The sequence below is a fragment of the Harpia harpyja genome, chromosome 2 (assembly GCF_026419915.1).
Source record: "Harpia harpyja isolate bHarHar1 chromosome 2, bHarHar1 primary haplotype, whole genome shotgun sequence".
Classification (NCBI taxonomy): Eukaryota; Metazoa; Chordata; class Aves; order Accipitriformes; family Accipitridae; genus Harpia; species Harpia harpyja.
The window spans coordinates 65,064,657-65,208,835 of record NC_068941.1 but is presented as its reverse complement, the minus strand read 5'-3'; the positions used below and the strand labels follow the sequence as shown (position 1 = coordinate 65,208,835).

General features: G+C 39.0%; 1 protein-coding gene and 1 long non-coding RNA gene across 3 annotated transcripts; one reads left to right on the top strand and one right to left on the bottom strand.

The window, feature by feature from the left end:
* Positions 1-69,147: 69,147 nt before the first annotated feature.
* Positions 69,148-81,585, bottom strand: LOC128138790 (uncharacterized). Its single transcript, XR_008234151.1, has 2 exons — positions 72,641-81,585; positions 69,148-70,768 (listed from the first exon to the last, which is right to left on the bottom strand). It is a non-coding gene; the product is annotated as an uncharacterized LOC128138790 (long non-coding RNA).
* A 985-nt stretch (positions 81,586-82,570) lies between these two features.
* Positions 82,571-140,854, top strand: NWD2 (NACHT and WD repeat domain containing 2). 2 transcript variants are annotated; one of them, XM_052780281.1, is made up of 7 exons: positions 82,571-82,800; positions 105,236-105,324; positions 110,205-110,321; positions 130,557-130,760; positions 132,546-132,690; positions 132,995-133,584; positions 135,193-140,854. In XM_052780281.1, the coding sequence occupies exons 1-7, from the start codon at positions 82,650-82,652 to the stop codon at positions 139,126-139,128; spliced, it is 5,232 nt and encodes a 1,743-aa protein (XP_052636241.1). In that variant the 5' UTR covers positions 82,571-82,649; the 3' UTR covers positions 139,129-140,854. The 2 variants fall into 2 exon arrangements, with proteins under 2 accessions (XP_052636241.1, XP_052636242.1); XM_052780282.1 differs by lacking the exon at positions 82,571-82,800 and having other exon boundaries at positions 105,153-105,324; positions 110,205-110,307.
* Positions 140,855-144,179: the final 3,325 nt, after the last annotated feature.

Sequence of the window (144,179 nt, the reverse complement as noted above, 5' to 3'; positions counted from 1 at the left end):
ATATTACAGAGCAACTAAAAGTGAGTTCTTCCAGCGGCTGTCAGATCTCTTCAGGAAGATGTTACTGAGTATTATAGTATGGATGATTTGCCTGAACATGTTGATGAAAGACACTTCTGTATTCCTAAAACAGAACCTGAGCAGTCTTAGTTGCAACTCTAAGATGGAAATTAAGTTTCATTACAACTGCTTCCTGTTAATTTGTTAAATAATGCCAAATGCCAAGGAAGACTATGTGTGTGGGACTAGTTTGCACTTGGGCTTCGTAGATACATGCATTGTCTGTTCTGGAGTAAAATACAAACACAACCTGTTCATACTGAAACTATTCATGAAACAGCAAACAAACAGCCTAATTTTACCGACTTTTAGGCAGGCATGTTGATGTGTTGTGTTATACCTACCCGACTCAAGAGTGCACAGTTTGGGAGGGGCTGTTTTGGGGTTGTTGGGGTTTTTTTTCCTCTCCTCTCCTATAGACTATAATAAAACATTCATCATGGAGCCCAAGACTGTTTATGTCCCTACAACTGGCAGCACAACAAAAGGCAAACTCAGATGTCTGCAGTCTCTAATTAAAAGAAGGAAAATGGTATTTGAAAGGAGGAAAACAGTATTTAACTAAAACTGGTTTTAAACATAATTCTGTTTTCCAGTTGAATGAAAACAAATGTTAGTGTGAAGCAAGTGCACCTCCACAGATGCACCAGGATGAAGCTTTAAGAAACAAGGATAGTCTCATTTATCTAGTTTAAATCTCTTATTGTACCTATTACAGAGACCCTGATCTATGGAAAAAGAAGATTTTTGGAAAGTAGAGTCCGTCTTCCACAAAAATATTTTTTTAATAAGCACCGTGCTACATATAAAGAGCTAAGACCTGAAAACAATGAAAGCACCATAATTAAAAGCACACAAGACCATTAAGAAGCAGCTCAAAACAAACAAACCTTGTACCATCATGACAAAATTCTAGTTGACAGACAAGAGGCGCACTCGGAAGAAAACATAACCTCTTTCTCACTGTGAGGGGAGAAGTAATATGAGAGTTTTCCCTTCCCTTCTCTCATTCAAAGAAGAATGAGCTGAGTCTTCCTTTTCCTTTTTTCTTTTGTTTCCAGACAGAGCAAGGGGAAAAGAGTGAAACAGATCCTTGATACCTTTACAATTAGGGAAACACAAATATTAGCAAGCTACAAAAAGAATCCCTCCCCCTGTATTTCACTTTGTTCATGAAGCAGAAGAGAAAAGAGGGTGGTGGCAGGAGATCACCTTCTTTCATCATTGCTCACACAGCTGTATACACACACCAAAACAGGCACTACCTAGATATCCTGGAGCAAAACTCTAGGTCATTCGCCTCTGCTGTTTCCAGAAGTATGTGCCAACTCAGGTGTAACGGCAATGGGAAACAAATAGTCTCACAAATGTTGTATAAATATTGTGGATAAAAGAATACACCATACTGGATCAAATACAACTTATCTTGTTCAATTTAGGAGGACAGTCTTTCTGTCTTATTCTATACATAGAAAGATTCCCTGGAAATCCTGGGGGGTGGGGGGGGGGGGATGACAAAAAAAAAACAAACTTAGAACAGAATACAGTTTAAAAAATCCTAGCTGGCTAATCACTTCTGAGGCAGCAAGCAGGAAACTTACCCTGACACAACCTTGAATCAATAACAGGACTTGCAATATTTCTGGGTTTCTACCTATTTCCCACCCCCAACTGATATTGACAGTTCAGTAATAGAAAATGTATAACCCAAGGCTGCTGTAAGTTAGAGACAAGGAAAGATTATTGTCTACAACAGTGAGCAAGTAAGGTACCATTTTCAACACCTGTGAGGTATAGCCCTGCAAATGCAGGGGGGGACCACCAAATTCTCACTACTTCAGTAATTTTGCAAGCATGCTCTGTTACTATAGACAGCTATATGATTACAGGTGATATATTAATATAATAGAGCACAAGGGAAAAGCACATCACTTCTTCGGCATCGCCTTTTCCCATAACACATACAAGGCAACTTCAGGCGACAGCTTCTTACTTAAGCAGGATCTGAAATACAGTATAAAATAGATTCTGACATGGAAATGCATTAAGTGGAGAAAATGCATGCTCTGCAAGTTATGGATGGATGCACAGACATACAGATGGGAAACTAATGAGTGGCTTTATTGGCCCCCTATCATTTGTTAACCAGTAACTGATAAAATCAATATCAGAAAGGTTACAAATTATTATGTTCCTTGGTGCTGTAAAGGTCTTCAAGGGCTTCTGAAGAAAAATCTTTGTTCCTTATCTGGTGTGTTTCTTTTCTGGCAATTTTCACTTAAGAGCTGTCCAAAAAGTTTATCATCTTCTTCATTTATTAACCTGAGAAAATAGCCTTGTACTTAGAAGTAGAAATTCCCTTGGAAACCTGAAGGAAGTGATTCAATATGCAAACAGCACAAGCACAGACCTGAGAAGACACACATTTTGCTTTATGTAAACTTCAGAAAAGTCATCTGTATCATGTGACCCCATTCCCCAAATGCAAAACTCATTCCTGCCAACGTCCTAAATATGCTGCTGCATAGATACATATATCACTGAGAAAGATGCTGCACAAAAAGCTGCCTTCATGACCAAAAGGGCCTCCTACAGGTATCTTCAGACTAAAGAAATGGTACATATCCAGTGAAAAGCAAAGCTTTCAAAGTACAATATATACCTAAGAAACAAACCTGAGAAAAGTCAGAAAAAAGCTAGAGGATTTATCTATTCATACTTCCTCTGTTTCTTTCTACTCACTTGATAAAATATTCCAGATTGTGAAAAATCCTTATGATGACCACTCTGAAAATAAGCATGAGTACTATTACAGGATCGCTAGAGCAGAAAGCAGCAATTCTTGAGATGGGTAAACTTAATTTGATTTGATACTAATTTTGTCTGGGCTGCTGCCAATATTGATAGCCCTGTCATTAGCTCAGCTCTTGTGGCACTAGCAATGACATTTGTAGAGCATGGCCAGTCTGTTACAATGCCCTGCCAGCTATTTGTGCCTATTGCAGCTACCTAAGGCACATCTAGTAGTCACCCTCTCCTATTCTTTCATTGGGCATCATGTACAGAAGTGAGAAGAGAGGTTTATACCCTCCATCATCATTAACATATAATTTATTTGCTTTTTACTTCAGAGTAAATCTGTCTGAGGGACATTCCTCAGTGATTTACCACAAGATTTCCCTCTTTCAACAGTCTTTCTTACAGAAAATTATCAGAAAAGATATGTAGTTGACAACATTAGAGATGCTTATTCAGACACCAGAAGAAGCCTCTCTAACCTCACAGACTCCTTCAGGTTCAGCTTTTGCTACTGTTAATTTAAAAGCTGAGAAGGAGTAGATGTTTTTAAACAGTGAAGAAGCCAGGTGCATCAAAACCCTCCTCTGCCTGCAGAGAATATTTTGGCTGCTACTCAGAAGCTGCTATCATAATTTAATTCTTTTAGCTCCAGCTAGGCTTCAGCATTTTTAAAGAAAGGCCGGCACAGTGGGGAGAAACATGAAGTGCTAGAATCCCAAAACTCAGATCCAGATTACAGAAGGAGAATATGTCTCCAATAAAATAAAAAGGAGTTTCACAGCTAATTTCAATAAAGCAAGGTTTTTACAGCTCTAAAACTCTCGCCCTACTTGAAAATTTTTCCAACACCTAAGCCATCAGGATCCAATAGATCACAGAACAGAATTAACTTGTGGATATACACTCCTTGAGGTTCTGAATTATAATTTCCCTTTCTTATTCTGAATTTTTTTCTGGATCACATTTCTTATGATTTACACAAAAATAAATCACAACATGATGTTTGTGAATTACACACAAATGCTGTATCAAGCCTCTCTATCTACAAAATAAAATACAAGCCCTCACTGTCCTATTTTGAAGCACACAATTGTGAGTACCTAGAAAAAAAATGGAAGGGGATATTAAACATTGGAGAGAGAGTATTTGTATTTTTGTTTAAAAAAATACTAATAGAATTAGACACTAATTTTATTTTTTCTTTCTTTCCTATTTCTCAGGTACTATTTTTATTCTCTTAAACTCAGAAACAGAAACTAAGGATCTCAGGGGCTTTTTGTCTTAGGAAGTCTGTGAGAAGTGGTTGTTTGTTGATGGGGTCAGAAGTTTTATCTCGTGAGCTACTTCGTATAACAGCAGTTAATGGGAGCTCTGATTTGCAAAGCAAAGCTTGATAGGGAAATGCATAGGCAGAAGAAATAAAGAAAAAGTCTTTTCCTTTTAATGCCTTCCTCTTCCTCTAATAAACAACTAGATTCAGCTATTGTTTACAGGATAAAGGTTTTTTGGTCAATCTTTTTTAATGGCATGTAAGGACTTATGCAATACTCTTCTATACTTTTTTCTTGTCATTTCCTCTGAAGTGCCTCATTAAGGCTGAGGCAAAACTTGGCCAGCTGGACTAGCAGAGCCTTTAATTTTTCCCTAAAAAGAATTCTGTGTATCCAATTTGGTTTTCACCACACAGTACTGCTCAGTTTTGCTGTCCTGTCTTTCTAGTGGCATCACATCTCTTGAGATCCTCCCTGTGAGTGGGTCACTTCAGTTTCTGCTTACCTTCCAAGAAGTTTCAAGTCAAAATATTTTGAGTTTTTCTACTCAAACTGCCAGAATTTCTACTCTGTAAAAATCCAAAAGTTTCAGACTCTTGGTGTGGGTTGGTATGAAAACCAAACAGTGGAAGATCAGAATTTCCCACAAGTTTGACATTACAGATTTCATTCATCTGTCCTATATGGGATATATACTGCTGGCCATATACTAGTGGATTATTGCCTGCTTGGGGAAGACCTTTCCTCATGCTGCTAATATATCTGTAAAAAGGTCAGATGTTCTAGACAGGTAGACTCAAACCCATCTCTCTACCACAACATACTTGGCCATTTGCATCTGTCAATACAAACACAGGGAACCAAGGCCAATGAGATTTTTTAATAGGAAGGAAGGACTGAAAACAAGTGGCCAGGCCATTATTTCCAGCTAATCTCATTCTGAAATTGGTAGAAATAATAATTTTTTAAAACCAAAAAACAACACTACAGTATTTGTTAGAGCTAATAAAAAAAAAAAAGTCATAAATTTGTTCCAATTCTAATGTATACAGTGATTTTTTTTTTTTTTAATTTAATTCACGTCCCTGTGGAAATGTCAGAAAACTCTCTCCAGTCTAAAGTGAAGTTTAAGAGAAGGAAAGACACCACAGACTAGCCATATAGACTCAGGAGATATTAAACTTGCCTCCAGACAACTCCTAATTCTTAACCCATTAGCTATACTAGATTGTGTTTTTCCATGGAAAAGAAAAATGCATGTTTTAATCATAATGAAAAAATACCAAACACCAGTATCTTCATGATACAGAATTTTATCCCTCTCACTAATTAAAGTATTTGCAACCTTTTCCTTATACTTTTCTGTTGAGCACTATGGTCATACGCACACACAAAAAATGTACGCAACTTTCTTAAACTATACGCACTTTACACTAAAGTGTATTTCAAAGCCATTTTCAAGCATTTTATTTACTGTCTTGTCTACCCTTGGGGTTCTAAATGAAAGATGACTCAGCCTAGAAAAATAATAAGCAACAAGGGAAAAAGCAGAAGCCAATGTATGGTTTATATATATGTATACAGACACACAAGATGGCCCTCCGCTTTCATGTGTTTAACATCTGCAGTCAATATCAGATATTTGCTACATACTTAAAGCATCTATGTTCCTTGGAACAGCTGGTCCCACTGTCAAACTGAGATTTGGGGCTGTGGGTGGCAGTAGGAGGTTAGCATTGGGTCTTCTCACCTGCACAGAGGTGTCTGTGTACATAAACAAGTCACTGACATTACCCCCTGATCCCTTTCATTCTGAAGACTTTTTTTTTTTTTTTTTTTAAAAAGTCAAGTTCATGCAAAGAATTTGCAGGGTCCAGGTCACGCTACATATACAACTGGAATAGTCCGGTGATCTTTCTGCACCATCTGAAGCAACTTGATTCAAGATCCTAAAATAGTGTTCTTTTGCCATTATTTTTAATGCCTATTTTAGTGCAATTCAATTTGTTTGAAAGAAAAAAGTATTTTAAAATAGCTTCAAAAATGCAAGCATATCCAGTTGGATAGATATAAGCAAAGGTGAATAAGTCATTACAAGCCTTCATTTTCACTCCTGCTGATGGCAAAATGTCGGCCAAAGGTTCCCAGCAACACTTCTGAAAATGAGTGTTATTCATGGGACTAATTCTTGAATGTGAGAGTGGAAAATTTGTAATCTCATCCAGCCTAAGCAGAAGAAAATCACTGCCCTTTCTACATCTATATGGAAAATACCAAGCTTTCTTGCTATGCTTAAAACACTGAAAGGTGCTGGCATCACACACACACATCTTTAAGGATTGAAATGTCATGTTCACTCTGGGAGAGAAAAGGATCCTCAGGTGCTCATTACTACTAAAAAGTGTTCCCACAGAAACCAAACCCCAGGCTTTCTCTACATGATCAGCTTTTAAAGGTTAATTAACAATAGTGAGTGATAAAAATTTATAACCTACTGCTTATAATTTTTTAATGGTGTGATTTCCAATCTTTTATCATTGGGCTTATGCTTGAAATCAAAGTCCCATCTGCTCGCATCTCAGAAAACCCTGGGGAAAAAAATATATTTAATATTCTAAACCTTTTGCCCCACACTGGAGATACAGAACTCATTCATTTTCCATTCCCATGCCCCCAACACACAGATTCTAAGCAATTTTGAAATAAACATCTTCAAAAGCATTCCGTCATGAGTGTGCTACAACACTTTAGCAAAAAAAATCTGCAAATAGTAATTCAAAGAACATCTATTACTAGCTTGTTTTTGTAACTCAAGGTAGATTTTCTGTAGAATTTTTGTTCTAAGACCCTTCTAACTCACCTTTCTGCCATAAAGTGAAGATAAACTAAAGCATTACTTTTTTTTTTTTTTTTTTAGTAGGTGAGAACTCAGAACTTGGAGGCTTGCATTTGTGTTATTTTAAGGCAAGTATATTTTCTCAGTAGTTCTTCAGCTGAAAATTCTTAGTGAAATGTTCTAGCATCTTACAAACTCCACAGTGTTGTTATCCTTTTATCTTGTATTCTTAAATGTGTGTATATATTTTCTCACGATGGACATTCTGTGGTAGCTAGGCAAACTTCAGAAAAGGTTTCCAATTAGCCAAGCTTAAGGAAGATGTGCAACCTTGATGGAAAATAATTGTATGTCTGGATCTCTGCAACATCCCTACTACTCAGTTCTGCTGAAGAGAAATTTGCTAAGGAAAGGAAGAAAACCATGAGAAGATAAAGAGCAACAATGAATACAGGAAAATCCACAGCATTCCTCAGTCTTCCCTATTATGTCTGTACTATGACTTGGATGAGGTTGTGATGATATAAGACTGTCTGCGAAACATGGGGTAGGATAATTGAGTGTGAATGTTTTCCAGTTTTCAGAGCTGAAAACCACTTGCAGATAAACATGATTGTGAAGGCAGTGTTTATCAGTAGCTGATCACTCGTGGCTTTAAAAAAAAGTCAAATTTAGTTTCCTTGTGCAATTTTGAAGAATTAAATGAATAATAGTTTTTAATGCAGTTGTAAGAAGCTGAATTAGAAGATGCTAAAAATGAAATAGAAATGTAAGGTTAAAACTCTATTTAGAAGATTAGTGCTGGAGCTTAAAGACAAAATACATCGCTGATACAGAGAAATTCAAGACTATCTGGGATTTTAAGAATTCAGACTGTTTATTCAACCCAGGACAATGTCAAGTTCCCAAATGTTCCAGCATCTACTTTCTGCAGATTGACTGTCAGCTTACCATACCCACATTGGTCTTACAGAACCCTGGGCATTTACTTTCCACTTTTCATAATATTACCAACAAAAAAGACAAATGCTGAGCTGCCCATCAAGCAATTATATACTGTACTGGACTTGCTTGTAGCTGAATTAGACAGTAAGAGTCATACTATTCAGTAGAAATTACTAATATGCTGAAGAGATTGACACAAACAAATCATTTGGCCTAGTGATCCACTAAAACAAGATACAATACTACAATGTACAAGCAATTATTACGTTAAATTCTTACTCTCGCATTTCAAAAGTCTTACCACTTGTTATTGTATCTGCATATCTCACTGTCACTACTTCCAAAACAATTTCAAGCAGTGGTTTGGGGGCACACAAGTTCACACATACACAGTAAGACAGTTGACCATTAACTTGAAGCAGTACAACTAGAACTGTAAGCAAGGGTCTGCCTTCTTGGTCTCAAGACCAATATCACAATGCTTTAATAAAAAATATTTGGACTTTTTTGGTACATATATTTAAAAAGTATGTTTAAAGACTAAAAAATTATCCACCTGTTCACTCTGTTCAATTCTAACTAGCGGCCAGTTGATTCCTCAATGCCAAGTCAGGTAATATGGTAATATCATTATTTTGATAGTAATATAGATGACAATAGTAACATGATCATTATCTTGTGGCTTAGTATGGGTTTTTTCCTTTAGCTCTCATTCACATTTGTTGAATTTGAAGTCCTTTGAACATGACAAAACAGATTACAATCCTTAATATGAACATATGTTTATGTTGGGAGAAAGAGGTGGAGGAAATGACAGTATGAGAGACATTATGAAAGAAGAAACCATTGTATCATAAATCACATGCAGAACAATAGATTTACTATACCAACATGAAAAGCTGCATTAAGCTAGCGGGCTCAGCACTTGTTCCTCTAACTTTCAAAACCAAACCTCCGAAATAAGCTAATTAAGGTTTCCAAGACACCATACAATAGACGCATAACTTTGTCATACGAATAGACTATTACATAAATGATCCCACATCATGAATTTTAACCTTAACAGTCTGAACTGCACTTTGATTCTTTGGGGAAACCTACTTTGAATCAATCTGGAAATAAAATCTGGTTTTAGAATATATATACAAGTATTGCACAAATCTGCACATACAGGTAAAGACATTGCAAGTGTACACAACAGAAAAGCATCCAGAATTCTTTAGCCCTGAGAGAATAGGTCTATTCTTCTAGTTCATTGTATCTACTCATGGCTTGAAAATGTTCATCAGCATTATAACATCTGACTTGCATAATGACCCAACAAGCATCATTTGCAAGCTAATTCTCAACCTGAAAAAAAGGGGTTATGGCCACAACGCAGTTATAATGTACTGGTAGTGTTTGAACATTCACCACAGGAGGGCAATCCTGATACGACAACAGGAAGGTGTGTACCTGTGTGGGCTCTCATGTCCATGCTCGCCCCACTTTCAACTGACTGGATACACTTTGCATATTAGAGCTGTATCCGTATTATCAAGGTGCTGATCATGAAAAAGAGTGCTTTTTATCCGAGGATCACTGTTACAGCAGACTTCCCTTTGGCTTCCAGACTTGTTTCTAGACAGTTCAGGGCATGGACAGAATAAGCATTTCTGGAAGTGTTAGTGCTGGTTCAGCAAGTATCAGTTTAAACTGTGCACATCATTACCCAAAGATGTTGAAAACCATCCATGTGGCCAAGTTAAAGTAGACATTTTCAAATATTCAGCGGCAGAACATTCTCAATATCAATCCAAAGAGTAATTAGGATATTGCCATAGGGTTAACAATCAGAAAAAAAGGAATGCAGAACTCTGTATTCTTTTTCTAATTCTACTAAAATTGTGAGTACTCAACTATTTTTTTTATTCACGTGTTTCCAAAACACATACAAAAACACCTATATGAAAGACTGCATACTTCTTATACATTAAGAGTACTTCTTAAAGTACTTTGGGTTATAAGTACCTCTCAGCCATTGCCCCATTTTTAGTCTAGATGTTTTCATAATCATTAGTGACTTACTCCAAGAGTAGTGCCAGTAATTTCGTCAGCTCACAGTTAGTTTGCTTGATATCATCAGCAGCGATTTTTGAAAGGTCTCAACTCATGGAGAAAATATCTCTCTTCATAAACGAAAGTGGAGGAATTTATTCCTTCACTGTATTCTGATGGGTTCATGGCCCTAATAGAATAAAAAGCACCCCATTTACTTAAGCTGGTTCAACCAAATAAACCTTGCATTTATCTTGTCTCTAAAAGACTTTAGAGTGAAATGGTTGATACATTTTTTCAAGGACACTAGCATACCATTTTGAACTCACAGATATCTATTAGATTTCTGCTATGCAGAACAGTTAAATACTTCAGCTGAGACTTTCCTAGTCTCAAAATAACAAGACTCCATACTGCCAGCAATGATCTTCACTGAAGAGAGTTTGGAACTTACATTTAAATGAAATATGACCAAACATGAATATCCAATAAGCAAAAGATAGAACATTACAGACTGTAGACCAAATCAGTTTAAGAGCTCTGACCCGAGCACCCCACCTTCTTGTGAAGATGCGTCAAAATGCAAGCAGGACATATCACCTTATTCTACCATGAAAGCACTTAGTCATGTCATAGAAATATTACAACAGTAAGAGAAAATATTTAAGAAAGTTCATATTTCTATTGGTTTTATATCATATTGGAAACAGAAATCCCACTTGTGATTAATAGCAGTATCCTGGTGCCTGCTGATCTCACACCCACTATAATCTGACATTGCCTGCCTTAAGCAGAGCTGCTATTGTTTTAATTTGACTACAGACAGTCCTGCTATTTAAGAATTAGAAGCTTACCGCTTTTACATTACTCTAATACTGCTACTCAGCAGAATATTTTTTCATGTCTCATATCTACATTATTTTCCTTAAATGCTTGGAATTTAGATAAACATGTTTTGAAATGCTTGCTTTTGTGAGTACGTATACACACACGTATATACCCATTAAGGCACATCATGCTTGCACAGAAGCAGAGCAAGCATATGTAACAAAAATTTTGCTTTCAGGCACTTTTCTGGTGCACAAACACCAAGCTCAATGCAAGTTGTCAGAAAACTGCAGTGAAAAGGATCCTGTTCATGGGTGCTGCACAGAAGTTCAATGGCCCCTGAATGACACTTGGACTCTAGGACTGTCTACAGGGTAGAGGCATTTCACAGAGTGTTTCAAACTCCCCAGGTAAAGTAGGATACATTTTAGTGCACTGTGACCCCCTCACATGTATCTGCTTCCTTCCTGTAGAAACCAGGTCATAAAGCAGTGGTGAGGGGTGCAGAGCAAGGAGTAGTGTGTATTTATGTTAGATATGCATCCAGGTTCTTAATATAGGCATTGCATCCTCAGCATGCTCCTATGTTAGGCTGACTGCAAACATCATAATAGATTCCTGGTACTCAAAGAAACTTTCATGGGGTTTTTTGGTTTGATCCTGAAAAAATATTCAGTTTTGCTTTCCACACAGACTAAGCGTTCTGATCTAGGTGGGTACTATTTCTAGGATTAAAATAACAAGAATGAGTTAAAACACAAAGACACCCCAACATTATTATTGCAGTAACTGAAATCTTTGTTACACAATGATGGGGGGGACAGTGTTGAATCTCAGGGAATCCTTATTAGTTATTTTCAAATCAGGAGTACTAGTTGTATTACTGATTTTCAAAGTATTAGTAACTTTAAACCCAGCAGCTGTGCAGCAATGTGTGTCCTGCCTGGGTCTATTCAAATTCTGATTATGCTTCCAAGCATCATAAACTAAAAATATTTTTCTTGAGTTACTGTAAAATAAAATCTAATATGACAGGAATTACTATTCATTTTGCAGATTCTATTTTTTTGGTATATACATCTCCCTTGATTATCTGTATACATATATACAAAGCTTAAGGTGTTCAGATATAAAAATCTAGCTCAAACAACAAATACCACCAAAAACTCTTTATCTGGACATGCAAGATGGCTGTACACAGTTAAAAAGTCCATCAAATTCAAATTTACCATTGCAAGGAATTTCCATTCATAGCAGAACATACTCTCCTCATGCTTTTTTCAGATGAAAAATAACCCTTCCACCAGAAAGAAAGTCTAATGTTTCACCATAAGAAGTCAGTTGTTTTTATTTACTTAAAATATATAATTTATTGATCTGCTGATACAAACAGCTTAGTATCTGAAAAAGGACAGTAAAGTGGTTTAACTCTGGAAAACATAAGGAGTTACATACAGAGTAGCGTGGCCTGACATTCGCTCTACCATTTCTGAATTTGTATCTACCTTTATTGTATGTTTTCTGTGGTTCTTACTACTATAGGTGTAGTCACACTAACAGTGCTGATAACCAGGTGTGTTCTGGTTTTACTTTCATTAGGAAGAAGACCACTTTTCCTTATAGACTCAAAGATCAGCTTCTAGGATTTATGATGGTTATTGCCTAAGGTTTTTCCACACCTTTTTTTCCACTCTTCTCCCTCTTCAGAATGGCACTAAATCACCCAGAATGATTCTTCTCTATATTACAAAGTTCATGATGCAGCAAGCATCTGCTGGAGTGAATGGTTCAATTCCATATATAGAAACATATGTATACATGATACTGAGAAAATTTCCACTGTATTCAGTTTGTGCACATGCTCAATTTTAGCATTTTGATACCTCTTGGATTTAACCTTTTTGTAATTCATACCTGTCTTTTCAAGTTTACATGTCAGAGCTCTAAATGAACACAAGCCCATTTTACACATTGTCATGGGTATGGATCCATCACTGAGCATAAACTGATTAATCCTAGCACCTCAGCTAATGTAAAAATTCTGAGGAATACAATTTTACACAGAGACAACATTGACATTACAGGTTGTGCAAGCAATTCTTCAATACAGAAGAAAAGTACATTTCTTGTACAAAGCCCCATTAAAGAAATGGAAATAGGAAAGTTCCAAATATCTGAGTAGTTTGTAGAAGTGTGGGTGGGAAATTTCATCACAATTAAATGTTTCATTTAATTATAGAATTATATATTAAGTCTCTTGAATCTTATGTTGTGTTTTTTTCTAGAATACCATTGTTTTCTGTACATTCTTTCTTTTGCAGATGGGATAAAAGTCAAGAGTCACTAAACATCCAAATACCATGTTCTGAACTTCATCTCGATAGCCAACACAATTCAATACCAAAAGGAAAATCTGCAACAGGTGTCGTATGTAGCAAAGAGAGGAGGTAGTTTTCTTCCCTCTTTATCACTCTCAGCATCTAATCAGCAACCTCCCAAAAGTTTAATCTCAAGAGGCAGAAGTGGTACATTCATTTTAGGGACAATGATTTCTCAAACATAACGTTATACTTTTCTGTCTGACAAGTAGACTGGGAGACATTGTAAATGGTGTTTTAGAGCAAACCCATTGGGTTTTGCTTCTCTTGCATGTGCATTAAAAGATCATCAGTTTTGTCTGAAGTTACGTTCAGCTACAACTTTTTTTTCCCATATCCTTTCTTGATTCACTGGGAGAAGTAGGTGGATAAGTCTTATGACCTTCTAACTGAAGATATCTTCATATGTTTTTCCTGGAGAGGAAAATGTGCAAGAACACACATATGCTTCCTATGTGGAAGAACAGATTTTTCAGAGTGTGAATATAATGAACACTAAAACAGACTTTCATTATCACGGACGGCAGTTCCTACTATCGACTGCTGCTGATAAATACATCTCCTTTTTCAGGGAACAACAGTATATGCTTTAAAATCACTGAAGAGTACATTTATTTCCAAATTTGGGGAATCAGATTGAGAACAGTAACAGAAATGGCCGTCAGCCACAACTTCTTATTTGGTGACTTACATTATTTAATGCTCCTGACTAGCAAATCATTATGATTTTTTTCAGCTTCATAAATGACATCTCTACAGGTTTTCATCTTTTTTGGTTTTGTTTTTTCTGCCCTCTTTGAAGACAGACATCCTCTTAATAGCATATAGAATTTATAAATGCATTATGTTAAATCAATATCTGTCAAAGGGGTTCATTTGACTAAAAGCTCTTCATAATACATTTTTTCTTCATAATCACAGCTCTCATGTCTACAGGGAGCAATAAAGCAAGTGTTAGCTTTAATAGTGGTAGAAGGAAGTAATATACATGTTTTATTAGAGATGTTTTCTTACAAGCGATATAAGCAAGACAGGTTCCTCATTTAAGAGGGTCACAAGTTCATACTCTGAATGAAATGAAAGCCGCCCAAGGGATGTCAGAGGCAACAAGAAGGGCTTCTTTAAGTGTATAAGTACACCAGGGGCCCTGGTGACACAGGACATGGGGAAGGCTGCGGTACTGAATGCCACCTTCTCCTCGGTCTCAGAAGGCATGACTGGCTTTCAGAAATCCCAGGCCCTAGATACCACAGGCAGAGTCTGGAGCAAGGAACATTTACCCCTGATGGAAGAGGATCAGATTAGAGAATGCTTATGCAAATTGGACATTCATAAGTCCAATGAATGACCCTGATGGGACGCACCCATGAGTGCTGAGGGAGCTAGCTGATGTCATTGACAGACCACTCTCAATAATCCTTGAATGATCACAGCAATTGGGAGAGGTGTCTCAGGACTGGAGGAAAGCAAACGTCACTCCTATCTTCAAGAAGGAAGACCTAAAGAACTTCAGGACAGTCACCCTTGCCTCAAAACCTGGGAAGGTGATGGAGCAACTAATCCCAGGAACAATCTCCAGGCACATGAAGGGCAAGAAGGTGATTAGAACTAGTCAACATGGATTCACAAAGGGGAAGTCATGCTTGACCAACTTGATAACCTTTTATGATTAAATGACTGGCTTGGTAGATGAGGCTCCTCTCCCCTATCCACTACCAAAGAGCACTGAACATTGTCTACCTTGACTTCACTAAGGCTTTTGACACTGTCTGCCATAAGGTCCTCATAGAGAAACTGATGAAGTATGGGCTGGATGAGCAGACAGTGGACTGGAAAATGGCTGAACAGCTGGTCCCAGAGGATGGTGATCAACTGCATGAAGTCTAGTGGGACGCCAGTAACTTGCAATGTACCTCGGGGGTCAATACTGGGTCCAGTCCTGTTCAACATCTTCATTAACAATCTGGATGATGGGGTAGAGTTACCCACAGAAAGTTTACTGATGGCACAAAACAGGGGGGAGTTGATAGTATACCAGAGGGTTGTGCTGCCATTCAGAGACTTCAACAGGCTGGAAAAATGGGGTGGCAGGAACCTCATGAAGTTGAAAAAATGGAAGTGCCAAGTCCTACAGCTAGGGAGGAATAACTCCAGCCCCCCAATACTCACTGAGGACTGACCAGCTGGAAAGCAGCTCAGCAGAAAAGGAGCTAGGGGTCCTGGTGAACAGAGTTGAACATGAGCCAACAATGTACCCTTGCTGCAAAGAAGGCTAACAGTACCATGGGCCGTGTTAGGAGGAGTGTTGCCACTACTTGTAAGCCCAAACCTGGAGTGCTGGGTCCAGTTCTGGGTTCCCCAGTGCAAGAGACACATGGACATACTGGAAGGATTCTTGCAAAGAGCCATAAAAATGATGAAGAAACTGGAGCATGAGGAAAGTCTGAGAGGTGCGCTGTATAGCCTAGAGAAGAGAAGGCTCAGGGGTCATCTTGTTTATATATAAACATAATATAGATATACCTGGAGAGAGGGTGCAAAGAGAACAGAGCCAGGCTTTTTTCAGGGGTGGTCAGTAACAGAACAAGAGGCAATGGACACCAGCTGAAACACAGAAGGCTCCAGATGAACATCAGGAAACACTTTTTCACTGTCAGGGTGACTGAGCACTGGCACAGGTTGCCCAGGGAGGCTGTGGAGTCTCCCTCCCTGGAGATACTCAAAAGCCATCTGGACATCGCCCTGGACAACTGGATCTATGTAGCCCTGCTTGTGCAGGGGATTGGATCAGATGACCTCCAGAGGTCCCTTCCAACCTCAACCCTTCTGTGATTAGAAATAGAATCAAGATGCAGTACCAAAAAAAGTTGTAGTTAGATACGATTCAGTTTCTTATCTTTGAGTTAAGTCATACAGCAATAATTTTGAAAATGCAGCAGTATTGTTTTCTGTCATCTTGATAGGAAGAGCACATTTATATTAACTAATTTTTTTTTTAGACTTCATACTTATGCTTACTAGGAAATTTAGACATTGGCAAATATCTGTCCAAGCACCTGCACGTAGCTGGAAAGCTTAATTAAATGTAAATTAGAACCACTCTTCAAAATTCAAAAGCGTGGAATCCTCAGTCCTTCCCATTCAGCTCTTTCCCTAAGGACACAGATGAGTAGATTAATAATGTGATCAGTCATCTGAAAATCCAGACAGTGAACTGAATGAATTCTAACATCTTAAGCACAGTGTAGTGAAAGTGAAAGGAATGAGCAAAATCTCTAAGATATAAACATAGCACTGGCTGTTTTTACTGTCCATTGTGATGAGAGATCCCAGATGTTTCCATTTATGGCTAGCCAGGTATTTTGCCAACAGCTGCACCATTTCTTTTGTCTGGCATGTTTCATTCATTCTCCCTGAGTTAGATACAGAAGTAAAATTTAGACTATGAATCTATAACTGTTTAAGAACTTCTTTACACTAGAGCAATTAAACTTACAGCAATTTTGAAGCAGACACGCAAGAGTTCGCATTTGGCATCCAGTAAAGATACAGTGGATGAGGTAGGTAGAAGGCCCACTCGTATGAGGTACCTCTACTACACAAATATTTTCTCTGAGCTGGAAAACAAGGATGAATTACCCTGAAGGGAGAGGAAAAATTGCAGATTTTAAAAATATTGATTTTCAATATTTCTGCAAACCTCCTCAGGGGATGTTTGTAAAATTGCAGACTTCATGCAGTTCGTCTACCTACAGTTAGCGTTAATGACAATGAATAACCTCTCCTCCTAATAATGACATCCTGGAAATAGCCATGGGCTCTTTAACAGTTCTCCTTGCAGAATAATAAATACAGATTTGAACAGTATTTTTTCCAGTAGTCTGAGTTGATTCATACAATTATACACCAACCAAGAAAAGGAACCAGAAGGATCTGAATCTTCCCTTAGGTTTCATTTTCTCAACTGGCAAAACATAGATGAGGCAAAAGAGAACAATGACATACAAACAGCTTTGCTTATATCATATGTCCAATAGCAATAGCTGTCAGGTCAGATGTGATATCCTCCAGCCTGAATCTCTAGAGGGGGGGAAAAAAAAAAAATAAAATTTTATAGAAGCCACAACAGTAAAGCCAAATAAAAATACTGATTTGCCTTACACAAGTCTTATTCACAAGGAACTATTCTTCCTGGGCTGAACCAAAGAAATAGGTTAGTCCTCTCAAGCCTAGGAGAACTGGATTAAGAGGGATTTTGCACCTCAGCTGATAGCCTCCTGAAGGTAAACAAGGACACAGCTGTCCAAGACCTGCCAGTGAGAACTGCCATGCCAGCAAGGCTGAAATAACTGCTGCCAATAGCCTACTTTCCAAACCAAAAGACAGAGAAAGCAGAGCGACACAAAACACAGCATGCATGTAAAGGAAGACTAACTAGGTTGAAAATGAGCCAGCAATGTGCCCTTGTGGCAGGGAAGGCTAACAGTATCCTGGGCTGCATTAGGAGGAGTGTTGCCAGCAGGTCGAGGAGGTGATCCTTCCTCTCTACTCAGCACTGGTGAGGCCACACCTGCAGTGCTGTGTCCAGTTCTGGGCTCTCCAGTACAAAAGAGACATGGACATGCTGGAGAGAATCCAGCAAAGGGCCACTAAGATGATGAATGGCCTGGAGCATCTCTCATGGGAGGAAAGGCTGAGAGAGCTGGGACTGTTTAGCCTAGAGAAGGCCTGGGGGGAGTCTCATCAATATGTACAAATATCTGAAGGGAGGGTGTAAAGAGGACAGAGTCAGGCTCTTTTCAGGGATGCCCAGTGACAGGACCAGAGGCAACGGGCACAAACTGAAACACAGGAGGTTCCCTCTGAACAGCAGGAAATGCTTTTCCGCTGTGAGGGTGACTGAGCACTGACAGAGGTTGCCCAGGAAGGTTGTGGAGTCTCCCTCCTTGGAGGTATTTAAAAGCTGTCTGGACACCATCCTGGGCAACTGGCTTTAGATGGCTCTGCTTGAGCAGGGGCTTTGGACAAGATGACCTCCAGAGGTCCTTCCAACCTCAACCATTCCATGACTGTGATTCTGTAACACTCTCACAGTGTAAGTGTAAGAAAGACTAACACGTTTTGCTTCAAAACCACTGATTTTGGTCAGATTCACAGCAGGAAACAGTGGAAGGCCCAACCAGCCAACAGACTTATCAGAGCTGGGAAAGGGAGGACTGCCACACATCTCCAGCCACAAGGTGTTACACCAGGCAGTACCATCCAAATTGAAATGAAGACTGTACGGCCTATTCCCAAAGAAGTCCACTCAAAAAGGACAAAAGTAATCCAATGTACAGTTTACACACTAAGACCCAGAGGGACTAATGACCCAGTACATTAAGATTGGAAGGTTAAATTCAATACTCACTTCTCATTCAGATACCTGAAGTAGGCAGCCAGATACTGGCATTAGAAAGAATGAAGCACACCGAATAGCTGCAATTTTAACTGCTGTATGTTCTAGGAAATAACAGTCTTATTTTTAGGAGAAAAACATCCAAAATTATTTGGTTTAAATCTTGCCTTCAGAGTATATACAGTACATTTTGTCTTTGGGGCTTGGGTTTTGTTGTGGGTTGGGGGTTTTCTTGGGGGTGGGAGGGCATTGTTAAAGTATGTAGATCACATCCTTGAAAAATAACTACAGAACTGACTAGAATGTCCAAAATAACTATTGTCATTTACACAAATAGTATTTTTCCTCAAGCATTTAAAAAAAAAAAATCTCCCTAATTATATATGTACCTAAGAAGCTAGTCCATCTTCAAGAAGCACTTTGAATTTCTTGGCTCGATCACAAAGTTTTCCTTCTCTTTCTAATTGTCTAATTACTCAAGTGGTCACAATTGCAATTGAAAGCCTTACGTAGAGATTTAGGTTATTTTTAAAATGAAACAGAAAAATACAAAAATCCATTATTGAAATAGACTTTGACAACTGTAATGGAATTGAAATGGAAATTATTGCAGTAATGTGGAATTTTTAAACTTCTCTAATACAGTCTACTGATACCTTCTACCAATTTAGCATCCTAATTTTACCTCCTGAGATTGTGAGGTCCTTAGAAACTCCCATTGCTCTCTTCCACCTGCACCCAGAGTACTAATGATAATTTCACAGCATTTATTAATGCCCCATTTCCTAAAGACCTGGAGGCAGAAATAACTTCTGAAGGATGTAGGACCTTTCACATTTAGATCCTTTCTTAACTGATTTTAATTAAAATCATCATCTTCTAACAGTCTGATGGACCAAGTGCATTTCTTTAGGTGCTCATCACCAAACCTACCCTCACATTAACTGATTCTAATTGGAGACCTCTGCAAGGAGATCATGGAAATTTGATCATCGTCTTCCCAAATCGATTCACATTGGAAAATCAATACAGTTACATAGGCTGTGCCTGCTCAGGATGCAAGTCCAAGTCCTTTAGGACTGTCAGTCCGAATGCATAGCAGGACAGCAGGAAGCTCTGTGCTTTCTGTACAAGTGATCAACATTTCAAATCATACTCGATTCACTTGCAAAGGAAAGGAGCATTTATTTCCTTAACACTTTTCATGGGCACTGAATGAATTGCACATGCTATGAAAGCATACTTCTGAAACCATAAGCACAATAGTTTCCAGGAAGACACTATGCCTGGAGAATGTGGCACTCTGGGCTCTGCACACAATACCCAGAAAGAGAAATTAAACAAGCAAGGAAATGCTAGCAATTTTACGTGCTCCTAGAATCGCATCTGATACCACCCTGGGAGACAGAGCTTTTGTTTGATATCCACCTGTTTGACCCATCAGAATAAAAACACAGCAGTTGTAGCGGATATGAGTCAAAGAGAAAATATCACTGACAGTGACATCTTTGTCAGGAAGGACAACCTTCCCGCTGAGAGAGTTATGCTAATTACCTGGAAATTCAGAGCTGTTGAATATCAAACTCAAGCTGTTTAAAAGTAAAACCTGATACTTTAAGAAAAAAAATTTAAGGTACTTTCTACCAGTAAATCTGGCTTCAAAGCAAAAATGTCACTGGCTCTGCTTGAACTCACTTTAACTCCAGCCAGACTTTTACATTCACCTGCAGTACAGCTGATGCTTCACAAGAACAAACATTCTGCTAAAAATTAACAAGCTCACCTGACTTGCAATTTATTGTATATTTAAAAATATCTTTTTACCTTCAAAGAGATGCAAAAATAGCTTAATCTAGAAAACAGCTTTGTGCACTTGAGAAACCAGAGTAAACTTAATACTGTTAAAACCAGCACTAAACCAAAGTCCTATACCTAAAGTTTAGAAAGAGAATTAGAATGTGAATGACTAATGATCTGTCACAAGTCTTGTTCCCTTGACTAAAAAGCAGTGGATATTTGCATACTTAAAATAAGGGAATTGTATACTGTCTTTATTTCAGCTGCAGTACTGGACCTTCAGCCCTGGTCTCAAGTCAAAACCAAGCAGGTAGTTTTGAACTCGCGCTCCATCACAACACTCAGTTTTCTCCAGGGAAGAACTCTAGCTGCCTGTCATAGGCAACACGTAGCTTAAACTGTGAATGCAAATACAGGGGCAGATAATTGGGGGAGGGCGTAAGGTGGGAGTGGACATCCAAAACACAACTTGTAAACTCTCAAGCGGAAGTTTATTTGCAACCAGTATGGGCTGATTGCATATTTTTGTAACATCTAAACAAAAGCAGCACATCCCAAATTCTCCAATTCATAAAAAGGAGATGAGAATAACCACAGATTAGAAAGCTGATCATGCATTGTGCTTCTGCATATAGACTGTTTAGATAGGGAAAACCAGGGACCTGAGGTTCTGTAAAGAAAAGCTGGTGCAAAATGGAAGGGTTCCCAAAGAAAGTCTGTCTAGAAAACAAGAGGAGAGCTAGGAGAGACAAAGAAAATGACCCATGCTGGGGAAAAACTTGGATATGAAGGATACATGGAGACAAATGCCAGGGGTGCCCAGGGACGTTGGTCAGTAATGCCAGAGACTGTAACTACATAACTGTGAGTAGCCACGCAGCAGGAACCACAACAACTTTCCACCCAACCTCCCTGGACCAGCAGCAATCTCTTTGCCAGGAAGGGAAGGCGAGACCTAGGGAACGTAGTACTGCATGCGTGCAAGCAAGTGAGCTTATGTGAGAGCTAGTCAAGAAGGGTAAAAGCTCTCATTTCGTCTGCTCTTAGATAAACCCCAGTATCTAGATCCACTGTAAGTTTACTCTGCCTAACCCATGATAAGCCATTTTCCAGCCCAGCTCCAAATCTTACTTTTTTTCCCCCTCTCAACCCCAACCCTTGACTGAGCAATAATCCCAGGTCCCCACTACTCACACCCAAAGGAAAATTCCAGCACCAGCCCTCAGTTAACTTAGGAAACTGCTTTCCAGCTCCTCTACAACTGCTGCTTCAGGTTTTTGTTTCTCACAGTTAGTCTGAAGAAGGAAACCCAACTCTGCCCAACCCAGGCAGTTCCTCAGGGATGGATTCTTTGTGCAGCCATCAGCTTGCTTCAGCAGTCCCTTTCCAATCTCAGCTGCATTCATTGCTGCAATCTCAACTGGGCTTACTCTCTCAACCTTAACCAGAGGCTTAGGCATGGAAAAGCCACTCCACAGTATCCAAGAACTGGGTCAGTAGCAGCTCTGACTTTTTAAGCTGGTGGTGTTTTCAGCACAAAATTTTGCATGCACATACAAGAAATTTAAGCAAACGTTACTATACAAAAAAAGAACAATATAGATTATTTGTTATTAAGATAATACTAACAGGACAAGACTATTTAGTTGTTATACGTTGAAAAACAGAAAATTGTCCAATACATTGCAAAGAGCTCTGTAATTTTCTTCCATGCACTTCTTTTCAAGTTCAAACCAAGCTGTTGTATACCTGTCTCTGTGAGCTTGGAGGTAGCCAGCAAAATCCTCACTACTGTAATGGCATATCGGCTCATGAGAACTCTAACACAATTAATAGTAACTACATTCATATACATGCACATGTACGTACATGTATGGAGCTTTGTTTCAGGTTTTACCAAGTTTTTACATGTTATCACTTATTAAGTATAGCCTTTATTACATCACTTCTTGTTACAAGTTATTTCCACAGCATCATGTCAATATTAAGACAGAAAAAAGAGCTTTAATGACGTTTCAAAAGCTTTGTTGGTGGTGGATTGGCTCCCTCACCAAAATAAGAGCCACCCCAGTGATTTGTTTTCAGACTCATACAAAAGGTGTTGTATGCATCTGGTTTTTTACATGTATATATACACGTATATAAAAGTAAGCCTTACGTTATACTGGAAAGGAACTGAGTACTTTTAAGAACAGTACATTTTTATAGATGAGGAATTAGCATGGCTATGAGACTAAAAATTCTCAAGATGATTGCAGCTGGTAATAAGAGTGGAAGAAACTACTGAGATCTAATCCCTATTGATTTAATTTGCTGTTTCTTCTTTTCATTTCCTATCATTCCTTTGTCCGAGACCCAATTTTCTTTCCTGCCTAATGTAAAAGCAAAATGCTCTGGTGACCTCATAAGCCTCACAGCTTTCCTCATAAATTAATCTTCCTGGGGAAAAAAAAAAAAAAAAAAAAGAAATCTTACCATTAGTTTTGATACGTTTTTTGTAAACTGTTCTAAGATATTTTTTCTTCTTCACACCTGTTTTAAAACATTGTACAGATACTTCCATTTGCAGTTGTTTCTGCAGTGATGTAGGGTTATATGTAGGTAACATCTTTTCTAATTCCACTCCCAGTAAATTGCAGGTGTTCTGCAATAAAAGGGTAAAGAAATGTTTGCAGAAGTCAAAATTCAGGTGTCAGTAGTACTGTTCTTTTCATGTTGCCACAAAAGAAGATACTCCTCTAGTAGGGACCAAATTCCTGATGTGACGTCCTCAGATTGATTAAGTTTTGTAACTTGATTGGTTTTGTAAAAATAAGCTACAAGAGTTTCTGTGGCCACAAGTCTGAAATGCAATTTGCAGCAACACAGGAGATAAGAATCAATATGTGCTAAACAAGAAATGAATATGTTTTTATTTTAATACTTTTTTGCATCCAAAAATTTAAGTAATAAGAAAGATTTAAACTGTAAATATTAATAAGCTTAAACTTTTGTTACTGAAACGCACACTGTCAGGATATCTGGTACTTTTCCACATAGAATATTTCCTCCTTTATAACATCGTTTTTATGCAGCTCAAATGTATGTAATGAATGATTAATATACCTGCATTGCTAAAATTAAGACATCTACACATGATAAAATGATCCAGGCATTTGTTTGCTTTTTAGAATACACTCTCCCATTTTTGTATGGCCTCTTTTTTCATCAGCTATCTTTTCCCCTTTTAGGAGACCCTCTCCAGCAGAGATCAGGATTTAGATCATGTATCACAGAATAATTAATATGTATTCAGAATAATGAGTATACATTTGCCACCTAAGGTTATTTTCCATTTTATTTTCCAGTAATTCCTCATTCCAGCTGTAGACAAAGCAAACTTCATAGAGGAGTTAGGAAGAAATATAACTATACTTTAAGAGCATCCATTAGTGCATTTAAACACAATGCTTTTCTAAAACAGAGTTCAAAGACAAGGAATAGGCTATCATTTCAGCAAGAAATAACTAATATTTTTAGAGAAAAAGGTTTATATTATGAAAACCTTCTCTCTTTCAATAATCCAAATGAAAATGCATGACAAGATGAGAGCTTGGAAAATATTAAGTCTTAAAGATATAATCCCAGGCAGACTTGGCTATAATTTCAAGTCACTTTTACCAGTTTGCACAACCAGTCTTTCCTATCTATTTCAAAAAGCATTTTAGCAATAAAATGCAATGAATTAGAAATTTTCCATCAAGTACTATATTTGTTTTTATTACTTGCTAAAACTTAAAACAAGTTGCAGTACAAAGAGCAACATACTCAAGAAATCATTCCTCACCACCACTGAAAACTGATTTAATCTGCTGCCAAAACACTGCATGTTTCACTTATTTCATTCAACAGTGAAAAACAATTTTCAGTACTTTGCAGTGCTTTCTGTGTCTCCATAGATGAGCTATTTCATGGAAAAAGGACTAGGAAAAATAACTAAGTATAAATAAAGCACTATTATTCCATTCATTCTCTTGGTTATAGCCTGTAACTGTAAGTAAAGGCCTTTGTCGCAAAAGCACAATGAAGCAGATGTGCTAAAGATTATTGCAGACTAAAGGCTAAAAATTTTTACTGTTTTAAATGAACATCACTTCACTGAAGGCAGAGCCATGCCAGTTTCCAGCACTTGAAAATACAATCAATATTTGGGATTTGAAATTACTCTGTTAAGTTCTGTGCTTATAAAATAGGGAATCTGCAAGGCAAACAGCTTTTGCTAGTTCCCGAATAACAAAGAGCAGCCACCGTAAAACTTTGTAGAGCATAATTCTTAGTTAAAATATCAATTTACAAACTTCCTTCTCATAGCATTATTTATATCAAAGATTGCCTGCTAAAACTTAGATTGACTTTTGGGTTTACTCATACTATATTAATGCCTACGGTCCTGGCTACTACATCAGGTTATTATTTCCAGCTAATGAGTTGCTGGTTAGTAACAAAGAACTTCACTCCAGCTACTGGAGTGACTGCATTGGTGGAAAAGGGAAGAGCAACTGATATCATATGTCCTCTACCTTGACTTCTTTAAAGCCTTTGACACTGTCCCACACAACATCCTTATCTCTAAATTGGAGATATATGGGTTTGATGGATGGACTATTTGATGGATAAGGAATTGGCTGGACAGTCACATCCAAAGAGTTGCAGTCATCAGCTCAACATCCAAATGGAGATGAGTAACAAGCAGTGTCCCTCAGGGGTCTGTAATAGGACCAATACTACTTACTATCTTCATCAGTGACATTGTGTGATTGAATGCATTCTCAGCAAGTTTGTGGATGACACCAAGCTGAGTGATGCAGTTAATAGGCTTGAGGGAAGGGATGCCATCCAGAGGGACCTTGACAGTCTTGAGAAGTGGGCCAATGTGAACCTCATGAAGTTCAACAAGACCAAGTGCAAGGTCCTGCACCTAGGTTAGGGCAATCACCAGTATCAGTACAGACTGGGTGATGAATGGATTGAGAGCAGCCCTGTAGAGAAGAGCTTGGGGATACTGGTGGATGAAAAGTTGGACATGAGCCACTCAGAGCCCAGAAAGCAAATCGTATCTAGGACTGCATCAAAAGAAGTGTGACCAGCAGGTCAAGGGAGGTGATTCTGCCCCTCTACTCTCATGAGACCCCACCTAAAGTACTATATTCAGCTCTGAGATCCCCAGTACAAGAAAGACATGGACCTGTTGGAGTGAGTCCAGAGAGCCACAAAAATGGTCAGAGGGCTGGAACACCTCTCCTATGAAGAATGGCTGAGAGCTGAAGTTGTTCAGCCTGGAGACAAAAAGGCTCTGATGAGACCTTCTTTCAGCCCTTCAGTAATTAAAGGGGGCTTATAAGAAAGGTGGAGCAAGACTTTTTACCAGGGCCTGTGGGGATAGGACAAGGGGTAATCGTTTTAAACTAAAAGAGGGTAGTTTTAGGTTAAATATAAGGAAGACATTTTTTACAATAGGGTGGTGAGACACTGGAACAGGTTGCCCAGAGAAGTTGTAGATTCCCCATCCCTGGAAGATACTTGAGATCCGGTTGGATGGGGCTTTGAGCAACCTGATCTAGTGAAAGGTGTCCCTGTCCGTGGCAGGGCAGTTGGACTAGATGATCTTTGAATGTCCCTTCCAGTCAAACCATCCTATGATTCTGTGACTTCTTCCTTTAACTGAATAATCTAAACACTCTATACTACTTAATTATGCCTTCTCTTCAGTAACATAATCATCAAGGCCTTTGTACAATCCTTACTGCTTCTTCATACAACTTTTCACATTCCCTTCTGCATTAAATATGCCTCTCCATGTACACATATATTTTTTTAATATATATAAAAATGTATATATATGAACATTCCCATGCGGTCTGCAAACAAACTTTAATTCTATTCATCAGTATTGACATTTATGTTTATTTTTATTCACAACATTTCCCTTCTTATAGGTCACTGCATGGCACCACAGCCCACTTAGCACCTCCAGCAGTGTCTCACAACAGCTGTTCTGCTATGCCTGGGAGAGCTAGTGCTCCAGACAGGAAAAACTTCTGCCTTTCCGAGTTTTTCCTTCATTCCAGGATATCATTTTTAAGAAATGTAGATAAATTAAGAATCTATCACTGCCAGGTGCTTGATTTTCTGCCCGGTCATTCATGATACAACATTTCAGAAGAAATATGTAGGTCTAAGGAAATTTAAGTACTATTTGGAACTATTTTCTGGCCAAGGAAAAAGTTGGGACCCCTTACTCTAAAAGTACAGGTCCCACTTTGAACTTTCAGGGGTGCCAAATAGAACCTTTATTCTACAGAATAAAATAATAAATATTCAGTTGAATAAGAGTTGTATGCAAAATACTGGGAGAAAAGTTAAAACTAGGGCCACTTACATAGGTGTCAGCCTGCAAATGGCATTCAGTCTTTATTCCACGATTATAACATTTGGACTGTGGCTAAAGAAGGGACAAAACATATGTATGTATACACAGTGTTTTGGCATGAATCAGTAACTATCTAACAGTGTTAAGTAGAACTGATTTACAGCTTCTGGCTTTGAACCACATTTTTTAGTACCAGGGCTATATAGGATCAAGTCTCAAAGAGAAGAAAGTAGAGTACGCAGGATCTGTAACAAAAAGTCATGGCTCCTGTTCCTAGCTGTCCTACAGCATCCAGTTGTTGTCTCCCACAATTGGCTTAATATTCTTCTCAGATTTCTCATTGCCTTTTCATAACACAATGACAGTGGATTATTAAAAGAGTAAGAAACATGTACCTAACTTCCCAAACCTTTGCTTTTCACACAAGCACTTAAACACAAATGAAAAACACTAGCCCTCTATAATCCACAGTGGTGATTATATAAATAATCTAGTGATTATGGTAAGCAGCAATCAAGCAAAAACCAAATTCAAATCAGGCGTAAGAGGAAGGACTTCCATCAAGCAGATAGAAGGAGGATAGTTTCCCTCCTGCCTGATGCTAGATATTTACAATAGGTACTTCAAATCTCCATGAAGATTTATCTGTTTCTATTGTTTGCAGAAAAAAAAACCTCTTTTAACTGTCTTCTAAGTGGTGCACCAAAACCATGGGAACAAGCACAAAAACAAAGTACCAAAAAAATTAAGATGCGCAAGAAATATTGCAACTAATTAGTTTATTCTGATCACAGCCCAGACAAACTTCAGGAGTTGTTTTGTGTGTTGGTCACCTCAGAGCTAATACAAGTTCTGCCCAGAAACACAAACTGTGCTATTATGAAATATTAATTCAGACTGGATAACTGACAAAAGTGGGGGTTTTTAGCATTCTGGTCAGTGATTTAAAGCCATCCCACCTTGTTAGGGGACAGAAGTTGTTTTGATTTACCATCTGTTGAGTGGCTCTTCTGAAGCACGCCAGTGATCTCTGTTGAATTCAAAGCTGATATGTCTGTACCACAGCACTCTCTCAGATGCCATTTGACAAAGTATCTTGTTGCCAGACTCTGGCAGAACAGATACGTCAGATTTCTCTTTTCCGTCAGTAACTTACAAATAAGGTAGGGTATATATGAGTGAAGTATGTGTACAAAGCTGTTACTGAGGATGTCTAATTTTCATTGGTTTCAGAGGAATATAAAGCACAAGGCACAGATTAATTACTGTTAACCATGCAGTGTCCAAGAATTCAACAGCCATGGGGGTTTGTTATGGCCATCATTCATACATTCATGCAGTAGCAGGCCTTTCCTGGCCCCCATCTGATTTCAAGTGTCCCTGTGGTACAGGATTATCAGCGTAGCACCAAATCTTTGCACTGCCTTTCAAACTTTTTGTCAATCTCTAAGTTCACTTAAAAAAACCCATATATACAAAAGTCCAAATGAAACTGTCTAATAAGAATTAATGGTTTCCTAACATATTTAAAAATGTTTCTTTAATAGAATATTACAGTACATAATCTTATAACAGGCACCTCTTAAGGGTTGCTGAAAGCCTTGTTGTTTTCCCAGAAAGTGGAGATAGATATGTTTTCCAAGTTTATTTGCCTGCCTTCAGTCCCTTTCCATTTAAACCACATTTAAAATTGCATCAGCTTTGTGTCAAGAGACAGAATGAGATAAACATACAGGGTTTTGTATTCAAATTAAATGGCAGAAATGCCTGACTCAAGAAAACAGTTAGAAAGGTAGGCTGTTCTTAACTTTGAAGATCTTTAAAAGCAAAAAGGAAAAGAGTATGTAAGACCTGAACTGTGAAACGCAGATAATTAGGTATAACAAAAAGGAAACAATAACAGTTATCTGAATTAAGAATTGCCCCAGTTGCAGTGTGTTCAGGTTCTTCTATCTTCACCTATGATTTTTTTTTCCAGGAAACCTTCCATTTTTATTGATATTGAAGCTAGATCTTCTGGGCAAGTCAGAGCCAGATTTGCTTTAAGCAAGTACTGTGTAACCACTGATATCATACAGGGCTGTGCTAAATAGCACTTTTATATCATCCTCTGTTCAGGGCTTTAGATGTGCTTCTGAGCTGCTTGAAAGTCTGAGACTGAGGCAAATCACTTGGCTGATATTTCTGATACAAAGCCCTCTCCTGATAGATAGCATCCTTCAAGTGCAGAAAGGGAAGGTCCGGGTTTCAATAGTACTCATTTTCTTGCCACTAGCTTAAGCTGATCCCCTTAGAAAGAAGAATCCACAGTTAAATACCAGCAAGTCTGAAGCAGGGCCACTGACAGCCTGTACATATCCCCATGTGCCTCGTCACAAGCACCACAAGAAGCCAAGAGAGCGCAGTTCTGGTGCAGATGCCATAGGAAGAACTAGACCTCTAAAGAGGACCTCTGTGCAACTCCAATGGATCAAAGCTGTCTATATACCTCTCCATGGAAAGAAAGGACTAACCTTGCAAAAAATAAGTTGAGGGAGAATTTTCCATTACCATAGAAAAATATAAGCATATGAGGTCCGAAGTTACCTACAGATTTTATAATACACCAAAGTACATTTTTCAGGTCTTCAGTGTTTCAACAGCTACAGGAGTTTAGCTTTGAATTATTGTAATTAAACTGCATTTAAAGGACAGCATCTATCTTAATACAACACAAGATAAATTCAATCTTTCCTGTATGTGGGAATGAGGGATTCACAATACCACATATAACGTAAGGCAGTGAAAGAACAGCCTGAACTGAGATATTAAAAGACGTAGGTGACAATGGCTGCTGGGCAGCAAAACATTTGAGATTCAGTTTTTGCTATATCTCTGTTCTAAGGACTTGCAAGTCTGCTGCTTCTTACCTATTGTGTTCTCATTTGACACTCTCCCATCTGCTTGACTCCTCAGATTTTTGATGCTGTCACACTATTAGTTCATCTGCTCTCTCCTTTGTCAGCTAGCACATATCTTGAATAAGTGACAGTGAGCTAAAGCTTAACATGGACAAAATAGACCTCTTGTTCCTCTCACATCAGCCCATTCTGCATTTTTTCATTCCTTTTGGCAAACCCTCTATTTTCCCCGTTATTTACTCTTGCGGCACCACAAAGCCTTGCGCTTTCGCTCATCTCTCATTCACTAAACTTTCAGCAGCATAATGGATATCTATAACACTTTTCTTTGTCCAATGGCTTTTAGCACTCATCCATACATTAAACATTACAACTTCATCTCAGTACTCCCAACGTTGCTTTCTGGTAACTCTAATAAACACCTGTTCAATCGCTCTCTTTGTTTAAATCACATTCTTCCTTCAAACCTCTACAGTACTTTCCTCCACATTATGGTATTGAATCAGGTCTGGTCTTAAAGGCTTACTATCCTAAATCCTTGCATCCTGTCACAACAACTTAGTCAGAAATGCCTATTTGTCTCCTTCTCCTGCTACTTTTTCACACTTCCTCCGTGCTGCCCACTCTGCAAAGAAAAAGCCTTCTCACTCTAATATGCCATCCCCCTCCCACACACACGCATTCTCATTCAAATTCCTCCCAAGACCTATTTTTGGTGAATCTTAAATAAAAGTCACATTTCTTCAATCCCAATATTTAGCTGAGAGGGTGCTGAAGATCTAAAGGGAAAATTTAGCTACAAATATGCTCCTATTTCCACTCTGCTAGAGTTTCTCCTTGTAGTCAGCTTCTCATAAAATCATTGCTCCATCCTCATGTCCTCTGTGAATGATGCAGTTCTCACCTCTTCTGTGCAGTCACTGCTTTGCCAATCTATAAATCTCTCTAGAAGACATACTGCTTCTGTCATGCTGCTTATTCTGTCTCAAAACTGTTAAATTGTTACAGAGCTCATTGCCACGACGGGTACTGAAAGTTCTCAAAACCAGAAACAATTCCCCATTTCTGTTGGGATCAAGGAGATACAATGTGCATTTCAAGTCAATCATGTCTACATTTTTCCCTCCATTTTTGCACTGTATAATTATTAAACTTTTTTTTAAGAACCAAACATCTATTACATAATCAATAAGAAATAATATAAAAGACAAATCAAATTAGATTCCCAGCTACAGAGGTAGATGCTTTTTAAAAATCAGACCCACGAACATTCCAGAAAGATTAAGAGAAACAAGCAAATGTTCTTTCAATAAAAGTAGACAGTGGGTTTAGATTAAGTAACTATATGTTTAATTTTATATAGAAATAAAATACAGGAATAAAATACTTTAGTAAACAATGAGCTGATCAATAAGAATATACACCACTGGACTACAATGTACAGACTATTCTGTTTTTTCAGTCTTCCAATGTGAAAGCTGCTTACATCTACTAAGAGCAAAGTGAAAGAAGTCCTTTCACATTTGCATTGTAAATGCACACAGCCTGCTCCCACAACCAACACCAAGAGAAAACCTGATATAGCAATTCAGAACAGATTTCCCTGCTGCAGCAAATTCAGCGCCTGCTGTCACTACAGTGCTTCAGAGAAGCAAGTCTGAAGTGTTACTCAAGTGACAACTTTGAACCAATTTTAAAATAGGAAGTCTTATTGTGTATTACAACTAAAATCCAGTAAATTCCACTGTTTCTGGAAGATGTCTTTATGACTTCTCTATGAATTTCTTAATTAAAACTAATTAGAAACTACTTTCCTGTTTAACTTCAGCAAGAACAATTAGTGTGAATTACCTCAGTCCCACAAGCTCTCTAGAGAGGTACAGAAGGGGCTGCTCCATGAGCACACACTACTCCTCCTTCCAGGATTGACAGCCCACTGGAATTTAACACAGACCAAAGAAATACAGGCCAAAGAAAGGATTTCACAAACTTTTTAATCACATGCTGACTTCAGAAAAGTTATTTTGTCTATATTTCTCTAAAAATAAATGCTGTTAGTTCAGTACTCCTAGCTTTTAGCTCAGAAGAGCTGCTGAGACCTTAAAGGAATTGTTCTCATGTATCACAAAAATTTTGCAATGAAAACAAGTGTAACAGGACTGAAAATCAACAGCATTGCACATCACTTTTTCTTACAAAAATAGCTTCTGAATGTTTTCCTTCACTTTTAAAACTCTCATTTGAACAGGGTCTCACAACGCACCTAAAAAACGTGTTTATGCTCAGAAGTCATAGGTATCCCATGGCAGCTATTAAGTTGATACTACCTGTGAGCAGAATCAATACAAAGGAAAGCATTTCAGTTTTCTGCAGCCATTGGACCACTTTTAAGAGGTCTTCCTGAAGAACACATGGCTTCAATACACACATCTAACTGCATTTTCACAGGAAAACTCAGAAGTAACTGAGCTATTCTAAATCAAAACTGATACAAAATGGGATTTGCTTCATTTCATAACTACGCAGTCCATTTAGGTACATCCAAGCATTTGAGCAAGACTTACCATTTCTCATGGAGATATGCAAAGCACATTTTCCAGGTTGGTCTTTTATCATCAGAATGAAAGTGTCTGCCACATGTAAGCTGCCCACCTCATAACCCCCTCAAGTAGTGTGGTGAAGCTACAAGATGTTTGCAAAAAAGAAATGCCAGGAAAAGTGTCAGAATGATTCATTTACCTATTGATCCTCTTCCTGACCAGGTCTGAGACACCTCTGAAAATCATGGGAAACGGCCATAATCCTAATGAGATTTTCTAGTAGAATAAATTATCTGCAGAGGGAAACAGTACAGCTCCATGACTAGGATCACCCTACTTGTATAAATAAGAGAGCAGGAACCTCAACAACTCATTAAAAAAATTGCACATTCCTGCTCACATCAATTTACAGTGAACAAGCATTTATTATGCTTTTTTTAATTAAACAAGTGCAAGCAGCTGGTTGCTATTTATTTGAAAGACTTAGCATGGAGTTTTCCACGAGGTGACTGGCTCTTAACAGGACCTGAAAGCAGCAGGCAGTGGAGTCAAAATGACCTGATCATCTTCCTCCTCCCAGCATGCAGTGAAGTTAAATGAAAAAACATCGTAATTTAGAACCTACAACACTAGAACAAAAAATCTGTTACTGTATCAAAGCCAAACAACGTAAACCCAAAGCAGAGAGACTCTACAGCTCCTCAGGTACTTTGACTTCAGCGCTGTTGGGAAAGAGACCAAGGAAGGTAGAGCTACAGCCCCTTTTCCACCATTGTTCCTTGGAGCTTATGGTTATACGCAGGGTGGCAGGTTTGGACAGAGAAAGCAGCATTAACCAAGTAGAACGCTGATTATCAGTGTCTTTGGAGGGGGCTAGGATTTGTGACCTTTTACCACAGGCTAAGAAATTACTGTATGCTGCCTGAGCCATGTGAGATGATTTGATTGCCCTTGGCTCTGGTGTGGGGAGCTAAGAGCACACCCATGAACTGTTAGTGGACACCTCTCTAGCCAAGGTAATTTGATCTTGAGGTGAGTTCATTAATAAAGATGGACCAGGCTTCCACAGGAGCTGACACTTGAAATATTCAAATTTATTAATAAAGTTAATCATATTTTGTTTATTCTTCTCTACGATGCTTTAGGCCATTAGCTGTGCACACAGTGGAGGACAGCACTCAGCAACAGTGACATGCCATGGTAACATTGCTGATGTTACAGATTGCACATTCGTACAAAGGCATTGTGTAACATTGCTCTTGGCAACAGAGACAGCAAAATCTGCATCGCATGCCTACAGTCACATCCTGTAACTGTTGGAATATGAGAAAAAGCAAAAAACAAGAAGTTGTCAGACAACTACTGCCACAGCTCACATCACACAAACAAATGCTGCCTGATGTCACAGCACATCTCTTGTATCAGAAGATTATCCCTACAGTGTAAACTCAAATGGCTTTGATCTGTTAGGGCAATGTATTGGGCTCAAATTCAAAAGGAAGAAGTGTCTTCGCTTCAGCTTCATTATGTGTAAATGAGTTATAACCAGGACTTCATAAACCTTTTTATTGGCCTTTTACCATTGCAGCAAGAGCACCTGGCATCAACATTACCAATACAGCTTCTCTATTACCTCGTACATCACTTTGAAAAGGTTTGCAGAGTACTAATGATACAGTTTTTCCTACTGGGGAACTTCTGTTCTCAGCTCCAATTTCACAGCTATCCCCATGCTAGCAATTCACTTTATGTTGCATGAGTTTCATAGTGTATGCAAGACCTGCTCCCTAGCTTATGTAAACCTTTATATCCTACGCAGGATAGAAATTATGAGCTGCAGAAGCGTACACATGGCAGAATGTACACTGACTTCATCGGGAACAGTAAACGTCTCTAGCCTGCTAGCATGTTTTCGTAGCTAGATTGCACTGATCTCCTGAACTAACATATTTCTATACATGTCTTTATGAAGTTTGCAACCTCAAGGAGCGCATCTGTCTTTCTCCCTGTCTCCCCCCATGTTCTGTATTCAGTACTTGGTCTCTTACTCTTTTCCACAGTATTTTTCACTTTCAACAATATCAGCATATTCCAATGAAATTTAAAAAGTCCTTATTTTCACAATCCTGTCATCTCACTACAGAAATTGGAAAAAGCAATACAATTACCAATATACTGATTATAGTATATGTCAGCCTGACCTTTATGTCAGATGCTTCACCGTATCCTTATTAATTGCCATTTATTCATGGTCAGAGCTATGAATGTTCCAAGAATTAAATTTTTATATTTTACTGTTCCACTCCCGAGCTACTTTTCCTTTTTGCTTTTCAATTGGTGCTAGCTCCATTTGAAAATTTGGGGTTCAGAAGAAACTATTTTTCTTTCTTCCATTTGCAGTACTTCCCCTCCCATTCCTCACCTTATTCTTGTGCTCTGCCTACAAGGTATATATTTAGTGGGTTTTCAGACACAAAAGGCTTTTGTTTTCAGAATGCAAAACAGCCTTTATAGAATCCTCACATTATGTCTCAGCTCATGTTTCATACCAAGGTCAGCAGGAATTCTCAAGTACACGCCGACAAGGGTTGGAAGAACCCAGTCACATGCTGACACACAGTAAGGTCCAAGTGCTCCTAGCCCAAGAGGTTCATAGTTTAGCATTGCAAGTTCCAGTGCTGATGCTAACAGCAGACTTGTTCAAAAAGTTTTACCTAGAATAGGTTCATGTATTTTGGATGCTTATTTACTCATATTTTAAATATGACACTGTTCAAAGAGGCAGTCTCTCATAGCAAAAACTTTTTATGTCACTGTCCAAAACCAGAGAAACGCATGCAAGGCAAAACTGGTGATCCAGATAACTCCTAAGGATGTCTCAGCTCTCAGCAACATTTTTGTTTGCAGTTTACAGAGTAATTGTGAAAAAAGTCTCAACTCAGCAGCCAGAGGAATCTGTCAGAAAAGTCAATGTAAAATGTTTTATACAACAGAACAAACCATGGCGTTCTTTATATAAAATAATGAATACTTTTTAATACACGAGACTAAACCCAAGAAATATGAAAGAAAAAGCATCTACTTGTAAACACAATAAATCTCAAAGTGAGTTTGTACATTACTGAACATAACCTGATCAAACTATTCAACCTGTAATAAATACAGGAGTGATCGTAACATGAATCAAGAATTCAAGTAAAGAAAAAAGAACAGAAAGATTACAGGAGCTGAAGTCACAGAAGTCCTGAGGGCTCTAAGTTATGATAAAATCTGGCTTGACATACAGTATCTGTTCTGTGAGATGAGGTTTTTCAAAGTGCAAACTGGAAGATTATTAGAATAGAGTTCACAGTATTGAAATACATTACACATTCGTTACACTTATGGCTTCATAATAGTTCAGATATCCTATACTTCCTCCTTCATATCTCTTACAGAGTCTGAGAAGCAACAGAACCCTGTATTTACAAAGAAAGCTAAAAGCCTATGTTTTCCCATTTTGAACATTACAGTCAATTTTCCAAGTGTTTAGAGCTGATAATAGGCAAAATCCCTACTTTGAGCTCCACACCACTGCAACACCACAGTCCTACAGCATACAGCAGATGAACCACACTGCTGGTGAAAAATGGTTAAGTACATTCTAAAATTAAGTTTGCTGGGGCCCTTACCAGACATTAAGAAATACTTGTACATTCTTCCATACATAAGACTTAGAGACTGTTCTATCTTCTGTAAACATAAATGTTTATTTAGTTGTGCCCAGGTGAAGTCAGTGGATACCAGGCATTTTAATTTATTCCCCCACCCCCACAGATAAACATAGCAGTAGAACCAACACATACCTTTAGTTGCAAAATCAGTTTGGTCATGCTCAAGTATGGCTATTCCAAAAAGTAAGATGCTGCTGTTTGCCTTAGCTCTACCTTGTGTTAAGTGTGCATGTTCTGCTTTGTATGGCTTTTTTCCTCTTCTGCCGCTTTATAGAAGTTGATTATTTATTAATCAAAATATTAGATTACTATTACCTAATTACTATTAGTTAGATTACTATTACCTAATGGGTAGGTATACAGAAGATGGATCCAGACTCTTCTGCAAAGTGCACAGCATCAGGCAAGTTACAACAAGGGAAATTCTGTTTAGGTGTAGAAATTTCACCATGGCAGTGGTCAAGTATTGGGACAGGTTGCCAAGAGATGCTCTGGAAACTCTATTCTTGGAAATACTCAGAATTCTGCTGAACAAACCTCATATTGTCCAGGTGAGTTTTGAGCATCTCCAGCCTCCTGTTTGAATGAGGTTCAAAGCAACCTCCACAGGTCCTTTCCAAGCTAAATTATTCTATGATTCTGTAACTGACAGGTGAATCAAAGGACCTTTTGGGCCCATAAAGAAATCAAATGACTGCAATGTAAGTAAAGAACAGGCTACAGCTTGTCAAATTCTTCTTTTTAAGTTGGACACTCCTGAAAATGTATAGCACCTTTTTCATAATCCTTCAAAGAACAGCACATGTGAAACGTTATCACACTCTGAAATCAGACTATAGGGCTTGCTTTCTTTACAAGTTAGCTTTCATTTAATCTTTCATTATATTCTTATTGATGTTCATATATTTAAGTACTCTACAGCTTTCAAATAACAGAAGTTAAAGGTGCCTTGCAGGTGGCATTGGTTATTTTAACTCATGTTTGCTCTCCACAAGATAGATGCTGGTAATTCCTCAGCAGTTTGCAATGATGGTCCCCTTTAAAGATACAAGATCCTAAGTACATAACACCTACATATTCATTTCATGACACCAAATGGTGAGGTTGTTTATATAATAAAGCATTTTGGCAACCAGAAAAAAAAAAAAAAATCAGTTATGCTAGAATTTTCTCTGTAGTTGAGCAAAGCTGCATAAGTATGATCCCCAGAAGAGGTGGGATTGGAAACAGGTCCTTGAGCACACAACTGGGAGCAGTGGGTGAGCACCTGCACTCCAGAAATCCAACAGCTGGTACTCTATGCACCCCAACCTGCAGCCGCACATCAGACAACAGTTGAGGGAAATGCAGATGCTGAAAATACCATCTCATTGGCTCAGTCTCAGACTTCTTACAGCACTTTTCCTGCAATCTTACAATAGCTTGGTTCACTCAAGTTGAACAAAGAACAAAAACTGCCCAGCCCAAAACTTTCTGCAGTATAACAAAGATTGAGTCACAATTGGCAAGACAGAACTTGTCAAGGCATTGCCAGTAGATTCCAGGTTATCTAATGATTTTAATGAGATGTTGCTGTTGTAGTTTAAAATACTAATCACTTCTCACACTGAAGAGAATAGCCCACATATGCCCAGAAAAGCAGCATAAGCCAATCATAACAAAAAGAAATAGCAAACTTAAATTTGGAATTTCAGGGTGATTCATTGACCTGCCTTTTTCAAAGGAGCCTTTGAGCAGCTGCCATAATTAAATCGTGTTAAAACAAGCAAATATTTTAAGGATGCTCACTTTGCTCCCTTATACAATGAATCAAGCCATCTGTGCTATACTGGTCCTTAACAGATATTCTATTCACATAGAAGGTACGAAAAATCTCGCCAGTTTACTCCTCTGAGCAGGTGCCTCCCTAAGGTACACATCTAAGATGTTCTCCAGAGAAAGACAGAGGAAAGTGGAAAAACAAGCAACCATGTTTAGGATAACTAGGATTTCTGCTTCTGGTTTTGTTTTCCCTTTTCTCTTCTAGGATAATACAAAAGTTAAAGGAGAAGAATTACGTGGATGTTTGGAACCACAATGTTCTCCAAAGCCTGGGAAGATCCTCCTGACAGTAAGTTGAGAACTGCATCCTCAAAGAACCCTGAATTCTTAAGAATTTGTTCTTTCAGAGCACACATTTCATTCCTCTCTTCTAGATACATAGATTTGATGACTTGATTACAATGCACAAAAATTGCCTCTATTTAGTGGCAGTGATGGAAAAGCACAATCTTATCTTTAGCTGTTTCCAGATCAGCATGAGTGTCTTAATTAGCATTGGAGCATTCAAACTCGGCACCCTGTGGCTTTTCTGTGCCTTTCTCAGCAACATATTTATTGCTTTTTCCTCAGGCCTGTGATTGTATATTTTACTAGAACAGGAACATGATTATAATGCCATGAGGGGTTCCAAAGCATGAAGAGATTTAATCCACATTTTCTAATCTCTGAAAGCAAAAAAAGAGGAAGAACATTTTATCATTACCTTCTGGCTCATACTGAGAATGAAAATTCAATTGGCAGAGCACAACACAAAAGTATGATTGCTGTTTAGCAACAGGTAAGTCCAAGAAGTTACCTGGGTTTGTTTCAGTTAATCTAAAACTCAGGAATAACAGGTTTGTTGGGTTTGGATTTTTTTTCTTTTAAACAAAAAGTTTCACCACTTTCCAATATTGGATGATAAATCCCTTAAAAATTAACACATTACAAAAAGGTTAAAGAAACATTTTCTCAGAGTTCTGTGATGAATTATTTTGGAACTTGAATGAACTTAAGAGACTAGGGGAAAAAAAAAAAAAACCAAACCACTGTTACTGAATTACTCCACACACACATTTTTACTTCCAAGTCCCTTCTAGACTTTTTGCCTGAACTCCAACAATACCTGCGCATAGCCAATTTTGAGCGAGTTTCTTTCATATTGCCATAGGAATGGAGCTTGAGAGCACATGAGTCCCCCCCACTTGCTTTTGCTGCACAATATTGCTAAGGCAAGCCAGTTGGCTCTAAGTTAAAGCCAGACCAAAAGGTCAATGTGCAGACAATACAAGCTTGATGTAACAGGTTAACAGTGAACTCAAGCTGAGAGTACAAGGCAAGTGCCACATTCGAATCTGTTCACCTCACATCGCAGTCTTCAGCTTCTTTTTCTGGGCATGATGGTCCTGCTTTCCTGCACAGCTGGCTGAGCAGAGCCACAGCCCAGCAACAGACCACACTTCTCTTCCAGATTTGCATCTCTTCTGTCCCCTCTGGGAAGGCTGACAACTGCATCCAGTCACTAAAACTTCCTAAAGGAAAGTGACACCCAGTATCTAAACAAACTTCCTAAAGCAGTGTTTCTTAGAACAAAAAAAGAAAAAAAAAAGAAAAAAAAAATCACTACAGAGATGGTGGATTACAATTTTTTAAGGCAAAGAACAGTTACATACACAGCTACTTCTCCTCAAATCTAATGCTCAAATAGCAACTTCTTTAGACTCACTTCAGATCTTCTTTTCAGTCTTTCTTCCTGGACCACTATAGGTTCCTTTTTCTTCTAAGGAGTGTTTTTCTTTTTATCCTAAGGAGGTTTGGGGGTTTGGTTTGGTTTTGGGGTGGGGTTTTTTGGGAACAGTTTCACAGTCTGTCAGAAAGACATGGAGCATACCACTTGAAGAGTAAGTGGGAGAATGGAAATGTGACAGCTGTTGCCTCCTGTCATCCCCAGTAAGCTTCAGAAAGTAGCATAAGGCAGAAGACCTCCCTGTCCTCCTGCTGCATCCTGGTTGCCACTTGCTCATAGCCCTTCCACAGAGCTGTCTGCACTGAGTTTTGTCATTTTTGCTTTGTAGGTCCAAGCACACAATATTTTGACAATATTCATCCACTGTTAAGGCCACCAGAAGGCAAGAGGTCCTTTGGAAAACGCTCTTTATTCCATGCAACTGAAGTCTTGTGATTCCAATACACGGAAGCAGATAGTATTCATAGGTGACCAAAATCATTACAGTAATGGTGGTAATCAGCAACAATTACACATACATTTCTTCCCTTTCTTTTTAATATCACTAATTGCAAATCTGCACAAAGCTAAAAAAAAAATTTTACTAACTTCTGGAATGTTAACAGAAAACATTTAGATGGATTAAATGTTCAAACATAAAATGATTTTACTCTAAGTGATTCAGGCATGCACTTCAGGAAGCTTTGGTAATACATTAACTCATTTCTTTTTGAAGTGAATGTTTTTTGCTTATGAAATAATAATTATGTAAGTATAAATCTTGATGATACAGAACCTAATTTTAGGGGGGGTATTTTGAGCATATCCAAGTTTGAGTACATTCAAATCTTTAGACCATAAAAAGGAACCACTAATTTCAGTCTATATTCAGGCTCGAATTTTGAAACTGTTCCCTCACTTTCTACTAATTCCACATGATAAAGTTCTAAGGCAACCTGCATCTAACGACAGTCTGTCTGGTATCAGCAATTTATTTTTTTAAATCATCAAATCAACTAAGCAAGCAAGCCTAAAAACATATCCTAAGGGGAAAAAAGTATGTCTTTTTACAGAGGAAAGTGTTACAAATAAACATGAATCTGTTTTTCACAGATATTTAAGTTAAAGACATGGGCAAGAATCAAATGCTCTAAATCAATGTAGCAACTTCGTTAGGTCATGATTTTCTATCAAGTAAGCACATGAAGCAATGAATTCATGCTACCCAGTGCTACTCCCTTTGCTATTATGCTAAAGATTGCACTTCAATACATACCTAACAAATAAAACAGACTTGAGCCTTTGACTCAAAACCCATACAAAATTATTTGGATGCAGCTATCTGTGTATGGCTTTTCAGTGAAGTTTTCAGGGTAGAGTGGTCTTACACTAAACACATTGTTGTTTACCCACCCAAAATATTTGCTTGCATTTTGAGAAGCAGTAGTCTGCTGACTAACAAATATTAAGCTTTCAAGACACGTAGATTTGGATTGTAAAGTCAAAAGAAATCTGTACAGCCACCCACAGTATATTACACCTCTCCAGCTTTGTGTTGGACAAAGCCTGTCCCAGTAGTCTCGGACTCACATGAGTTCAATCACAACTGCCAGACTCCAGACAGGAACATTCAGGATGTTAAAAGTGTGTCAAAGAGTTCTGTGAGTCTTGGACTTTGATAAAGACAATCCTTCAATGAACACACCCAAGAGGTTTTGCTACTAAAACAGAGCTTAACTAACTTTGCTCTTTGGTTACCCATAAAACCGGATAAATCAAAATATCCATGCTCACATGATGCATGAAAGACTTTAGAGAGTCTATTTCATTACTAAGAACAACAAAAATTGTTTTTAGAGTTGCCATTTTCCTACACAAGACTCAAGTTGAAGGCTTTTCCTTGAAAAGGTAAATATTCATGTTGTGACTTCTCTTAAACTTGAAGTCAAATCAAGTTTGAAGAGTAATATTGAATTGTTTATAATTGTAAAAGCACGTTGTTTGTGAATTTCTAAAGCTATGAAGAAGCATACTGTGAAGAGTAGATGTGCATTTCACCTTAACACTATATTATCCAAAGTTCATTTTCAGTCTTAACACTGCATTAAGGAGTTTTGCATGAATATAGAACATCTATGTTAATATAATCTAGCTCAAGTAAAGCCAGCAAAGCTTTAGTTATAGGAATCCATTTACATGTTAAATCTTATTACAAGAATTTATTTGCAGCCATCAGAAATGCCTATTTTTTTTATTCTCATATTGCTCCCAAGACCATTTCCAGAACGCTACTAACAATAACATAATATCTTGAAGGTAATAAGTTTATTTTTAACAAAACAAATCCTAGTGAAATTGTAAAAAAGTATTTTAAATGCATATACATCTGGGGATGGCAGAGAGAAGTGACCTTTGTAAGCCCCATTTGCACATAAAACTGATCCATTTACTGTATTTAGTGCAAGTACAAGCAAAGGTTTACTAATTTACTATTACATCTCATAATATCAAATAATTTCTCACTTGCACAAAATAAAGCCAAGTGAGGATTTGCTCATCAATAGAAAGAACCTCCCTGGCCCATACACTCACATCACCTTTCTCAAAAAGAACAGAACAGCACTCTGAAAAAGCACAAGAGGGCCTTTATTCACAGTAGGAAAAATTATACACATTTGCCATGTTTTCTCTTATTTAAAGAGGTGACACCAAAGCTGCTCTTAAAGTTGGTGATCTCCTGGGTGTGCTGGTTTGGGCTGAGATAGTTTTCTCCATAGTAGCTAGTATGGGGCTATGTTTTGGATTTGTGCTGAAAACAGTGTTGGTAACACAGGGATGTTTTCGTTACTGCTGAGCAGCGCTTACACGGAGTCAAGGCCTTTTCTGCTCCTCACACCACCCCACCAGTGAGTAGGCTGAGGGTGCACAAAAAGTTGGGAGGGGACACCCCAACTGACCAAAGAGATATTCCATACCAAATGACATCACGCTCAGCATATAAACCTGGTGTGGTGGTATGCTCCCTCCACCCCAACCGGACCTGTATTTCCCATCATCCTGATCAAGCAATAACCATTAGTGGTGATCATAATGGCTGCGTCTGGTCATGATGGCTGCATCCGGCTCAAAGTGGATTCAGGGGAGACAGACAACAATACAATAGCCAAGGGCTAATTTGAACGATGCACCCACCTAATCACAGTGCTGGTCAATGTCTAACTCAAGCCAAATTTGGAAGAAGCTAACACCTGCAGTTGGTATGTAAATATAAGTCAATGATCTTACTCTGTAAATAGTGGACAGCCCAGGGCCCGTTGAGCTCTCCTGCGCGGCTTCGGGCTGCGCACCAGGATCTCCCCTTGAGTAGGGACACCTCTCAAGGTTACTCCTTGGGGTCAAGAGAATCCTTATTGCATCAGATACTCAGCAAGTGAATTGGGAATAAGTGCACTGAAACTTGAAGTCTTAGCTAAGCGATATCAAGGTTTGACTGTGCACAAATAATCCTTTAGACATAAACCATTGACCAAGTCTGAGATTAAGTCTGGATCCAGCCACTCCTAAACTCCTCCCTGGGAAGGAGTTTAGAACACAAGGGGGTCCTTTCTGAACCTCATGGCTCAACAGGAGGGTCTCCCTGACAGTTTCATCTGACCCTGTCCTCTATGCAGTAAATATCAAGCAAACCTTGCCATTGAATCTTGTTAAACCACTGTCACATTTACTATCAAATTTTGTTAAATTGCTTTTATATCAATAAACATATTGCTACTTCTCTCTTACGAGCGAAGTGCATCACTCCATCCACGACAGCTGGGGGAAGAAAGAAGGAAGGGGGGACATTCGGAGTTCCGGCATTTTGTCTTCCCAAGTAACCACTAGGCATGATGGAGCCCTGCTTTCCTGGAGATGGCTGAAAACCTGCCTGCCGACAGGAAGTAGTGAATGAATTCCTTATTTTGCTTTTCTTGCATGCATGGCTTTTGCTTTACCTATTAAACTGTCTTTATCTCAACCCACAAGTTTTCTCACTTTTACTCTTCTGATTATCTCCCCCATCCCACCAAGGGGGGAGTAAGTGAGGAGCTGCAGGCTGCGTGGTGCTTAGTTGCCAGCTGGGGTTAAAACATGACAGTCCTTTTTGGCACCCAGCAACACTGGGCTAAGCTGGACTCATACTTAAGCACTCTTTTGTTGGATCAGATTTTCATTGAAAGGTCCAGCAAAATTGCTAGAAAAACATGTAGCTTTATGGTTGACAAGGAAAAGAAATATATTTTAAATATTATTCAGAAGAAAGAAGAGTTTAGGGCTTATCTGCAGAACAAGAAACCAAAATTAGCACAGCACTCCTCTGAATAATATCTTCTGCTTCTCAACAGGGCTATTTATCCCAAATATTATGCTTCTGTAACTCTTTGATAATCTAAGCACCGTTATTCAAAGCTCTACAGGGGCAGTGCATCATGTTATGTAGACGTAGCCTAATTGTTAGCATCTGGAAAAAAGATAACACATCACAGGTATTTGTAAAAGGACAGAACAGCAGCTTCATCCACTGCATTTCTCCTGTTAAGCCAACACAAGTGAACCTGCTTCTTTTTAAGAAAGTTGCACAGACTAAGCATGGCTATAGTGTCTGTTCTTAGCAATAGCCACAGCAATTAGCAGGTTTTATTATTATGCATAACATAGCAAATATGAAGTTGTAGGATAACAATTAATGATTTTTTCCTAGCCATAAAATAGTAGAAACACTGTAAGGCCCTCAGAGAGGAGCCATTCCAAAGGCAAACAGTGGCCAAATTCCACGAGCTTTAAGTTACCATATAGAACATTCCATAAGTAGCAAGAGAACAAGGAGTGCATTAAAATACAATATTTGGTGTTCTAAAAGTAGAATCAAATCTACAATGTTTATGATACTGTCAACAAACATTGTATTTAAGATGCCATTGTGACGACTGACAGTCATGCTACATTACATTTCCTTACAGGCTCCTTTGGCCAAGCTTGTGTGACAACTCAACTAACATCTCTGTCACCTTCTGTAAGTTAGCTCAAAAGCACTAAACTGAGATTGATAATACAGGATCCAAAAATTAAGAAATTTAGCAATGTTTACATGGTATGAGTCTCCTGTGACAGGGAAAAGCTCACTTCATCTTTTATTACTGTAACTTCAAAGAATAGCAAATTTAACACATACCTTCCGAAACCATAATATTTGCTAAATAGAAAACATATTTTCTATCTGGGGCAAGAGGCTGTTCCATAACTGTATATTCACACTTGGTGTGAGTATCTGAAACAAGCAGTTGGAAGCATCCTTCAGTTCTAGTGTACATCTTTACAAGCCTGGCTAAGAAAACTAAACCAAACAACATATTTTGTGAGCAAACAGTTCACTGGATGCAACCCCCATAAATCACTTGGATCAGCTGCCACCTTCTGAAGGTTCAGTCCGGACATTAGACACAGCTTCTTGATTAACATTACTGCAGCACTGGAACAGGTTACCCAGGAATGTTATGGTATTTCCAGTGCTGAAGACTCTCAAGATCTGGCTAGACAAAACCACAACTGAGCCAACCTAAGATTCACAACAGTCCTGCACTGAGCACAAGCTTGGACTAGATGACCTACCCAGGTCCCTTCTAACAAATCTTCCATGATTCCACACACTCACAAGAAACAAGTATTTGATGCAGAAACCTTATGATTAATATACATGAAACGTTCCAACAAGATATACTCTAGCTTTTAATTTCTGGCTTGGTAAAAATCATAAGTACAAGATTCCTCTCCTTCCCCCTTAGCTTCTAAGAGCACACAAACCGTTAAGATTATCTTTGACTATTGCAACCAACTGTTTTCTCCTAGCAGTAATCATCAAGCTCCAAGACGTTGTTCACTACATTATTTATGGTGTGAGTCTCAGTAGTTTCAAGTGCATGGAACATAATAGACATCTCTTAGGGGAAAATTAGTCAAGTGCGTGCTATTTTGCCTGGAAGAAGCCTGTCTAGCACTTTTGTATGGGCAGCTAACTGTCAAATGCCACTTTGAGTGGCAAAGAGCTCAAAAGTAGCTTTCCAACAAACCATCTTCAAAAACTCTTTAGCCTCTTTGGAACAGAGGTCATGAATCCCTTTCAAACCTCATCTTTGATCGCTCTAACCTCCACAATTAGTGCAGTATGCTGTAGAAAACATTTTAAACCCAGAAACAAATTCTGAAATATACATGCACTCAGTTCCTGAATGTGAAGAAATCCTGAGTCTTAATGACTGCAGTGAAGTACCAGCACATCTCAAATCGTTCAATGTTTTTGAATCTCTAAATTAAGCTTTACTTGGCCTACATTTAAGACTTGATTCTACTGAAAACAGGATTCATTCAATCCAGAAATCTTTGGATCGATGCCATCATTCATGAAGGGAGTCATAAATGAAACAGAAGTCAACAATTCTGGGTTAATTACCTAGAAGAAATCCACTCACCCCTTTCTTTCTCAAGTCAGCTTCTACTTCTCCTCCAACACAGGGAGCGCCTTACGTGCCAATGTGCACATCCAGAACATCAGAGCTCTAGAAGAAATAAGTGGGGAAACAATGCAATTTAACTGCCAGAAACTTGGAAGCCTCTCTCCACAAGCATTCTTAAGTCTAGATTACTCTTGCTGCCAGTGGCAAAGTTAAAATTTTCAGGAATTCAAACCTTACTAATAGTATGAAGAAGAGTGACAAAGGTAAAAGACTTGGGGAATGAGAATGATAGTACAATATCACTTGTGGACCTATTTCCTCTTATAAGAAAGCCTGCTGATGTGAAGTCAAAAGTATGTAAGTCTGCAACATGCTCAGAGGCCAGAGTGACATTTTTAGCTTAACTGTTTCCTTTAGGTCTTCTAGTTTCCATCAGTTTAGGTATCGTAGTCCAGCATTCAAGGTTAGTTACACAAATACCTCAAGTATTACCCTGTCTCTCTTTGACCAAGGGTCTCTTTCTTTGTTAAGAATTGCAAGACTATCAGAGAAGCAAGTCCTGGAGCATTTAGAAATGTACAGATTCAACACAAACAACCTCACCCCCCAAAAAATCAGCTAACATAGTGAAAGGGAATGACTACAGACTAGGTCTCCAGGAAATAACAGCTACTTACTTGGCAAGCATAGATAAGTTCTTGCCATCACTGCAGACTGAAAGAAATTTAAAGTTTAGCCTATCAACCCAGATACTCTCACATAAGACCTAATAAGGTCTCTCATGAGACCTACATATGCTTATGTTTGAACTGGACTTGCATTGCTTTTTTGATTAACTTGAAGGATTTCCCTCAACTTCAGGTGATTTGTTGTTCAGCAATCTACTATTCCAGCACCATCTATTATTCTAGCACCATTATTCACTGCCTGATTTTAAATTATTGAGACAGGCAGGAAAGCAGCAAATGTCATCAGGAACCCCAGAGTGCATTCATGCAACAGAATGTCACCTTTTCCCTTGCAGTAAACACTGTCTCTTTCCTTCATTAACAGAGCATCTACTTTGCTGAGATGTCTCCTTGTTTTGCAATGCAACCACTACTAGCATCTTGTTCTGTATTTGCTTTCAAAAAAATTACTTTGAGTAAACCTACTCTGTGCGGGCAGTGGCAAATTAAGGAAGGTAATTAACAAAAAAAAAGATTACACATCCAACCTATACATGTTATGGGTTTTGTGTTTTGTTGGGGTTTTTCTCCCCCCAGCTGACTGTAAGGATAAAATTCTGCAGAGAGCAGGAAATGTAAATCAAACAGGCTGTTGGTTTAAGTGAACTTGAAATTGTGGATTAAGTTGCTTCTCAGTTAAATCTCTGTTATTTAATACAAATTGCTCACCATATTTCTTCTGAGACAATTTTCTAATTCAATATTAATAAGAAACTGAGCACCCATAAAAGTGTTTCAGGACTACATAGTAACTCTTGAGGGGAAAATACTAAACTTCATCCCACAGCCATAAAGCAGCTTCTCCGATAAAACTTTGTGACCTATTTTACAGCTACTTCCCTGGCTGGAAAAGGATTTGTGAAAGGACATACATGTCACTTTCTCAATATCAAGACAGCAATAAACTGTCAGTTACATTTCTAAATTGACAGATTTTATTAAGTTTGCATATTTGCATTAACCCCTTTGAAAAAATTACCAGTGCAGAAAAATGTAGTTCTCAGAGCCTGATTCTAACTTCCTTGAAAAACAGTATTAAGAATGAATACTATCTTTAAAGGCAATAATTACACTATTAGAAAAAGGCCCAAGGAAAGGTCAGAAATAAGCACAAAATAAAGAGAATTCAGGTTGTAAAAATGCTACTAGATATACACATATAGATACCTGCATATACATGAAATTGAACAGATAGAAAATCTGTGATAAGAAAATGCCAGATGTGTCAATAAGTAGTACATTACAGTTACAATACATTGTGTCAAAAATGTGATCTTGTGTGATACATACCCAGACAAAACCAACTGAAAGAGCAACAAGATTTTTTGTTGTTGTTGTTGTTTATAACCTAAGCTTATCAGCTTTTGAGAGTCAGCATGCAGTCCAGAGTTGTAATCCAGTCACACTTTAAAGGCTCAGATACCAATTAGATTCTCAGATACAGCTGCCACTCATTAGTCAAAACTGATCTTCCATCTGTGCCTCATGATGAGTCTGCAATATTTGTTTTGATATCAACTTCTCTACAATTATCTGTGTCTGTCACCTCACAGCAAGTCTATTGCACCGCAGTCAATGACAGGTTGACAATGACAATTCAAATATTTTAAAAGGCTCCATTGATGCCGCCTTTGATATATTCAGTAGTACTACAGAATTACAGTTCTTCCTTTCTTTTGTAGGGATAAATCTTCAGCCAGTTCTCTTCACATTTCAGTTTTGAAGATGCTCACATCAGCAGACAACATGATTTGTTAAAAATGGCTTCTTAAGTTAAAGTTGTCAACAAATCCTATAAGAAAATAAGTAATTCCTTGATCCAGTTTAAGAGATGAAATGAGAATAAATATATATAGTGTGAATATAGTTCTTCACAGGTTTATGAGAAAGAGGATTTATTTTACAGAAAAACAGGGAGAACAATCCCAACACTCTTTAAATGCCTTTCCTGGGGACTGATTCAGTAGACACTGAAGTTAGTCCAGAAATGGCTTCATTCCCTAGAATAAGGGCATCACTGTTTTATATTGTTAACTCCCATATCCTTTCAACAACTGCAGAAAATATCAGGAAGAGTTTAAGTCACTTAGAAGCCATTTTAAACACAGAACTCAAGTGCTGCCTCATACAACCTAAAGATTACACATGCATGTTATTCAAATGCTACTATAATAAAAAAAAGTACCAGTAGAAAAAATACTGCATTTTTCCACAACTCGTTTAATGTCTACAAGGATATTTTTTATTGCAAGATGAAAGACTGATGTGGAAGTTTTACTGTAACTTTAGTTGCACGTTGACAGGGACAAGAGGCTAGCCTGCCAAATGATTCTTCATCTGCTTATAAGCATATTGCAAATTTAGTTGTGATACTAATTAGCTCTCAGATGATTTTTTTTATTATCATTTGCTCTTAAACTACATCTTCTTTTCACCCAATGTATTGGGTTTTACTGCTATTTTAAAAAAAAAATAACATTCTGACTATGCTGGACTATAGTGATACAGCAACAGCCAGTTGGTCAAATACAAGTCAAAAATATGCATTTTACCGTAAATAAGAGTATAAGTACTTCTCAGCAGTTTAATTATAATATACTGGAAGCAATAAGTGATTGCTTTTCATGAAGAGGAACTGAAATGTTAATTAGCACTTGTTAAAAAAGTGTTTCAGTTTATACAAGTGTTTACTGCCAACAGAAAAGGATTAATATAGCTCTCCTTTTGTGCAGTTGCATTTAAATTTGCCGCTATATTGTCTTTAGACAGAGCTTGTTTCTTCTTGGAAAGCCAGTGTGGTGGTGGTGTATGCATCAATAATTATTCTAGCTTCTTAACTCTTGAACAAAAATAAGTCAGTGAAATGATGACTCATGCAATGAGCTTAAGTACTTTTATTTGTACTGGTCTCCAGGGTTAAGATTTCAAGTTTGATATGATTTCTTGTCCAATTTATTGTTTTTCATATCATCAATTAAATAAGCACATGACCTTTTTGATATCAAGAACATTCATTTTCACAGAATCTGCATTTATTTCCACAGCTATGAAGTTCTTTGTATGGCTACATCCATAGCTTGCTTTCTTATCTCTCATTCATGGACAGTCTTACTCACAAACAATTCCATATGAATGACCTCTTGATTGATATCCTGTTTAAAATAGCATATCCCTGGCCAAAAATGCTCCTTCCCAAAGTATGTAAAGCACCAGTTTTTCACATCTATTTATTTCCTTCCCCCTCCTCAGCTCTGTAGGTCACAGTACAATAACCTTGCATTTGATATGCCCATGAGCCATGTGCAAGACACACATCACACTTCAGATAGATGCAGACAAAACAACACCCTGTATTAATAATCTGTAATCAATATGGTAGATAGCTTTGAACTAGCTACTTGCAACACAGAGCTCAGCATGGCTTCCAAAGCCTGCTTGGGTAGTACAAGTTAGCTTACCAAAGTTGTGTTGCAACAGACCTGGGCTGTTATTTGTGCCCTGTTCCTTCCCCCCCCAACTCCAATGTGCCGAACGATGCATCCCCATTGTGGTTCCAGCCAGCCAGGACCGTCAGTCCAGGTACTTACAAACTAATCCATTCAAGGTCAAAGAGGACTACTACTTCCGCTCTGGTTTAGATTAACAAAAATTTAGAAGGCTCTAAGACCTCTCAAATCCTACCTACAGAGATCTCCCTTGATTTATTTGGAGGCCCTGGTAGGATTGTGCATACGAGACCCATTCTGTCAAGTCTGCTCTTGTTTCCAATTCATTTCTCACATAGAGGTGTCAGTTCACAACTGACAAACCATACATGCTTGGGTACTCGCCTGTCTTCAGTCTTAATGCTCAAAGTGAATCAAATACAGTAACCCTTCAGCTCAAAAGCTGTCTCATTTAAGCTCATAGGTTTCCCTACAGACAGGAGTATCCTCTATTAATCTTCTACTGGCTTCAGGACATTAGAGAAAATAACCTGCCTGCATACCTGTCAGACAGCAGTGTCAGCTGCTGAGCTTCTGACTCCCTGGCACGGATACAAGCAGCTTTAGGTGCATGGCTTTAAGACTTGGGATCCACTCCGCCTATAGTTAGTGGACTATCACGTATAGCATGAAACTGGTTATTTCATTCATAATACATCCTTAACTAAAACCAGCATATCTCCCAAGAGGAAGAAAAACTAAACCAGCCTGCTTAAAATCTTACTCTCAACATCTGTTGCAAGTGCTTAGGAAGATAGAAAAGGTAAGCTTTAGAGTCCCAACCAATTTCAATTTGACAAAGGAGATCTCTCTGAGAAAACTTAAGTCCCTTCAGGTTTCAGGAAAGTCAGCAGAAAGATAAAAGTCTAATTCTCTGCTCACCCTTCTACCCCAGACATCAGGTTGGCAGACAACTTCAGGCTTAGGGCTTTGGTAGTTCCACTTCTCAGGATTTCCATAGACTACCTCTTTACAAGAGCATAGAAAGAATGTTTAATATGTCAGAAGGCAATTGAGCTAGAACCATCAGGAAAGAGCACACCCCAATAAACCCGTCTAAAGAATTCACAATTCTATTTTCCCCTTGCCAATGAGAGAATACACATCTCTTGTAACACAAACTCTGGATTTGCAGCAAAGGACACAGCACACTAAGTCACAGCAAGGGCAAAAGTGTTTATGTTTGAATGCATTAGCAAAATCTCAAGAAATAGAGCACAGAATTTGCATAGAAGCACAAAAGAACACATAATGGTGAGGACCACCTGAAATGCACGTTACCTTCTTGCAAACTTCTTTCAACTGTTTACCATAAAAATCTAAGTAGAAATTGAATATAAACTACAGATTATTGTTATTTGAGTCCACTGTCTGTAACATGTTAATTTCACTCTTAATTGAGATCTCAGAGTGCTCACGTTTGCAAAAAATTTCCATTTATCCACCCAGAAGTGCTGTCTTACCAGCTAAAATTCTAAGAACATATGCAAAACTACTCAAAATCAGTAATTCTCCACCACTGAACTTGGTACAACACCAGGTACACAAAGTCAAGATTTTAATTATTAAAAGTGCAAGCACACCTGCTTTACTCTAGCTAGCACAAAATCATCTTTTTGAAGACAAGGAGTAGCTTCACCCTTAGCTAATTCATTGTTTAGGAAACAAGGTAGTATATTGGAGCCAGCACAGTTATACCCGTCAGCACTATGGTTACTCCAGATTTATTTGCACATTTATATCAAGACTAATACAGCCCTTAAATTTTCATGACTAGATGCTTGTGATGAGGGCCTATTTTCTCCCTAGCTACACCACATTTCATAGGCTACCATCTGGCCCTGTAAAAGCAGCCTTACAGAGACAGAAATAAAGCAAACTTTCATAGCTTAGGCCCATAGCAAGAATAAAAGTTAAAACTGCTTATTCTACTCCTGAAGCTATTTTTAAAACTACTTATCACAACATGCACATTCCTTATCACTTATATGATACCCAACAGGCGTTATGCTAAAATGAGATTTTACTCTGTATTAGGTGATTGCATCTTGTGCAAAATGCTTGCTAGCTACCAAAAAGTGTTTGCTATTCTGTTCTAAACACCTGACCCAGTAACTGACATTGGGAGCATTTGTTTGACATGAATATGTAGATATGTGAAAATCTGTGCTCTAAACAAGACAGATTATGATGAAAGGTCAAGTTTGACAGGCTGGAAAAAAGCCTTAAGGCTCCTCTTCAAATCAAGTTTCAGTTTTCTTCAAAGGTAAATGTCACTGTGACCTATTTCAATTTTCTTCATTAGTAGACCTCAGGAATGCTTTGAAATATTATTGTTCTAAGCATTTGGGGAAAACCTTAAAACTGATATAAATTTATCACTGCATGACCAGCACAATGCAGCCTTCATAGCATGTCAGTTCCTGTGATTAGAGGCTTCTGTATATCATACATCTTTGCATCAAAATTTAGAAACAGTTTCAGTCTAAGTGTTCCAAAAAACAGTCTTTCAATATGCTCACAGTCTAATGAATATTCCTCCAAATATAACATAAATCTTTTTCACACAGCATTCCAAGTAACCTGATTATTTGGGGGGGGGATAAGCCAATGATTTTTGTACTCCTAGTGCATACCAGTCAATGGTCATTAGAGCATTCACATGACAGAAATCAAGTTGATACTTATTTGCTTTTTCCCCAGGCTTTCTCAAGCATCCTGCAAAGATTACATATCCTGTCTTTTCAAGTCTAATATGACTACTGCATCGACTGGCATCACAGATAAGATCCATAATTATCAACTAAAGGTACTAAATAAGGCATTTCCTAAGAATAATGAGATATGTAGGTATGGAAGATGGTTTTTAGTTTTACTCAAATTTGTTTGTGTAGTTCTTCTTAAACTGACACAATCATACAAGTAAGATTTTATTGAAAAAATCTGCAGGGGGGAAGACATCATGGCATACTACTAACTTTTTTTATTAATTACCTTTCAAAAGCATACAGTTTCCCTGAAAATTCACAAAGTTCTTCACCATTAGTATCAATACACATCACAATTAGATACCTTAACATAAGAAACTAAAGGTCACAATCACCATATTCCCTGATGTACTGAGTATGGTTCACCCCTTATTTTACAAAGGGTGTTCATACTATTTATACCATAAGAAGCTTTCATAAGTGGTTGTATTGGGTTTATGTGATGGAGTTTTTGTAGTGGGGGAGGGGGCTGCACGAGTGGCTCCTGTGAGAAGCTGCCAGAAGCTTCCCTGGCTCCAAGTCGGACCCACCTCTGGCCAAGGCCGAGCCCGTCAGTGATGGTCGTAGCGCCTCTGGGAGAACAGATTTAAGAGGGGGAACCTGCAGCAGGTGGGGAAAGTGGAATGTGAGAGGAACCCCTCTGCAGATACCGAGGTCAGTGAGGAAGGCGGGGGAGGAGGTGCGCCGGAGGAGGGGATGCCCCTGCAGCCCCTGGTGAGACGGCAGGCTGTCCCCCCCCAGCCCGTGGAGGGGAGCGGGGGAGCAGAGGCCCACCTGCAGCCCGGGGAGGAGCCCATGCCAGAGCAGTCAGATGCCCCCCAGGATGGCCATGACTCCATGGGAAAGCCTGCGCTGGAGCAGGCTGTGACTGAAGGACTGCAGCCCATGGAAGGACTCACATTTGAGAAGTTTGTGGAGGACTGCAGCCCATAGGAGGGACCTCACGCTGAGCAGGGGACAAGTGAGGAATCCTCCCCCTGAGGAGGAAGGAGCAGCAGAGAAAACGCATGAGGAACTGACCACAACCCCCATTCTCCATACCCCCAGGGGGAGGAGGTGGAGAAAACCGGGAGTGGAGTTGAGCCCAAGGAAGAAGGGAGGAATGAGCGAGTGGCCACATGATGCTTTGCTGCCGCCTGGGCTTAAACCACAACGGTGGCATTTGAGTGCTTTGCAACGTCAGGGCAAGAGGTGCAAAGGTTGAGATAAATATTTGTTTTATTGGTAATTTAGAAAAATGCAATTTAATGCAAGGCAGCTTTAGCATAATCTAACCCTTACAGACAGGGTGACATCTAAACAATGACATCTCTTCCCCTCTCACTGGGAAATTGTTTGTTCCATCTTCCACTCAAGTACATCCAGAGCATTTGGGGACAGCACCTCTTTGCATCAGCACCTGGCTAATTTCAATACACTTCATAACTTTAAACATCCTGTTACAGCAAGAGCATATGCCAGACACCTGAAAGCCATTACAGCAAGAAAGCCAAGTACTCCAACACCTGTAGGCCACACAAAGCTATTTTGCGGGTACAGAAGAGGCATGTGAAAGGGATGGGCATTCATAGACAACATAAGCAACTAAGGGTTGGTTTGCTGGAGCTGAAAGTTCTGCTTGCAAGACCTAAAACTTATAATTGCTACCACGCATACCAGTGCTTCTGTTATACTTGCACTGACAACTTTCAGGTTTTGCTAAGCCCCCAATCCTCCTTCCACCAAGAAGCAGGTTAAAGAGATTTCTCTGCACAGATTTTGAGCAACTGTTTCATCCAAGCTTACAGTTACCTCAGAGAAGCATCTTCTACAAAAACAGAGGTCATTCTTCAAGAAGTTGCTGCAAAACTTAAATCACTAGCTCTGCTCACTCATCCAGAACCCAGGTGTAAGCTTCAGTCAGATCAGTATGGCTAAGCAAACAGGGCAAGAACAGCACTCTCACTAGAAAGGGATTTACCATGCCTGCTTCAGAGGAAAACTAGACTTTAATACAAAGTAAAACATGCTGAATTGAGAGAAACAGCCAGAGAGAAGTACACATTTTCATCTCTATAGTCAGGTGGGGATAATTAGCTGGTCAGCACAACCCAGTGGTCATTGACTGGCTTAAATACCAAGCAAGTCTTCCTCTCCCTCATCTTCTCCTGCCAAAGGATCTGTTTTCTCTCCTGCCACATGCAAAGAGGCTGTGAGCACACCTCAGAGCCAAATTCACTTACTCACAAACCCTTCTTGCAGGAAGTGACATCCAAGGTCATCTTGCCATGCTAGCAGCAAATCAACGTGAGGGGTGCGCACATAGAGGAGGAGGGGATTGTTCAATACCCCACAAGTTTACAAATATTCCCAATCATTCGAGTATTATGCGCATTAGCAAAAAGCATCTCCACAGGAGAGCCTGTTCAAATATGACTACAGTATTAGGGCTCCAGCAGCTGTAAGGAAAAAAAAAAAAAAAACAACCCAAAACACAGATACTTTTCAGACTGAATTACACACTTTTGCATAGACTCCTCTCTCTGAAGCAGAGCAATACCTCCAGCACTGTTACTTAACAAAAGTATCAGATATGCAGTTGTGTGACCCCTCTTACTGATAATAACTGCTTTACAAAACCTACAACACAGGAAAGCACTTCCTCAGCCTTTACATATTCCCTTTTTAGGGCAGCCTTACAATATTCCTGTAGAAGATAGACATTATGGAGCAAGCTCATCTCAAGTGGGAAATCATGAAAACTTTACCCAGGAACCCCTTTATAAGCCTCCCCTCTGCCCTCCTTCCTCTTTTATTTCCACGGAAAACTTCTCATCACAAGCCAGTAGATCACACCTGCTTTATCACAGATAAACTACAGCTGCTTTTCTCATGTAGCTGCACACTTAATTGCATTTCTCCCTGACTTCTCTTAAGGGAGTCATGTGTTCCCTCTCAATTTGTATAAAGAGGCAGGAATATTCATGGGGTATGTCTCCTATATCCAGGACTAAAAATCAGAATATGCTGAAGCATACTACAATATCACAAATATGCCCACACCTTCAGGATCCCCCTATCCTTTTAATTACTTTTTCTAACCCTACCTTCTAGAGCTTTTCTCAATAAGAATCTCACAGCCCCTTCCTAGGAACTTTTTTCTGCCTCTTTTTCTTCCCTAGCTCCTGGAAAAGCGAACTCCTACTTACCCTTTTTGCCTTCAATGTCCAGGTAACAAGCAGACAGAAACATGGCCCGTTACATTTCCCTTCAAAAAGCAGAGCCAGCAAACCATTCCTCCGGTTACCTTTGTTACTGCAGGAGAGTCAAAGAGCACAAGACAATCCCCCAAAAACCATACAGATACTAGTGTGGCTTTCTTCTCCTCATTTCTAGGTGCAGGTGCCACCTGGCCTGCCCACCTTGTCAGGGCCAGATGGGGAACACCTGCTCCATGGGGCAGCAGGGAGGGCTGACTCAATTTTTCTTTATATGCAATGAGTCCGTAGCAGCTTCAGTTGGTTTTCATAGCTTAGAAAGAGTTGGAATGTCAGTAACTTTGCTAATTCTAATGAAACCCTGGCAGATTTCCATAGGTATTTCACTTAGAGAAAGCTAATGGCATTGCTTTTTAAACAATGCTTGTATTGAGTAACTATCTTTTATAAAGTAGCAGCTTGGGGGTTTTTTTAGCTGTTCTTAAATGATCTATGAAAACTGTAGCTTTGTGCAATCTGGAACATGTTTTCTTTAATCGAGTAGTGTCTCACATTCTTTTTGCAGGAAAAAAAATGTCCTAATTATCTCTTCTGGACCTAATAAAAACAGGACAGTTATGCTGTGACATTTCCATGTGCCAGGAATTGCTGAATAGTCATCTTTTACTGATTTAGCCCTTTCACAGATCCTGAAAAGTCAAAGGCTGGCTTATAGTTTATGAATCTTGAGATACCAGAAAGGAATTGACTGAGTAAGTCTTAACTACCGAAACATGATGTGTTAGCGCCAGGGCAAGTTAATCCCAACCAAGACTAATCTTCTAAAACAGATGACCTGAGCCAGACTTAACTCTAGCTGGACCTGTACATTATAGTTTCAGCTGAATTATTGCTTTGTAGTCTCTCTCTTTACCCAAAGCAAGGCACTTAAAGGGTCAGTTTTCATTTTGTGCCTCTCTCAAAAAAAAAAAAAAAAAAGAAAAAAGCTGAAACAGCAAGAGAATAACAGGCTTATGTCTAAAAAAAGGCACAATGCTGTTGTGTATATTTTTTTAGTTCTCCTTGATTTACAAATACGCAGTCCTTATGTGGCCTGGTCTAACTGGTAGCCCTGGCTTGCTTCCTCTTACCCAAAGGAGAAGGGAACCAGCTTGTCCAGTGAACTCAGCCCAAACAGTGCCTCCTCCTGTTTTTGTACCAGCCGTGGTTTGCCTCAGGGACCGGTGCGGCTGCTGCTGCTGGTAGCCTTTGCTCCTTGCCACTAGTCACAAGCATTGCCCCATCCACAACCCAGCAGAGCAAACCAGCTCTTGGTGTCAGGCAACAGCCATTCCCCCACTCCCAGCAGTGAGAATAAAACACAGCCCACGAGGGATCCTAAAACCAAAATCTGTCCCATGCAGCTGGCAAAATTGGACTACCCTACAGCTAGGGAGTGAACACATTCCTTATCTAAGTGCTGGATCTCTTTTCATTAGATAATGTATGTTTGGGATTGTTGGGAAATGTTGCTGCTTCACTTCCTTGTGAGAAGCCTAGTTACCATATGTGCATCGAAGTTATCGTATTGCCAGCAGCTGAAAAAGTGTGGGTGCCAGTGTGTGAATACCAAATAATAAAGGAATTCCCGGGAGACATCTGATTCAATTTCCTCTGTAGTACAAGACAAACATGAAAATTCATTGTCTTGATTAGCTTTAGTGCAGGGAAACATCTTTCACAGCTGATTGTAAATCTTTTGAATGATCTCATTTAGCTTTTAACCTTCCTCTCTTTTTCATACCTGCACAGACTATTCCAGCCCAGACATTAATTTATTTAAATAGCCTAAGACATGCATATGTTGTCTCCAGTCAGAATGAGAAACCTCTGAAGTGCACAAATAAGACTAAGAACATTATAAACATTCTTCAGAGTTTCTTAGGGCAAAGATATACTGCAGATCTTATTCCTAGAAATAGGGAAACTACGAGGCGCATCCCCACCACAGATAAAATACATGTAGTTTCCTCAAAACTGCTAGTGTTAAAACCAGGGAATGGGGGAATAGTTTAAAAACTGGAGACTGCGCCCTGTGTTTTAAATCACTTTTCTAAGGACTTCCACAATGACATGAAAGCTAGTAATGTGCGAAAGCACGGTGCCAGTGTAGGTCACAGAAACCGGGGATGAGTGTTGTGATCTAATGAGACACTGGCAGCATGCTCACATAGCTGCATTATTCTTACAGTCACTGCATCTGGTTTATCTGTGCCGACTCCTCTGCCCTTCCATTGTTTCATCTGTGATGTTTCTGTTACAGTTACCAAAGGAATTCTTCAAATGTCAAGAACTGTTATGACCAAGAGAGAAATCACTCTCTAACATGTTTTTCCAGAATTTTATTAATGCAAATGATGATGGAAATTACTGATCTGCTTTCAAAACACATATGGGAGATTAAATCACAAACAGAACATCATATCTCAATCTGGTTTCTATCAATGTTCTTCCTCATAGGTCAGGAAATCTGAAATCAAACCTGTTACATCCTTCACTAGGCAAAATATAAGGAATTAAAACTCACAAGATAGATATAGTCCTACCTCAGATACTCTTTGACCTTAATCATTTTTTAGAAACTCCAGTTAGCTATAAAATGTACAGAATCTTCATGAAATAACTAAACATCATCTTCTCAAAGGTGCAAAATGTCCAAAAATATTGGGATGTGCTTTTTCCCACCATCTCTTCCTAATATAAATAGGAGGCAACAAAGGTCAACAGGAATATTTTGTTTGCGTGTTTTTAATTCACACACATATCCACAACACCTTGGAAGAATTATGAAAATTAATGCCTGCCTTCAAATAGAATGTAAAGACACAAAGATTCAGGACATCTCACTTTAATTCTTCAAATTCAGATCTAATCTAAACTAGCTACCTAGGTTTCCTCCACAGTCTGCAGGGAGAGATGGGCATGATTAACCAGCTATTCAATTCCTATATCCTAAAACCCCTCAGGATGCAATGTAGATCCTCTGGAGATACTTTCTCTAGTCATGAATGATGACAGCCCAAATGATTGGTTTAAGTTAGATATCTGACTCTTAGAAAACTAACCTATGAAAATCCTACCTAAACTCTTTATGTTAGATTTTCCATACTACCTACCCAGAGACAAGAAATAATTAACAAAAAACCAGTCATTATCACCAATATATAGTCAGTGTGTCATCAAAGAAGGACATATTTGGACAGTTTTTACAGCTGTCTGGGATGCAGCCGCCATCCTGACACATCTGTTACAACTGCACAGAGTGGCCATCACCCTTCCTCCTCCAGAGAGGAGGAAATCATAATATGATGTGTTTTCTGGTAACTTGAATTGCATTAAAAATAATGAATATGTAACAACATCAAAGCACATAAATCAGTTTTTAATAATGTTTTGTATGCATGTTCTTAGGAATGCATTGAGTACCTGTCACTGTCCAGAACTTCCAGTGAGAAGCAGATGAACATTTCTCCCCAAAACCAAGGGAGAACAGAACAAATCTTCCAATCCTGATTTCAGCTGGGACTGGGAATGGCAGCAAAGGTGAAGTAGTGCCCAGTCTTCTTCAAAACTAACTTAATTTCCTATGCATTTTGTCTTTTTCCAGTTATTTTATTATCAAATCAATAATACAGAATACCAACAGTGTTGAGACAGCCTGAGGATACTTCTCTAGATATCCACCAACCATTGTACATGCGTGTCAATGCCAGATACACATCTGGTCAACCTGCATCAGAGGACAAGTCTGGAGGGAACTGAGTGAAGGCTGCCACCTCTTGGTGAATTAAATAGCACAAAAATTGGCTAATCTGCTGGAGAATAACATGCCATATGTATTGAGTTCACATTTGTTCACTCGAAAGTATGCAGTCAGTAACAGATCCTTTATGTCATACCAGTGTATGTTTTAATGTATGTCGGTGTCATAAAAACAAATACCTAAAATTATACAGACTGTCAAACAGTAACACCAGTTGAGGTGATGTCTTATATTCTGAACAGTGAATAATATTAGAACACCCCCCCACTAATTTTGTATATGTAGTGTGTCAAATAGATCAGATAAAGGGAGTATTTCAGACTTAACCAATCTCTAAAGTGAAGTCATCAGTAAACTCCCCTTCATTTTGCTCTGTTACTAACCTTTAATAGGTGACAAGTTAAAATTACTTTTATATAGCATGTTTAGCACACTCTGATACATGTTAACACCTTTTTTCCCCCAACTGAAATGTGAGACTGCTTTGTAAAATGTTGCCATTTTCCATTTATTTTCTTCCGGTTCAAAGCCACAATTTGAATGTTCCAGCTTTTCCTCTTCCTTGGCAATAGTTCTGGATCTTTCATGAAAGTATTGCAATATTGATAAAATCCCCAAAGCAGCAATAGCAGCACTGCAAAGTTGCTGCTGTTGCTATTTCTATCAAAGAAAGACCTTTATATTGAATTAACTCTAATGATGACTCTGCAAGGTCTCAATAAATACCAGCATGCATTTGAAATAATATTCATCTTGTATTTTACATATATTACCTTGATCCAGCTTGTCGTCATGCCTTACACAGGACAGCAATCTGACAGTGATATAACCCACGTATTTTTTTCAGGTAAAATCCTATAAGATAAATACAAAGTCGGTGCATTCAAATGCCATTTAACTTTGTTTTTGTTGAAATTCTGCGTGATGAAGAACTGACACATTTATTCCTCTGACCAATACTAAGAAGATCAAATTAAAATGAAACTTCTATTTTAGTGTGAAGCAAGTGCAAAATGCATTTATTAGTATGTAAATACAATTACCACAATGATGCCACTTTTACTGACACTCCATATTTTATCTTAAGAAGCCTGAGACATAAGTACCTTCTCTTGACTGGACAAAACCCATCCCAAGAAACATCAAGGAGGCTAGTTTGCCCATTGCACTACTTACCCTGGTTTTGGGGTGTTGGGGCAGGGGGGAACAAGGCTTGGTCCAGTTTGGGGAGGAGAAAGAGATGAGGTACTTTAAGCCTTTGAACCAACATCCACTGAAATTAATGAGAGCATCTCAAAAGAAGGTCCCACAGGTTCTCTTCAGAAGAGCCACGGTTAGGCGGACACTCAGTTCCTGGCTTGTCTTGAATTCCCTTCCAGGTAACCCGAAAGGCCCAGTCCCTGCAGAGGTCAGTGCAGCTGGAGATTTGGGTCAAGACAGAAATGGTGGGTGGATAAATGCTCAAAGTGCTTGTACTACACATTGTTCTGCTGGGATCAGCACTGCTAAAAGTTTCTGAAACAAAATTTTAAAAATTACCCACTACATCTGTTAAAGCCAGCTGTAGTAATGAAAAACTTAACGCCAGGCATCTGCAATGTTGACAGGTCTTTTTATAGGCCTACAGAATGTGTTAAAGAAAGTATTATCAAAATAATTGCTTTGAAAAAGGCACACTTTGACATTGCTCATTGGCTCCGAGTTCATAGCTCGCTATGTGACATTAGGCAGTACATCCTACTTCTCTTCAGTTTAGAATAAGTGCCACCAGGTATTTATGGAATAAAGAAAAATGTTTTAGTATCAAGGAAGTATTTAAGCCTTTAATAGGATGGATTACCAGCTCTGCCTCAGAAGAGGTGTGCAGACAGATATAAATATTGTTGCTAAACTGACATGGAAGAATTACTCCCACTATAGGCATGTCCCACAGAATAGGAAATGAATTAATCTGCTCATAGTGCAAATAATTTTGCTTTTTACTACAGGCCTCATTTAAGCAGCACAGTAAGTTCTGGAGCTAGTTTTTCACAGAAGGTCTGCACAGTATGATTTAGCTTAACAATATCTAACTTGCCAATGATTTTTCTTCTATCATCTTCTGCAGAGCTTTTTGACATCTAAACAAAATCCTCACTCAAAATTGCGTTTAGAGTACAGAATCACAAAAGAAACTTGAATGACAACTTGAAGAAGAGTTTGATTTTATAACAGCAAAGACATTCCTGGGAGAATGACACATTCTTGTAGCCTCTTAAATTCTGCTTTCTGGACTTTGGAGTATGAATTACTTCTACATGCCCTAGCAGGCATTTTCATATTATTTATAGATGACTTGTTCTGGCCTACTACATGCAGAGCTTACTCCAGTGTAAGTTCAAGAATCACACTTTCATTAGTCTAGGCATTATATGCTCTTCCCCATAACTGGCCTCTGAGCATTTTCTATATTGCAACTCCATATTCATATGCACCTACCAGAGCACACAGAGTTACCACGTACTAGAATTGGAGTCATCCAAGCACACAATGAAAAATACGACACATAGTATGAAAACCAGGTTGATATCAAGCAAGATATTGTTTTTCACCTAGCATTTGGCCTCCAACATATCTGTGACTTGGTCTCTGGGTACTAAATAAGCCTTTTCCATCCTGTTCTATAACCTCTTAATAGGGCTGACATACTTCTCGTAAAAAGCTTGAACACTTTTTTCTCCCACAGGCTGGCTACAACTACTCTGTATCTGTTCTAAACAGATTGATATATTGGGGCAATATGAAAGAGTAGCAACCAGGGCATGTATGTAGTTTTAGTCCAATCACCTTCTTCAAAAACCTGCTCCGATGCATGGACCTGTTCCGTCTGGAACCAGCTGATTTGAGTTTGGGAGGAACAGATTGCTTCTTAGGGGTCAGCAAGTTCCTGGGTGGAAATGAGGGTGTTCAGGGATTTGGCAGGAGGAACTACTTTTATCTTCAGAGCAAAATGAGTTTCCAGTGTAGAGATATGAGAAGTAAATGTATCACTCGTATCTGAACAGGTGTTTAAAATCTTATCCTTCTAGCAATGTAGTTAAGTAGCTATGCTATTATGTCAGGCTATGCTCCCACAGCAGAATCACATCTACAGACAGTAATTCTGAAACATCACTATCTCTATTTTAAAATAATCTAGCACAGAATCAGAGCAGGAGCTACAGATGTTGTCACCAACAATTTGTGGTGTCTAGGTGGGTGAGGCAAAGATAATCCATACAGCAGTGATAACACAATATGGAACTTAAGCTTAATTCCTTAGAAAACCTACAGCTCTCTACTATAAAAGTATTTTTAAAAATCTGATTTTAGGTTCCTCAAGAAAACTTGATTGAGTTATTGCCCACATCATTTATAATTAATTCAACAGAGAATCATCCTTGTTCATAAGCTCTACTGAATACTTGAACATTCTGAATGTTTTTTGTTGGACATTTCAAGGTTAATTTTCTCATAAAATTTGCGTTTAATTCTGAGTAGACAAAGGCATCTAAATCAGTCCAAAGTCATAGTACAGTGGCTTTCCATATATATGTAAAATATCTAACTTGAATAGGTAGTAACAGTGCCTCCTCAAGTATCAAAATAATTACATGACCTACTACCACATCTCTGGCCTTTTTAGCCAGTGCTTAGTAATTTTTAACATCAGCTTCCCTTGCGCTTCAACTAGCTATGAGCTGCCTGGACTAACAATATCAGAGAGGATATTAATGTAGCACTGCAGATGCATGCTGTAGTTTGACCCAAATATATCCTATTGTTGTAGGATTGCTTGGTGAAATCTTATGGCTCCTGTTACTCAGGAATTAAACTTGCTGGAAATGTTCTGATGAATACTTGTCAGAAAATGTCAATGTGTGGAACACAAACTGTTTTATTAAAAATATCTCAGGCTTGAGAAGCTTTTGCCAAATGCTGGCTGAGTGCTCTAGGACATGGAACCTAGTGGAATTAAGAGCCCTCGATGGCCCAAGTGTGCCTGTCCCCAGAACCTTTCCAAAGTCAGGAGCACAACTCTTTTCAACGTCCACACTTTCAGGGTGGATCTTTTGATAAATAACCCAGGATTCTAGCTTTGCAGTGGAGCTGGGAATCTAAAATCCCTACCTCTATCCAAAAACACAAACCCTGGCATTTTAGACAGCAGGTCAGTGAATTCAGCATTCTTTTTTATTGGCCAACATGTATTAGACAAGGGTTTCAGGTTCACAGAATAGCTCCAAGATATAGCAAGCATATTTAATTTTGAAAATATATGAATACTTTTTAAAAATTTACTTGGAAAATTTAAAAACCAAAACGTTTCCAATCCAGTTCTTAACTGAAAAAAAATCCCATCATCATACACTTACAGAGGGTAAGAACTCAGCCTTCATCAGTGACCTTGCTTATTAACAACTAATCCACACCTACGCAAACCTGTTCATAAACAGCTGATCTTCAGACAAGCCTACAGTTATGCCTACTTGTCTGAATCTAGAGCTTGAAAGATAGATGCTTCCACTGAACAGAGAAAAAGACTGTCCTTTTCTTCTGAGAAATGCTGAGGATGTTCTTGCTAGCAGATAGAATAAGAGTGACTTTACACTTTACAGCATGGATGTGGAATGGAAACATTGATGGTTCCCTTATGATTTCATTGACCTTTTTGTCAGTAAGTGAACTCTTTAGATGGAGATACTCTTCAGTGAATAAAAGCTGATTAAACTCCTTTGCAAGCCAACTGAAAAATGAAAGTAGAAAGCACCTGCAGCACCTTTCCCATCTCAAAAAAGCACAAGAGAATAGAATGAGTTAAGGATATCAATGCACTGAAAACATTACTTTAGTCAGCTTCAGGTGAGGAAGTCAAATTGAAATTACTATGATGATCCAGCCAAGCACTGACCTGTTTAAAACGTGGGTTTAAAATATTAGTCTGGGATTTGAAATCTGGTAGTACCTACCTCTAACACAGACTTTCTCATCAGCTTAAGCAAGCTGGTTGGTACATCAATTTCTCATGTGCCAGAATGAGAGCAGACTTCCAGAAGTCACAGAAGCTCAGGAAAATATCCACTGAGAAGTGCAGAGTGCCCAGGAGACATAGTAAATCAGCTTCTGAGTATTTTGTAAATATGGTGGTGGCATCTTAATGAAAATTATCCTTACCAGGTGCAATATCTAAGCAGTCTTACAGCCAGTTCTTGTAGTTTTCATCATTTCTGTGTTTAGAAATAATTAATCAAACTCAAAGATATTAAAATAGTGGAAATAAAAATCAGGATTAGAGATGTAGCAATCAAAACAGGTCACACACATTTTTGATTTTTCCCCAGTCTCACTCAGAATCACTGCAGACTTAGAATGTGTTACTTGATGAATAAAAATGAAGCCTCTATTCTGTAATTTAGCTCTGTTAGGAATAGCATTAGAACTGCTGTCCACAGCTTAAATATACAAACTGTCCACATAAAAATTGTTGCTCAAAAGAAATAATTATGTTCCACTTCCTCTAAAAGATCACAGTAAACACATGAGGTTTGCTTCAGAACACCCAATGCAACAAAAGTCTCCAGCTCACCCTCCACCAGGACTAGATGTGCCCCCTCTTTAATACCCACATGGTCTCAGATTAAGCCCTCAGGCTCCAGTCCCTCCTTCATCCTCCAAGCTGCTTTTTTTGGCAGGAAGCTTGCTTCTGTCTCACATCTTTCTGTAACGCTTCTCTGAGACCCTTCCCTTAGCTCCGGTACCTGACTGCAGGCGTCTGTTGCTGCAAAGTTGTTAAGTGGGGAAGGGAAAATCATCTTCAGCGTTACCAGATGGGAAATAGTGGTGGGATCAGGACACGGCCTCTCTGCAGTTTTCTACACTGACTGTCACTGTGGGAAGGTAGCTGCTACACCCTGAGTCTCTGCAGGCAAAATGCCTCCAGGAAACATTATTACAGATGTTTCACATTTAAATAAGCAACAGAATATATCATTGACTTTCATTCATACATAAGAGTTGTCTGTAATTTAGCTAAATGCTTCTGAGTCTGGATCGTGGAGCTCTTCCTACTCCTGTGCATTCAATCATCTTTGTCTTGCCGCAGCCACAGCCTCTTTCCTCCTCCATAACCTTCTCTTGCTTGACTTTGCTTGCTACTTCACTTCTACTTTTTCTCTCTTTTGGCATCTTTCCTTCTCATTGACATCCAAGGAATCACTAGTACTTTCTGCTCTCAAACACAGTCCCTTAACTCCAGTTTCTCTCTTCAGCCTTTGTTCTTAGTATTACTATCTTTGAGTGTGACTCCTCTGGGAAAAGAATCCGAAATACACTTGTGGTTCCCCTTCATTTAAAAACTCCTTGAAAAGGAGTTAAGATCTAAGATCTACTACCCTCCTATACGTTGTTTCAGTACCTTTCTGGAACACTTCAAGCAGACACACAACTTTGGTTGTGGAGAGCCACTTAACATTACACAAAGTCACAAACTTCCCCTTTGATGAAAGCATAGTGAACATGCGTAAATAGTTAAATGCCAGTGTAGAAATAAGTTGTGCAATAACAATATCCTCGTCACCAGGATATTAAGTACAAGCTTATGTTTGGCAGATCTCCTTGTATTTTTATAGATTTTTTAAAAAAACTTTCAGGAGTTACTGGATGAAAAAGTGTCGAAAATGAATTCCAGTTCTTATTCTCCACATAGGACGTGCATCAGGATCCTAATTAAATGGTTCAAGAGCACAAATCTCAACATGAAAAGGTGTTAGCTCATTGCCACCTGCAAGTGACAGACACAATGAAAAATGTTAGAGGAAAAAGATATTTTTTTGGGGGGGTCCCTTGAATTTTGGTAAAGTATATGCGTGCAACAAAATTCTTCTGAAATCTTTGCAGTGTTTTAACAGTCAACCTCATAACCAGGGTGTTATGCAGTCACCTACCTGGCTAGCAAAACTGCACTGAGCCTATCTATCTAATTTAGATCGACTCTACACATTCCTTCAAAAGCAGTAAGCCAAAAGAAGACTGTGAGCAATACCATCCTCCTAGAAAAGTTAGTGAGACAATCAGTTAATGCAAGCAGCATCCTAGGACTAGCACCAAGACCTTATCAAGAGGGCAGGATAGTAGCAGACACAAATTCTTCAAGAAATCCTGCCACAGCCAAGGATCTCAAATTTACTTTGCTGAATTATTCTCCTTATACATACTACCACAGCTTTTTCTCAGAATGCCACAGCAGTCAGAAAGCTCAGCTGTCACATCACAGGGAGAGGCACTAACATACCTGTCTTTCATTGCACAAGGTACAGCTACTACTGTAATCACCTCACAGGTCCTGATAGCTTTGTCCAGGATGTGATATTGTCAAGGGCTGGATGTAGCTACTGCTTCCACCCTCTCATTTTACATCACCAGTTAAATGAACACATTTAACAATTGCCTTATTGTTATTGCTTACGCAAAAAGGACTAATGAGGCTCTAGGAAACTTCTGCAGAAGATAGGACAGCCTGTGATATGGCACTTGTTAAATTATGAGTAGAAATTAAAGTAAACTAAATTATGCAAAGTGTCATTTGAGACAGTAATCCAGAGTTTGTTCAAAAAAAACTAGAATGGATCCTCTTATTCTCCTGATAAGAATCTGAAACAATATTCTACACTTATGTCCATGACACAGAGCTCCAGAATGGACAGTTCAGCAAACAAACTAAAGCTTGCTCTTTGAAAAGTGGTTGTTCATTTTGGATACCTCTGCTTTTCATCTCCTAGTCTGGGAAGACTGGAACTAGTTTTCTGCTCAACATATGCCACTCTGATTTGCTCAGCCCTAAAAATTACTGACCTTCTTTGCAAGTATACAGGGTCTCCTGTGACCACGAGGATGCCCATGGAGGAGAGTCACTCTGTGAAGGCAAGTGCCCAGTGCAACATTATTCATTCTGCTGTAGGGTGTTCAGGTTTTTTTTCTGGAATGCTGCCCAGTTATTTCTGACAAGCTGGTTATGTTGCAAGCCTGCTAATATGTTGTAACGCAATTAAAAATGAGGGGGTTTTGCATAAATTTCTACCAATTTAGAAACACTGAACCCTGTTGTTTCTTTTGCCCTCAAGGGAAGTGCATCATGAAGTCTACAGATTGCACTAATCAAATGGTGAATTTTCCCTTTTATTCAGGCAAATAGCCAGGCAATGAAGACTTTCTTATCCAGAAAAACTAATGGCTGCCTCTGTCACCTTTTCCCTTCAATTATTTAGACTTCCCCCACATTTAGGCTGGCTTCCTGCTGGCAGCACTGTGGACTGTGTCTATTAATCATTAACCGTCATCGTGCTTTAAAAGAAGGAAAGTGAAAAGATTGCTCAAGAACAAAAATAGACCTCTCTTTTTTTTCCTGAAAAATAAATGACAGCTATGTGCTACCTGGATTTACAGTGTCTTCAAGTATGTTTTCCATTTTTTCCAATGAATAACTAACATTCTAGACAAGCAGAGCAAATTGGCTGTTCCCAGTAAGTCCATATTCCAGGGCTCCCTTTTTCCTGGCCTGTCAAGGTTTGGTAGCCTCTGTTAAAGCTTACGAGTCCTCCTCTGCCACCTGCTGCAGACAAGTATTAGGGGAACAGGATTATGTTCTCCATGTAGTACGGGAGGCTTAGCCTATTAAATCAATGGGAAGCTATCTCTTCCAGCGGTCAACCTGACCTGCTTCACTATTTCCCAGAGACCCTCTCAGCAGTATGCACTCTTAGGCCTCCTCTACTGTCCTTTCCCAGACAGACCTCCTGTAGACCACAGCCAGGATCCTCCCCTGCAAGTCCCCCCACGTGGCCTTCTCACCACAGAGTCCACAAGGAGGTTCCAGGTCCAGAGCCTCTTTCCCTGAATGCCTGGACTTCCCACAACTTGCTTTCCTAGCAGGTCTTCCTCTTCCTCAGTCGTGTGCTCCTCTGGAAACTGCAGGCACAGCTGAATGCTTGGCTGTACCAAGACAGACACCACAGAACGAGAGCGATTCCCAAGGCTTGTGATTTAAAGACACATAAAGCTCATGCCAACTCAGAAAACAGGAAAACATTCATTTGGATTGGCCCTGTGTGCATACAAGCGTGTATATGTGCTGGGGTATCATGTAGTCCCCCTCACCCAGTATGTTTATCGCAGCTGTAAGCGGACAATGCACATGGCTGGGCTGATTCAACGCACCTTTACTGAAGTTTTATTACAAGTGATTTTATTTTTTAAGAACAGTGGGACAGGGGAAACTAAAATTAAAGAAGTCAAAAGTGCTGACTATAAAGGAGACAATACATTGGCCACATTTTCCATCAAAAACTGATTATCTAGCAGTAGAGAGAAACTGGAGCAGCAGATTAAACTATTTCCTGGCATCCTTATTTCTGATCTTTCAATTGCACAGGAATTCAAATGGTGCAATTTAAATAATCAGTAGTAATGCACAAAAAAGCTATTTCTTTTCTGACTACTGAAAAAGTACAAATCTTGAGGTCTGTCTTTCTATAGATGAGGGATATTTTCTGTTCCCAGTTTCCTGGAAATTATCAGCAGAAAAAGACTCTAGTTTGTGCTACCTTTTAGCTAGGTCTACATTAGCAAATAGCGTGGACCACTCTAGAGTAAAACTGTTGATGCAGAGGTTTTGACACCAACAGCACACACATTTCAGGTTTTGATATTTTACTTAAGATTATCTCCTGTCTGGCCCCATGGGCTGAATGCTACAGCTTGTCTTTCAGTTTAGTCTCACCTGAAAAGAATCCAGTTCATGCACTCCAAGACTACTGTCTGATGCCAGCCAAAGCCCAGAAAGCAGGGACAACTGGGAGAGAGATCTTGAAAGTGCCCTTCAACCCAACCTGAATATGGATGCACTTCCTGTAACTTAGTAGTGCCTGCCCTTCCACTGTTGTCACTTCTGGGTTTCAAAATCAATCCGCACCACAGAAGAAAAGGCAATTCTCTTCTTCAGCATCCACTAATTTGTTAACTATAACATGGATATTTATTTGCAAGGGAAAGCAGTGCAGATGGGACCAAAAAATATTAATGTAAGTATCCATTAAGACATTAATTACAGCATAGGTATGATAGCAAATTAATTCACAATTAAGATAACTACAGTTAATTAGACCTAATCCTGTTTACTTAGAATACATATAAAATTAAAGCTTTACACCTAAAAGTATCTCCACTGACCATCTTAGTGCCTCCTGAAAACACACTGCAAGACTGAAACATAACAGCCGTAAGGTGCCGCCTATCTCTATATTGTTGCAAATGTCACAAAAGTCCTTCTGAGCGTAGAAGTAAACAGGTTTATGCATTTCACTGTGATACCTAATTAAGTTTGCGAGTAATAAGCTTGTGAGATTAAAGTTTGTGAGACTTTACCGTTGTCAGACATTTTCAGTGCTGTTTTGTCTGAACAGTCATGGTATCATTGCACCCTGAAGGCACAGCCAGTTATTTGCTCAACAGATTATTTGGCAGCGAGCTTTTATCTCCTGAACAGCTCCACTGCCCATCTCCTCTGGAGAGCAGCAAGCAACCTCTGTGAAACCCTTAATATGAAGAATGAAACTTTAATTCATTGCTAAATACAGGCCACCCCGATGTCAAGATGCCTCTGTGCTGCTGGCTTCCTGAAATACCGCCAAAGTGTGACCACATTATTTGCCAAGCAGCTCTGCAGAGGTGGACAGACCCAGCAATGCAAATAGCCTCAGCACCTGGTCTGAGCTCGTAACATCTCACACATGAAGTTTGTGTCTTCAGAGAAAAATGTTCGATCTGAAAAGCTCGGTTTCGGTGTTATACCTGAAAACAAAAATAGAAAAAGGAATCCTTAATACAAACACACCGTCCCAGGAAGCAGCGTTGTGAAAAATTCAGTACTTGCATAAAAGACACTGGTCTTCAAGGGAACCATTAAGTGGAAATCACAGAGGAGGTGCCATGGTAACTTGTAATGCCTATCTACTCTCACTGATTCAATACCACGGGATGAATTTAGCACAGGATGTGGATCAAAATGCTATTTTCCAGGTGAAAAGCTAAATGACGTCTTATGTGCTTGTGTTATGAGAGTATCAAAAGCAATCCTCTCAAGAGTAGTAGATTTAAGTCCACTGTCCTGGCCAAACTCTGACTTGGTAAATTAGATTATTTCAATTTTTTAAATTAATTTCTTCCTTTTTAAGGATCACAACCACTGAAATCTGTAAGGACATCCAGTAGTACCTGGAGGGTCTCTTTCTTATGTTTTCCTCATGATCTCTACTGCTTCCAGTATCCTTGTGAGGCGAGGAGATACTAAGGCTTGTATCTTATCTCCCTCACAGCTTACAAATGAGGAAAGGATGTATATAAACTTACAGCTAAAGCTATTCAGTCCTCAGCCCCAGCTTTGACTCCCTGACTCCTGAACATCCATGGGAAGAATTATTTTCTGAGGAGAAAGGCTCTCAGAAGCCATAAGGCTGAGTGACCTAAATTAGCAATTTTGGAACTAAGGATTCAGCAGCAGCCAAAGAAGGATCATGATCACCTGGAGTTATATCCTTAAATTTCTCTGTAGACCTAGGCCTAATTGACTTGCTTAGTCATTGCACAGGAAACTTTGACAGGGCTGGGAGTTAAATCCAAGTCTCCGGACACCCTGACCATGCCTCATTCAATAGACAATTCTCTCAGTGATTTGAACAGAATACATAACATGTATTTGGACCGAAGAAAACCTAAAAGGAAATCCATTTTACTTAGTTACATATTATTACACACCATAACACATTTTTCAACACCCAGTAACAAAATGAAGCCTGCACACTTTGTACAACACTACAAATCCACAAAATTAATATAGGCATGAGAATTTGTGGGGTGAATACGCCCAATCTTGAAGCAGATCAGGCCCCCTGCAACAGTGGGCAGCAAAAATAGCCAACAGTCCTAGCCCACCTGTCCCATAGGGAACAGTCTTCCTGACTCAGAGTTAGCAATTTTCTTAACTATGTGTGTACAAGCAAGATACAACCTAGCGGGAAGCAGAGGGCTTCATCCCAGCTGTAGCTGTGCTCTGTCTCCTACTGAAATCAACAGGAGTACTCATGTCCTCGGAGGAAGGTGCTTTTCCTCAGCTTCCATGCTTTTTATGTGCTTTCATGAACAAATTAATTTTGGAGTGAGTGATAAAATGCTCTCTGTTGCTTTCATTCTTTTTTTTTTTTTTTAACAGAAAAAGAGTAAGAACTGAACTTGAGTTTCAGTCACTTCAATAGAGACTCAAGAATTTGGGGTTCAGTTCCCCAAACATACCTGAACTGTCACTTAGCATCTCCAGGTCTCACTTCTGTCAATAGAAGAGGGCCACAAAAAAGCCAATAAAGCAAGCTCATGCACTCCTAGTGGGAGAACAGCTCTATTTCTGAACAAGAGGGATTTATTATTTTTAGGTTTTTCGTGGGTAGTTGGACACCTTAAACCAAACCTTTTACTTGGAGAGTCATTTTTATAAAAGATTTAAAGCCATCCAACTAGTTTCAGTTGGCATCCAGACAAACAAGAGAAAACCGTGTCTCTTGGAAGACCAGCCACCAACTCTCTTATGCAGGAAAACTAAAAAAGGAGTGACTGCACCCATCGGCAGCTCAGCCAATAGGAAATATTAAATCACACGTTCAGCACACTTACCTGCTTGCGCAATACTTGGCAAAGAGAGAGCCAGAGGCTGGTGCCTGGAGTAAGCAGCCGGTGACTGTCGGGGCACTTGTCTCTCTGTCTGGTGCCTGCTGCTGCTCCCATCTAGCCCAAACACGCAGATTCTCTTCACAAGAAAACAATGCACAGGAGGAGCTGGTACATGATCTCACCCTGACAGCGACCTTCAATATAACTGTACAGCTGGGAGCTCTGAAACATTTTTGGATCTACGGGTTTATACATACCTACATTGATGAAAGGGCAGACTCCGATGCCATTCTTTACAATAAGCAATGCATAACTCATAAAAGAGACTTAGTAAATCATTTAAATGGCTTACCAAACATGATTAATGGCCAAGAAAAGATCTAAACTATTCTTGCTTCTGTAAAAAAAAAAAAAAAATCATTTTACAGAAGCAATGACCCAAATGACAGATTTTATTTGGGGATAAAAATTATTTCAAATTAAAATTCACCCTTGGATGATGATAGTTGTCTTCATGATTCTTCAGTGAATGTTTTTACATTCAGGCTGCCTAAGGGCCTTCATAACGCTTCAGAGCACAGCACTGTACAACTGTGGCACAGCAATGGTTGCAAAACATGTCTATGATGGCATTTGGTAATAAGGTACTCCATGCTCCATCAACTTACAGAAATCAGTATTAGCAACAGTAGACTAGAGACACAAATCCACTGCCATCATTTCTGTGGCAGAACAACCAGATTCATGCAGAGAAACTCCCTTTTGCTCTCAGTGCTTGTCTCCAAGATTAAGTACTTTGTTCTGGACTTGGAGCAGGTGGAGAGCTTCCTTTTCCGCCAGCACAGCTGCAATATCAATTCAGAAGCCAGATGAAAAATGATGGCATATACTAAATAAGACTTAAAAAAGTGACAGCTGCTTTTTTCAGAACCCCTGCAGGTAAAACAAAGCTTAGCAAGTTTGGGTTTTTTCCTTCCTTAGCACTAAGAAGATAAATTAATGTTGCTATTATAATCCCACTCCCCTGGGTCTTCATATGTCTAAAATAAACTTGCCATGTCAATAAATCCCATAAAATCACATTAACAATGGAGTGTAAATGGCTTCATTTTCTATTAGCACAAACACATCAGAGTAGCAATTTTATTTTCCATGTAATGTGCACAAATAAATAAATATACACACACACACACGTATAATCAGATTGTTAAGCTTTATTCATCAGCAACCTTGCAGCATGAATATTTTGACTCATCTATTTAAAATTCACTGGCCACATGTGCAGCAGGTGTAGTTCACTTAGAAGAAGAAAACACTCATAAAATGCTGCACAGCAGATGGCCCTCTCTTAACTCTGCTGCAGACACGTACGTACTCGCTAAGCTCAGCCTCTCCCTAATTGCTGTTTCAGATACGATTCCAAGATTACTTGCCATAACAATCTATGCAAAAGCAGTGGCACAGAAACTTGGACAGACTCGCAGAGAAACATCTCAGCCTTCTTTCCCTCCTCCTCCTTTACTTTCTGGTTTGTATTCAGATTGCATTTCCTCAGAGGGAGTGCAATGTGTATCTTCTTTGCTGCCATAAGCAACTTCTAGACCCAGAAGCTTTTAAGTCCATCTCAAATGTTCTCACCATATGGAACTTTACCATGCTTGTCACCACTACCAGTATGTATAAAGACTAACGCTCCTCTTTACTGTCTGAGGAGAAGTGTCTGTCAGGGAGCAGCAGGGGCCATCCCACTGCCCCCCCAGGATGGGAGGGAGCAGAGCAGGTGGAGGGGAAAGGAAGGATGAAGTTAGATGGGGAACTGGGGAGAAGGGGAGCTCAAAACAGCTATGCAAAGTCATGATCCCTAGAAAACACAGGGACAGATGAGCTAAGAGTGAGGGGTTGGCCAAAGAGATGGGGGCGGGGGGGAGGGAGACACTGAGATTGCACAAAAAGAGTGCAATGGGAGACTAGGACCAGTAGCTAAGAGGGAAAAAATAGGTGGTGGGCAGTGGAAAGAGACAGATGCATTGGACAAGAATCTGGGAAAAAGATAAAAGGACTGAGTAAGACAAGCTGAATGGGATAAAGAAATGGAGAGTGAAGTACGGTGAAGTCCCTAGGGAAGCAGAATAAGCATGTGGGAAGACTGTGACAGTGGCCTGAGGAGGGAAATTACGGCTTACTGAGTAAGTTAGAAATACACTGGAGCGTATTTTGCCTATTTTGTTGCAACTATGGATAACCTTTAAAGATGATGCAGAACTGTAAAACAAAGCAGATTGCTGATTTATTTTTAGCTGAGGTTAGGAAGTGCAGGAATAAGGCAAGGAATTACAGGAAAAGATGGTTTCATGGCTGAGAAAGTGAACATTGCTCCAGAGGGGGAGGGAATTACATTCCATCCTGGCTTCCACCACAGATTCCCTAGGATGCTTATAAAGTAATTTAAATTTTTCAGGGGTGGTCATTAATTTTAGTTTCTTCATTTTCTAGGCACCTGACTTGGAAGTCTGAAGGTTGAAACACAAAAATGCTGAACACTCTCAGCTACAACTGATAAAAATCGTGTCTTGTACTAGGTATCTAATACCAGTTACTTTGAAAAAACACAGTCCTTGGTATCTCAGAGAGGGCATCCAAAATTAACAGATACTTCAGGTGTTAATTTTCCTGTGCTTCAGTGGAACAAGTATGCTTCAATAATGAAACTTTCTCTGGCTTGGGTGTTACTCAGATTTTGGAAGTGCTTATATACTTACTAACTTGGGAAATAATATAGAAGACCTCAGGAGAAAAAGACTGCTGCTGTCGTCTAACAGGGTCCAAACAGTGAGCTGCAAGTATGCCACCGAATGCACACTGACTAACAGTTGAATACTGTTCATTAACTGAACACCCCTCTTTTCTGCTCTGAGTTATGTAAAGGAATGGTAAAATAGAGTACTGGGTCAGCTAATTAAAGATTGCTATAATGTATATGCACAACAGGGTAAAATTTAAAGCTATATGGGCAAATTTGAATGACTAACTTGGAAATCTTACTATTGCGTACTCCCTGTGTGAATTTAGCAATGCATACATCCTTGTGTGTCTTTTGAGTGTGTGTGTGTACATGTGTGTATGCACCTATCCTTGGGGAGCACACATCTACATGTATGTGTGCAAAAGAATACTAATTCTGTATGAAGAAACAGGTTTCTTTTAAGCTTCCGATAGAAACTAAGACAAAAATAATTTCCATGCCTTCATCATGTTATTTTAGCTGCGAAGAACCTTTCAATCAAGGGTGACATGAGATAAAAATACAGACGTGGTATAGCCACTTAAAACATTTTAAGAGAAAAGGCTACGTTTGCCATGCTAGGTTTCAAAGTAAACAGAAAATTTCTAAAGAAGCTCAAAAAGAAGAAAAAATAAATAATAAAAAAAAAACATGCAGACCTCTTCCATTTCCAGACCATTGTCATTCCAGGTGTTAAGGCAGATTCCTGGTGGTGCACTGTTTTAAGGATAAAGTAGAATTCCTTGTGCCAACACCAGCTGGCAAGTAAGACTGGGACCTGGAGGTGAGAATGAAGTACCACTGTGCTTACGAAGGTACAAACCTAACCAGCTTGGAAGTATTATCTTCCCTGTTTTCCTTGAACTATAAATTAAACTGTATATTGTATAGGTGCATAATTACATTGCTTGGCAGCTCGTGAAAACCAGGATTGTTCTTATACCTCTCTGTTTGGAAATCTTATTCCAGGTTGGAGTACCCTCCTTAGCACTTGTGAAAGTGATGTGGTTTGAAGGCTTAACACATATTCCACTACTGTATATTCAAAAGCCAACTTTTTTATTGTTAAGTTGCACAGAGAACATGGAGAAGTTACCAGAATTTCATTACAGGCTCACCCACAGGAAAAATGTATTCCTGGACCAAAAAACACAAAAACTCAAACTTGTCTTTGTTTTATGAGACCAAAGTTTAGCATACTCTTCTGGATGTAGTAATGTAGGGGTTTCAGAGAAAGTGTAATAACATTCCAGTGGGCCAATGTGGGATAATATGCCTCCCATAAATCTCCTCTTAATGTGACACAGTGATTGACTAAAGTTGCAAAGTCTAATGAAATGTAATATGCTTTCCAAATTCTTATTACTTATGATGAAACTGGATTGTCTTTTTTTTGTAATCCATATACATTTCCTACCTTGCTATTAAGGATCCTGATGTGTGGTGAAGGCTGACCCACCAATGCTTTCAGTGTATGCCTTTGGATGACACGATAAACCTAACTGTGAACCTAATGCAAAGCAATAGTGTCATCTCTCAGACCTTGCAGTCAGCTCACAAAACTCTGCTGCTCCAAGTAGCTCCTCTGAAGAGCAGTAGAGCAAAATGACTATCATTGCGGACAGGTTCTCTGTTACAACTTGTAACCATGTTGTGAGACTGAAGGCTACCCTCGACTCTATTGGCAAAGCCTGATACAGCAACCTATTCACAGCACAGAAGAGATTCATCCCAAAAGCTTAGAGGTGTCAGAGCACAAGGAGTGAAGGGCGGGGGGGGTGGGAAGGAAGGAAACAAACATTTTTGGCACTCAAAACCGGGTGTAAAATGGAAGTTACATCAAGTAGAGTTAACTGAGCCCTGAAATGGCTGTAAAAGATCCTTACAGGAACCCAGTACCCATGTAAGATTTGCTAAGACATCTCTTATTTCTTGCAATCAGTTTCTTGACATAAATATAAACTCAGTAAGCCTCAGCAGCCTGTCATTCCCAATTTGCAAGGATAATAATAACAGGGGTTTTTTTAGTGAAGCATGAATTCTGTGAGCTCTCTAGTCTCAGCACATCTGCCCCTGCTCTTCTGCCAATCCAACCACCCCAGCAATAGTAATACAGCACTGTCAAGAAAAAGGAGCAGAGAACAAGCACAGAAAGTTTCTCCCCTCAGTATCAGCAGCAGCAAGCTGAAGCAGAGACAAGAACAAATAGATGGGATGTTCAAACAACAGGACTGTGGCCATGGTTCCTGTGGTAAGGAGATTGCTTAGTCTCAGCACCCCAGCAGCTTGGGGAGAATGATGCCTGGGGAATGCACCAAGTCCTCATTAAACAGGCAGAAACAGGCACAGAGTCACAGGGTCACTTTCTTGCTTAAAATGGGATTTTATTGCCTCCTTTCGTCTGTCGCTCTAGGCAACTGCCTTGCTTTGCCTGCTCCTAAAACTGGGCCAACTTGCTAGGGAGCTGCAAAAAACCACTCAAAGTTAGTATTCAATGAGAAGACATTAATTCCACACAGGACTCCTTTAGCTTCTATGTGAAAGGGGAGATGCTGGTCAATTTGCTGACCCTTAAACTTTGATTTTTGACCTGATCTTAAATCTTTGCCTTCCCAAGTCCTACAAATAGCTACCGTTTTGGAAAGAAGACAATAGGAAGGCTGAACATGCAGCCCCTGGCAGAACCAGGTTCTAAACACCTGAGGAGAACTGATGGGTATTTTAAGTACCTAGGTCATACCTCAGTGGGTATATTTTAGTGCAGGGCAAAATACTTTAAAGATATGAAAAAGAAAACCCTCAGCTATTATGACCCTGTCACATACTTGGTATAGGATTTCCAAAAGTGCTAACTACGGGTATGCCTGCAACAAAATTACTGAGTATGTCTCCACTGATTGCAGCGAGACTGAAATTAAACCACTACTGAGCACTTTTGCACACCCCACAATAAGTATTAAAGTATTAAAGCAGGTATGAACAAGAACAGAAATTTAGCTTGCAGACAGAATAAATTTGTTTCTCATAGTTAACTTCGTATCACAACACTGCCTATAGCGTATCGCTCTGGTTACTTTCCAAGCTCTTCAGACAATTAGAGCTGATCTATAATGCTCATTTTTACACAAAACTCAACTCAGAATAACATGTCTCAGAAAGTTGTTTGTAAACTGCAAACCCTTATTCATGCTGGGTTTAAGACAAACAACTTGGTGCATTTTTTTACTGCTCTCCATGGATTTGGATCAGGACTACTGAGCTATACTTCACAGCTCCAGTGTCTTACCATTTCCTGTGGGACTGCTCAAGAAGTAAAACACTACTCTGTCTGAATTACAGCAGGATCAGGCCATCAGGAACAACTTGGGTTTACTCATGTGTTTTACCAAGGGATGCATTCTGTAGCTTCCTTTAAATATATCTGAACTTGGAGCAAATGAGGCCAGAATGATAACCCAAGAAACATTCAGATAAAAGGGAAAAATCTGTATACTGAATACATGTCAGTAAAGATTCCCTGCCGCTTTACTGATTTATGGTTTTTCAGGATCAAGCTACTAGCCATGTTTATATGAAGGCACTGCAGAATTACAGATCTGGTTTTATTCCTGTTCAGCACAAGGATACTTCCTGCATTAACTTTAATGACATACACTAAAGATCTGCTCCAAGTACAGTAAAGTCAGTGTGAAAGTTTGGGGATCATGCCTTCAGGCAATGCTCTGCCATTTTTTCTACAGGATGAGAATCTCTGCTCAGGCAGCTTCCACATAACTAGTTTGGGACTCAAATACAGACACTGATTGTAAAATACCACTTCCAAAGTAGTACATTTTCCTAAACAAAAAATTTAAAACATCTGTTATTCAACATGAAACAGGATAATTTTGATGTATGATTTATAATGAACACAGTAGTATCCTCTTCATGATTTGTATTTGGGTTTACATAATATTCTTTGAGATTCTTTTTCTTCTTGTTGAATTAAAAAAATAATTCTTTTTAATTTAAGAGAAGCTGCCAACTAATCTCCAAACTGAGTTAACCCAGAGTGCTTTCATACCGATAAAGTCTCAGGTAAAGCAATGAATTAAGTTTCTCTGTAATCATTTCTTTATCCTCTCCATTTCAGCCTCATAGTACTTCATTCCCAGCATTTTACATTCACAGGTGCTGAATCTGAGGACGTTGAGCCCCAAATGCAGACAGATTGAAGCCGGACAGCTGAAGAGATCACCACTCTGAGGCATCTGTCCAGTTCAGCCTTCACAGAGGTGGCAGCTACCGTGACAGGAAGCTGAGTCATGCATAAAGGCAATCCACTTCACAGATCAAAATAGTAATACAGATCAGCACAGGCTCTGAACTGCATAGTGGGAGCCTGCAAGCTGCACAGACTACCTGCTTCACATGCAATGCAACTACGCCTGCTGCAAGAGCGGTAACCCCCAGGCAACAAACAGACAGGGTGAACAGTTGGAATTGATAGGCTGGGTCCCATTTCATTCAGCCTGGGTTCGTGAGACAATATATTCAGTTAAAAGCGGATGCTGTTGTCAACGCTGTCAAAGACAAAATTCCAAAAGAATTCAAACTATGCAAACTCAAGTTTTCAACTTAGGTAAAGAGGGCTGCCAAAAAGAGTCTTAAAAAAACACTGCATTATGGCTGGCACGGTAAAGGGGTAGATCAATGAGCCTCATCTTCCAAAGAAGCTGTCTGAGAAATTTATTGATGATAACACTAAGGCAGAAGCAATATGAAGTGAGAGTCTCTGCATCCTTACCGGGAGCTGCTTCCACAAGCAAATTCATATTTAAGAACTGCCTAGTACTTTATGCTGGAGAAGCAAAGGAGACAGTCCAGCTGAGAGTTAGTCCCAGCAAAGTACGTAAGATGTAATTCAGCCTACACTATAAATCATTTCCTCCGTGCATTCATTAACTGTCTGCAGCCTCAAGGAGCTGCTTTTCAGCTCTGTATTAGAGAAATTACGTGTTCATGACACAAGCCAGAAAAAGGCGCGTCTAAGCACACTGGCTATACAAAGGGTAAGTGAAGTGTAGATAAGACCAATAGTTTTGTAAGCAGTGACATATATGAAGCCTCATTTCCTAGGGAATTGCACCTCATGACTGTCAAGATTTTTTAACTGAATCATACCAAAGCTTCAGGCTTGTCTTAAACAGAGCATCAGAAAATCCACAGAGAAGAGAAATATGCATGTCTACCATGAAAGGCTTCAAGTGAGATTTGCTCCTTATTGGACACCACTGAATCCTACAGGAATATACATTTTGATTGAAAGAGGGATTTTCCAATTCCTAGGCATTCAGTTCCTAACACGGTGCCACAACCTCTCTGTCCAATGTTGACATTTCAATATTAATGCTTGTATTTTTCCTCTTTCCTCCCCTGCCCAGCTATGTTCACAGAACTTACAGGGAATGTTATCTCTTTGAGAATTAGTGTCTTAAAATTTGCCCCTTTGTTTCATTTGGTTGAAATCGGCCCAAAATTTATGGGGTGCAGAACTAATCAAGCAACAGCAAGCAAACAGCAACACAATTACTCCCTTATACTCACATGCAAATGCACACGGGATACAATTTTGCATATGCCTTATTTCTTTAAGAAATCAAGATTAAAAAAATAATTTGCTCAGCAATACTTAAGGAACCCATCTGGCTGTCACCTTCGCTTCTGAAAAAGAGCTGAGCAGTTTGCTTTTGCCTACTTTAGTAGCATTACCTCCTTGAAAGCCAGCTCAGCCTCCCCTGTTGCTGACACTGCCTGCCACAGCGGGCAACTCGTCCGGCAGAGACCGCAGCAGGGCAGGGGGGAAAGCAAGCAAGTACCGAGAGGACGTGGGGCGAGAAAGACCTCAGCTCTCAAATACCGTGTGTAAATACACAATAAGGTTATTTTATATACATTAGGCATAGTGTATTAGATATTTTAATAAATGTGGATACACAAACCAGCTTTGTGTCGGATATACCACATGAAATAGCCTGTATAGACACTACCCGCATTAAGGACTCCTATCTCCAGCCTCTGAAGCGTACAGAAACACCTGCAAACCCCTCTGTCGAAGTCTGCGTCTCCCTCCCAGGAAGGTATTCATTCCCACGGCCAACAGACCCATCAGGCTAATTGAGGCCCCGCGCCCACCCCTCCCCTGGCCCCCCAGCCCCTCCTCTCCGCTTTGCTGCCAGGTCCCTGCCTGCCCGCCCCTCCCTGGGAGGTTTCTAAACCCCGCGGCTCGCCCAAGGCCCGCCGCCCGCTGAGGCTGGGGCCGCCGCACCGCGCCGCCACCCGCCAGCGGGGACGGCCCGCCGCCCCCGCGCACGACGGAGCCGCGGCCCGACCCCGCCGCCCTCCTGAATATTTCATCGGCGCTGCCCGACGGGATGCCCCGCCACTGACTGCTGCAAAGGGACCGCATCCCGCCGGCTGCTGGTCTCGCTGCTTCCTTCCTCTTTCATTCTTCAAACCGGGGCTTTTCATTTATTCCGATAAATAAATAACTGATTAAAAAAAAGAAAGAAAAAGAAAAAAGCAGCAAGAGCATCTCTTTTTATCTGAGCAGGCGGGACTCCTGTGCAGGCGATTACCGAATGAAACACAAGAAGGGCTCTGAACTCTTCGGAGCCCGGAGGATGAGCCGGCAGCAATTGTCCTATAAAAATCCGGTCCCGGGGCCGTGACACTCTCGGAGCAGGGAAGGCGCCGTCGGCCTCGCCGGAGATCTCCCTGCGTTGGACGCCGCAAACCCTCGTGGGAGGACGGGCACCCCGAGCGACTCGCCGGCCCGACCGCGCAGCGGCTCTCCCGGCGCCCGGCCTCCCGCTGCTCTCCGCGGCGGCCGCGGCCGGCGCTGCGGGCGGGGGGGGCTGGCTGGCTGGCTGCCGCCGCGGGGACGCCGTCCCGCCGCCTCCGCCGCGCCCGGCACCGCTCCGCCGCAAACTTTCTTCCCGCGCCCGCCCTCCCTCCCGCCGGCCGCCGCCTCGCCTCCTCGCTGCCCCCGCGCTCCGGCGCCGGGCGGCGACTCCAGCCCCAGCCGCGCCGCCGCCGAGGAGGCGGGCGGCGGCCCCGGGCAGCCGGAGGGTCCGCATGGCCGCTGCCGGCGAGCCGGTGGCGAGCGCCGCTGCCGCCGTCGCTGTCCTGGGGCTGCCCTGAGCCGGGGCCCGGCGGCCGCCTGCGAGGATCGCCCTGCAGCGCGGCGGGATGTGGCCGGCCGGGGCGGGCGGCAGGCTGCCCTGTCCGCGGGACGCGGCGCTGCGGCGGGCGGCCTTCTCCGGCAACCTCTCGGCGCTGCCGTCCCACCTGGTGCCGAGCGGCAGGAGCGTCCGCGTCTTCATCAGCGCCAACCCCGAAGGTAACCCGCGGCCCGCCGGGCCCCGCCGCCCGCCCCGCAGCTCCCCCTGCCGCCCGCAGCGCCCGCGCCGCTCCCCGGCCGTCACCGCGGCGCTTCCCGCTGGTCCCGGGCGGCGCCGGGCGCCCTCGCTCAGGGGGTCCGCGGCACGGCCGAGACCGGCTCGTCGTCCCTCCCCCCGCAGCCGGCCCCGAGGGCCGCCAGGGCGGCGCGCTGCGGGGAGCGGGGCCGCTCCGCCCCGCCGCCGGGCGCCGTGTGGGGCGGCGGGGCGGGGCGGGCGGTGTGGGGCGCGGGGCGAGGCGTGTGGCGCGGCTCGCTTTGCCGGGTGTCGGTGTGCGGGGGGGGGGGGGGGTTGGTGGGCCCCGGTATACTCCGCTCCTGAAGTTTTATGCCCATAAATGACACCTCTGAAAGGCGGCGGGGGGGGGGGGGGGAATATGTGGTCTCTCTTTTTTGCGGTGTCGGAGCAGCAGGGCACATGGGGCACGGGGGGCTCGGGACATGGAAACGGGCTAGCCAAGGGGAAGCTTTTCCGGGGGGGGGGGGGGTGGTCGTGGAGCTTTCCTGGGGAGGCTGGTTAATAGAGTTTCCGATTGATTTCATAGCAGAGTGAAAGCAGGTCTCAGCCGGCGGAGGCTACAGCAACGGTGATCCTTTGATCCCGGTCACACTCTGCTTCCAAGGAAGCATGCACTGAGACCTGCAGTTTTAGCTTGATAAAGTCGGGATCGCACACTCGGTATCTGAACTAATTAGGCATCCTGCTACTTAAAGCCTATTTTTAAAATTACCCTTTGATATGAGGAATTTGCATACATTCAGGAGCTGTCATTCCCACTCGTAAGATTTAAGTTGCTGAAGCATATTCCCACTTGAAGCACGGAAATAATAAATTAAGCGTTCACACCTATGACATTTCTTGTCTGTAAAAGTGAGCCCACTGTATTCACAATTCTCTTTCACACCACCACCCACCACCTTCCCCCCCAACATTTCTAATTCAACAATACTGTCAGCTTTTATGCAAACATCAGAGATCTGAAAATCATGCCTGAAATGACAAAATAATTTGAATTTTGAAGTGAAAATTGTCTTGGCACCAGTACTTACGGGAGTATGAGAAATAGCGCTCACAAGCAAAAAAGTGGGCATAGTGCTGCCTTGAAGAATTCCCACACCTCCAGGTCTTCCGAGTTGCTCTCGACACAAGGAAACTCTCAGCTCTCACATCCGACATTCCTGTTTGTTTAAAAAGATGCCATTCTTTAGGAGGGCATGAAAATGCTTGCAGTTTATTGTTGCAATCTAAGCAAAGATATATAAATAGCAATAATAAAAAAAAATGTTTATTTGGCTCTGGAAGAAAATTAGTGTGGATTTTTAGAAGATATGTTATTCATTAGAAATGGATTTCTGCCAGCCTCGCCTTAACTGTGGAGCTACTGATGCCTCCGTTATTTGACATGAATGGCATTTATCATCAGGATAGCTTGGTATGTTAGCTAGATATTTGCTAAAATAAAAAAACAAACAAAAAAACCCCACTAAACTCATTCTAAAAGTTGGGGTTTGAAGCCATATATATCCATTTGCAGGATTTTACCCTTGCATTGTTATTTCAAAATTTCAGCTTTAAAAAAACATTAAGAGGAAGAAAAGAATTTGGTCAGTTTAGGATTATTTATATCAGCCTCTTTGTAGGATCACATGGTCACAATGATTAACACTTCTCATGTCCAAAATTTCATTGGCAATATTGCTCCTGCTTTCAGAAATGATAGTTTGGGACAGAAATTTCAGAGTGATTACAGATTTTGATTATGAACATTTAGGGACTCTAAATGATGAGAAACCACCTTGACTATTTACCAGTGATATCACTGACTCAGAAGTGTTACTAACTGCATGTGACCTTAAAAAAAAGAGTGTATGGATAAACAAGAAAAAATAGCCTACAATTGGATGTAGATACCATCTAGTAAAGTACTTAGAAATAAATATGCTGTTTGCAAAATACCTAGAAGAGTTCACAATGCAAAAGTTGTGGAAAAAAAGGTTAAGCTTTTCCAGCTTATTAAACTATTTAGCATATTTAAGCCCCAAGCCACAATGTATACTTGCATGACTAAGGCCTTTCTTGTTAATTTTCAGCATATCAATACAGTTTATACACATTCTTGGTGCAGAGCATTCCTGAAAGGGGCAGACCAGGGCACCAGAGAAACGTAGGGATTAATCCTGCTAGCAGTCACAGGAAAACTTTATCTACAACTTTTAAGTGTACAAACTTAAAAGTAGTTTTCTTGAATTATATCAATTTAATAAGTGTATATTGCGGAACTATGGTAAATCAGTGTTTGGGCTGTTCTTTACGAACATACTTTAGTATGACTGAAATATATTATGCTTTTATTATGCAACTAGGAAAACGATTATTTGTAAAATTTCTTAAACAGAAATCCCTTAAAAAAAACCAAGTGGCGACAGTGAGCATGGGTAATAGGAACAAAATTGCTTCATTTTACAGTCTCATTTTCTAGAGGAAATTTTGAAGATAAGTGAAACTGTATGTTCCCTCTAGTAGTTAACAGTATTGTCTTGCTCAAATTGTTGATATCAATTAATCAATCCTCATATCACCCAAGATGATTGGATCTTTAGAGACATTGAAGTTGCTTTATTATTTGAATATAAATAAGTCTGTTTTCTCATTTCATTAGATATAAGCAATCAGACATATTTTAAATATGTATTTTGGCTAAGAGAGGTTGAAGACTGCTTTAAATAATTTCTTGGTTTTCTCAAGGTATTTTTATTGCTTCAAAGTGATGAGGCAAGTAAGTTATATTCGCCTGATTGTAATAAAGGTTTTTACTGTTTCATGTAGAAACCTGTGGACTGTAACAGCAGTCAGTTAATGACAGTTTCTCTGCTACTCAATAGTGCCTGTATAGATGCCTGCCATTAACATACAGTTCATATTAAATACAACAGGTATGAATTTCCATATGGTCCTGTTACATGGAGCTGTGACATCAGCCCCATATAGGTTCAGAACATTCCAATGATTCTCATCACTACTTCAAACAGAAAATTATTTGAGTTGCAAAGTTTGCTACGTCAAGAAATTATGTGGTGATACAAGGCAATATTACAAGCCCTGGTTGAAACTGATACCTTAACCGGAGTTAGGAATTTGTCTTGAAAATGAAATCCTGTGAATTGGAACATACAGTCAAAACTCTGATAATTTTAAATTCTCTTGGCTCTTCTGAAAGTGAGGAAGTTAGCCCTTTGGTAGTTTGACTTAAGGTCTTGTTATTGCTTCAGTTAGTTAAGACATTGATCAGTTTTTACTCTGAGCTCTTTAAGTTTCAGTTGTGAAGGTGCCTTTCACATCTGTAATTTAGCAGAGGCAAATGAATGCACTGACGTGGGATATGTATAAAACCAAATACTACACACAGGTGGTTCCATTGAAGACAGGATGATAATACCTTTATATAGCATCTGAGTGTGTCCTGACATAGGTGGTGTTAGCCAGTCTTATCTCAAAGTGTAAACAGGGTTGCATTTAGCACTTCACATGGTTAAGGATGCTCCCTTTTCCATCCATTATTTCAGCTGCATACTGCTCGCTGTCATCTGGGCAGCACCTCTGCATGCTTCCTAAGTTCCAACATAGGATTGCTTTTTCTCGATCTTGACAGTTAATACTTTTTACCCATTCAAAACATTTCTGTTGTACAGAAACAATTGTGATGACATCATGAACAAGCTTTGTTTTAACAGCCCTTTTTAATACAGAAGGCCTATGTTCCTCATGGTTTCTGTGCCTCCAGTACCCATTTTTTAAAACTATAAAACCAACTACATATAAAAACCCTAATACTAGTTTTGGCATGATTAATAATCTTAAGTATGAAGTCCTATGTATACATGTACGAATGTAAAATGGAGATCTTATTCTAACAGAAGACACTACCAGTATTACCACTACTTTAATGCCTCCATTGTACAAGGACAGTATAAAACTAACCTGTACAGTTAGAACCTCACCAGTTTCTCCATAGATTGCCTGAGTGAGATTTCCATGTCTTACACGATGGAATGAGTTTGAGTTTTCCTGAGTTATACAGTTTTTCTAACTTAGTTTATTTCCATTGACATGCGTCATCCAGAACATTGTATTCATTTGAAAAACAATTCTAATAAAGTACAAATATTTGATGCTCAATTTACATATTTTCTCCTGATACATAAAGCAAAAATCTCACCTGCAGTTAGTTTTGCTTACTAGAAAAGGATTATTCCTATAAATAATGGTTGCAGAAATGGGTCTTACCAATGTTTTTGTTTGGACCTGTTGTTGCAGGCTGCTTTGCTGGAATTATATGTATTTCTATGCATGTTGACGTACATGTGAAAGAAAAAAAGTTATATGCATTTGTAGTTTAGTGCTACTGAACATGAGGGTGGATAACTCATAACAGATGAAGAATTATGATTGCTTTAATTACAAAGTTATTGCCATATGTGATAAGAGAAAGGTATAATTTTGCATTCTTAGCATGTTCCCGGTGTATTATATTATTTTTACCTGAAATGTTGTTTCTCTTAAGAAAAATATCATTGAGGAAATGTTAATGTGGAAAAATACTCGAAACCCAGAATAATGCTTAGTTAATGATGGTCCTTTTTGGCCAGCCCCAAAATACCATATGGTGTCCCTACTTGGATACATTGCATGATCTTTTTATAAAGACAATTTTATATAATCTGGGTGGAATTTATTCCTTAGCAAAAGGACAACACAGATGTTCAAGTGTATGAAATTGCAAGGGAGGTGTTGCGGAGATGTGCAGACAAATAACTTCAGGACTTTTTTTATGCTAAGTGTTAGTTCTGATTACCTAACTTTGTACCTATTTATGGTTTTACATGACGCACATCACTGTAGTGTTTAAGAGCCACAAACCAAGCTACACTTTGTAAAAAAAAAAAAAGTAGTTCAATAGTTTTAGAGATAAAGTTGAATATCTCAGAGTTTGGGAAAGCAACATGGTTCAAGTACCTGGGTTTGGTATGGGCCTTGATTTGAAATATGTCTTACTTCAGGAGGCCCAGACATCAGAGATACCTACAGTTTATTAGGTTGGAAAGAAGCTTGCCATTTTCAGTATTTCTGCCTCTATGTGAAGTCTTCTCTTTCCTCATATGCCACAGAACAACTCTGTTGTTGGAGTGGTTGAGCAGAAAGCAAGATCTGACTCTCCTTGAGACTGTATGACCGAGTCTCATGTAGGCTTTAACTTTTTTTGCAAGGTAGATCTCAAGCAGAACCAGTACGAGATGACGTTTTGCTGAGCAGATTCTCAAGCCTTTGTTCCTGTTAGAGGAAATGATTGTTTTGGGCTAGGACGGAGACTGAATTGAAGTTTATTCTGCCGGACAGATAAACTTGAGAAACTGTTGATAAACTGTATGAAAAGAAATGCTCTTCTTCTCCCCGTTCTCTTTGTGGACTCTTTGCTTATGCAGCCTGGCGGCTGGGCTAAGGATTTGCTCTAAATGTACCAAATATGCAAGTGGAAACATTGAAAACTTTTGTTTCATTTTCAACAAAATTTTTCATTCACATACTCAAAAGGTAGGATATGCATTTGGGGAACAAGATTAAGGTCAAGGGGGGGGGGTGGTAGTAAAACAGCAAGCTATGTAGTTTGTTGGGTTTGTTCTTTCTTCTTGATACTTGGAAATAAGCAAAATTACCTGAAACCCAGTCACCTTCCCACTAAGCAGCATCTGGAATTATCAGCTCCAAAAGTCTGGATTAAGTATTTACCCTATCTACTTAAAAAACAGCACTTAAAATTTTTAACCACATGACCATTCTTTTTTAGTTTAAAAAAATGTTATGAAATTTGTATTTTTCTATAATTTTTATATGTGTCTGTAGTGTGCATGCACACACATACACACAAATTATATAAAGTAGTATAAACTGTATAAAATGGTATAAATGGATGTATAAAACTCAAGCTACACTGTCACAGACTATTTTCAAACTTGCTGTTAGAACCTCTTTTGAGAACTGAGTATTTATGTTCAAAGGGCATCACTCAAGGTTGTAATTCTAGCATTACTGAAGAACAGCCTAGGTTTTGTTAAATGCTATTGTAAAAGTAAGAGCTTTACAGAGGAGTTTAGATTTTATCCACAAGTAAACATTCGGGGTTGAATGGACCTGCAGTTTAGGTTCTATGGCTGGTTTTCTTAGCATTGAAGAAATAATATTAAAACAGAGCAGAACCTACAATTTCTTTTCTTCCTTTTTAACTTTGCAAATATTGCTTTATTTCTTATATGTATTTGCATGCTAGACGGGTTCCATATATTGCAGTTCATGTATATATACATACATATATATGCATGCATCTTTTCATTAAACTAGAAATACAGAGCAGTCAAGATGTGCATAGGACACCAGAGCGTGCCTTGTTCTTGTGTAAAGTGGTCATCCTTCAATGACAGTCAAACAGGAGTTTGCAGTCCCTGTACACTTGACACAGTTTCTAAGTACAGTGAGGGACAGTGAAACACGTGTGCAAATTCCAAGTGATATTAATTTCTCAAATAATATGTTAGATGATGGACAGCAGCAGTATTGAATTGAGTCCTTACTGTGAACCGTTCCCTCAGCAAGGTATAAGACCTAGCTTGAAATGAGAGGCAGCACCGTGCAGGCAGCGTTGCAGTGCCTTCCCCCGTCAACACAGGGGAGCTTCTTTCCTGCCTGATCAAGGGCAGTGCGATGACCTCTCAACTGAGCAACAGTCTGCTGTGCAGCAAACTAATGAGGATTTCCGAGGCTGTGTTTCAAGGAGATGACGTGTATTCTGTGTGGGACTTGTGTAACCGCATAAGAAGAGTGTAGTACAAAGGGTACATAACTTGGCGTCCTATCTCTTAAGCTTACGCAGCGGAATAACTCCTTTTAAGAAACTTACATACATGACTATGTGGGCACATGCATGTGTCCACAGATGTGTAAACACACAAGAGAAAATCCTACATTAGACTTTAAGTTTTGTTTGGAGAATTCTAAAATATTTATTATGGAAAGAAAACTTTAGATCAAGGAGTTACTGAACTCTAATTCAAGATACGAGGGCAGCGGCAATTTTTTTCATCTGAAACAAATGAAATTTCTTTGAATTTTCATCTGCTGAAAGAGTATTTTATGATAAGATATCCTTTCAGGCTGCAGTAATAATCCATTAGTAATATTTAGCTACCAGTAATTTAAGGTTTTAATATATTGAAGGTGGTAGATATAAATATAATGTAGTCATAGATCATCGTGTGTATGGAATACAAAGAAATCTGGCAGGTTTTAATATAGGCAGTGCCGTTCAAGACAACTGCTTTATCCCCGTACTGGAATTTTAATTAAAGAAGGATAATAATAGATAGAATTAGAGAACCCGATTTAATCGTGGTTGTGCCAGTGCAACTCTAAAATAACTCCACTGGCCTGATGCTACTCTTACTAACTTAGGTTTTGTATCAGAGACAGGCTTTTACTTACAAAATCTTTAGTCAAAAGGGGAGTAGTCCTAAATCACAGGTATTTGAAAACAAGGAGTGTAGCAAGGTAAAGAGGAGGAAGCCCTGAGTCAGTGCAGAGTACCATGTGCATGCTGCTGTGTTGGACAAGGAGGAGATGTACCACATGCAACTCTTGTAAGCCACCCCATCACCACCATACTTACATGCCTGCCTCTATCTTTGTTTGACTTGGCCTTAAACTCCCTCCATAAGCATCTGCTATTGCCCATTTTTGGAGACAAGACGCTGTGCTGGACAGACCTTATGCCTGACCAGCTGCAGTCATTCTTGTACAGAATCTCCATCTAGAGAGAAAAAGTCACCTTTACAGACTAGATTTAATCAGGCTGTTCAAAATACACTTGGTGCCACAAACTGGAAAGGCTAGCAAATGGCTGGACTTCCACAGTGGACTTAATCCAGAGTCATGCTTGTTGCTAAGGTTCAGTCACTGGGACTGATCAAATAGCTAAACAGATCAGATTTCAAATTGTCAGAGCCTGACAAATATTCTTGTACAACCTGCTCCTAGTGTTTGCTTGGGGTGGCACAGCTGCAGTCTTCAGTATAGTAACATGCCTCTGTGGTATGATTAAACACTTGAAAATGTTTATTAATAGAGTCCATTTCAACCTACTAGCAATTGAGTACCTTTGCACTCTCACCTATGCTTTATAAATCTCCAGCTTTGTCCTCCAACTCTCTGATACCTGAATCAGGTATTGAGACATGTAGTTATAGTGTATGTATGATACATAGCAATGTTTTTTGTAAAATTATTATTTAGAGTCTCTAATTAGTAACATTTTACAAAACATTAAGATGAAACGAGAATTAATGACTAAGAGCCCTGTCTGGACAGCTTTAGTTTCAGAGAGCTCCCCAACTGTAGTGTTTGCTATTGGCGGGCATTTCTGAAGCCTAGACCCTTTGATGTGTTCGTATTATTAAAGAGCATTTGCATTTCTTAGAAGCTACGGCACTTCATAAAAGTACAAAATAGACATTCAGAAGCATATAGAAGTTCAAAGTTAAAAATCATTGGCAAAATAAATGGCTTGTGCAAATCCTCCAAAACCCCCTTTTAGCATAGTGGTTTCAATATACATTATGTGTTAGTTAGCATTGTTTATTTGCATTGTACAAGATTGATGCCTGGCCATGCAATGTAGGAAGAAATGACTGGGACTTTAGAGTATGTGTAACAGAAGCCCTGACACTGCCTGAGCTTACACTCCATGTTTACTCACAAGCGATCTCACTGACTGGATTTTATTAGATGAAGATTACTTTTAAATGATTAAGAACCATCAAATAACCATGTGGGTTTGATATTTTCAGATGAGAGGAGTTATCCATATTTGTAGAGTTATGCACATCAGCTATTATATGAAGATAAACGAGAAGCAAATGCAGTAAGATTGGACTTAGTGAGTTAGACCAAAGGAGCCCACTACTTCTCTGACCCTGGTAGTTTCAGATGCATGATGAAAGAATAAGAGATTACACCCAGGACAACATTATAAAGATTGTATCTTTGTGTTTAATAATCTGTGAGGTCCTTTGGTTCCATGAATTTATCTAGTTGCTTTACTAATTAGTCAATAGTCTTGGTACTTAGAAGAACCTTTCAAAGTCTTGAGATAGATTATTGTGCAGTCAAATGCCTAATCCTAACTTAAGTGGGAATTTTGTACGAACAAGACCATGCGTATTCAGCCAAAGAAGAGGTCTCAAAAACCAAAAGTGGAAATATCTATGGAGTAGGGTATCTAAAAGCAGATCTCCCTAAAAGAGTAACTTTATCCAAAACCATAATTGTAATGATCCATTTTTGTCTGTCTGTAGAAACAGAGGTTAGCTGTGAAGACCTAGTTATCTGAATGTCCTTATTTCCATGGGTTTATTAAAATGGAGCCATACTAAGAAATAAATAAGGAAATGACGTGTTCAAATAATCTAAGGTATGGAGTCTAATCTAAAGGAGTGCAGTGTGTCATGCAGGACTCTAATCTAAGGGTTATTTTATTACCAAGAATTTTCCACACCTACTTACGTGAGCATGACACAGCTAGAGGATCTTGCTTTACTGTCATAATCAAACATAACATAAATCATGTATGACTGCTTTATTAGTGATTTTCTTAAAATGAAGGACTTAATCTTTTTATTTTTTTGTACCTACTGTTGTTTAATAAAGGCCCCAAAAATTCTAGCAAAGGGGAACAGAAGAAAAATATTTTCTTACTTGATAATAGTCCTGATGGCTGGATTCATAGTCTGTACTGTTCTGGCAAGACAAAGTTATTTGTTCTGAAGAAAACACCTATTTTTCTCCTTCATTTTCCACCCTATAATGTTTTTGATAGCTCAGATACTGAGAGCAGTGAGCAGTGATCTTTTTAGGAGTGGTTACTGGAAAATACTAGGAGAATGATAAAATCATATTATTGTTTGAGAATGGTCTTGATTTGCTTATACATTTATTGGATTGCATTTAAATGTGATGAAGAATTATGCAGTGCTCTTGAAGCAAGTTATTGAAACATTCCTGTTTATGTGATCGTTAATTTGGTATATCAAGACACTAGCAAAGTTTGTATGATGATTTACTTTGAAATGCAAGTAATTTACAACATGGGATTATAAAGAATTAAGCAATCTTTGGTGAGCAAAATGAGTGCCATTGAGTTAAATGACATGCCATTTAAACCAGGTATATGTGGCCATAACAGAGGTCCAAGGGACCTTAGGCAGTTATTTCAATAGTCAGTTATTGTGCAAATCACAGACCAGGAGGCTGGAAGGGACCTCTTGAGGCCTTCAGATCTGTCCTCCTGCCTGAAGCAGGATCAAACATACCTGTGCCATTCCTGACAGAAGATTGTCTAGCTCTTTATGAGCTGTCTCCAAACCAGTTAAGAAAATACACAGGAAAACAGACTGTACAGCATACTGCTGCAGTATGTCTTCGAAAGCACAACGGGTAGTGCTTACAGCAACATACACAGACACAAAATAAGCTCATTAGTCAATAATAATGACCAAAGGTAAAAGATTTCCCTGAAAATTTCCTTGCTTAGAATGAGTTTCAGTAACTTTCACTACTGTATGTCATTATTCATAAATTTCTCAAATCCAGTTTCTGCCTCTTCATCCTTTTACCATGTCAGAAAGCCGATCTATGCATCCATGTGAAAGATAGATAATATAAAGCAATAAACTCCCATAAAGATTATTTTACCATGGATGTATGTCCTGCAGAGGCCTGCTTGTTTCAGGTGAAGCTTTCCTGCAAATGAGGCATTTATGAACTGTCCAATAGTTCACATTACAGCTTTTCCTTTGGTGGTTTATTTATGAATGGGAGGAGGAGACTCATTTACAGGACTTCTCTTATTTACCTGGTGAGTTATTCTCATGTAGGATATTCATTATATTTCAGATCAGTATCATTCGGTCAGATTTGTTTAATGTCAGTCAATGAGTTTAAAATCTTTTTCAAAACTGAAGACATGTAGAAGACACAGATCATCATTTATTCCTCTTTTCTTTAGAAAACAGAGCTAAAAATGGAAATGACCTCCTTACACTCCACCTGTTTTAATTATGAATGTTCTATTTTATACTTTCTATGATCAACCATGTATAATACTATATAATTCTATTGAGGAATTCCATTGCTGGTATGTTGTTCCAGTGTTAATACCACAGTCAGCTTCTCATAGTCATTATGTAAAATCAAAATCATTTCAAATAAAAGAAATGAGATCCTCCGTTGTGGATTCAGTTGTGTTTAACTGTATGTAGTTGTGGAAGGTAAAAGATGGCTTGCACATGTTTTTATCTGTTCTCTGGCCAAGGGACAAATACCTTCACAGGCACTGAGAAAGACTGATAGTGTGTGGCAGTGCAAGAAATGGAAATGAAGTCAAGTCCACCCTTTCAGCCATCTTCTACACTGCCGTTCAGAGTATAGCATCATAGAAGATCTTTATCCTCCCTTAAAGGTAATTATAACTCATTGGGTATCATTATAGTGAAAATAACAGCAAAGAGCTGGGGAAGATGGCTAAAGTAATTTGAAAGTACTAATTTGGAAGACCGTCTGTAGTTCAGTCACCGATTGATTAAATTGGTATGCCAGTTCTGGAAGTTCTTCAAATATTATTTTCTGTATCACACTTGTGAAAGGTATTTGTGAGCAATTGAACTCAATTGTTCCAAGTACATCTGCTTCTCAAATGGAGCAAATGACAGGAACATGTATTGTCATTTTTCAATTACTAATGCCTCAAGATTGTTAAACTGCAAATTTACTATTACCTTAATATATATAATCAACCAAATGTGGTTAGCAAGCAGAAGAAATTAATAAAATCTGGAACAAGAAAACAGTATCTAGTAAAATCAAGGCATCAGAAAAATATTTGACTCATAAAAACAGATACATTGTAGAATTTATTAAAAATGGCCTTTCCAACTGGATTATATAATCTTCACTAAAAATAATGCTTAGATGAATCGTTAGAATTGGAAAGAGTAAGGGAGAACAGAGGTAAGATAAATCACTCTTCCTTTACATGTCAGTCACTGTTTTCCTCTCAGACGTTACATAATCCATCAAAGTGAGCCAGTTTTGTAAATTATTTGGTCATGTTCAATGACTTTTAGCACAGAGCCCACCTGGAATTCTCAGTTTTAAAAACTGTTGTACTGCAGTGCCTGTAGGTGGGTGGTTATAGCTAAGTAGAAGTTGTCTGTCAGTATGTGAAATAGTCCTGTAAGAAATCAGTTGAGATTCTCTTATTTAGGCAAGGCATGGTTGAGTTTCTGGCATCCCTCCCTCATGTAGTCCCATTGTTCTGGGCTTAATGCCCTCTTGCAGCTGCTCTCCTTTGCTGGGATTGTCATTTAGTTTCTTCATCTTTGATAACTGTTTCTACAGCAGCCAAGAACTATTCTGACTGTGCAGTGATGTTATTTAATAATCCTCTCCATTTAGCATCAAGAAAAAAAAGTCTGTTGCAAAGAAAACTCCTACTTTATTGATGCAGACTTACTGCACTGATAGCAAGCAGCACCTCTCACTTCTTCTGTGGGTGTCTCTGCACACCCACAAGTGTCAGGTTCAAGACTTTTTCATCTTCTGGCGTAAAAGCCTTCACATCTTTCACTTGAAGCCCATACAATAGGCTACATTTATCAGTCATGCTTTTCCAGCTGGCCCGACTGACTTTAGCAGTTTTGTAGTGACCCAAACCGTGGCCATGTTCCACCAAACTTACTTAAGGAAGAATACGACCTGGATTAGAACTTTGTGACTTGTGAACTTAAATAGAACGTTTAGAGAAGGGAAGGGCAACTTTCCCAGAGAGCAAACAGTGCTTGCAGAGCTCTTCAATAGCTTTGCAGCGCTGCCAGATGTTTATTGGAATTTCTTCAGATCGAGGTGTATTTAATGGGCCTGCGCCAGCCTGTACTGTGAAATACACGTGTGCTTTTACAAGCCTTGCTTTCTCGTGGCTTTTTATGGCTACTTCATTTGCTTCCAGCACTTGAATCTGCAGTTCAGTTAGGAGGCAGAATGTCTGTGACATCCCGTTGCTTTATTGATTGCCACTGCCTCATTACCTCAAGTGCTTTAGTAACATACCCTGATTGTTTTCTCTTTGCTCTAGTGATGTCAGAAAAAAAACAGTAAAGCTACTGCAATACATACAACTTAATTGTTAAAAATATTTTCCAGTGTTGTACAGCTATTTTTCTGCTTTCTAGGTAATTCCATAATTTTTTGAAGTGTGAGTTGACACCTCTAGATGAATTAGTAGGATTTTTGCATGTATCTTTTTTACTGCACTGGCCCTTTTTATGTTTTCTGTTATGCTTTTTTGCACAGCTCACCCAGAAGTCCTCTTTTAGATTTCAAAAGAAGTTTTTCTTTCACGTTAATTTTGATTATAGTTGCAAATTCTTGTCCTTGCAGGCTTTGCTGTTTTCCAGTGCTTAGCTGTAATAAGCTTTGGTGTTGTGCAGAGATAATTTTCAGACTTAATTTTGGTGTCTCTAAACGTGCTGTGTCTTCAGTTTCTCCTGTCACATCATTTAATTGTATGACAATAATTGTTTGTAAATCATCATGTTTTCAAGAGCTTTTCCTAGTTTGCTTTATTGAATGAAAGAATTAGATTTTGTTGAATTCTTCCACTTGTGCAGTTTGCAGAATGCAAAATTCTCTCCCTGTAGAGATTCTGCCTTCAACCCACGGTGCCACTAAAGCTCCCACTGTGCATTGGCATTTGCATGGAGATGCATTTGCATTTGCAGTGTTTGTCACAAATCACAGTCAAGGGATGCAAGGACACCTAGGCACCCAAGCTGCAATCTAGGGACTATTTGCAGAATTGGGAAACAATTCCAAGTCAACCTAACTATTCTTTTTTCTTTAAGAACATCTACATGTAAGGGTGAGGTTTTCCCAAGAGGTAATGTGAGGTTCATTATTAGGATACATTATGAGATAAAATTCTGCTTCAGAGTCCTCACCCATACCATACCTTCTAGATTTAATGAGTATGTAGTGTTTGATTATTTATTTATTTATTTATTTATGGACTGAAGAATTTCATCCAAACTCTGTGGAAGTCAGTAAGGTATCAAAAAGTACTGGGTTTCAATACATTCCACAAATATAGAACTTCATTTAAGATCTACTGAGATTAACAGATCTTTCCATTAACTTCAACAACCTTTGGATCAGAATCCAAATTTGTTTCATGTAAGCATATTGTACGCATAATAAAACTCAGAACTCTCAGCAACCAACATTTGTTTTAAATTGGGAACACAGTCATGTGTGAATAATCAAGTCTTTTGATATTTAGATACAGGAACTTCTTTTCCCTTCTGTGTCATTTCCATACTGATATTTCCCCAAAATTCTGTATTTTAACACGAGTCTTGGCCCCATTGATCTTACTAGATGCTTCATTTCTTTATGTATACAAATTGACAACTGGGTGTTATTGTTAAGCCAATAGGTGGCACTAGTTAATCATATTAACAGTCAAGGTGCAGGGTATTTTGTAAGAAAGATGTCACTGTGAAATGTGGCCAGCTATTAAGCATTATAATTAAAAAAATAATAAATGCATATTCTATCTATCTGTGTTGTTTTGTCATCTTACAGAACTGACAGTAGGGAGCATTTCACAGAAGCAGGTTTTAAAACTACACCTCATTTTAAATTGGATATTGTTTGATTTGGGGCTACAAAAGAAGAGCTAATTGCTGCAACTAGAAGTTTTAGGCTTATAATTATGCCCTACATTTTGAATCCTGCATCAGATAGTTAGGTCTTTTGTTTCGAAAATGTGTTTGTTTAAATGTTCTGGTGTAGACCACAAATTTGTAGTCACATCCTGTCATTTCTTCGCAACTGAGAGACACATTTCAGGATTACTTACTATTTTAATGTTATTTTCTGTTATTTCTTCTGATTTTTCAGGCCAAGCAGCCATTCCTTTGGGCTGAAATGCTCAGCCCACTGTTGTTGTATTTATTTTTTTAAGAACTGAGATGGTTGAGGAGAGGGAGATGCCAGCAGTGTTACTCTGCAATATCCTGGTGGCTAGAGCACTAACCTCTGAGCTGAAGGACTGCAATCTAGGTCCTCCTTAGTCCAGCACAGTCGCGCACACTTTCTGCACATCCTGTGAGAGAGCTCCCACCATCAGGCTGGGTGAGGACACGCAGCTGTGTACATCACAGTAATGTTGCAGTATTTTGCTAGTCAGAATTTATTTGGAGGGTTACAGTCAGTTGTGAGTTTTAGTTTAATTAATGAAAGGTCTTCAGTCTGTCCAGTTTCTCATTTGCCTTTTTAGAGAGCCAGGAGACACCTGAAGATTGGCAGTGTTGTTCAGGGAGGGCACACTGGAAGAAGTGACCCAGACCAATCTGTTCCCATTCTCTAAAAAGAGTCTTGGGGACCTTTGGATGCTTATTCTAATGCTCTCTAATCACAGAAACCCCAAGGGAAGGAAATTACAAGAGAGTCTATGCAGTTAATTTTCTAGGAAGGCAAGGGTACTAGGTAGCTCAAGTCATTTTTCCCTGTCTCACCAGCTACATGATTCAAGCTCATTGCTTGCAAAGTGCTCTGAGATTCTCAGATGAAAGGCACTATAGAAAGGCAAATGACTTATTATTCTGGTATTATTTTCAGAGACAAGGTTTCCATAATATTTAGGGACATTTGTTACCTACTGGTATTCAAAGCTTTTAGTATCAGGGGTAATATACAATGCTATTGTGCATTATTAGTAAAAAAGGTAGTTTAAAAGGAATAATTCAGTTGAATAGTCTTATGTGACAAGAACATACTAGCATTAAGAGGTTTGGCAGCCACTTCCTTACTTGGTATTGCTGCTAAGTAATTTTTAACCTTATTTGCATCATATCCTTAGATAATTCAAGTACAGAAATTCCTACTGCAGTTAGTAGGCAATGGTTATAAAATACCCACATTTTTTATTATTGCAATGGATTAAAAAAAATCCCATGGCAAGAATCTGTCCTACCCATCCAGCAAATCTAAGCATTTAGAATACTTAGAGGAAGCAAATAGGTGGGTATCTTAGTGGATACCCCTTCAGGACTAGATTAGAAGATACTCTATGCTCATCCAGGGCCTCAGACCTCCATAGTTGCACAGAAGACTCCAACATTATGTGATAATAAACATACCTGTGTGCATTTGTACAGGAGACTAAGCTAGCAGAGAAGTAGCCTGTGGAAAGAGGTGAGGTCAAGACCCCCAGCCAGCCTCTGTCCTGACCCACTGCAAAGCATGGGAACACCAAGCACAGGGAGGTGATACAGAAATTGTTTCTTCTATGCATACAAGGAGCAGCTCTTTCCTGGGTGACGGGCTGGAGATGAAACCTGCAGTCAGCTCTGTGACCCCAGAATTCATTTCTGTGGTACCTTGAACAGCTGCAAGGGCAGCTTTGTTCTTCTTTTTCTGCCTTGGTCCTTCCAGGTTCAGCTGCCTGCCTCAGCCTGTTATGTCAGTCAACAATTTTCCTGCCGGCTCTTTCAAGCTGGGTAATGCCGCATTCCTCTGTCAGTCAAACTGGCAGTGCAAACACCCTCCTTGCTGAGGACTTTCCCCTGCTTGAGGGCCCTAGCTTGCATCGTGCTTGGGTAAAGTTACTCAGGGGTTACATTTCTGTGAATGGACTCTCAACTTGAATGCACTGCTCCTTTGAGGATAGTCAAGCAGGGCTCACTGTCCCCACATTGGCACCCCCTGTGCAACACATGATAACAGGATGGGGCTGAGCAACCTCCTTATTCAGCTTCATCGAGCCTCGGTTGAATACAAGTTGTGGTGTGACTCCAGCCCATGCACATGAAACAGCCATTCTCATCACTGTGGCTGAACTCAGACCAGTACAACCACCAGCAAGAAGAGAAACTGTTTGGTCTTAGGGCACAATAACTGGTGCTTGAAAATGGGTGATTTCCATTGGGCTTCTGTGCTAACTGTTCACTTGTATATACATTTTGAAATTTTCTTCAACTAGGCTATTTTCCATGACTTATTTTATCCCAGAGATTAATGTTTGGCAACTGTTTGTAAATACACATCATCTGTTTACTAACACAAGAACGTAAAATGTACTTTTCCCTATTAAAAATAAAATAAGTGACTTTAATAGCAGAACAGCTTGTGTTTGAAGGTCAGACTTTGGCATGGAAATAGTTCACGCTGAGAAGTAGCACCTTGGAGTACTCTAATCAAAACTGGCAGTGATTTGACTGAGCTACAAGCCTTCAGAAATCACACCTCACACAGTCGTGTTTAAACAGCGATTGCCTATTATTTGGCAGAAAGGCCATAAATGCATATGTGGCTAATTCAGTCCAGTCTTCAGCATTACACTGGGGAGAGGAAGGGCTGCGATGGCATTCTCAGTCAGTTCAAAGTACAGGGCTGGGCAGGATGATGTGGTTATGGACTGGCTTAGGAGGCAACCATCTGCAAAGAGTTAGCACTTGTATGGAAGGTGTGTGTTCAGCAAGTCACTGTCTTGCTCAAGACAGTGTCGTTTTTTGGTTTCATTTAAATACTGGACACAAGTTTAGGGTTGGGGGGGGGTTAAGTCTTGTCTTATGTTTTTGGAGATGTAGTTTCATTCCCACACTTTATTATGGACTATCATTTGGATTTCAGAGTATCAGAATTAACATTAGGAGGTGTATAAAGCTCATCTCACAGCCACTGTCTCATTTTGGCTGCTAGAAGAATGTCATTTAATTAATCCATTCATCTGCAGGAGCAGCCTGGAAGTTGGAATTTGCCTGTGTGACGTTTTTGTTAGGATCTGCCAGCTTCACAGATTTGCTGTCACTGTAAATCAGGTTAGATTTTATTTAATTAAACCAGCTTATCTGCCATCCATACTAATTACTGTAGTTCATCTTAACTACATGCATTTCTGTTTCCTTGAAGTTTCACAACTTACTACAAATAGAGGAATTGTTAAAATTCATTAATATAAGCACCAGACTCATTCCATTCCATTAGATTTGGAGGTAGGAATAAAAATACAGGATGGGTATGCTGAGTGGCTTATCCAGAACACAGTTCTAGCTGAAAGAATGTTTTATCTCTTTATATTTCATTTAATACAGTATCAGAAATGTAGCACTACTCTTGCAGTGTGTTGTTTCATTTTCTGAACTAGAGTCTACAAGTTATGCTGTAGGGAATAGCACCATGTCCTAAAACTAGAGCCAGTGGGGTTCTGCAGTGTAAATCCTATGGGCATAAATGGAAAGCAGCAGAATATGGTTTTATCTGTTGTATACCTCAGACAATATATTTCCCATTTATCATTCAATCACGTTTAACTCTTAACTTCTGCCCTTTTCCAATATTTTTTTTGTTCCTGCAACTTAGCCTATTTTAGTTCCCTAGTAGGACTGTTCTGTCCACTGTCACATTGATAATTTAAGTAACTGTAATCAGTAACTGTGAATTGTTTCTTCCTTAATAACAAAGCTGTAGTCATGATTAATTTCCATTTAGAGAGGCAAAAATAATTTTGTTTTAGCTCAGTAACTGAGTAGTAAGTTGGCTTTCAACAGAGTTTATTCTACTCAATAGTGAAGATACGGTGCTCTGTGTTTTTGTAGACTTGCATGCCAAAATTAACCAGTGTTAAGGCAAAGAATATAGAATATATAGTCTTCTATCACTGACTGATCTAAGGGCCTCAGTTACTGTGAAGGTAAAAAAAAAAAAAAAGTGAAGTATTTCAAATGAAGCAAAGTACACAGGTAGCTTTTATCACAAAGTACAGCAACACTGTGCAGTACAGTGACTCCAAGCTAGCACTGACAAAAGTTGCTTTGGAGCCAAAATAATACTGCTGCGTCAGCACAGTGCAACCCTCTGGCTAATTAGCCTTGTTACCTGTGTACTACATTCTGCAAGAAAAGGTTGACTTAGACACTAAAGTGTGAGAGAAAATGAGTGTGGATTCTAAGGAGGGAGCAACTCATCCATCCCTCTATTCCTTATGACTAACTCAGGCAGCTCTGGGCTGAGAGCACTGGTTTTTGCACTCCATTCCTGAATATCTGTGGGATGTGTCTGTATTTATCCAGATCTGGAGTACACTTCTGAGGTGAATCTCTTGATCATCACTATCTAATATACTTGGACTCACATCATAGAGCAGTCTTGGCATGCATGAACTGGGTTCCTTTTGGACAAAAAACAGGAAGATAACTCCAGGATCTCACTTAATGCACTCCAGATGTTTGTGGGTGTCCTGGTTTCAGCTGGGACAGAGTTAACTGTCTTCCTAGTAGCTGGTACAGTGCTATGTTTTGAGTTCAGTATGCGAAGAATGTTGATAACACTGATGTTTTCAGTTGTTGCTCAGTAGTGTTTAGACTAAAGTCAAGGATTTTTCAGCTTCTCATGCCCAGCCAGCGAGAAAGCTGGAGGGGCACAAGAAGTTGGCACAGGACACAGCCAGGGCACCTGACCCAAACTGGCCAACAGGGTATTCCATACTATGTGACGCCCCATCTAGTATAGGAACTGGGAAGGGGGGGCGGGGAATCGCCACTTGGGGACTAGCTGGGTGTCGGTCGGCGGGTGGTGAGCAATTGCACTGCGCATCATTTGTACATTCCAATCCTTTCATTATTACTGTTGTCATTTTATTAGTGTTATCATTATCATTATTAGTTTCTTCTTTTCTGTTCTATTAAACCGTTCTTATATCAACCCACGGGTTTTGCTTCTTTTCCCGATTTTCTCCCCCATCCCACTGGGTGGGGGGGGAGTGAGTGAGCGGCTGTGTGGTGTTTAGTTGCTGGCTGGGATTAAACCACGACAGTGGGGGTTGAGCCCAATCCAAAGTAAAATCCCCTGAAATACATATGGCATAGACATTGGGTCCTTGGCATCAGCTGTTTTAGTCTACATTTTTGTTCCCACTGGCCCACGCAGTAGCAAAAGTCTTCCCAGGCACTGTACAAGGGGCCTGGATGACTAAACCAAACCTGCTGGATCTTCTGAGAGACAGGATCACTGCTGGTTGCAAGGGGGACTTAGGAGGTCATCTGGGCTAACCTCCCTCTTGAAGTGCTGCCAGCAGTAACTTGGTCAACCATAAACTTGTCTAGTCGAGTCTTGAAATGCTCCAAGGACAGAGGAGCTTCTCCTAGTGTCCAACCTGCACTTTCCAGGCTGTAATACGTTGTTGTTGCCTTTGCTGTACTGTCTGACACTGCCACAAAGAGCTTGGCTCTCTCATCTTTTTAAGTGCCTTAGAAGTAGTTGTAGGCTGAGGTTAGGTCCCCCTTACGCTCTTCACCAGACTAAACAAGCCCAGATCCCTCAATCTTCCCTTGTGCTCTTGGCCCCTGACCATCTCAGTAGCCTCTCCAGTTTCCTCGCGATCCTTCTCATCTGGGGTGCCCAGAGCTGGGCACAGCACTCCTGGTGCAGCCTCTTCGGTGCCAGGGAGAGGAGGGTAATAACTTCCCAAGAGGGAAGTGAGGAGAGAGGGAGTGAGGCCACACTCCTCTGAATGTAGCCCAGAGCAGGGTCTGTCTTATTTGCAGTGTTCAAATTGGATATATAAAAGCTGTGCACTTCAGATTTACAATCTCGCCTTGAGTGGTGTGCCCACAGTCAAACAGAAAGCTTGCAATGGAGCAAGGACTTGACTAATGCTTCTAGACCGTTGTCTTCAGAACACATTAGCATAGTTAATATATTTTAAAATGTGAAATCATGAATACATAATATTGTTGCACTTCGAGAGAATGTTTTATAAAAACTACTACACCTTTGACTCTTTTCCCCATCAAAAGTTTGTGAAGGAAGAACTGTGGTAATTCAGATAAATTGGATGAAGCTCATGGCTGTACTTTTGAGCTTTTGTGGTATAGCCTTTTTACCTTGATGAAGATTTCACAAGAAATAATTCTCTGGAGGATTCCTTTCTGTTTATAAAAATAAATGGTAATTATACCACACATTTGTGTAATATTTCAAAGGTATATTCAAATATTAAGAAGGGTATTACAAATTTGGTGTAATTAATTAAATTACAGATTTCACACTTTCTTAGGATTGTCAAAATAAAAAATATTATAAATCTGTGACCATGATTCTATGAACAGATCTCTGACTTAGACATATCAGCTGTGGCTCTGGTAAACAAAACATTGTTAGATTTGCATACATATCTCTGGTTTACAACAGTATGGGGATTATTAAATCAGTTTTAACCTATTGTGTTGTTTCAGTGCAGTTATACAAATACTGCTTTAACTGCAGCAGATGTTCTCCATCATTCATAAGTTAACACTTTATTTTTCATCACATGGCACTCAGATCTAGTGGTTTACAGCAGTTGAGTTTTATTTTTGAAAATAACGTAGCAACAGTGTCATCCCTCTGTGTCGTAACTCAGTCGACACTGATCGCAATCTAGACCTAGCAAAATCCATCACATATCTTAGTCTCATTGGGAAAGACAATAAAATTTATTACCTATACAAGATTTCATTACTAACCAAATTTACTTCACATTTGACAGTATGTTTCTTGACTGGTATGTTTTATAGAAATGTGTTCAGATTAACTTAGGGAGTACTTAATAATAATTTTGGTGTCATTGCCATATTGTACTTCATTATCAAAACACATGTAATTTTGCATGGTAGGAATAACAAGTTGTCAGAACTGTGCGTTTAGTATGATAGCAGGAATCACCTGGACCAAAAGATACCATAAATAATGCTGTTAACAGCTTTTTTCCTTTTAAGATACTATCAGATTAAAGATGCTGATGAAAGTGATAGTGTTTGACACAGTGTCATTAATTCATGTTATTGACTTATTTCTAAGTATAGAGCTCTCTTTTATCTTTGGTATATCTCTTTGTTCCATGGTGTTTCTAGTTCCTAAAATTCAGCTTCCTGAAAATTAAATAGAAGCCAAACTGATAAATTCAGACTGCTGAATTACAAAATTAATTGAGCTGCACTGTATTGAAATATGCTGCAATATTAAGATGTGTATGAAGCCTAATGTTGGACATCAAACACATTTATGTGTTTGTGCAACATACAGTTTGGAGATTAAATCCCAGCACTTGATTTTCATTAGGGGTGGGTGGGTGGTGTGGTGGGTGCGTATTAAGGGCTCTTTTTTATGTGATACATCTCTCTGACTAAAAGAACAGAGTTCATAAAAATATTGTTAGTAACATCTTTCTCCCCAATACAGATACAATAGCAGAAAGGAGTGCCCTAAGAGAACATGTGTATCCTAAGCTGAGAGAATTCTGCAGGGAGAACTATGGGCTGGAATTTCAGGTAGGTTTTGTTGTGTTGAATCTTGCATTACTCTTCTTGAAATTAACTCTATTTAGAACAGATAACATTTTTAATTATCATTGGTAAAATAGAAAATTGCAAAAAATGTATTTCATATGTAATTGTACTGAATTGATGTACTTAAATTATTTTACAGGCAGATTTGAGGTAAATTCTAAATAGATGAAAAACACACAGTTTTACAATGCCACATTGCACTGGTGGTAAAAGCAATAGGGCAACAAACTGACAACTTTCACATTAGAAACTTAATGAAACCACCTCTATTTTAGATATTCAAAGTATTTAAGAAGAAATAATGTTACATTTGAATTACCATGTTGTACTTCTAGAAACCATACTTAAGTTAATGCAACCTTTTTTTAATTTAATGTAATCATCACTGGAGTAGCAACATCTATATATTCACATAACTGTTATATTATATCTACTCTAACTATGGGTTTGTCTTCCGCTGTAATGTGGAAAATAGTTTAACCAGGTGAATATTGAAACTGATTACTAAAACAAATTAAATGTGGAACATTTCTATTGTGATTATATACTATGGAATTTGCTTCCTTTAACATCAATTGTAAAATTCTCATTGCTTCAGTCAGTTCATGTTTTCCTTTGTGTTAGGGAAGACATAGACCCACCCACATCTTTGGTAAGAGCCAACTGGTAATAAATACAGTTGCATTTGACTTAAAACACATGAGTTTGGCATCACAGTTGAAGTCACTGGTACTTTTAAGTCAGGTATATCCTATTCACAGTCCAGTAAAGTCATCCAGTAAAGTCCCGTATATGTCAGCAGGCCTGGAACTGGTTCTCTGCTAACAGAAGCAATTACAGTGTGTGATGTTGTAAAAATGCTGTTCAATTTTTCAAAAATTCTCGTTCTACATCCTCAAGCCTTCCTCACATACTAGTATTAACCTGCCATCTTAGTGACCCCAAAACCTCAGCTCTTCAGAGTGCAGCTTACTCGGAAACAGCTAATGCCTTTTATGCAACATCCTGTTCCTCCCAGTGTATTATTCTTGATGCACATGCAGCTGGTTTTTAATCAAAATAACAAGTTCTTAAATTAGGATATTTGGTTTTAATTCCCTGAGTCACAGTAGAGTTGCTGAATCTGCATGGTGGTAAATTCCAGAGTGATTTTTGATTATGGCTATAAAAGAATTTCATTTGAAGGTCCTAGCTCATCAGCTGATTGGGAAGTCCCAGCTGCAGTGGTACATGCAAGGCATAGCAAAAGATATTTAAATAATAAAGCATTTTTCTCCTGTTACTACCATGTAATACTAATGGAAAATATAAACTTTATTTCTCAGTCATCTTTGAGGAGACATCTTAGTGACAAGAGGGAAATGTCTCTTCCAAGTAGATCATAATCCTCTGAATTCTTTGTGAGAGGAAACATGTCTTTCTTCAAATGGATTGTAACGTCGTCTCTAGGGGAGGTATAATTATGTTTATTGTAGTTGATATTCATGGAAGCAAATTATTTTATTACATAGTTTCAACACTAGGAGCATCCTTATGTGATATGAGGTCTGAGAGACAGCTCCACTGACACATTTCTGAAAACAGCTAGAAAGCTATCATGTTTCTGTGGAAGCAAAGTAGGAAAACCTGTACAAAAAATTAGCTAGGGAAAGTAGTAAGGCATTTTGGAGGAAGCTCTGAGGTAGACTTTATCAAAACTTTTTTTTTTTTTTGCCTTTTCCACTCCTGATACACTGAGTTTCTTAGGTTAGCATGCAAAATCAAGACTACAGTTTTTAGTGCAGTGGTGTCAAGAAAGAATTATGTACTTTTCAGATACAGGGATAAATTTGTATTTCCCTGCGCAGAGCAGAACACATAACTTTTCATCCTGACATGTAATCTTCTACTGACCAAACAAGAACTACCTTGTGTGACTACCACAAATGCGCTATAATATCGGGTGACCTGAAGACACCCTCTTCCTGATAAATAATGACCCAAATGAAATGCATTTGAGTACATTCATTGCTCCAGCTTCCACTGAGTCATCTGGCTGCACTAATAAGTGTTTCAGTTGTTGCAAAGCATGAGATCTGTCAGGCACCCTCAAGTTGGTTGGAGCTGTTAGGGAACATAACGACCATGTGTGTGGAAGCAGAACGGAATATATTCAATCACTCTATGAATTTATTTGCTCGATGGACTTCCTTTTCCATTGAATCAGAAAATATTTCTGAAAAACAGGTATTGGTGAACACAGAAAGCAAGTAAGCTGAGAAAAGACTTCCAGAGTGCATGGTGTTTTGTACCTGATATACAGTATTTTTCTAGGGGAGGACAGAGATGTTAAAGAAAGTAGTTGTAATAGAAAATTTTTGAAGGATAACTAACCATAGTTAATTAGCAGCATACTCTTTTCTTCTTGGGAACAATGAACTGTTTCAAATCATTTTCACCATGTGATATGTACTAGAAGGAAAGTAGAATTTCGCATGAATGAAATTTTTTAGTGTTTTTTTAAGCACTTGGAAGCAATAAAATTCTTTCACTTCCTTAGAAAAATCTGTGAAACTGTAAGATTGGTAGGACAAAAGCTAAAATAAGCAAAAGGAAACACTGAATTGTGAACAAAAAGTCTCTGTTAGGTGACTACTGTGGAAGTGAACTAGACCAGTGTCAGTCCACCGTGTGTAAGCAGCTCTCGCACAGAGCACGGGTTGTCATCTCACCTTGGCAGCCTTACTGAAAGTTAGAGTGGGTGTTTGTCACACAGTTTTTCCAAGTATAAGTGAAAACATACTTCAACATCAGATACAGTTGTCTTCTTATTCCATTTCTTTAATTTTGTAAATCCTATTTAATTTAGGTAGCATAAAGAATAACTGATAAGCCTCTCATTTTGAAATTCTTGGTGCCTTTAGAGGTTTGATGGCTCAAATATTTCTTCTTGCAGGACAAAGTTATAACATGTTAAGCTACTATGCGCCAAAATTGTGTTACCCAATAAAAATAACCTATAACATTATAACACACAGCAGGCAGCCACTGAGCCCCTACAATATCTGCTGTTCCAGAGAATCTCCTCTTCACATTTACAGAGTTAGCGTGATCTCTGCACAGTTAATTAAAATAGAAATTGCTTTTATGTTTCAGATGAACTTGAGCAGCACAATAAATTCATTCAATAAGTAATTCAAATATTTTTGACTGTACGCTGAGGTGCTCTAATTTTATGACTGGAATACTTAAGCTCTATCATACATCATTCATGTAATCAGACAGCTGAATACATTGTGAAGTTCAATAATGAAGTCATATAGATAAATAACAGAAGGGAGAGAGGAAGAAGGGAACACTTTTTTCTAATCGGACTAAAAGAGAAGAGGACAGAGAAGAAATCAGTGAAAATGAGGGAGATAGGAAGGCTGTTTGAGGTGCAGTTTTGTAAAGCAGAAGCTGCTTGTTCTAGCAAAATTTTGGAACAGAGTTTCTGTAAAAAAATAAAGATAATAAGTGTATTTTCTTGGCAGTGTAAGCTATAATGCATTTTATACATTGAGCTATTTCACTCATCATCAGTTAGATGGTGCATTACCTCTCGTGTTTGGCAACAGTGTGCCTACTCCAGCAAACACTGACACATGTCCCAAACTTTTCTGGAAGAAATAACCAACAAGACTGTTGGTGGTAAAACTAAACATGGCCATAAATGCTTCTAGGATTAGGTCTTAAACCTTGGCATTTATTGTTATGAGAAATTTCCCAAGAGATTAACCAGCTGTAAACTGGTGAATTTTACTTTTACATCAACGCATTATTAGTTCTTATATTAGGTCTTCAGGCTGATTTTATGATCTGTTTAGACAACAGCTAGTTTTGTGGTTCTGTTTCTTGTGGAAACAGCAGAGCGCTTCCACAGTACAAATAATATTACAATAAACAATATTGTAATATATTAATGTCTTAATATGGTTTCAGTTTTTTTTTTAACTATCCACTAGACCTTTTTTTTTGTTCAAGGTACATACATGATGTTAACAATCAATAGTAGCGTAAATGAGAGAGTAGTAGCATGTACCATAAGTTTTATTCTGAAAGAAATGCATACATATGATCCCTATTCTTTTAAATTCAATTTTCCACAGTAAGAATTCAGCCTTTTAGTTAAAATATGTAGTGAAATCACACTTCATCACTTAATTTCTTCAAGTAAGTTTAACATCCATATTCCAGTTTCTTCCAGGAGTTTGTTTGCAACTAATTACCATCACAAAACTGAGTCTAGCTACAGATAAAAGGCTTAACAGCAAGCTGTCTGTCACTGCATATCTATACAATCTCTGCTTCCAAAGCAACAAAGACCAGCTGACGAAGTACAATATTACAGAACTACACGTATTCTTTCTTTTGAGCCATGTGCACAGAATGAGTTCATATCCTGTGGATACAAGTGACACAGGGTGTGAAGTTGTGGTCTTGACTGTGATCCACAGCAAAATTCCCATTAATTTCCATGGAGCCAGGATTTTATCAATGCTTTTGTCATTCTTCTTACTTATCCATTATAAGCAATCTAGTAGCAAATAAAGACTATATCAAATCAAGATCTTGTAATGCTAATCTCTGCAAAAAAAACCTGAATATAAAATGAGAGACTGTCCCAAGAGGGACTATCTGGGAGGGAAAATAAGAGGCTTAAATTGTTATTTATGTAAGGAAACCCTGCCAGTCTGTGTAAGGACTGGTTATAGACCTCATTGCCTTTTACTGCACTGCAGAGCAATGCTTAGCAGTACATGAAATGTTGACAAATCTAATTTTTAATTTGATAGGTAGAAAGGGCATATGTTAAAGTAACAATGTTACGTACTATTTTCCAGGTCATAGACTTATACTGGGGAGTTGAAGCAGACGAATGGGACAGTCCTGAGCTGCAAAAGACTCGTATGAAGCTGTTAGAAGATTGCTTGAAAAGTTCTGCAGGTCCATGTTTTGTTGTGGGTATAAAAATAATGTTTTACTTTACAACAAAAATATAATGTTAGCTATCCTAACATGCATGATTCAGTAACAAATGTATTCTTTTCTTCTTTCTAAAATACTTGATATTCCTCCCTGTACATTTGCTGTACTGCATCCAAATGTTTCACTATACAGCACTGTAGATTAACAGTGATTACTCAGTATTAGTGGAAAGAAGGATCTTTCATGATCAGTCCTCATAGCAAGATGGGTTTAGAAACCACAAGGTATGACTGTATTACTATCACAACAGAAGTATGGACTACTTGTTTAAGGAGGCCACCATTAATTAATTCTTGGCACTTCTCACACATGCATTATTGGCTGGCCTAGAAGGACTTACAAAAGCACAGCAGCCGAGAACTATCTGTTCTGATCTGCATTTTGCTGTTTTGTGTCATAAACCCAGGACAAGTTAGGATGAGAGGTATTAGAGTGTGAAAAGACTGGAGGTCAGTGGCAACCTGAGGAGGCTCTGAGTCATTGTGGTTTTACTACTCTCTGCCTTCTCTTTACTGTTGCCAGAACAAGCATTGCTTTCAGGATTCTTCAAGAGTCAGTAAAGCTGGCAAAAAAGATAGATCTTCACTGGCTTTTCCTATTAGGCCTAAAGGAAAGACTGAACCACTTTTACAGGAGTGGTTTATAAAGCTTTCCATATTTATTTTAATGTCAGAGGGGTCTTTTTCTGTAGATGAACCTGTTGTTTTACATCAAGCTCAACAGTCTTCAGCTATCCGTCACAGCTTTTACAGCTGACGCAGTATGAATTTATGAAGTTATGCCAAACATTGTGTAGGGTTCTAATAGCTGAAAGGCACTGGGAGTAGGCTGCATATATAAAGTTCTGTTAGGTATGCTTTACCCCTTCCAATGAATCATATACAATAGATTTTGCTGTCACTGATTTTATGTTAAATATACAATTCAGAGTAGTGCATTTTTTTCTCTTTCGTCTGTGTCTAGAAAGATTTGCACCATGTTTTAAGATGAACACCGTTAACTTGAAAAATATTTAAAGTCCAGTTTAGTGCATGGTATGCTGACTGTGTTAGTTTTCAGTGCATAGACAAAAAAGATATGACTTTTGATAAATGCCTTTTTCAAGCTGCTTAGAGTAGCATAACCTCTTTATCTATGAAGAGTAAGGCTGTTCCTTAACTTTCTGGGTAGATCTAGAGAATCTCTCTAACGAGATTGGCTATTCAATGGTATATAGTGCATACTTAACAGCATCTATTAAAGCATCAGAACAAAAGACAAGATGATTTGGGAAGAATGTGGGTATATTTTGTACATGAGAAGTACTATGTGCAAGGGAGGCTTCAGTGAAAGTACAAAAACGACCACAATGAATAGGATTTGCTATGATCAAGGATACTTCTCTAAAAGATAAGTATTTCTATTATTCCAAAACATATTTAATTATTTTATCAGCTGTCTTGAGGCTCCATCTTTGTGAGAAATAAATGGGGGATGTATGACAATTATTTTTCTATGCATAGTTGTAGGACTGCAGAGATACTAGGATAAGTCTCAAGTTGAATTAACCTCTATAAAACTCATCATTTGTGTTTAAGAAGACAACCAATATTATTTTAAGACAAAGTGCCTGCAGAGAAAAAAATAGATAACCTGCCTACATTAGATAAATTCAGTTCCAGTTTCATTCTAGTGGTGTAGAAGGACCAGAACATACAGGGCAAAAGACAGACTCATTCAGGATCTATCTGTCAGGCTGAATGTTTTCAAGTAAACTTGCCTAATCCTACCTAACTAATTTTGTCAATTATTACACTAATTGTTAGTGTAAGTTTTACTAAATTACGAGCATTTTGCTATTACATGTCTTTATTACAAGTTTTCAAGGATTGGCCTAAAAGTAAAAAAACAGTGCTTCTGTTTACTGCTGATATACTACTGATTGTCTTCTCCGTAGTCACTTGTCTATTGCAACTGGAAGGGTAGTGGAAATGCTTGTCGCTCAGACATCAAAGGACACCTGCCACTCTCCTTTGACAGCTTTAATTAACCTCTGTTTTGATGTTAGCCTTCAATAGAAAACAATTTTAAGACCACGCCTTTGCTATTCCAAATTTTCTTTTCTATAATACATTTGCTAAGAAAATAATTTAGAAAAGGTAGATTTCTCCTCTATACTTAAATGTAGCTAAGTGAACTCTAATTCTTAGACTTGTCATAATAAGGCAGAGAAGAGTTCTGAAAAAACTGCAAGTCCTTGATTTTTTTTTTTTAAGGGAAGAATTTGAAAGATTTAGCAAACTGAAACCACAGAATCCCATGGGGATGGAAGGGATACAAAACACTGCCTGCTGTGAAGGCTGGAGATCACTTCTCTCCATGCCAAAGATGAGACAAAGAGCAAGCTGTAGCATGTGTTGTTCTGTACTTTTATCACACCCTCACAACCATCTCGCTGCCTCTGTTTCATTCACCTGCTTGCCTCACTCTGTTATTTAGCTTCAGAGCCCTGGGGAACAAAGGCCGTCCTCAGCGCTTGACTGTAAAGAGCCCGGCGCGTGGAGTACTGAGTCTGGGGTGGGTTTGATGCTGTCATGACACTGTTTGTCACGAGGACACACTGGCCCAGATCTCTACAGAGTTTGCATAGCTTCCATCTTACGTGACTAAATTTCGTTTTCTGGGCTTATTTTTCTACTTTCTGTCTTCCCTTTGATGAAGAAACAGAGCTGGAGCAGAAAGGCATGGCATTTTTCCTGTAGCAACACGCAGTGTCCTTAGACACGGATGTTCTAAAATCTCTGACAGTGAAGGAAACCTCGTCATGTACCATTGCTGCATATTTTAGCAGCTCAGAATTTTGAAGCTGTTAAGAACTGCCTGGCTGATATTGTTACTAAGGAAAGAAATCAAGCCAAATCAGAAATTTTAAACAGAACAAAACAGTTAGCAAAGAGGTTGCAGTGAGCCAACAACTTCAATATTTATTCCAGGTTTTCCAAGTATGGGCCAGAGTAATAGCTCTCCCAATGACTAGACTGGCAAAACTACAGAAATCTCTATACACATTTGTTGTTTGCTTTGTTGTACCTTGGTGGGATGGGGTTTATTTCATTTACAACACCAATTGAAGACGATTCTACTCCAACAAGCATAATTAGTTTTAATTTATAGTAACATAATTAAAAACTGACTTTGGCACTGCAGGCTTTGGGCACCTTCCCATTTCTTGAGAAAGTTCTAGAAAATGTGCCACTTACATTCAGCTGGGTTTTTTTTTTTACTTTTCAATTACCACTTTTTTAATTCAGACGCAGATCTGGGATTAAATCGGACTATTCAGAATTAACTAGCAGATATGGATTGATTTTAGAAAGTGTTTCTTTATGGCACTTTGTGCCTGCATTGTGCTATCAGATGGAGAGAAAATGAAATTCAGTTCTTAAATTAGTGCAATGTGTAAGTTGGAAGTCCTAAGCTTTTCTTCAGATACAAAACAACAAAATCCAAATGAACACATATCCGTAAACACAAAGAAGGAAGCAGTTCTGAAAAAAATGGGTAATTCATTTCCTGTGACACTTTCTTTGGGAATGTACAGTCCCTCTGTTACCTACTGCCTGAGCTCTATCAACACTGGATCCAATTGAGGGCAAGGGGAGTTGTTTGGTTTTTGGTTAGGTTGGGGTTTTTGTTTGGTTGGTATTTTGCTGTGTAAAATCACAGCCTATTATAGGTGATCATTTAAAAACTCATAGCCTTTACTGTAGGTAAATACATACTGTAGGTAAATACATACCATGCTATTTTTGATTTACAGCATAATTTATCAAGATTTATTTATGAGGGGAAAAGTACTATTTCTGTAGGAAAAATACTTTCCGTGCAAATTTTATGCAGAAATCATACTGGTTGTCTCTGGAATCTACATGGGGAGATTGAAATGCAGTATATTTATTAAATTGTGAACTGCTTAAACTCTGCATTGCATAACAATGTCAAAGAAAAAATACATTCAGTGCATCACTGGAACCTTTACATTTTGTTGGTTATGTTTCCTAGTAAATTCATAAGAGATGGTAATACAGACAGGATGGTAGAGTGACAATAAAGGTTATATTATCATCCCACAACTAGTACTGATCATGAACAGGATTCATGTTACGGATCTAGTCTCGATACCTTTAACAACTAATAGAAAGATATAGGTACCTCCACTAATATCTGAGTCATCTTCTGGATGACTGTTTCTCCATTAACAGCAAGGAGACACTAGGGAGTTAGACTGCTGAGTTAGGAACCCAAGTACAGTGCTTGATATCAGTTAAGGCCTTAAGCTACTTAGGGTGTCGTTAGTCTACAGTGATTATTTGCAGAATAAGTTTACTGCCCTTTTAGTGGGGTTCCCTAACTAACACTCCATCACTAACCTGCTGTTGATTATGCCTTAGTACAGATGAGGGAACTGGCAGGCTTCTCTGCACTTCTCTTCAAACACACCCTGCAAGTTATAACACGTGGGTGCTCTCTTCCATCTGTGCAGCACCACGCAGTCTCTGCCTGAGCTGCTGTTCTTGCATGACTACGTCCTGAAAAATCATAAAATGAAAGGGAGAAATGGAAATGAAATAGTTTGTCACCTGTAACAATTTGCTCAATTAAATATGTTTGGGTTTGTACAAACCTAAGAGACTGTCTCCACCCATCGGTCAAATCATCTGGTCCAAAGAATAGTAAAAACATTTTCTACCTACTCTGAACAGCCACTGTAATTTACATTATCCCTCTCAAATTATTGACAGCCTGTTGTTAATTTCAGCATTAATGAATCATTAAAAAAGACCTAGCATTATAAAATTGGGATTCCAGTGGGATTTTAAAAGAATATTAGCAATTTACAATATTTGGCATGTCCTTAAATCAGCCAGAAATTGAAGACAAAATATGGTAAACTGAGAAGTGAGATGTTTTTTACACCTTTGGATCTTTGTGTTCCTACAGTACAATGCATGCTTTAATCATTCCATGAAGTATACTGCTACTTGGTTCTTTTTCCTTAGTACAAATGGTTGATAATTAATTCTGAGCACATTCCAGCTCAGAGAAAATTCCAAATTATATTACTCCAGCTCTACTGAATCTCCTCAACTCCCATTTCAGTTCTGGTGTTACTTTAGGGTTTACTCCTAATGTGAAAACCACATATATACAGGTTCTGGAACACCCAACTTACGTTTTACTTTTGCTCTTGTGGGAAAATTGCCACACATTTTAAGTTAGGGAGGCTAAAGTCAGTCAAATGTGTCTGTATTAAAACAGCCAGTTTAGGGGGAATGCTAAGCACCCAGTGCTCTTCAGGAATTCAGCAGAACTTATACGTGCTTGGTACATTTAAGAATTTAATTTTTCTCAAGGAAGCAGCTCTATATATAGCTTTTAAGTGAATGAGGAGAAATAGCTGGAACCAGACTTGGCACAGCAGCCCATCTCTCCCAATAAAGTATATTCCAAGAAACAAATATCAAATTACAAATTTTCTTCTCACTCCGCATGTGATTCAAAACCTGTCCAAATAAGAACCCTCTCTAATGTAAGTGGGTTTGGGGTCATACAGCATATCAGGAATGGCTCCATAGGACTTGTTGGCATTAATCTGAAGTAAAGTATATGTCTGCGGACACTAATCCTGTTTTAGGAAAGATTTTTCTGTGAATGTCAAAGTAGAACTTTGTATATTTTTTTAAACCCTTCAAAACAGATAAAGTGATTAAATTTTAAAGACATAGTATGCAACTTTCCTCGCAGCAAGCCTTGGTCTTCTTTCACTGCCTCCAGACTAACAAGCAAAGGGTGTATATCCCTTTCCACGTTGTTTGTCCCTGAACAGCAGATATACACACAGAGTGGAATCAAGCACGGGGTGATATCATATTGATTAAGCTATTGTAAGTGAGTTCCTTTATCTGCTTTAGGGCTGGGAATGTATTTTCATCATCAATCATCTCTGATTCTCTAAATCTAAAATCTAGGGTCTAAAAATGCTTACCCATTTTTTAAACATATCCCATTGAAAATAGCTACAAGATTCATCAGGCAGCTTTTCCATGGAACATAGAAACTGCATGGTTTTTAATGCGGTCTTAAAATAGCTTGCATTTTCAGCCTACAGTCAGAAGACTACATATTTTCTGCTAAGTCACTGTATTTCTTTTTCTTGACATAAATAGAATTTTTGGTGCTGCCTTTCAGAAAGGTTAAGTATTATATTTAATATAAATGACCGTATTAGTGAGAACAAGATTAGCACGAACTCAAATTTCCATCATTCTATGTATAATGTGTAGAGGAAGAAATAGGCTGCATGAGATTTATGAGATTTATTTTCTCTTTACACTCAAGAGCTTTACCAAACCATCTTCTGAGATAATATTGTAATCAGCTAGATGTAATGGTCTGTTCTGTAAATGAAACTGTACATCAGAAAGCCAACACTGGCTATTCTGCAGAAGGGGGAGGGGGCAGGAATCCTAAACCTTGCAATTCTATTTCTGTGTAAAGAAAAAGCATACTTTACAGTATTTAGCAGTCGGTTGCTAAGTTTAACGAGAAGTCTTAATGCTATTGCTTGCACCTAGGGTATATACCTTCCCTTTTCTCAAATACAGAGATTCATTTCAGGGATCCTTTGGTTCTCCGATTACAGACCCAGAAACAAACACCTACCCACAAAGTAACTAGTTCACTTTTCAGTCTGATTATTGTTAAATCAAGCTAGCAGTAGCTGGGTCTATTTTTTAAGATAATCAGAGTGCATAATTTCACAGGTTCCTTTTTTCTTCAATGAAAGATACTAATTTACAGAAGTAAAATAAAAGACAGCATCAGTGTTCTTCATAGTGATACTGGTATGCATCCATAAGGTATTGCCTTCTTTCTCTTAAAATATTTGCTTTCAGCGCAAGGTGCTTTTTTTGCAGTTACTGTTCTGTTAGCATGCCACGTAGCAGCTAATTATCATATGCTTCCTTCTTTCATAACTGGAAAACCTCACAGAGTAACTTTTTATTTCATTCAACTTTTTGAAAAAAGGAAGAGGAGAATACTTGCTTAGAATGCTATGGAGACTGCAATTATTATGAATAAACTACATGTTCTTTTCTTGTTAACTATTTTGCATAGTATAGAAATTGCTTTAATGCTTAAAACTGTTTTAAAAGAATTTAGAATAGTAGTGCCACTCGTGGCTGGAAGAACAGCGCATCGCCTGGCCACATACTTTTGCAGAGTACATATTCTGCCTCTCAGTCATGCCATTGCATGGCATAGGCAAGATAGTGTTTTTATTGAGAGAAGTGTCATGACCTGATGTTCTTTGCTATATTTCATTTGTTTCCCATGGGGATTTGCTACAGAATTTTTAAACATTTAGCTAATGACTTGACCTATTAACTGCAGGCAGTATTTAGTATTTAGTGCTTGTACACTTACCATTAATTTTAGGTCTAATTACCTTTTAGTTAAAAAATAGTGTTAGAAAAGGCATGAAGATATCCCACTAGAAGGCTACTATAGGTGAGGTTTTATTTTAACCTAGTCCATTCTTGAAGAATTATGGTAAGTGAAAACTAAGGATTTATAAAGGTGATTTCTTTCATCTGTATTACAAATGGAACACTAATATTGGGTAGTATTGAAGAACAATAGGTTTTGAAATGTGGCGGTTCTGAAGGTGGCTGTATGAAAAGATGGATTTATATTTAATATAAATTAAATTATTAGGGTTAGCATTCTCATTGTAATATTTGGTGATGTGAATTAACTGTAAAGATTGTTGACACAGTGAATACTTTAAGTAATGTTATTCTTCATCAGCCACAATCTTTGTCAAGTGTGTAAGGGGTGTGGTTTATGAAGCCAAGGAAAGCTTTAATCTCTATTATCACAGTGCTTGCTTTAGTCTTTTTCCTTCAGTTCAGCTTTTTTGAAGATCCCTTCCACATTTTTCTTTCTCTCCTTAACTGTTATTACAGTTTAGATAATTAGTTCCTTTCACAGGAATTAGTTCCTTTCATCCTGCCACTGTGCTACTGTCCTTTCTAGCCTCCTACACTTTTGTATTTTAATAAACCAGAAGAAACAGTTCTTCCCCTCCAAGCATGTGGAAAGTAGGGAACGCATGCAAATAATTTAAGAACATACAGAAGGGACTGATAGTTCCACATCAGTCTTAAGTTTACTGGGCCATCATGCCGCTAGCATTGTTGGGGAAGGAAAATTATACTCTTTCTATATGTGTCTCTTCTTGTGCAAGGACTTATCTAATAATTTCTTTTCATCTTTGAAGGACTAGATTGAAAAAGTATCTGTTCAGAGTACCAGTCACCAACTGTCCCAAATAAAAAGCCCTAAAACCTAGGCCAGCTGGCTTGAAGGAAAGAATGTTTTGTTACAATTGGCACATAAGGATACAGAAATCAAATAAAAGTCATCAAAATCAGGAACTGGTTAAAATAAATAATATAGGCCATTCCACGTGTACTTGCAAAGCAGATTTGATGTTACATTATGCTACTTGTTTTGCATACTGTGATAAACACTAAATTCTGGGTGCTGTAGAGAGGTGGCATTATCATCTGCTAGAGCTAATGTCCCTTATACTAAAAATTTGCCTTTGGGCCCTCATTTATTTTATGTCCCTGCAAAACAGGTTTATTAATGGTGTTTTAGGTGCTCTACTACACACTATGCAGTCATGGGTCATATCAGGCTCATGGGGACTGTATTATTATATGCAAGTTGTGAAATCATTTTCTTGACATTTAATTACAAAATTAGGTTTTCATTTGTAGACTCAATGAATATCAATCTGTTTAGTTCTAATAAGAAGGGGGAAAAAAACAGCAAAAAGAAATTTGCAGCGAAATCTCATATCATGTTACAACTAGCTTCAGTATTCCTAAGGTTGGGAGGGGTGTTAAAAACTCTCTTATACCATCAGTGATCTCTGCCTCTGATAATGCTCATTAATTAACACTTTCTAATACCTTCATGGTGGCTATATATGTTACTGAGAAACACAGCTTAATTATGTTACAGAAAAGCATAAATATATAGGTCTATTTCTAATAAAGAGTGTGTATGCGCTTACAGTAGGATTTGGATAGGTTTTGCAATCCTGAAAACCCCTCCTCAGTTGCTGCAACTTTGGCAGTGATTACAGACTAGATGCCTCTCTGTTAATCCCTTAGATGCCTAATTCATCTCTTTTTGCCATGCTCAACGTTACTTTAATCTAAGATCTTTGGCTCATCATTTATCACTTAAGTACCATCCCAAAATGGGAGTTCAGAAACTAAGCAGCCCTTCTGATGAATGCTAGCAAGATCATATTTCCCAGAAAACAAAGACATGGCCCCTTGTTTTTAGAGGGTGCATGGGTGCGGCATGAGGCAGCATCCTTTCTTACATATGAAGCATACCAAAGAGGGCAGAAAGGATGCAGAAGAGTCCTAGTTTTTAACTCCTGGGGTTGGTGTCCAGAAGCCAGTGCCCTGCCCTCCCAGCTGACTACACTGATAGGCTCAGAGTATCTTCTTCCTTTCTGGCTCCATGATGCCTGTATCCCTGGATGCTCAGTAAGGCACATTAAACAGCAACAGTAGGAGAAGCTTTTCTCCATTAGCCAGCCTTCACCTGTGAGACGCAAGACAGTACTTTAAAACCCTTCCACCGTTCCTCCCTGCTTGGGTGAGTGTTGTGATTATTTTACAAAGCAGGGGAGGTTACACCACCATGCCTTCCTCTAAAAGACAAGAAAGGTATGTTTCCTACTCCCTGTAAGAAGGGTAGTGATTTTCACAGACAAGGTTATTGACTCCACTCTGGGCTGGGTGCTAAAGTCTTTTATTAAACCTAGCCCTTATAGTTTGTTTTTCTATCCAGCTCCACTATTACAAAGTGTTACGGGACCTGTCAGAGAGTTGACAGGAATCTGGACTGCAGTAGGAGTTACCTGCAAGGTCCTGAGCTTTATGTGAGAGGAAAAAAATACATGCCTATCAGGAAATCTCCCACCCAACTTCAAAAAAAGAGCAAAGTGAGAGTCATATATTTGTTTGGAGGAGAATCAGAGTGAGTGAGCAGCTCAAATCTATAGCTAGAGGTAGGCAAAATCTTCTCCACTCCTTCCTCTACCCTACCTTTATTCACCGACCTCTTTCCTAATTTTATTCTTTTTGACTGATTTTCTCACCTGCACCCATGCTCAGGGAGATCAAAGACCCAGCAATGAGAAACGGGGAAGGAAAAGGCAACAAAATGAACTGGTTGCTTCACAGTCATGTAGAAGACAGGAGAAAGAGTGTGGAGGAGGAAGACCATTGATACTTTCACAGCCAGGAGAAAGGAGAGTTCTGATGAAGCAACGTGTATCATGGAAGTAGGTCATTCATTTCTTCTGAGAAAGCACATTCACTCTGCATGATAGACCATTAGCTCTTACCCACTATGTCCTGAGAAATTACTCATCATTGTTTCATATCTCCCTACCACTAGGGAAAAGCTTTGAGATTTAAAAATATTGCACTGTGGGTGAAGTTCAGAGTTGAGGGAATTGGTTCATTTACAACTGGATTCGGCTGCTCTCTTTAATTTTCTGAAAGACACGTTAAGCATCAAGTAACTCCACCATCATTTTCTTCTTACACTTTATGTCAGGAACATTACTCACAGCAAAAGACTTAAGCACTTGCACCTCATCCTTCCAGTCCCAATTCCAGACAGTTTTCTTACAAGGTAGCTCAACAGCCCTTTTTTGTTCTTCAAAGAACTGAAACCAATACCCGTATCAGGTTTCTGAAATACCTATAGCCCCCCAGTGTACTTCTGGAGCACCTTCAGGGAAAAAAGGAAGAGCGAAATTAGGGTATGGCTCTATGAAACAACACACAGCAATGTTTCTCAAGCCAAGGAACGTAAATGCATATCCAGGCAGGTGGAAAAAAAAAATAAATCTAGTTCTCAGCATAGAAATGTCTTTATTATACCTTCAGATTTCTACTCACTTCAAAAATTTCAATTAAAAATTATATTTCTTATTTTATGTTTTGTATGGTCAGCTGAAGTTCTAAAACTAAATCTATTTACCCATAAGCTTCAACCAAAGGATTGAGGTATGGACACTATTATTATCACGTAAGTATGGAGAAAAATAAAATGAAAATGTTTGATACTGCTCAATGGTATCATTTTTCCCTTAAAAACTAAACAGGACAAACAATGTAAAGCAACAGTCCCATCCCTGCTGATATATAAATACACAAGATCCTTTGCATATCAACACTCAAAATAGAAATGCTTATTTTGCAAGCTATCATTAGCCTCATTTTACAGATAGGCAATCTGAGGCAGTGGCGAAAGCATCAGGAAGTTACCAGTTTCCATACTGAGATGAAGCAAAAGTGGAAAGAAGATTTAAGAGTTCTGCAGCAGCTCTAATGTTCTGTCTGCTAAGTTGCACTGCCTTACAACTGTTGGCAGTGGAAGAATGTGCTGTTCTGAAGGCACTTTGACCTGTACATCCTAGAAATCACAGATTACGACTTTTTTGGCCTTTTTTTCACTTTTTTTTTTTCTAATGGAAGTCTTTTTGGGAGACTTAATTCCAATGCAACATAACTTTTGTACTTTGATCGCTACCATGAATAGGCAAGAAAAGCAGTCAAATGTATTTAATTGAATATTCTCTCTGTGCGTGTATCAGGAGGCCCTCACACTGTATGCATTGCAGCTAGAAGGAAAAAAGGGGAGTAGAAGCAGCTATTTTCAAGACATCTCTTGGGCACCAGCTACTCTGAAACTCCAGCTTCCTAAAACTTGGTTTAGATGAAGTGCCTTACTACAGCTTTCTCCATCTTGGTTTCAGTTGTTCACATCAGTTCAGTTTAATGGCTTGGAATTTACCCTAACAAGGAGTTAACATATATACTCCATTGAGATTTTTAATTAATTCATATATTTGTTTTTCTTCCTACTGAAATCATTAGGGCATGAAAATAAATTTAAGTAAATATACTTTTCTAGTTTCAGTTCAGATGATTCACTGTTGTTTAGCCATTAGCATTTGTGGTTTGAGTTTGAGAAGAATTGGCTATTGTTGCCTTAAGGAATAAAAAAAATATATATAGGATATTATTTTCTGTTTGTTTCTGGTAGTAAATTCTCAGTTTCAATTCAAATTAAGTTTATTTCTCAGAAACAAGGTTCCAGCTAATCCTGTTATTTTGTTGTTTTGTGGTTTTTTTTTTCTCCCCAAAGTGTCTCTGGCTGTGCCTGAACATCTTATATCACATAAGTAATTTCTATAGGATACTGTTACAATAGAGTTATAATCTACTGGCAACAAACCAAAAAGACCTATAGTTGTACTAAATTTCTTTGAATGGGATATTAAATGAAAGGCCCTTAGAAATTGGTATCCTGACCATTTGTTCCAGATTTTGAAGACCTGATTTACCTGTGTATTTGGTTATGTCAGTTAAGCCCACATTTCTGCAGACCAGGAGGGTAAATACACCTACGTGTTACAAATTCTGCGTGCCTTGCCTGACCTGAACATGCCACCTAGGAAGTTTGCACATGTAAATGCATTGTGTTAGCACATCCAAATTCAATATGAAAGACAGGGCATAGAATGTAGCTAGTATACATATAAAAAGTAAGGTCTGAAAACAATGGAGCATTTCTTGTAGTTATGCTGAAGTGATTCTGTCTTCAATTCAAACATGCATATATATCAAATGAAAGAAATTGATGGGTATTATCATCTGATTATAATAAGTATGCTTTTTAGACAAAACATTTCTAAGAAATTTGAGGGTTTTTAAAACTGAAGATAAATAGATATGTCAATCTTTCACTTGTATTTTTCTTTACGTGTCTTTTTTGTCTATAGCAGTCTGATCTATTACTGAGTAACATACTTTTTATTTGCTAATAGATATATTAACATCGCAGTAAGCAGTAGTGCAAAAAACACATCTCTCTGAGTAAAATGGCTATTTGACTGAAATGTATGGCTTTAAAGAGGAAAAAAGTTTTTATTTCATAAGAAAGATTTAACTACAAGAGGAAGGAAGCCTCGAAGTGCAGGCTGAGGAAGCAGAGTTAGATCTCTCTAAACCCAGGACTCACAGAAGACAGTGAAGAGCAAGTGACCACAGGAGAGACGGGGATCCAGAGGACTGACTTTGTAGCCCTTGATTAGGGGACTCACACAGACTGTGGAAAGATTCATGTTAATTAACATTCCGTTACTTATACAAAGCAGGAGCTTTGACACGCTACTGTTACCCCATCATTGATGCCCAGAAGCCTGATGAGTAGGGTACATACCTGGTGACCACAGATTTGTCCTTCTTCCAGTTCAGGAGAGATTTTGAAACAGGCCTCTTGCTCCACAAGTGAGCTCTCTCATTACCTGCCTTGCTTTAGATTATGACCCACTAGCTACAGCCTGCTCCTCACCGGTTTTCTGCCCATGGCCTCCTGGTGAGGTGTGGCGCAAGTTTCTACCAGACTGCGATCCATAGTTCCTCTGAAGATGGTAGAAGGACACTTCTGGGACATCAGTGGGAGCAGCATTTCCCAACCCTTGACTACAGATGAACAACATAACATCCCAAGGCATTTTAACAGCACTTAAGTCCCTACAAGTCAAGCAGTTGCTGAAGATCCACTTGGTGCATCTCAGTGGCACCTGAATGCTGATGTTGGGTCCCTGCAGGCAATTTTCAGCCCAGAGCATGAAGCATTCACTGCACCTTCCATAATGTGAGATACTCTCTTTCTCCTAATGGAGCTGTTCTACTTTGAATAAGTGATCTCAGTTTAAGCTTACATTAATTTAGCTGGCTGAAATGAGTCACTCAGGACCTAATTCATGAGTGCGCAAGGCTTTCCTCCTTTAGTAGTGAGCAGTTTCTGTAAGAAGGACAGGGCTGAGAATTAGGAACAACAACTTCCACTACCCAGTTATAGCTAACTACTGCATACCTGTCACAGCTCTAAATCCCTGCCCAGGCTTAATTCCCTGCACCTACTTCCTGTGTCAAATGGGGACAAAAATACTTCCTAATCCCTCATGGATCTTGCAAAAACAAATCGTTTAAGAGGTGCTTAGATCTGGACACACAGAGGTATCTTAGATTAAAAAATTAATTGTGGTTAGATTTAATTCCTTCAAAGATGATTTCTTGAATGCTTTTTCTTCAAAAAGTTGGCAATCCAGGACTGCTCTGAGAAGAGACAGAGAGGACATATTTATGCGCTTCAGTGTCACATGTGGAACTTCACAAAGACCAGAAGTAGAAGTGGTAGGACTGATCCCATGAAGTCCAGCAAAAGATCATTAGATCAGATCATTCACCAGCTACAAAATTGTATTTTCAATTAATCTGAAGCTTTCTGTGTTGGCAAAACAGCAAAAAAAATGTTGCTCTTCAGTTGACAAATACCTGAAATCACTTCACGAAACATTACAAATCTGACTTTTCAAATGACTTGGTTTGCAGATGTTAACAAATAATTTTTTTTAAAAGGAAACAGATTAATGAAACCAATCAGTAATGAATATAACTTGCTGTTATTTGACAGCCTGTTTTTATTAAAATTACCACTAAATATCTTAGCTGGAATTAAATATATCTAAAATTTCAACTTGTTTTGTATTAATAAAAGGTATGATATGATGGTTCATGAACATTTTAGTGATGATGTCTGAACTAATTACATGAGATGCACTACGAATCCATCATATCAAGATCAAATCCAAATCTGGTTAGTTTCCTCCTTTTGGTCATTGTTATGACTGTGCCTATAACTTTAATATCTTTCCACACCAAAATCAGAAGGAAAAATATTTCCCATCTGGATCTAAACAGTAATTTTTTAATCTTCATTTAATAGTAACTTCAGCCTCAGGCTCAACAAAGCTAACAAGACTACTGCTGAGATTGCTTTGTGTTGATTCTATGAAGTTTTGTTAGATACAAATGGTTGCTGAGGGTTTTATACATGTTTGCCAGCCTGGTAGCTTTAAACAGTTCAATTACCCATCAGTCTAATGAATCTTTAATTTGGTGGTTTACTATTAAAGGAAAATGACTCATCAGGTGGGAGATTTTGATTCACAAGTCTGCATATAAAACTGTCTCTTGGTACTGAACATAGTGTAAACATTACTGTTCCCTTTAAAAATAATTTCCTATAATACTCATCAAAATGCTGCAATGTTGTTATCACAAATTGAAGTTTTACGTTATTAGTGTAGAGTACTGTGATATTTTTCATAAAGGTCTGAAATAACAGTATTATTTGCAGACTTAGTATGAAACAACATGAAGAATGTGAGAAATTATATTTTCTTTCAATTGTGTTACTTCATTTTTCTTCATTTTTCTGTGAAGCAATTTGCATTTACCTGAATGTATAGGGAATATGGAGGGAGCGGGGGGGGCAGGGCAGATATTCCAGAGGCTGCTGCAAGCCTCTGGCACAGATGCAGTTCAGACACTGAAGCCCCTGGAGGAAAAGTGCAATTCAGAGCTGCTCATTTAGGTTTGAGTGTTTTTGTGATACCCTGATAGACTACACTTACACAGCCAGATACAAATTTAACCATAACACCAAAAGAGTGGAGGGAAGGTGGCTGGTCCCTGGTACCAGCTAGAAGGAGATACTTCCAAGCCTCACCTCTGTGTCAAAACATGGGAAGATGCAGTTTTCACAGCCTGTGCATGCAAATGCACCCATCCTAAGGCTGTCATGGATCCTTACAAATAAATAGTTTATTAAGATTCCAGCAAACACATATAGTCTGTTTATAGTCCTTAGTCTTTATTATTATTATTATTATTATTATTATTATTATTATTATTGACCACTGTTAATGGAAAACATGCAGTGTATCTGGAGGAAGGCGTGTTTAGGTGAAGAACTGTTCCCCAGGAACCTGGTGTGTTTATGTGACGTAACCCAGCATTTGAGCATCAGTCTCTCAGTAGAGAACAGCTACATTTACTCAGCGTTCCTCCTGCTTCCAGCATTGGGGCGTGATATCGCAGTCCTTTAGAAAAACAGTGTCAGTTATTTTTGTCCTCTCCAGAAAAATGAAAAGAAGTTGCGTTTCAATACCTCAGTTACATGGCCAGTGAAACTGGGCTGTAGGTTGAGGCTAGCCTGGAGTTATCAGAACGCACAGGGATGACTCCATTAAGAGTTTTCTACCACATGAAAGTTTTTACCAGAATATTTTTCAACTGGCTACACAGAGTCAGGTACTAATACCAGAACCTCACCTAACTTCTGTTGGGGCACTAAGAGGAACACAGCTGCAGTGCAGCACCTGGGATTGCCCTGCTCTAAATGATAGACCTGCTTTGCACAGTATATATGATTTGCTGGTTCTCCTTGTGTAATCAATTCCCTTCTTCATTCCAGTGCTGCTCTTTTTATTCCCTATCCTGTTGCTATTTCTATTTCTCTTCGTTTACTTGTCAATTCTACTGTATTAGAACATCAAAGACACTAACTCATTTAATTGCCTTTCTAAATGCACGTATTCGCCAAGTAGATGCCACAGGTACCCTCAGAATCTCTGTTCAGCTGCTCCTTAACTTTGCTTTAACAGCACAAATGCCTAAGTTTTGGCTAAAAATACGGAGTTCTTGCTCACACCAGCCACATGAAGCAGTATTCCTGAGTTAAACACAGCCAAGTTTCAGAGTTGTGCTCTGAGCCTGGCCAACTCATGCAGCTTGTATGAAGGACTTCTACCACAATCCCTTCAAGAGTTGTCTGGTGTGCAGTGGGCACAGTTACAGAAGACCAGTCAGCACCATCCTGCCTGTTGTTCCCTGAGCAGTTCCTTTTTGGCATAGTCTACTTTTTAAGTTCTAAAACTAAATGTTTTAGCACATTTAGATCCTTGCATGATGTTCAACTGATGTGTTCCTTTCTTGGTACAGCTGTTAGCTTCAGGCTCTTCTAAACACTAGATGTCAACTATAACAAGCTAGACTCAGTTTTCACTGTGCAGTGCAATGTATATTCACTCAGACTTCTCTTTCCTCCACACTTCCTTATTCCTTTTATTCCTAGCACTATGCATGTGTCATCTTTTAAGATTAACCTTAAAACTTCTCCATAAACCACAATCAAACAAGAAGAGAAATTCCTGAAAGCAAAATGATAGGAGGCTTATTTTGTTGTTTATTAAGTTTTATGCTCACTGCCATCATCCCAAATGGAGGACACTCTTTTGTCTGTGTGATTCCTCTTCTATGTATGTCTATTCTTCCCTCAACTAATGCTAGACTTCTAGCAAAATATTAGCAATGCCATCTATAGCACCAAGGTACACCATGATAAATGTATGTCCTCCACTGTTTAATATTCATTTTAAAAAAATGCAAAGGCTTGCAAATAGTGTTTGCATAGGCCTCCATTTTATTTAAAAACTCATGATACAGTCATCCACAGTGATACTAGTAATCAGATCATATCAGAGTTCTTTCTTATTGTGTTTTGCTCTAGTAGCCAGGAGGATGATCCCTAATACAGGATTATTTACATAATGTCTGTTGCAATGACAGATAAGATACAAGAAAAAAAAATCCGTCTTTTCCTTTTAAAGTACTGCCTTTTGTTATTTACCTATAGTACAGTGGAGAGAGAACAGCACAAACTGTACCAGAGAAGCAGAAAAGTACACAGAATAATTCCAAAACAAATTTAGTTGATTAAATGCAGTACATTAAAATGAGACATTTTAATGTTGACATTTTAGTATTATTAATGAAGGGCCCAGCTATTGGTCTTTGCTTGGGCAACTGTCTATTGAATTCACTGGACTTAAATTCAGAAAAAGTGTAGCCTAATGAATTTCAAGTAATAATTGCTATACAAGGTAATTGCAAAATTTGCATAGCAAAGCTCCTCTGAGAGAAATTTATGAGATTTCTACATCAATCTGAATGTGCAAAGGCTTGCAATTCAGCATGATATGAGTTATTAACCTCACTTGAATAAAGAAGGAAAATAATATTATATTTTGTTTAACCTCTGCAGCTTCGGAATTCAAAAATTATAGGGCTCTATGAACAGATCAGAACAGTAAAAACTTAGAAATTTTCCCTGGTTATCTCATTATGTGGAGCAACGTAGCTCACTCTCTGAGGGGAGCTACTAGTTAGAATGATCACATAGAAAAAATAAATTCACATAATAAAAATACTGGATCATTTCATTGAAGTTATTATTTAATTCTAGTTACTGAACACATGTGTTCCTTTCTCCTGACTCCTCGATGTGCACCCTGAATGAAGCTACTGTGGGATATGAATGGGCAGTCAGGCAAACCCCTCTTTCTCCTAATGCCTCTCTATTGGAGTAGCTTCTTGAAGCACTTGGGTGCTAGGGCTTGTCAGAGACTGGAACCTGGACTATATGAACTATCACAATCCCTACATTCCTTCATTTCTCCTAAGCAGTGGACAGACATTGGCTTGTTCCTGTCCACCAGCTCTTTGTCAGTATTCCTCTGTTGGAGGATGCCAACCACTCACCGTCAGAGCCAGCACTGTAGTTCATGTGAGCTCTTCCTAATCTGCTCCAGGCAAAAATCAGCCAGGTTAGTTTACACAATGCGAACTGTGGTCTGAGCTAACTGAGGTGGTTTTGCCTGAAAGAGGTTAGGAAGTGTTCATGTGCACTGCTCTGACATCTGTGCTCTGAGGCTACAGCATCTAGCATGGTGAGCCGCTTGAGTACCTTCTGCCAACACAACTGGATTCAGAAAACGGGTCTGCAGCTTCACACTTTTATAATCAGTGAAGCAGGCTTCATCATCATCAGTTATTGATTTTCAGGGTTTAGTTACAGCTGGAAAAGTTTAAAACAGCTTCTCATTATGATGAGTGCTTTAAAAATAAATATTCAGATTTTTATTATTTACAAACAAGGTTATTTAAATTTTTAGGGTACTACTGTATTTGCATTAGCATTACTTTACGAAGAGATCTTTCTGATTCAAACCAAGGTGCTGATACTGTTGGTTCCTCTCCACATTAAGTACTCCTCTTCATTAACTCAGAATCTTTACTGAATACATTTAAATGAGGAAAGAAATAAAAAATCCTACTTAAAAGGAAGTGAGAGTTCTCACTGACTTCTGTGGACCAAGATTTGAATGCAGAATTAAGCTGATGATCGCAAATTTGAAAAATTTTGTCGAAAGAAGGAATGTCCTGCAACTCTATCTTCTATAAAGGTTTTCCCAATCCTTTTTTTATAAATATTTATGGACAGCAAACTATGGAAATAAATTCAAAAAAATGTATTCAGAGCATTGCAACCAATATTTTAATCCTCAGTTTTGAAGGTGAAAAATCTCTTGTGCCACAGTTTAAGAACTGAATTCCACAAACCTTTGCCTGTATACCAAATATGTCCATCTAAGTACTAAAACTTCTCTTTGGCATTTGATCAAACCTGTTTTCCCTTGCCCCACTGTTCATTTGTGGACAGCTACCGGGGCAAAGACTTTGACCGTTTTTGCAACAAGGGAATATGAGACAGCAAAGCAGCTTGTGGTTGTGCAACATTGATTGTTGGTATTGCCGGTATAAACCACATATTTAAAAATACTAATATGAGCTGTATATAACCTCATGGATTTTCATCAAACAGAATATAAAATCTTCTGTTCCATTTCCATGGAAAATAAGAATAAAGCCAAGAGGTAAAGAATCCAGAGATGCATCCTTATCCTTAGTCCAGAGAAAAGGATTTCCACATTCGCATTTGCATGTGAGATTAATGCCAACCTGTGACTAATGGGAATCAATAATACACGAGTCAATACTGTGCTAAGAAAGTATGTTGGGTATTTTTTAATTTCTTCTTTTGAATGCCTTCGTATTTTTATTACCAGTTAATAATAAGAAAGACAATGCATCTACTTGAAATTTTACCAAGTCATCATAGTAGGATGCAGCTCAGTACAGTACCCTCAACAGTACTTCATCTTACACTGTATCTGTTTCCCTTCCTAGTAATTTCAAAGTCATGAAACTATTACCACACTGATTTTTATGAAATTCAGATCCTGAGGAGGGATTTTGCATAACTAAAAAGAAAAATTTAATCCCTACTTTTCTGCAAATACACAGGGCCTATTGGGAGAGAAGTACGGGAACATCCGAATACCAGGGGAGGTTGAGTCAGCAGAATTTGAAATGATCCTGGATGCCGCTGTAGAGGCCAAGCTAGAGACAAGGATTTTAGAAGAGTGGTACTGCAGGGATGAGAATGCAGTGCCACCAGCATATTACCTCAGACCAAAATCTGAAATGCTGAAGAACTACCAGAATACGGTGAGTCATAGTCGCCTCCTTACAAAATTCTTCTCATTCATTTACAGTGGTGGGCAGTCCCCAGGGCCAGGCACTTGCTGCTGTCTCTGAATTAGCTTCTACAGCCCTGTGCACACCTGAGCAACTGGTGCTATGATGCTCCTTTCCTATACATGGTGAAGGGAGCAGCTGTGAAACACCAAGGAACATGACTGGTCATGACTCCTGCACTGACGTGCTCTCTGATAACAGCTAGAGAAAGTGGATTGTAGTCATTCATGACCTGTTGGGGCTAGTGGGATGGTTGTACAGATTTCTCTTCCCTTCCCTGACGTTGGAATAGGGAGAGCTGAGGCTCTCCTGCCCTGGTACTGTGCTTTTGCTAGATTTCAATGAGCGGGATTTGCAGAGGAAATACACATTTTCCCTTCTATCCCCATACAAGAAAGCTCTTTAACAGTCAAACAAGTGCTTAGTGCTGTCCCAAGTCAGATCTCATACTTTTAACTTACTAACTGTATTCTAACAGAAGATTTTTGAACACTGTTAATTATCATTTTTAAAACAGGCATTTGTCTTTGATGACAATAAAAACTGTATATTACCCAGCGCTCACTTCTACCCTTCTGCACATCCAATATACCCAAGGATAGATTTCAGTGTACAAAAAATGAAGTCCTTAACAGAGTATTCACTTCATTTTGAGTGCATACTGTATTATGCAAGAAAATTAAATTAAACCATTATACTGCATTCACTTATCATGTAGCAGAATGTTTTCTCTGTCCCATGAAAAAACACTGAAAACATGAAAAACATAGACATGGAAAGAGTTTTAATGAGTTGAAGACAGTATAATATGGCTAATTCTGAAGTATTGATCACAAGGAAGAAAGCAAGTTTTGCAACTTTGCATTGTTTTGCTAGTGCCTACAGTATCTCTTTGAATAAAGCTTGGCTTTTTTGTTATTATAACTTTGCACCTTTCCTCAAGCTACTGATACACAGGAGTAAGTAAAACGATGTTCATAATTTAAAGCTAACATGGAGTTACATCTCAAACTTAAAATATACACAGCTCTGAAAGTGTCAAGAAAGAGTTGCTAGGGAGCTTATCCTGGAGGCTGTTCTTCTTCCTATTACACCCTCCAGGAAAACTGGAGACCCCTTAAACACTTCACCTGCAGTAAGTAATGCAGCAGTGACTACCAGCTGCCCTACAGAAACTGCCATCGTGGCATCTGTGACATACCATCTGAAAGGATTAGTGAATTTATATTGATATTGATGACAGGAAGATTACTGTTACTATGGCAATGAATGAACGAAAGTAATGTCAGATATAATCCCATATTTTTCAAATATGGTAGCTAATATGAGGTGCTTAATTACAGGTACCAGGAACTTCATTTTCAGTTTTGAGATCCAAGTTTAAATTATTAGTATTATTATTTCTCATTAAAGGAGCGATAATTTTAGCAGTATTACTGCAGCTTTATTATCATTATTTCAGACTTGGTTCTCAAAACCCTCTTTCTATAAAGGTGTTATTGGTCTTATTCTTGAAAAATATTGCATTAGCTGCCTACAGTAGGAATTCAGAAAATACTCTAGCTAACATAATTCTAAAATGGAATACATTATGATTATCTGTGGTATAAAAAGTTGAACTCTTACTTGTTTATTTTTAGTGCATGTGTTTCTCTGTTACCACATTATTTATGACTTTGAATATTAGACTTTTACTTTCTGAAGTTGTAGATGTGTGTATTACAGTTACTGTTTAACTATGGATATTTTTAAAAGATGGAATCTTCTTCAAACTCTATGAATGAGAACAAATGGCAAGATGTATCAGAAGAGATTAAGAAGATTTTTAAGACTGCTGTGAAATTGCTGTATGAGAAAGGAAAAATGAAACACAGCCAAGCAAAGAGATATCTTTCCTCTGGTAAAGTTCAGACTAACTATTTCTATATATTAATTTATTATCTTTTCTATCAGCCTTTCCACAAACATGGAAATATATTTCTGTTGGCATTTCTCATGTAATTGAAGAGGAGAAAAATGTTAATTGGGCTTGTTTGAGACCAAAACCCATACAAAAGCACCCAGAGATTTTTCTGTGCTTTTTCTGTTTTTTACAGAAAACAGATGCAATCATTTAAGAGTCTGCATGTTGGGGGTGGGGGATGTTCTTGAACTGTTTATAGAGAAAAGATAACAGAGACTCTGTGTTCTCTTTTCATCCTCAGCTATTGAAGATGAACTTGATTTTGCCTTGGGTAAACAAACACCAGCTTTCCTAAAGAAGTGTGTTTGCTACATTCGGAAAATTGCCAACATTGAGCGTTTTGTTAAAATTCCAGAGATGGGAAAATACATGGATGTGGTACATACAGCCGGGAAGTTTCTACGAGATCCCGAAGCCCATGAGAAACTGATCAAGCTCAGGGATGAATTCATTCCTACCATCGTCGCATCATCCAATCTGAGAGTCTACACGTCCGTCACTCACTGTGACATGAAACTGGGCTACTCCCAAGAAGTGGAGAACCATTACATTGAAGGACTTGGTAAACAGTTCTATGAAGACATGATTGACATAATCCAAGCAACAGTGCAGCAGAATTTTGACACCGAGACAGACTTGCTGTACGATGAAGTTCTTCAACACTCATCACTATGTAAAACGTACTCCACTTTTTATGAATACAGATGTGAGGCATTAAACATAGTTCACAAGTATGTTCTACCTAGCAAAATAGGACATATTAACCCTCTTATCATATACGGAGGACCATGCACAGGCAAGACTCTTTTATTAGCCGAAGTGGCGAAGAAGGTAAATAAATATTTTACATAATACGGTGATGTTAGGAGCGTTAGTGTGTAAGGGCCAACTTAGTTTTCATTCTTCCTTTTGTCAACAGATCTGATATCAGCCCTCAATATATAGAATAAAAATAATGAAAAGTATATTCTGCATATTATTGTACACATAATCAGAAAAAGACTTACCTTTCAATAATAACGTGTCTGTATCATGTGCTTAGCCAAAACAAAAGTACCTAATAGGAATCAATATATTTTTGAATTAACAACATGTATTTTAGAAGAATCTCTTTCCTTCTTGCTCCACTGAGGTCCTATGAATCTGGAACCATCTAAACATCGTATGCTGGTTTTAGTCTTATTCACAAATACAATATGTCTTTCCAAGTCACGCCATCTTATGTTCTCATCAGAAATTATTCCAGAATTAGTCTGATACACTTGCTGGAAATACACTTGCTACAAATCTATCTGTAATAACCTGCAAAAATACCTGTACTCATTTATCTGACATACACTGTTTAAATTATTGAGCTGAGTACTACAGGGAAATGAGTGAAACACTTTGTGCAAGGCAGGACCAGATGCAGAAAAAGACCAAGCTGGCATCTCTAAGCCTAATTCTCCAGCTGGGAGTCACAACTTTGATTTCCCTGCAGGGTGCTCAGAGAATTTAGCACAGTGGGCTGGGAAACAGCCGTATCAGCCAGAATGAAATGGAAAAGGGAACAATAATGTTTAAAATCCCATATCTTTCCCAAATGTGGCTTCCTATAGATTCACATAAGTTGCATATATGAAATTGGGATTTGCAACTCAAGATCTCATTTCAGATCTGAGTACGTAAGTTAACCTAGACACTCTGGTTACGCTTTTCTTTTAAAATATTCTGTAATAACTTAAAGTGAGGTGAAAAGACTTAGCAAGTAAGAGAACTGAGTGTGTTAGCCTGCACAGACTGAGGGGATTTAAAGCCACATTCTTCACTTGCTTAGAGTATGCTAACCAAAAAAACAGCAAGAGATACTTTTTACCCCTTGTGGCAGTGTGTAAGAGCAAAAGTCACAGGCACACCAAGACAGAGTGTACTTCTGTGGTCCAGGAATTAAAGTAACCTGCTAGTAAAGGGCAATCTGTACTCTGATCCCTGTCCTCTAAAACTGTCAGGGCGTGCATTTATACTCAGCTGAGAATCAATGTTAAACAAGTTTAGGTGGCAAGCTGGTCTGCCTGGCCAAGGATGACATTGCTCAGTGTCTAAGGAAGTTTATTAATAAGAGAATCTACTTACTGACTTTCAGAAGTGAGACACAGATTTTGCAAAGTGTACCCTGGGATTTATGGACTACATTCTACTCATGTCCCCTTAGACATAAGCCTTTTTGTGGATCTGGGTCTTAGTGTTTTGGGATATTACCTGTGCTAAACAAAGATGACATATGATACGAATTTCATTCAGTGCACATAAATCAAACCAGCCTTGAACTCTACCAGTGAAAGCATTTCCATTCAACCAGTAACATTTAAAAATGTTTATTTATATATAGGCAATCACTATTTATAAAATCTGTTATTCTGCTTCATTTAGATATTAACTGAATTATGCTCTATATTCTAGTCCTATTCCTGGCTGCAAGAAGAGATGGGACCAGAGTCTGACCCTGTGGTAGTTATAAGATTTTTGGGATCCACGGAAACAAGTACAGATCTGAAGAATATACTTCAAAGCATTTGTGAACAATTAGCAGTCAACTATCGTTGCCTTGTACAAAGTTACCCAAAAAAGATTCATGACCTTCGGGACTTGTTCATCAATCTCTTGAATGAGTCTTCATTCCATAGGCCACTGGTGATAATATTCGATGCCCTAGAACAGCTAACAGATAGTGATGATGGTAGGAAGCTCTGGTGGCTTCCCATTCACCTTCCACGTTCAGTACGGATAATTTTGTCAACACTGCCAAACAAGCATGGGATCCTGCAAAAACTGAGGTGCCTTATTCATGAAGAAGACAACTACATTGAATTGACTGCAAGGGATAGAAAGATGTGTAGCCAAGTACTGAAACATCAGCTGCTGCGAGTTAAAAGAAAAGTAACATCAGGGCAACAAATATACGTCAATGAAGCATTCTCCAAGTGCACACTGCCTATGTTTGTGAACTTAACCTTCAGAGAGGTCAGGAACTGGAGATCTCACAAAGATGTGGATGAGTCCTCCCTCTGTGTCACTGTCCATGAAAGCATAGAGCAGTTGTTTTGGTCACTGGAAAACAAGTGTGGATCCAGACTATTGTCAAGAGCACTTGGCTACATCACTATGTCCAAATCTGGCCTGAGTGAAATGGAACTGGAAGATATTTTAGCCCTTGACAACAGTGTAATGTACGAACTGAGTGAGAGTGTCAGAGAAAGTAACCCACTGAGAATTCCATATATATACATTGCAAGGCTTAAGGAGGGCTTACAGGGGTACTTGATAGAGCGACAAGTGAAAAATGTGACACTTCTTCTTTGGGCAAATAGGCACTTGCAACTAATTGCCCAGAAATTGTACCTGCACAATGAAGAAGATTTACATGAAATGCACACAGTCATGGCAGAGTATTTCCTTGGTGTTTGGTCAGGTGGACGAAGAAAACCTTTTTACAGCAATGACCAATATCTGAATGGTTGTCCTGACCATGACAGTAGAGGCCTGAATGAGGATGAAAAGCATTGCATGGATCAGACTGCTTTTGACAGGCAGGCACCTGATCAGCCATGGGTCTTTCAGTGTAATCCATTAGAGCCTGATATCTTTTTTATCAATCACAGAAAAATGACAGAACTTATTCATCACTTGACAAGGTGTGGAAGAACAGATGATCTTCTGTACGGAGTCATTATGAACTTCAGCTGGCTGTACACCATGATTAGAATAGGGCAGTTTGATAAAGCACTTTCTGACATAGAACTGGCTTACACCTACTCGCAAGAAAAGGAGCTGAAATTTCTGGCCAGTACCCTCCGCAGTATAAAGTTTAAAGTAGTAAAATACCCAGGTTCGCTCTCTGCTGAATTGCAGCAGAGGCTTCTCCCAGTAGTAAGTTCATTGCCCAAACTCAGACATCTCCTCTTAGAATGTGACAAGGATGGACCCAAGTATTGCTCTATCGTCCCTTTGCATTCCTCCATGGATGTGACTTACAGCCCCGAGCGCCTGCCGCTGTCATCCAGCTGCATGCACGTCACTGAGATTTTGCCTACTTTTAATCCCAGCACAATTATTGCTGCTTTAGAAAATGGCTCCATCAGCACTTGGGATGTAGAGACCCGCCAGTTACTAAGGCAGATTACAACAGCTCCATCTGTTATCTTAGGGATGAAGCTTACTAGTGATGAAAAGTATCTTGTAGTGGCTACAACGAAAAACACTCTCTTGATATACGATAACATAAATTCCTGTCTTCTGTCTGAGGTGGAAATTAAGGGGTCAAAACATTGTGGAATTGCAGGGGGCTCCAGTTTTATAAACGGATTTACGTTATCAGTCAACCATGTGCTTGCTTGGCTGGAGGCCAGCAAAGACGTTACTGTAATAGATCTGCTTTATGGCTGGCCTCTCTATCACTTCCACTGCTGGTATGAAGTGACCTGTGTGCAGTGTTCTCCAGATGGAGTTTATGCGTTCTGTGGACAGTACTTGAACACCACGACCATTTTTCACTTGGGCAGTGGAGAGAAGCTGGCCACCGTGACCTCTGAATTTTCTGGTGGATTTGTGAAATTCCTTCTCATTCTGGACACAGCCCAAGAAATGGTGATGGTGGACAACGAGGGTAGCCTCTCTGTTTGGAATACAGAGGAAATCACAAATCCCCAGCTTACAGATGACTTTGACTGTAGGAGAGAAGACAGTGAAGTTGTCAGCATAGAGCTTTCTGAAGACCAAAGTGCAATTTTAATTTGTAAGGCTCTCAGCATTGAACTTCTTGACACTCATGTGTGGAAGGTGGCTGAAAAGTTTAGAGCTAAACACAATGAGCGCTTTATCTCTGCCGTGTTGTCCAAAAATGGCAACTGTATAATTGCTTCAATGGAAAATACCTCAGCCATTTTTGTTTGGAGAAGAGATACGGGACAGTGTATGGCAAGCTTACAGGAAATCTCAGGAACTATAGTCAGGCTAATTAAATCAAATCATCATAACATGCTGCTATCCTTATCCACCAGTGGTGTCCTTTCTATTTGGGATATAGACATCATAACTGCTATGTCCAATATTGACAAATCTGGCAAGCCTATCCAAAGACTGGTGTTGCCAGCCAGAGGCGAATTAATATACACATTGGATGGATCAGATTCTGTCCATAAGTGGAACTTCAGCACTGGCTTTATTGAAGCTGTGTTCAAGCATGAAGGTATTGTTGAAAACTGCGTGCTGACCTCTTCTGGAGAGATAATGGTTACATCAGATGATAAATGCAGCCAGTATGTATGGCACACGGTTAGTGGTGAAAATATCTTTCGCATTAATGGACAAAAAATCTCAGAGCTAATGATTACTCACAATGATCAATTTGTAGTCTCTCTCTGCGAGCAAAATGCATCCAGAGTTTGGCGACTGGCTACAGGACATAGGGTTTGCAATATTTTAGTTGCCTTACAGAACGCATTCATAACAACTGCAAATACATTCGTAGTTGGAATGGCGAAGAATAAAGTGTTGGCAGTGAGTCTCTGGACAGGCAGTATAACCAAGAAGTTTTGCTGTGATGATGGTGCAAGCATTGTTGATATTAAGCTGATACCAGACTGCCCAGATATTATAGTATTTATAACATCTACTGAAACTGTGAACATCTGGAGCCTAACAGAGGAAGTCATCTGCAGACGCGTACAATTGCCTACCAATTTCTTAAAAATTTTGGAAGACTTTGAAATATCTCCAAATGGGAAGCTAGGAATTATAACCCGTGGTGATGAGAACATCAATGTGCTTGATTTATACAGTGGAAAACTTCGTGTGGTTCATGCTCCGGGTATCATCTGGCGGCAGAGGCTGTCTCGTGATGGCCGCTATCTTGTGTACATCTGTTTTCGCAGTGAAGAAGATGATGATAATGGTGCAGTCTCTAGCTTAATTGTAATGAGGCTAGCGGATGGCAAAAACATCGGTGCCTGTTCTCTTTATAAAACTCCCACTTTTCTTGCACTCTCACAGAGACATTTAAATATTATTATTGGATTTGATGACGGAAGTATAGGTACTTACACTGTAGTGGATCGAGTCGATGCTGCACTGAAAATCAAAATTGCTACTTCAAACAGCCGTCAGATTTTCAACAACACAACACAAGTGATTAGGCCAAAATGTCACAATTATAGCTTCAAAGTGACTGCAGACTGCATTTGGAGGGAATCAACAGAAGTATTTGCAAGGGATAGTCCCATTACAGTTACAGAGCCCGAGGTGAGTGAAGCAACACCAACGAAAAAACACAACTATTGCTATGAGAAAGTGTGCTCAGCCATAGATTGCAGAGGACACAGTTTTGCTCCTGACAACTGAGTAACCATCTGGACGAGCTTATCTGAATAATAGTATACATGCATAGATTTGTCTTCTGAATTCACCTAAAAAACAGTGCATTTCTTGGAAGACCAACAGAAACAGCAGAGGGCAGACCAACTGTTTTTTCCTCGACAAATATTCTTACATTTATGTAAACATAAAAGCAAACATAAAGCAAATGGGCTGCAGGGTTTTTTAAATTTCGGAATACAAGGTTCAGTCCAGGATTTCACCAGGGCCTTGATTAAAAATTTCTAGCAATACTATCAAAATTGTTATGCTATTACAGAAGTTATGCGATCTTATCTGGGATTGACAAACTGTTTTAAGTAGAACTAAAGCTCCATAGGATCAGTGAGAAGAGTCAGACCACTATTTTATATACCAAGCCGCCTAGATGGGTCTATAGCTAACAGCCAACTTTATACCCACTTGCAAAAATGTGTTTTTCTGCTTGATGGTGCAATGACAAGATGTCACCTGCCAACCTGGAACACTTGATACATTCCATCATCATTTTAAAAACACCTACTTCTTTTTTTTTTTAATTGGGATTAATCTTTGGGTTGAAAGTACTAGGTGCCAGTCAGCTGCAAACATGTCAATGTGTGAGGTGATAAGTATTTGTTCACCTCGATGAATGGACTGAAAGATTTTTCTTTTTAAATGCATGCAGGGATTTCAGGTTTCTCTATTGTGATAAAAATGATAAAAACCTAGGTCATAAAAGGAATATAGGGTTTGGGGTTTTATTTCTGGTTTGGGAAATTTTTTTGTCTTCACAGTGTGTATTAGTACAGGTCGTAATGAAAACTTTTTCAAACAGAAAGGGTGTTACAGATGACCAGTTAAACACATTAATTTCTTTATGTTAAAAGGTTGCTATCCATTTTGTTGTGAGAAAGTCTAACGTATCTCCTCTGTCCCCAAAGTAATCTTAATAGAAGTCTTTCAGACATGCCATGTATTAATCTTGATAATATTTGCCTTACTATCATTTCTGTTCTTTCCCATGATAAATACAGATCAGATGACCAAACACTCTGGGATTGCTTGTGTATGTGCTGAAGTATTCCACTAAATGTAAAGGCTGTCCAAAGGTCCTTTACTGGTCCAATTTGTTATGGGTTTTTCTTACTTCCACATACTTACAAGCTTCACTTTCTGCTTTAGAACTGTTCTGAGCCTTTTGTACAGTTTTACCAGTTTCAAGGCAGAAATTGTGAAATAATGACAAATGCTTTAAAAAAAATTACATTTTTGCCCAAGTAAAAAAAAAATACTGGACAATATCTGAAAGGATCATAATTTTCCCTCCTTACATATATTAAAGATGGCACACCTGTGGAAATATTTTCAAATTATTTAAACAAAACAATTTTATTTTTAAAATCAGAACTCCATGCCACAAATTTCCAAGAAATGAATGCTAAGCTAGAACTTAACGTAGTGTGTGAATGTTCAGTGTACAAGCCAATGTAGTATATTAAGTGACTTGAATGATTTTTCCTAACTTGTTTGCAACTAATAGATCATATTGAATGTTTTTATGTAAACTTTGTATTGTTGGGAAAACCTACCCAATCAGAGATTTATATTTTCATAAATGTCAAATTTAGTTAAATTTTGTTACAGAGTTGTTAAATTAGAAATCTATTGCAGTCTTCAAACAATATACAGTCTTGTGTATGCATTGTTTGTACTAATAAACTATGGAAAAACAGATTGTGTGTGTCTGTTAATTTCAGGGAAATTTCACTCTGGCAGAGGGACACAAGGCATTTGCAGCTCCCATTAGTCTGTATTTAAATCATTTTTATGGGCTATATTTGTAAGGAAAAATTCTAATATTTTTCCCACTTTGGTTAACTAAATCAAGCATTCAAAAAACAATGAGATTCACCAAAAAAAAGCATGCTTAGATACTGCTTATGACTAGATTGCATACTGCCAGTGTGCCAAGTCAACAAACACGAAGGCTTGTGTAACCTACCCAGGCGAAAGCACAGAAAAGAGAGGAGCACCTGAAATCCCACTCCCCTGCAGACCTGTGGAGCTATGGGAAGGGGCTGTGGGATCCACGCCTCCCAGGATCCTGTCCTGAAGGTAAGCAACTTCCACTTTCTTTCAAACAGTGGGCATGACTCAACGCATTTCAGCCTTGAACTCCTTGTGCATAACGTGCATAATGTTGGAAAGTTAGTTCCTTCATTATCTTGGAAGAGTAAAAATACATCTCCTATCTGCCGGGAGAGTGGCTAACTTTGTAGTAAAGGAGTATAACATAGAAACAAAGCAAAACACAGAAACAGAGAAATGTTCTTCCTTTTGGGGAAGCACTACCAGAACCCAGCTGGTCCCAGCTCAGCTGAGTGGCTTATCAATAGAGTACCCAGACTTGTTCCTTTTGTTTTCTGGCTCAATGAACTTTGTGGTCTTCTGCACAGTGGCACGGCTTCTTGGGGCAGGAGATAGTCCCCAGCAAAACAGAGGATCGGCCTAAAAGTGAGAGCAGTCTTCCCTTCATCTCGAGGCAAAGAGGGAATTGATTTTAGGCCTTGTCCAGTTGGTCAAAGCAATAGGCTGACATGTGAAAGCAGCGATGCTGTATATAAAAAGGCAAGGGTGTTCTTGTCCTGCTTTGAACTTTAGTCTTTTATGTTCTAACCAAGGACAGTCAGAGTGGGGCAGCACTACTATTTTTCTTAATCGTAAAACAATGAGAAAGACGAACATGAACGTGAATCCTAATCCATTTAGGCCTTTCAGCCAAGTATTTGGCTGGGTTCCTAATCTCATTCGAGGATGCTGTTTTAAGTCCTGTCCCTCCTCATAATTTATCTATGCCTTAATACATAAACTATCTCATTCAGCTTTCCAGCTTTCTGAATCTATTTCTCAGGGGGTCAGACTCCTCACACTGAGCCTAAGCAGCAGACACAGGTTTCTGAATGGCATTAGGCTACTCGGTGTCCAAATACTTGGAACTGCAAGAGTGAGGACTCCAGAGCCCCTCACAAATCTGTCCCTAAGTACATCTATGCAGTGGTACAGGGACAAAGTAGTCTCTCTAATAATGAGCCATCCAAATGCCAAGTGCTGTTCTATCCCTACATAGGAATAGAGCACTTCACTTTCTTTTAAGGAGCACTATTTTCATAACTAGAACAAAGCTTTAATTTATTCTTTATCTAAAGTGCATCAATAAACAGGCTCAGATGGGGTCCATATTTTCTGACACAGAAGATTCTAGGAATAGCCTGTAGCTGTAAGAAAGCTTTAGAGGGGAATTAGCCGGAAATTCTTTGGCACACAGAGGTAAGCCGGAGGTCAGATAGAAAAAATATTTTTATCAGTCATTTCCTTTGCACCATAGCTGGGGAATGCACAACCTGTGACTTCATTTCGTACGGCCTGTGGCCATTTGACTTTTTTCACATTATTATCAGATAACATCAAAATGTGAGTTAATATGTAGCCTGGAAAAGGCATTCAGAAAGCATTCAGGTTTCAGTGGTCCCCCAGCCGTGATTTCTCCATGCTTCATGCTCAAGCCCTGTACATAAACCTGTGGAAACAGAATTTTTAGCCATCTAGCAAAGGGAATTAAAAGCAAAAATCCATTGCTAAAATGGCATTCATATGCAGGGGGAACTATTTCAGCCCCAGATCAGCTTAAAATCCTGAGATTTTGCCCTTTGTCAAAAACTTCTTACGTGTGTCTGTATGATACATCATAAAATGGGTCCTTTGGGTCATTACCATTAGGCTATTAGCAACAGTCTGCATTGTTTTATTTTGTTGATTAAGGATTAAAAAATACCTGTTTTAACATAAATATTAAGACTGCAAATTCTGAAATCTATTTTTATTTCTTCTAATTATAAAACCAAAGGCATCTTACTTTTTCACACATTATTTTTTATGTAACCATAAAATTATTATGGAATCATCCAAGTGTGGACTAGGGTCTTTGGATAGTTTTAGTTATCAAAGATTTATTATTAAGAATCATTATCAAGCATTTATGCTACAAATATGACCTACTTCAAAGTTCTTGTATGCTGTTAAGGATGTTACTCAGTATCTCTTCCTGGAATACCACATCACTGCAGGGAGAGTAATGAGCTACATTTTTTCCTGTAGCTTACTTTTCCAGCCTGGTCACTGAACACCATTCCTTGCATTTTGGAGGTAGTCTCCTGACTTACATGACGTGAAGTGATGCTCTCAGTGTGGGTCTAAATCATAGTCTCAATTCTCAACAGGGATGTCAAAGGCTGAAGGAACAGTCATCACGAGCCTTCCCTGGGAGGGATGAGGCATTTTATCATGTGCTGCTCCAGAAGGGGCAGTTTACACCACCATCCGTCTGTGAAAAAGGGTTTCACTATCGAGGACCAGCTACACAGTGCTAAATTCACTTGAAAACACAGGCCAAATAACCAGAAGACTGTGAGGGAACATTCTCCTAAGATGTCCAGTCCAGCAGAACATGCTCTTAAAATCACAAGTGGTTCCCAAAGTGACTGTCAAAATCTGCCCCTAGCAAGCTCTTCTCCTTGCCTCCACTGCTCCATCATCCTAGGCCCATGCTGCTCCTGCTTACCAGGGTGGGTGATGCTCCCATCCAAACTCAGCAAAGCCCCTAACATGTTCCCAGCCATGGTACACTCTCCATGTGCAGCGCCTACCCTTTTGGCAGCACACCAGTCCCCTCTCCAGCCTCAGCAGGGAATATACAAAAGCAGATTTAAGGCATGTTCACATGTTCCTGCTGTCACAGCTTTCACCACACAATGCTGCCACACCAGCACAGGCCTTACTTTTACATAGCATATAACAGAGATAAATAAAATCATCTCCCCACTTACATGCCACAGCTCTGATTCCACATGCATTTCGGTGCATGTGAGAAAGCCTCTAGACTAAAATAGATCTATTTAAAGTGAAATACACACACTTGCAAGGTGAGAGATGAAGCAAAAATCTGGACATGCTGTAGCACAGTTGAAAACAGAACATCCAAAAAGCAACAGGATAGTTTG

Bases quoted from the DNA above. Each gene is read 5' to 3' on its own strand.
- NWD2 (XM_052780281.1), top strand. From the start codon at position 82,650: ATGTGGCCGGCCGGGGCGGGCGGCAGGCTGCCCTGTCCGCGGGACGCG. The intron at 105,325-110,204 runs GTAGGTTTTGTT...ACTATTTTCCAG, and splicing joins ACTATGGGCTGGAATTTCAG to GTCATAGACTTATACTGGGG. The intron at 133,585-135,192 runs GTAAATAAATAT...TCTATATTCTAG, and splicing joins TAGCCGAAGTGGCGAAGAAG to TCCTATTCCTGGCTGCAAGA.